The following is a 144,179-nucleotide window of genomic DNA, read 5'->3' on the forward strand; positions in this document are numbered from 1 at the left end:
GGCCTTCAGGTCATCTGCATTGTTGGGTGTGGTGTCTCTCATCTTCCTCTTGACAAGTCAATACCCCATAGATTTTCTATGGGGATCAGGTCAAGCGAGTTTGCTGGCAAATCAAGCACAGTAACACCATGGTCATTGAACCAGCTTTTGGTATCTTTGGCAGTGTGGGCATGTGCCAAGTCCTGCTAGAAAATGAAATAAGCATCTCCATAAAGCTTGTCAGCAGAAGGAAGCATAAAGTTCTCGAAAACTTCCTGTTAGATGGCTGCGTTGACTGTGGACTTCAGAAAGGCACCCATAAGGCATTTAACTTTTAGAATGTAAAACTGCTTATTAGGAAACCAATGGGCTACGAGCTGGCGAAGGGCCTCTTGCTCTTATAGTGGCCACACTATGAGGGAAGGGGCGGAGCCTATGCAAACGCTATGTGACCAGGGACCCTTGTCATGTTGTAGGCATGCCCCTGCGCTTTCCGAAAATGTACAGTCCATGGCAGTGACGTGCCATCAGGGTAGGCAAGGTAGGCAGTGCCTACCCAAGGGTGAATTGATATTTTGACTATTTGCTTTAATTAAAATATAATTATAAATTATTTATTTTTCCATTTCCAATAGCCTACAGTACCTATAAGTTTGAAAGTGTCCGCATTTTGTGTGTTTCATAGCCCAAATTACTAAATAGCTCTATTTCCTGGTATGGCTGCACAATCTCACTCCGCTGTGAGGCAGAAGGAGGCCACGCCCCCTCCCAAAAGCACACGGCAGCTCTGCCTCTGTTACCATAGCGTGTTTTTATGTGTTTACGCATGCGCAGTCAGGTCCCCAAGATGACAACCATTTACGTCCAAAGGCAGCTCTCTACGCTGCCTTTGGACGTAACCGTGCTATGCTAAATGCTATACGTAAGTTCACAGTACATTAGGGAATTGATCCCATGTGACCGCTGCTCCTACATTCTCTTTCGCTCTAGCTAGTGGGAAGGATAACACTACAGGCAGGATGACAGCGCTAGAGATGATAGAGAAGCTTTTTGTTGAGGAAAAATGACAGCTTTTAAAAGATGGGAGACCAACACCTGAGTTACCAGAGGGGTATTTCATGAAGCGGGTTATGTTCAAACTCTGAATGTGTTCAGGCTCAAATGAGGGAAACTCTGAGTATCTCATTCCTAAACGCGAGATATGTTCTTCTCTGAGTATGTTACCATGGCAACATTGTCCGTGAACTAAACCTGGTCGCTGGCAGGTTTTATCAAAGAAACCCTGGGTTTCTACGTGGCTCCGCCCACCTGAACACCGTTTCTGAACACTTTAATAAACCTTAACACTTTTCTCTGAAACACATTAGTAACATCACACACACATCATTACTAATGTTGTGTTGCTTTACTTTTATTTTTTTTGTTTGTTGTGATAACGGTAGTTTTCTTTATAACATTGTGGATACAGATCATTAAGTGAAAGTCACTGAGAGGTTGATCTGCATTAAAACATCTACTGACGTCTGTAGTAAAGTTCACTGAATACAAACCTGTGGATAATATAAAGGAGGAGATGATAATTTAAATGAATCCACTTTTAAGGCTCGATTATTGTTTTATATTGTTATACAGTTAAATCTGTAGATCATGCATCTTTGAAGGTATGATGGTGCAGTGAATTGTGATGCTGCTCTTGAAAGCCATTGATCGCGGGTTCGCGTCCCGCTTCAGGGATTTCTTCTTGACATTTTTTAGGACGTTGAGATGACTCTGGCGACAATATTAAATTAAAAATCAATATAAATGATTCAATATCAAGCGGCAGTCACTGTCTTTATATCCAGTGTAACAGGAGGGCTCTCTATGCAGCCATCTTATGCTGCTGACACGTCTCCTCAGACACATTTTATTCATATTATTCACCGCTCGTCACGTCACTGAAGCAATAAAGTGATGAAACGACCAAAAAGTGTGACTAATTACGGGTGATTTAAGCCACTATTGTCACTGAAGACTGGTAAGGTCAGAAAATGTTTCATACTTTTCACAGTGAAGGGAACAAAAGGAAGGATTGGCTTTGTGGATGCTCCTCACTGAGGTTGTTCTGAGTTGTTGTTGTCAATTTCTCCATGTTTCTGTGTTTCCAAGACAAACAACGGATGTGCTGTCGTGTCATGAGAAATATCTTGTTGGGAGAGTATGGAGGCTATAAAAATAATTGTTTTTTTTTCTTAAATGGTGTTAATGATGTTGATTTTGTTAGATGGCTAAATACTTGTTCATGTGGTTCTTATTGGGTTTTTTCTTTCTTATGAATTTTATATTTTGATAAGCACATTGAGATGACTTTGTTGTAAATTTCTTTATACAAATAAAGTTGATCTGAATTAAATCAACACTTGCCAGCAGAAATATATGAAATTGTCATTGGTGATCTTGATTTGCATCGTGCCTACCCAACCCTAGTGGTCACGGCACGTCACTGGTTCAACTCAAAAAAGGGGAAACATTGTTATGGGGTTGTATTTTTCTTTCTTTCTTTCTTTCTTTCTTTCTTTCTTTCTTTCTTTCATGGTGTCGGAATCAACTCACCTACTCTTCACCCACTGAACCATTATGTAGAGTCCAAAAATAAAATAAAATAATAAATAAAATAAATAAAATAAATAAAATAAATAAAATAAATAAAATAAATAAAATAAATAAAATAAATAAAATTCAATCTCACAATCTCTAATTTCTGGCTATTTCCGATTTGAAAAATTTAAAAATTTGACACGCCGCCCCCCCCAAGTACGCCAAAAATGCATTACGAGATAGGAATTGCCAAAAAAATTATTTCATCGTAGAATCATGAAAATTGACACAGAAGTAGACCATGACAAGACAAGTAAAAAATATTATGAAGACCACGTCAAAAAACACACAGGAAGTCCAGAATCTTGAATTGAAAATTGAAAATAGCAAAATTGCTATTTTCTCTCACGTTGTATTTCACGTTGTATTTCTCCTAGGGTGTTTCACTGACGAGGTTCAAAATCACTGGAGATCATCTAGAGAAGTGGGACACAGAAAACTATCGATAGATTTTTGATAACTTTTATGGTGTTTGCAGGGCGGAGCTGTGAATTTTGGGCAAAAATGACAAAATATAAAATTTTTGAAAAATGCTCCCATTTACACATACAAAGTCGGATTTACGTCAAATGTGACTCAGTTGTTAAACAACTCCTAGGGCGTTTCACCAACAGGGCTCAAAGTTGCTGGAGATCATCTAAAAAAGTGGGACACCAAAAGTTAGTGTATCTATAGATTTTTGTTAACTTGCATTTTGGTCAAAACCTTTTGAAAATTAAAACATTTTGAAATTGCTCCCATTTGCACATACAAACTTTGATTTGCGTCAAATGTGAATCAGTTGTTAAACTCTCGGACCTAAACCAGCTCAGTGTAGAAATACGGAAATTGGCGCGTTAGCGCCCCCGAGGCAAGGCAAGGCAAATTTATTTGTATAGCGCATTTTATACACAAGGCAACTCAATGTGCTTTACATGATAAAACATTCAATTGTTTAAAATCAATAAGAACATTTAAAATCATCAGTAAAATCAATTAAAATCATCAACAAACACATTACATCAACAACATGACTAAAAATCTCTCTCTCAATCATACGCAGTAAAGAAAAAAAGTGCCTTTAACTTTGATTTAAAAATGTTCTCATTAGATGCTGACTTCAGCTCTGCTGGCAGTTTATTCCACTTCTTTGCAGCATAACAACTAAAAGCAGCATCACCATGTTTACTGAGAGCTCTGGGCTCCACTATCTGACCTGTGTCCATAGATCTCAGAGACCTGCTGGGTTCATACCTGACTAACATGTCACTGATGTATTCTGGACCAAACCCATTCACAGATTTATACACCAGCAGCAGAATTTTAAAGTCTATTCTGAGGCTGACTGGGAGCCAGTGTAAAGACTTTAAAACTGGAGTAATGTACTCTGACCTCTTTGTTACAGAGTGAAGATAATTTAATATGGGGAAAAAAAAAAAAATTTTTTTTGAATTTTCGAAGAACTTCTGTTTTGGCCTCTCGATCAAAAAGGTCAATGAGATGCATGCTTTATTTTTGATCGTGTTATTTTGTATCGAGATACTTTCTATTTTGTGTTAATAGGAAATTGGCCAAATCTTGAAAATCGTCAGCTCAAACTTTAACACACTCCTTCTGGAGCTACTACTAATACTACTACTACTACAACTCCAGCGTTGTTGTTAGATGTGTTAGTAAAACAAAAATCATAAATATGTCTAAGTTTATATCTCAATAGTACATTTCTGTCTGAACAAATCAATAATAATGCATTGATAGTTTACAATTCACTGTTAGATTATGTCTTTGTATGAACTTGAGGCAGCGCATCGAAGGCAGCACGGCAAAGGCGGTGTGGCGAAGGCGGTGCGGCAAAGGCGGTGCAACAAAGGAGGTGCAACAAAGGCGGCGCGGCAAAGGCGAGGGCCGTTTATTGCCGCTTGCGTCTATGTTTGCCAATTCTTATTTGCAAAACAGCTCAAGCACAGTTAGATTAGACGGAGAGCACTTGTGAACTGCAGTTTTCAGAACTTTCAACAGATTATCGATTGGATTTAGGTCTGGAATTTGACTTGGCCATTCTAACACATGGATATTTTTTAGTTTTCAACCATTCCATTCTTGCCCTGGCTTTATGTTTAGGGTTGTTGTCTTGCTGTAAGGTGAACCTCCGCACCAGTTTCAAGTCTTTTGCAGACTCCAACAGGTTTTCATCAAAGTTTTCCCTGTATTTGGCCCCATCCATCTTCTCATCAACTCCAACCATCTTCCCTGTTCCTGTTGAAGAAAAGCACCCCAGATCATGATGCTACCACCACCATGATTGACAGTGGGGATGGTGTTTTCAGGGTGATGTGCAGTGTTAACCTGGCAAGAGCCAGATTGATGTGTAGCCCTCCTTCTAACTTGAGTTCTCCCCAATGATCTGAGTCTGTGTCTGGCGAATCCTTTCGGAACCAGGGAGGGACATGAACAGAATGCTTGAAGCTGATTGGGCGAAACGCCTGTCCGTAATTATTTGTTTTAGCCAATCACCGCCGCAGAGACGCTGCTACAACAACAAGTCTCAGCTGGTGAAAATGTTCTTTTGGAATAGTAATGCTGCAGTCATTATGTCGACTTTTGTTGTTTTTGCAACGCGAGTATGAGAGTTAAGGGCACACTAGCCCAGCTAGTTCCTCTCATCGCAACTGCGCATGCGCCAGTTTTGTTTCTGTGCTTCTGGCTTTGTCACACCCGGATATTCCGACCTAAACCACAACACTGCCTCATGATTGGTTCAAACCGGTTCGGTTCGGTTTCGAAAGGCCAAGGCAGGAGCAGCGCAAGACGGATTCTGGTGTTTTTGAATACCAAGAGAATCCATCTAGCAGGCAAGGTTAGTGCAGTGTTACTTTTATGCTAAACATAGCATTTTGCATTTAGTCCAAAAAGTTAAATTTTGGTCTCATCTGACCAAAGCACCTTCTTCCACATGTTTGTTGTATCCTCCGTGGCTTCTGGCAAACAGCAAACGGGACTTCGTGTGGTTTTCTTTTAAAAATGGCTTTCTTCAAGCCACTCTTTTATAAAGGCCAGATTTGTGTACTGTACGATTAATATTGACCAGTGGATAGGTCCCCCCACCTGAGCTGTTATCTCTGCAGTTCATCCAGGGGTCATCATAGTCTCCTTGTTCGGTCGTTAAATTTAGGAGAACGGCCGTGTCTTGGTAGGTTTGCAGTGATGCCATTCTCTTTCATTTCTGGATGGTGTATTTAACTGTACTTTGTGAGATGTCCAAAGCTTTGAAAATCTTTGTATAACCTAACCCACCATTATACAGTATTTCTCCACAACTTTATCCTGGACCTGTCTGGTGTGTTCCTTGGTTTTCATTTAGTCATTAGGTCAACATGTGGCCATTCAGAAATCATCATGCAATTTCTCAAGGCAATTGGTTGCATTAAGAGGAAAGGGGGGTAGATACTTTTGCACATCCCACTTTTCAGTTTTTAATTTTTTTTTTAAAGTTCAAAATAAAGTATAAATTTCACTTCAAAATTATCTGTCACTTAGTGTGTGTCTTTGACATAAAATTTAAACTAAATATATTGATGTTTGTGGTCTATAGCGTGAAAAAATGTTGAAAAGTTAAAGGGGTGCAAATATTTATGTAACTTACTCTACGCGCGTAACTGCAGGTGCGTAAAAAACGCTTAACTGCAAACGGGACAATAGGGTCCAATGTTGATAAAGTAATGATTAAATCTCTTTGCAATTTCATTTGGTTGATTAAGTTTTATTTTGTCTCCTATAATGAAATGATTGGGAAATTAACTTTGGTTACCTCTTTTAATTGTGTTGTTTAGAACATTCCAAGTATTTTTAACATCAGTTTTACCAATACTCTTTTCCAAAAGTGTACAATATTACATTATTAATATTATTTTTTACTTGATCTTATAATACTTAGTTTATTTTTATATGTTTTATATTTGTATTGGGCTTCTTCTGCTCTCTTTTTTAGATTTTTTTTTTTAATGTAGTTTATCCTTTGTTTTACATTATTTTTGAATACCTATAGGTTAATTGGAGCTTAACGCTTTAAAGTCAGTGGAGATGATAGCAGACTTCAGGAAGAACCTCTGTGGAGTCTTTCGGCTTCCTGGGGACCATCATCGCCCAGGACCTCAAGTGGGAGCTGAACCAGGACTCCAGGACTCTGGCCTGCACGGAAGACTGTGGCCGACCCCTCCCACATGGGAGGTTTCAAAACCTGATTCTGATTTGTGATTCTGATGCTCTTCAGCAAATGGATGCCTCTTTACTTTGAACACTAGAGGGCAGTGTTATTCAAATAGATTGGCAAAGATCTTCAAAAATGTTTCATAACCTATATTCACATTTTCAACCTAAACCTCATCCTTATCCTGCTTCATCAAGTCAGCTTTAAATAAATGTATAACTTCTGGAGTTTTGCGTACATAAATTATACATGGAATGGATAAAGTCAGTGATTGAAGTTTGATCAGAAGGATTCAGAAAGTCAATATTGAAGTCTCCACAGAAGAAGAGAATTTTCCTGTTAGTTATAGCATGAAAAAATTGAACATTGTTTCCTTGAAATTTCAACAGTAACACATTCCACATTTCTATTGATAATTAAACTTTTGCGTTTAATGATTTTACTTTGCACATTTTGGAAAGCAACTCCACCTTGTTTTTTTGGCTATTTCTGCTGATGAAAAACGTATTATATCGTTTGATTTCAAACATGGAAGATTGGTCTTTCTCAAGCCAGGTCTTAGAGATAGCATTTTGCAGTACATTTAGTTTTAGTTTGTTCCAAACATATAAGATATGTTCCCCCTGCCTGGAGGCCAGCTTGTACATATTCCTCACACCCTTCTTTTCAGTATGAAAATGGTGCCCATTAGGTCCCTAAACCTGGAAGAAGAGGGAAAAGTTTATACATACCCTTATTATACCAATTAAAATATAAAAATGAATCAATACATACAAAAATAAATTGCTTAAATGTTTAAGGAGTCCTTGCAGCGGTAGATATTATTTAACATTTGAATGTATTTTCTTCAGTCCTGTTATTTTTTAATAGATGGCGAAATATCATTTAAAATAAAGATGTATTTATTTATTTATTTTTTAAATCTTGTTTAGTGCCTGTCTAAGGAATTTCTTCTTACACTTTCAACCTAAAAAAAAAAAATTGTTTATTTTATTTTATTTAAAAAAAAGTAAAGGCAGGTTTATAATGACACGTTTTTTAAAGAAATAACTTATTTACATTGCTACATCATTACAAGGTTTCAAACACCTAATAATGCTTTAGGTTCAAGGTGGTAAATGCAAACGAATAGAAATAATAAGAAAGTTAACAATAAATAAATAAATCACGTAAATAGTATGGTTTTAATACTAAATACGGTTTGTGATTTCACTTCCTATCAGGAATGTTCTCATAGGGTTCTTTGCAATACCCTAGGAACATGAGAATGCAGATAGGGTGTATGTTGAAACGAACAAACTACAGATCGTCTCTAAACCAGGAGTCTGCAACCTTTATTCTCAAAGGAGCCATTTTACCTCATCTCACTTGGGATAAAGTCCTCCCAGAGCCAAAAAAAAAAAACCCCTCTCAATGAAGACAATACAGTGTATTAAATTCTATACAGAATTTAATCATGTTTAATTTAATTTGATTTATATTGATCATTTAAATGGCAACTTAAAAACAGTTTAAAATAAAACAAATTAACATCAAGAAATAACAATAAAACAGTATCTTGCATCTTCAAATTTTTACGCATCTCAGTTTACATTAACACAATGATATATAAAGAAGATTTTTTTTAGTTAATGTATTTAAAGGGCCACAAAAAGTAACTTGAATTTTGATAACACATGATCATGTGGTCAACACATGCTATTTGCTCATGTCTTCCCACACATAGAGCATGCATATTTAACCGGCACATTGGTGTTTTAAAAACTGAAGGTTTGCCACAGGTGTAAGAAAAGTTGATGGTCTGTTGATGTGGCAGGAGGTGAAGTAGGAAGGTGCTGAGTCATTGTACAACGTGATTTATTATAGGTTAACAAATTGTTATATCTTGATTTTATTTGTCATTAATCATTAATAACCCCTGTATAAAAAAATAACTCTTTATTTCAATATATTGTTTAAAGCTATAGGGAGCCATTGCAAAAGAGTCAAAGAGATACATCATGGCTCCAGAGCCGCAGGTTGCAGACCCCTGAGCTAAACCGATTGGATAATGTGAAAATTCTCACTAGAAAGGTTATCAAAACAAAGCTAAAGCCACAAGCTTTCTTAATATACAGCAATTTCCAGTGAAAATGAAAGGAATGTCCGCCATGTTTTCCGTTTCTCATTCTCAGGGGGACTGACTCGACTGTCACGTGACCTGAAATATGGCCCCGTCAAAAAGACTGGGCAGATGTCATTTTACGCTTTCAGAGGTTTTTGTGTGAAATGTCTACGCATCGTGCAGTGGAAAAGCTTAGTTATTACGTGCTTAGGAGTGAAACTGGGTTCTAGCTTATCTTTCTGTAACTTACTCAAGCTGTTTGGATACAGTACATCGCCCTTTCTAAAAGAGTGGTACGCAAATATGGTCTGTTAGTTTATTGGGCAAATATATTTTTAGAACGGAAGTCATATTTTTAAATTAGGTATGTCTCTCAAACTGTTCACAATTGACTTTGAAACTATATAAATTATATTTAATTTAAACTGTGTCAGTAATGAGGGTGATCGCTTTACAGCTAGTTTGCAACACCGCCTCGTAGCTAGGCAGGTGTGCGTTTTACGTTCTTATGTCAAAGATTAGCGATGGCAAACTGAAGATGGATCGGTGGCTCAAGATGGGGTCATTAAAAGAAAAATAAATGGAAACTGATGCAACAAGAGTGGTGCATCACCCTGTTGCATGTGATACAGAGGCCTCAAGTGGTTCAGCTGAGTGGTGTGATTATGAAACGTTCTAAACTGTAACAGTAGTTTGAGACAATGCCATTTGAGTTTATAATATCTCGTAAATTATATAAATGAAGAAATATTACATCAATTTGTACTTAAGGTACATACAACTTTATTTAGTGGTTTATCTATTTACTTTAACAATGCCAACTTTTACCATTATATATTGTTCCTAGATCACCACACAGTATTGCTGCTGTAATCCCTTCCCAGAGCAGGGGTAGAGATCTATTACATAGATCTATAGACTAACAAACACAGTATACAAGGAGCACAAACGTCACAGAAACACACTGTTCTGTACACTCTGTAAATCATGCATAAGTTTCAGGGGTTGTGATTGATTTCATTTTTTAGGTATTGGACTGCTGAGTATGCTCCCTCTACATGTGACATCATAAGAAAGCTGAAACCTATTTAAGCAGCCCTCCCTCTTCACTGACTGTTTCCATATTTGGTTTCGCCCCCTCCCCTCACTCTCTTCTCAAAGTTTGTTCTCTTGTGCATGGCTCTAAAACAAACCAGTTACTACTCTTAAAGAGCACATTGCATGTAATATTCCAGATATTCATCTTCCATGCTCACCTTCTGCTGCAGATAGTCAACTAAAGCTGCTGTCAGGGGTAAGTCTGTTTTAGTGTCTTTCTTGGAATTACTCTACTGCCACGTGGTTGGGCTGGTTAGGAAGGTTTGCTCAGTAAGAGTGAAGAACCATTGAAGAAGTGCAGAGATTGGTTGGAGTTGTTAGGAGGTGGTCAGAGGATTCAGTTTAAAAAGGTTTTGGAGACAAATGGACAACATTGCATTTGATTTGAAGTAAATACGCTATAAGTGTGTTCATGTATTTTACTTCACTAAATTTTCTCCAAAATTTGATCTGGCCACTAATAACTTGGTGAAGTATTTGTTCCCATTTTGGTATTTGCTTTTGGAATATAAAATAAATGCTTAACATTGCTGCTTTTCAATATCACATAAACAGTTCATTTGAAGGTTTAAGGTGTTATTACTATAGCCAAAAGGTATTTGTGCTGACAATGTACAAAAATCTCAAAACAGCATCAAAAAACGCCATCACTGATTTCGACGAGTTAAATGTCATGTTGTGAATCTGTCATTACTATAAAAGCTGTTTGGGTTTTTAAATTTTTAATCAAGTAAATGTCCAAGAGTCTATGTGCTTGGAGAGTTGTTAATTTAAAGGTCACATGACATGTTTTTACATCTTATGTTTTAACACCCTTTTATTCTATGAAAAGAATCATGCTGATACCAGGTAATAAAAGTGCAAAACTATCCTCGGTTTGTTCGTAAACTTTATTTAATATTGTAATTTTTACTTACAAAAGCCACTGCTGAAGTCCCTGCAGCCTGACTGCGATGTCAGCGGAGGAACTCTTAGCTTGCAAGCAATATGCCCGAAGCACAAGTATACTTGGCGCATTGGCTCTGCGTAAATAACGAAACTCAACTTGGAGAAGGTTTGCATGTTCTCCCCGTGCTGTGTGGGTTTTCTCCAGGTACTCCGGTGTTCTTCCACAACCCAAAAACACTATTAGGTCGATTGGAGTCTCTAGATTGCCCGTTAGGAATGTGCAATATTTTATCGTTTATGATTTATCGTCAAAAACATTCTCACCGGTAAGAATATGTCATCCCACGATATAAACAATAAATGGCCATGTCAGAAATCAGCGAGGACCACGGGCCATTTGTCCCTCAATTTAGCCAAGAATGCCCCAAAAAAACTGCCCTTGTTTGTTGTCAACAACTTATTATTCTCTGGAGCAAAACGTTGTTTATGGAAGCTCCATGGTGTGCACTGCCACCGCCCCCCTCCTCACACACCTCTGTCTGTCTGTGTGTGAGGTGCTCGTCACAGCTACCTGAAGCCGCCGTGCTGCGATACATCATGGACCACTACTTGGTTAAGACCAGACAACCATCCAACAAAGGGAACCAGTCCAAGTTCCTCCATCAGATCCACCCAAAGTTCCACAAACAAGGGGACAGAGATGAAACCTCAGCTATGAACCCTATGCTAAGCTAATCCACCGACACGCAGACTGGGCTAAGAGCTAATGCTAACCATTCCATATCAGGAATAATAGACCAAGTAAAAAGAACATGTCTGACTGTCATAAAGTCACAGAGAGCCACCGATTTGTTTATGGTCAGATTTAACACTTGTATGAAAGGATAAAAGCTAAACATGTCACACGTTGTGTGAAATAAATGTTAGCATTAAAAGTAATGTCACTATTCATTAGTCCCAACTTGTGAAACACAATATTTTTGAATTATATTTCATGTGTTCACAAAACAAAGCTGGTCCCGTTAGACTAATGTAACTATTGTGATTGATACACCTAAATATACTAAATGATTCAATCATCAGCTTTGATCTGGTTTAAATATAGAAAATCAGAGAGTTATTTATTAACCATAACTTCATTTAACTCGTTATCAAAGATGAAATAAACAAGAATCATCAGCAGTAAAAACACTATTGAAGTTATTTGTGCTTTTCAGGTGCTTTTTTTTTTTTTTTTTTAAATAATTTTATTTCAAGTGAGGAAATAAATGAATTACATACAATAACACTAATAGTAATCCACATGCACTAATATATTCCATAAAATATCTGTGAATCAGCAGCTATTGTAGCCTTTTTAAATGTGTCTAATGTTGATGTATTCACATTTATTTGTGTTTGTAAAGAACCTGTTTACACTAAGTTGTGAATCTTTTTATTTCTTCTTTTTTAATTTATAGCTTTTATTTTTTTTGTGATTTTATCGTTATCTTGATAAATACCAGAAATTATCGGGATAATTTTTTTTGGTCAATATCGCCCATAGCTGTGAATGAGAGTGTAGTGTGTTGCTCTGCGATGGACTGGCGCCCTTTCCAGGGTGTACCCCTGCCTACCACCCAATGAGCACTGGAGATACTGCTACACGGTATCGAGGCATCTTGGAGAGTAGTTTTTGTAATGATAATAATGACGATGCTACCTAACTCTATATGTGTCATCAGTGTAAGCTGTCAATGCTGCAGTGAAGATGTACTAAGACTTGCAAAATCGTCCCGGTTGTGTCACAACCCATACGCTGTAGGGTCATTCTCCGAAAACCAGACCGGAAATGTGTGAAAAGCAACATTAAAATGCAAAATTCAAGGTTAAGATGGGCAAAATAATGTAAACATTTTTTTTTTTTCGAAGAGCAACAAAAGAACACAAGAAAGAAAATTGTCCTCATAGAAAAATGTACAACAAAAGTATATAAACAATGTGATATGAATACACTAAAATCAGAGATATGATGTGCAAGTTGTGCCATTGACCAATTTAACTTTCATGTAAACTGAAAACATTCAGTAATCTGTCAGTCACAATTCAATACATTACATTATACAACATATTGTAAAAAAAAAGGAAGACAAAAAAGAAAAAGTGTACAGTGTGTCATAAATAACATGCCATCAAAACAAACTATGATCTCTATTGTTTTTAATGTTGAAAACATCATTACAAAGTACAACCATTTCATCATTGTGACTTTTAATAAGGGTTCTTTGTTTTTAAATTGAATCATGTGGATTCATCAGGCAAAGGTTTGGCCATGTACTTTATCAAAAATATGCTTAATGTTACCAATCTAGTTCATCTAAGACAGAGGCTCTTAAATTGTGGTTCAGGACCCAAAAGTGTGTCGCAGACTCATTTTAAATGGGCTTTGGGCTTTTTGTGCTTTCATTTTCATTTCACATATGCAGAATAGGTACATTTTCTCCAAAGCTTCTTCCTATTATTTGCATATTGATTATTGAAACAATAATATTTGACCTTTTTACCTTATGTTCTGCCAACCTAATGTAAAGCAGATCATTATTAGATCATTTTTGTCTGTAAGACATTTCAGCTTGAAAATAAATGTACCTACTTTTTAAATGTTGCCCTTTGAGATTCCATATTATATTTTGTTTAAAATGGCAATCAAGGGTCAGGTCAACACTTATAAAAGAGCTATCACAATAATTAACGTGATGTAAAATGGGGCATTAAGTTGATAAAAACCCAACAAATACAGAAGTGAAAACAAGCCTGAATTCCAGTTCTAGTTGTTCATCCATTGCCCCCCAATAGTCACTACATGTATTTAAGGGTTCCAGGATGGTGTTGTTCATCTATCAGTTCATATTTTCATTCATCATGCTTACCTTTGCTTTACATGTTGTGGTCCTTAAGCTGCTGAAGCCTATCCTATAGGAACCAGAATGTTTCAGCAAGTCTTTGTAATGTAATATGTAAGACCCCAAACACAAAGAAGCTTGTTGTTTGGGGCAAATGTGCTAATATCATCCTGTTGTAAAATCATTAACCAACTCCAAAATATTTACAATTCTTAAGTATGTTCTCTGATGTCATAGATGAAGATAAGATGAAAAATTAGTCTAACAATATGGTACAAAATGTCAATGTCTGAGAAACCAGCTCAGTCATGTTTGAGCAGGGGGTTCATTTTCAGCTCTTATCACTTCTTGTGTTTTAACTGAGGCCTCCAGGGAGTAGATTTCCATTTGGAAAGCTGTCCAAACTTGGCTACGCTCCTGCCTCTTATCTGTATTGCCACGTTACCTTTCACAAGCTTTAGGACAGTAGTTCTTAACTATATTAGAGGTACAGAACGCTGCAATCTTTTTGTGAGCATTTACTTAACCCTTTGACATTGGAAAAACATCATATGATGTCATCAAATCATATGTATGTGTTTTATTTGGACACAAATGTAAGCCTGGGCATTTTTGTTTTTGTCAAAACACTTCTAATTACATTTTTAATAAATTGATATATTCAATATTACAATTTAACATTAAACACTTTTTCCCCGTATGCATAGTTGTCAAAGGTAAACACTATGATAAGGGGAATCTTTTTGTAACAGCTATGCAATTTTTGTTTTTGCAAACAAAGTAATATGTTTATTATTTTTGTTGAATTGTGACCATCACTAGCCCTAAGGAAGGGTAAACCAGATTTTATTACAAGGAAATAAATGATAAAAGGGAGGAAAGTCATTCATCTTTTAATAAACTAGTTTATAATGGAAATGTATTTTGTGTGACCCATGTTTACTGTGTCTTGATCCCTGCAAAAACCCCTTGACTGATTCAGTGAAGTATATGTTTACAATACCATTTACAGTTAAACATTTTGATGCACTGTGGGCTATATTTGGTACATTATAATATTTGTGGATTGTTTGTGTAGGACAGTCTAAAGATGCGTTGGAACTTTGGTGTCAAGGAGATACTGGTAGGTTTAATAGGTTTTGCATTTTTTGAAAACAAACTAAATGGACTTCATAATTTGCAATATGTTTAAATGTACAAAAGTCTCGGCATTTTGGTGCAGGTTGCAAAATTGTAGCACACATGGTTGATTTGTTGTGAATATTCAAACTTTTGCATTTCAACAAAAGACAATACCTTTAACACAGTAAAAGATTAAAACTTGAATGAAAATACAAAGTATGTAACAATGGTACTTTCAGTGCTTATTTTATGTGAGGAAACAGTATTGTTGCTTCTTCAGCCATAACTTAATACCTGTTAGATTAATAAAAATCTTGCTGAATCTTACTCATGTTTGTCCACGTGCCGTGGTAAAACTAGATCTCCCTTAGGTTAAATGTTGTCGATTTAAATCAAATACAGTGACTATGGTTATTATGATGCGATGCCATTACTATCTATTACCAAATAAATATTGATTGATGACTGGATAAAGTTGGATGGCTGGATGTATGAATGGATGGTTTCAAACCATTTACAAACTGTAAAGTTAGATTTTCTACAGTCGATGGCCTGTGTCAAACACAGCTTAGTTCAGGACCCACATATGAACTAGTTTGATCATATGTGGTTCATAACAGGAAAAAAAATTATCAATTTTTTTGGTTTGGAAAAAAATCGCAATTTCAACAATCATTTGCCCTTCCACATTTATGAAAAAAATAGAAAGATATTGTTCATCAGTCTTAAGTGTAAAGCAATGAATCAGTATCTCCAAGATCTTGACTTTTTGACCAATTAAAAAACGAACAATAGCAATGTCAAATGCATGATTCTTTGGGGATTATTTCCAAGGATTTTCAGGGTTTAATTTACAGGAATCATTTGGTAGTGATAAGCCATGCATATATTGAGAGTTTGAGTTTTATTTACAGTATATTCTATTTGTCTAGTCTTCTGTATGGCAGAAAATACCAACTTGTAAACAATTTTGACCATGTCACAAGCAATACATATTTTCACTTTAGTTTTTTGACTGATGACTGGTGTTACAAAGGTTATATTTGTTGAAAACATCAGGAGATTGGAAATTATAACTGGCTACTCTGTTAGGCCATGTAACTGATGTTTATCTTGATCTTTATCTTAAATTAAGTGCATTGGGATTTGGTTTTGAATTTGGTTGTCCTGTGAAAATTACAGAATTACAGTGACTGCCTTCAGAATACTGTACAGTATTTGAAATGAAAGTATTTGTAAATTAATAAACTAGTCACATGCAAACTGTCCTCTCCACTGTTACAGAAGCATGGGGGTAAGGTTTGTTTGCGTTTCACTTGTACCTTGATAGCAACACTAAGCTGTTCAAATAATACAGTTGTGTATTCATGCCTTAGTTAGATGACGTTGCCACTGTCATTTACATACATAACCTCAGCATCTCTCACTTGTTAAAAACAAGGAATTTTCCTTTATTTTGAATTTTAAAACCGTGCTGTATACAACGCTTAAATAAAGCTAAACTCTCCAAAGTGAGAACAGATGCTATTGGCTGTCAGGAAAGTCACTAGAAGGTGCTAGATCACGCCATGCTCTAGCTCAAATACAAATCTTAAAGATCTACAAATGATTTTTTTAATGAGGTTAATTTATTAAATTTTGATCCTTTTGGCCTCACAATAACTGTAACTGTCACTTTGAACACTAGCCTTCATGTGTAGCGTGATGCATTCCATTGAGTCAATGACAATTTCAGGTTGACCTTTACCTTCTTTCTTTTTTGAGACCGGTCCTACTTTTTTTTTTATGGTTGTGCTTGATGTAGATGCTGATTCTGTGATGGGGTCCAATCAGAATGAGTTTGGTCAAACAGGATTGTTTTCCTGCAAAATATAAATTGCACAATATGATAAACACTTAATTCATAAGATCTTGCTCAATGTCTAACATGTTTATTAAAATTAAAATTGGATTTTGAATGTATATATATATACACAGTGGGGCAAAAAAGTATTTAGTCAGCCACCAATTGTGCAAGTTCTCCCACTGAAAAGATGAGAGAGGCCTGTAATTTTCATCATGGGTATACCTCAACTATGAGAAAAAAAATGTGAAAACAAAAAAATCCAGAAAATAACATTGTACAATTTTTAATGAATTTATTTGCAAATTATGGTGGAAAATAAGTACCTGGTCAATAACAAAAGTTCATCTCAATACTGTAATGTACCCTTACAAAGGTCTTCACAAGGTTTTCACACACTGTTGCTGTGGTTGGCCCATTCCTTCATGCAGATCTCTTCTAGAGCAGTGATGTTTTGGGGCTGTCCCTGGGCAACACAGACTTTCAACTCCCTCAAAAGATTTTCTATGGGGTTGAGATCTGGACACTGGCTAGGCCACTCCAGGACCTTGAAATGCTTCTAACGAAGCCACTCCTTCATTGCCCGGGCGGTGTGTTTGGGATCATTGTCGTGCTGAAAGACTCAAAATCTCACGATACGTGGCCCCATTCATTCTTTCCTTTACACGGATCAGTCGTCCTGGTCCATTTGCAGAGAAACAGCCCCAAAGCATGATGTTACCACCCCTATGCTTTACAGTAGGTATGGTGTTCTTTCTCCTCCAAACACGACGATTTGAGTTTGTACCAAAAAGTTCTATTTTGGCTTCATCTGACCATATGACATTCGCCCAATCCTCTTCTGGATCATCCAAATGCTCTCTAGCAGACTTCAGACGGGCTAGACATGTACTGGCTTAAGCAGGAGGACTCGTCTGGCACTGCAGGATTTGAGTCTCTGGCGGCGTAGTGTGTTACTGGTGGTAGCCTTTGTTTCTTTGGTCCCAGCTCTCTGCAGGTCATTCACTAGGTCCCCCCGTGTGGTTCTAGGATTTTTGCTCACTGTTCTTGTGATCATTTTGACCCCACGGGGTGAGCCCCAGATCGAGGGAGATAATCAGTGGTCTTGTATGTCTTCCATTTTCTAATAATTGCTCCCACAGTTGATTTCTTCACATCAAGCTGTTTACCTATTGCAGATTCAGTCTTCACAGCCTGGTGCAGGTCTACAATTTTGTTTCTGGTGTCCTTTGACAGCTCTTTGGTCTTGGCCATAGTGGAGTTTGGAGTGTGACTGTTTGAGGTTGTGGACAGGTGTCTTTTATACTGATAACAAGTTCAAACAGGTGCCATTAATACAGGTAACCAGTGGAGGACAGAGGAGCCTCTTAAAGAAGAAGTTACAGGTCTGTGATAAAAATCCAACAATGTGATTTTTTGGATTTTATTTTTTCATTTTGTCTCTCATAGTTGAGGTGTACCTATGATGAAAATTACATGCCTCTCTCATCTTTTTAAGTGGGAATACTTGCACAATTGGTGGCTGACCAAATACTTTCTTGCCCCACTGTATATAGTGTATATATAATGTGTGTATATATATTGCATTGCTTTATATAGGATGCCATGGGCATGGGATGGGGGTGGGTTCAGATGGGTTCAGTTTTTTAAAAACACCGGATGGAAAACAATAGCCCAGTTCAGTCAGGATCACTTTAGTCAAGGCAAGACAAGGCACAATCTCTGTCCTCGCTTTGACTGCAGCAGGTAACAGTGCTTCACACTGGTATCTTGTGCGCACACAGAGGGACCGACGCATTGATTAGCAGGGCTAGCAATCACCGTAATCACTGACAGCTGTGTCTGCATCCACCATTAATATCAAATACATAAAGCGGTTAAATTTACCAACGTGGACAGTTAACAGCAATTAGTAAATCAATATAATATTAATCCTCACATGAATGAGGTTCAAACATTTTAAGCTGTATACAAATTAATGTCATTTTGCTGAATTAAATAAATTTCATGATTATACATTTCTTGATGCAGTCCAAGTATGATCAGATGATTTTATTCTCCATTCATTACTAAGAGCACAGAGCTCTTTTATTTCTTTTCTTTTTTCCCCCCTTTTGTCTAACAACCAATCACAGCTCTTATCAGACTGCATCATACGTAGCAACGGGTCAACCACACCTCCTCGCTAAGAACTAAGATAAACATTTCTGTGAACTCCTTGCTCAGAGTTGCTCTCAGAAACTTACTGAATCACTTTTAAGCTAAGATTCCTTGCTTTTTAGGCTAATTTAGGACTCTAAGTAGCTTCTGAATACGGGCACTGTCTGCACAGCAAGACATAGCCTAGGCTCAAACCTCAGGGTATACAGTAATTAGAATAGAATAGAATAGAATATTCTTTTATTGTCCTTGTACAGGGTACAACGAAATTTGAGTACAACTCCGAGGTGCCAGTGAGAGAAGAAAATAAATATAAAAACACAGCAAAAACAATAGAAAATTTAAATATGACACAATAATATGTACAGATAAATACACAGATAGCAGCTTGAATTAGAACCTAAAAAAGAAACTTTGTCTTCAGAGCATTCAGTTTTAGCTTATTCTCTGGGACCCAGTGAGAAACCAACACCATCTCTTTTTGAAGCAACCTGTTTACAGACTCAGCACTTTTCACAGAGACATACATTGTAGTGTCAACCGCGTAGATTGCCATGGGGGGAGTAGGAAACAGTTCATGTGTTAAATTTAAGGGTTTATTTTAAATGATTTAGTTTGTTTTTTCTTTGTCATATTCTTCATTGTCTTCCTTTCTTTTGTTTTAGGATGATATCGTGTCACCCACATGAACATGTCAAAAGATATGGAGCTGCAGAAACTGTCCAATGAAAATCCTGTGGAAGAAAGGTAAAGCATTTTTACGCCTAAGATTTTGCTATACAGGCTCATTTATTCATCTTCATCTGAGGATTCTCAATATTAATCATCCTTGTATTTTTTCTCTTGTTGTATGGATTTGGAAGTATGGCACCAGAGGAGGAAATATTTCTGCAACACAATGAAAAAGCTCAGAAGAGACCCCAATTTACAGATGTAAGTGTGAAAGTAAAGCAACAGCCGATCAGTCTGAGGACCCTATTTTGAGCAGCACAGTGCAGCCCGCACAGTACACCTAGAAGCCAAGCTCTGCCTCTTCAAGTTGTGGACAGAAGGTGTCTTCTCCCTGGAGGAGAGGTGGGGTGCCCTTGCACTCAGAGTTGCACCCACCTCATTTGACTTTGTAAATGTTCAGGGCAGTGATTCACTGAGATTTACCTACCTGATGGAAGAGGTGGAAAGGGAGCAAACCGTGTCCCACAGAAAAGACTCAACTCAACTGTCTCACAAGGACAAACACAGTGGCACGGTGTGCACAGCAGGTGCCACACCATGTTGACTGTGAGCCTGAGTGGGAATAGATGGGGTTCAACTCCCTACAGAGTCCTTGCTAAAAGGCAAAATATATGAAAACACAATAGTTATCACTCTACACAATTCACAACAAACCAAAAAGTCCCTGACGTCCCACCTTCAAACACAGCCTCATTTTGACATCCATGAAAAAGCTACTTCACCTCCCACTTTTCTATAGCAATACATACTGTACTTCCTACGGCCGCTGCACTAGTCTTTCTTTCTTCTTGCTTATTTCATGGACAATATGATATGGATGCAACATTTTCCTTCTCTTTTCACTGCACCATTCATTGATCTGAAAGACGATTGTCAATCAACAAGTTACAGTATGTGATCGCTTCAAGTAGAGACACCACTCACTGCTGTTGTCACGGAGTGAGCCGTGACGCTCACACAGTAACCACAGTTAGTTACTGACCTCAGCATCTATGCAGGGAAAGGCCTACCAGCATATGTGTTTGTTGGTTAGCAGCAAACTCACCACCATGGTCACAGGAGCACTTCCATTTTCAGGAAACCAGAGGGACGAAACCAACTCATGTAAATAGGGGTGTTTGGTGGGCTGGTGTTGGGTCAAACCATTTGTACAGGGGTGTTTGTGTAATTTTTGTTTGTTTTGGATTTTAAAAACATTTAAGGTGAATTAATTTACATGAAGTTATTATGTATGATTGAGTAATTAAGGTTTGTTGTTTTGTGTGTTGCTTGTATGATTATTTGGTTTGTTATTAAGTTAATTGATTTTAGATGGGGTTTGGTTTGTCTGTGGGAGGAGTTACAGTTAGAGGCTGCCTATAAAGGAAGCACAGCCTCAGTTGCTGGAGAGGACCCTGAGTGAGCAGACCTGTTAAAACTGATGGCAACAAACAGAGGGTAAAGTCCATGTTCAGGATTTGCAAAAATATAGCCTGGCATCTCAATGCCCTTTTCTTTTGTTTTGCTCAAGTTTTTGGTTTTCTGTTTTGGGGGTTTCACTGTAAATATATTGCACCTGACAAGGAAGAAAAATAAATAGAAAAAGCTTGAAACGTATTTCTACTCTCGAGTCTGTCTGTCCCCTCCGCTGCCGGTCATCCTTACCACAGCTGTGGTCTCAACAATGAGGCGACCTAGCTGTCTGACTGTAAAGGAGCTCAAGTGTAAGCTGTGCAAAAAGCTGTAAGATACATTGGCAACACTACAAATGTATACGAGCATATTAAAAATCATAGGGAAAAAAACTTTGAGATACAGGAAGTAGTAGTCTGAATGAGGGACACCTATGCCTTTCCACCTTCTCAATCAGGAGGATTTGTGTTACTGAACCACAGCCCTGAATAATAAGAACGTTTGATCCAGCTCAATGAGGTGCACAATCCTAACTGCAAAGGTACCTCACATCTCCTTTTTGTCCACACTTCAAATAATTACATAACTCGGCCTCTCTGTGAGGCATGCAGGCTGTGTATGCACTACTTAAAATAGGGCCCTTAGTCCTAAGTATTTGTTCCTTGTCATTTGATGTCCATTGCGCCTTCTCCCCATGAAGCTAAGTTTTGTTATCTTACTCACAGTTTGAGGGAAAAACCTCTTTTGGGATGTCGGTTTTCAACCTCAGCAATGCCATCATGGGCAGTGGCATCCTCGGGTTGTCATATGCTATGTCAAACACCGGGATCGTCCTTTTTTTGTAAGTACAAAGAATACTTTCTTACTTCAAAATTAACTGTATTTGACCAACTTTTTGTTTTCATGCAGTATTTTATTGCTACTGTATTCAGACAAATCTCTGAGCTAGTAGATGCAGTAGTCCATTATAGGAAACAAGAGGTCTACAAAAAACAAAACTGTTCCAAGGCTAATAGAAGAGCAGCCAACTACTTTTTTTAAAGGCTGCACATTACACTACAAACACGTACACACATGCACCCACAGACCCTGATCATGACAGATCCATTCCATTGATTAGTTGTCTAATACATGAGTTGACTGTGCTTTATTTTACAGGATTTTGCTGACATGTATAGCCTGTCTGTCTTGTTATTCCGTTCATCTACTACTACGCAGTGCAGGGGTTGTAGGTAAGACCTAGATTTCTTCTATGATATTATTATTAGGGGGCCAAACCCACGAGGCCTGGGGATCGCGTATGTGCATATGCGATCCCCAGAACTAGCGGTGCTAGGAACCCTATTGTTTTTGTTCTGTTTTTATAGTTGCTATTTTTATTTTTCCATGGGTAAAAATGGTGCAAGGGAGGATGGTACAATTTGGAGGGTTGGTCCAGACCCCTCCACTTACCTCGGACGCAAAAAACTCACATATGTCCGCCAGCATGTGGCGATATAACCAAGGTCAATGCGTTTTGGCCTATAATTCCCACACTGTATGTCGCACCTTTGAAAAACCTCATATGCACAGATTCCCTGAATAGCACTGAATCACCTGAGCTGGGCCACGTCTATTTCCGCCTATAGTTGTGTGGTGCAAAATTGCGAAAACTGGAAAACCTACTTTTTCAAACTCCTCCTTGGGGTTTTGTCCAAGCAGCGTTAAACTTGGCACGTAGAGTCTTCAGTTGGAAGTGATCTAAAGTTGAGTAAATAATTTTGTTTGGTCAAATATGCACAAATTATTAATAAGTAAAGTTTTCTCGCTAGTTATAAAAATGCAAACTGTTGCATATCTCGGTCAAAATAAATTCTAACAACATAAAATCTGAGATCCTTGGTTGACATGTTACTGTGGGGGGTATGAGCCAAATTTTAATCATGTAGGCCACTAGGGGGGACTGCAAATATGAATAGTGTATATCTCTTAAATGCCAAGACCGAATTTTACTAAATTTGGTGGGTATGACCTTGGGTCGCTCCTGAAGCCATATCTCAAAGTTAATCGTGTTCGGTCAAAGTGGGCGTGGCTTATTACAACATAAAAAACAAACATTTATTTCAGCTGAAGTATTATGTTGAGGGCTGTGAAATGTACAGGGTATATATAGAAGACCACACAGATCACCCATTCAAAAAAGTGTGCCACTAGGTGGCGCTATAATGGGTGCAAACGCATTATGGCCTGTACCTTTTATATTTTACATCAGATCTTTATATCCACATGCTCCTTAAATAGAGTCGCATCTTCTGACATAGGCCACTCCAACTCCCACGGCATATTGCTCTTTGTAAGTCACTACTTGGCCCACTTTCATAACTGCTTGCAGTTCTAGTTATTTTTTTATTATTATTGTTATTATTTTTCTTGTAGTAGTCTTCTTTGCTAAAATAATCCTTAATTTTTTGTTTCTTCAGGTATACGTGCTTATGAGCAGCTTGGGCTGAGAGCTTTTGGACATCCAGGAAAGATTATAGCAGCTATTGCCATAACACTACATAACATTGGAGGTATAGCTAATATGGGGAATTGCAATTGAGAACTTGTTCTCAATAACTTACCTGGTTAAATAAAGGTGATAATTAATTAATTTATCCAGCATCATGATTTAAAGTGGTCACAAAAAGTTTGAAATGTTTAACATGAGTTTGTTGATGGTGGGGCAAAAACACAACTCTGATATGCTTAAACTTCATCTAAGAAAGAAGATGATAATCCTATCTCCAACCTCCCGTTTCTGTCTAAGTGCTGGAAAAAGTTGTCACTGCTCAACGTCAGGAACTTCTACAAACCAACAATGTCTTTAAAAAAATTTAGTCAGGATTCTGCTCAGCCCCCAGCACAGAAACAGCACTGGTTCATGAATGTTAATTTGATGGCGATGGAGGCTGGCTTTCCCTCCTCATCCTCCTGACTGCAGCATTCAACACTGTGGACCATCACATCCTCCTGGACCGCCTCCATGTTGGGCTTTCTGACTTGAACAAGTTTGTGTACTTCCTCTCTTGCAAGAACACATTAGCTTGGGTGGCTCTAAGTCTCGGACATTTCCTGCAACGTGTGATATCCTTCAAGGGTCTGTCCTCGGCCCCATCCTTTTTTTTTTTTGTATTTGCTTCTCCCCGGTCATGTCATCAACCATCATGGAATCTCTTACCACTGCTATGCTGATGATACACAGCTGTACATCCAATCCGACCCCACCCTCTCTGCTTCCCAGTCATCAAACTGCCTCCAATTAAAAACCTTTAAAACAGGAGCCGTACTTGTCGGAACCCTACATCATGTCTAGTCGTCTTCCCTTATTCTTTTCCTGGGCAGGACATTCCCCTCTCCTCCATTGTAACCAATCTCAGTGTGAGAATGGACCCTTACCTAACACTTAACAACCACATTTAACACGTGCAAATCATCCTACTTCCACTGAAAAAACATCTACAAACTCTCACCCTGTCTGAGGCAGAAAAGCTTGTCCATGCCTTTGTCTTTTCCAGGCTTGACTACTGTAACTCACTTCTCATCGGGATTCCTGACAAAAATCTTCAAAAACTGCAACAGATTCAGAACAGCGCTGTCATGGTTCCGATGACAGTGTGTAAACACCATCACATCACTCCCGTCCTCAAATCCCTTCACTGGCTCTCCGTCTCCTCTGGGGATAAATATAAAGCCGCCCTCCTCACACACCAGTGTATACATGGCAACACTCCACCTTACTTTAAAGAACTTTTCACACAGTCCACTTCAAAAGTAATGTTAGCAAAGTGCCTTTCCCAAGGACACAACGACAATGACTTGGGTAGCGCAAGATTCAAACCCACAACCCTTTGGTTATTGGATGACCCACTCTACCACTGAGCCATCCAAATTCTGAACAGCTTGCTCCTTTTCAGGGTCATGGGAGTCTGTTGTTGCCTATGTCCAGCTGTTATCAGGAGCTAGGCGTGGGTACACCCTGGACCGGGCATCACAGGTCAACATAGAAACAGACAACCAATCACACTCCCATTCACTCCTATGGGTAATCTAGAGCCTCCAATCAACCAACAGTCATGTTTTTGGATTGTGGGAATAAGCTGTAGTACCCTGGGAAAACCCACACAAGCACGAGGACAACATGCAAACTCCAGACAGAAAGGACCCAGAAAAAAAGACCCAAGTGCCCACCCCAGGGCTTGAATCCAAGACCTCTTTGCTGTAAGGCAGATGTGCTAATGACTTCCACACTGTGCACCCCTCCTCCACATCCCCAGAACCAACTCCGGACTTTGGGTGATCAAGTTTCTGCTCAGCTGCATTCCCGCCTCTGGAACTCCTTTCCAGGAAATCTGAGGCCCCCACTCACTATGGACGCATTTAAAAAAGGCATTAAGACTTACCACTTTCAGGAGGCTTTTGAGTAGATGTCTTTTTTATGTTGTTATTTTTTGTACGGTTTTATTTATTTTCCTTCTGCAGCACAAGTACATTGTAAATGAAATATATTATTAGTTATTATTTTTATTAGTAGTAATAGTTTTAGGAGTAGTAGTAGTAGTAGTAGTCGTAGTAATCTACACTAGTATAAATCCCATACTCCCAACGAGTCATTTCAGAACTGAGGATGCCTCTTGGATGAGAGGTGTAATTTCATCAAGCAAAACTTCAATTCCTGTTGTATTAACTAAGCTACTAGAATAAGCTGTAAATGAACAAAGATTCAATGTACCCAAATGGCTAATAAAAGTGATATTTTAAAAGAATGGCAGAAAGAAAAAAAAATAAATAATTTTTTTACAATTTTTTACACTGTAAAAGTAATAACCTGTCTTTCTAAAAGCTGTTTTTGTTGTCTTTACCTACAGCCATGTCCAGCTACCTCTTTATTGTAAAGTACGAGTTACCACTGGTCATCCAAACCTTCCTCGGTCTGACATCCAGTTCTGAGTGAGTACTGTATAAAACATAAAGCAAATGAGGAAAACCACCATAACAGCCATAAATGTTCATGAAGAGAGTGGTCATCTTTGACAATGCTAACAGGTTTTTTTTTAGTCTTAATAAAAGCTCTTTTCAGGATCAGAACAATACAAACAAACAATACAAAGAATGTGACTTGCTGGATGGTGCAAAAATAAAATACAATGTTTAATAATATTAATATTGATATTAATAAACAATAATAATGATAATACATCTTATTATTATTATAAATATAAAGGACGGATATGAACATATATAGTGTAGTCCAAGTAATATTGTTTTATGGTGGTGGTGATGGGGGTCGGTGGGGGACCAGGTCTTTGTTAATGAGGCTGGTGATAGACAGAAAGAAACTGTTTTTGTGTCTGAAGGTTCTGTCCTGATGAACTGAAACCTCCTGCCAGAGGGGAGAGTTTGGAACAGTTTATGTCCGGACCACATTCTTCCCTGCACGCCTCAGAGTCCTGAAGGCGTACAGGTCCTGGAGGGAGGGCAGATTGCAGCCGATGATCCTCTCTGCGGAGCTCATGATACACTGCAGTCTGACCTTGTCCTTGGCCATAGCTGCAGCGTACCAGATGGTTGATGGAGGAGCAGAGAATGGACTGGATGATGGAGCTGTAGATGTTCACCATCATCTGTGTTGGCAGACTGAACTTCTTCAGCTGCCTCAGGAAGCTTTTTTGATGAGAGAGCTGATGTTCAGCTCCCCCTTGAGGTCCTGGGTGATGATGGTCCCTAGGAAGCTGAAATACTCCACAAAGCTCACTGCAGAGTCTCCCAGGGTAATGGGGTTCTTCTTGAAGTCTGCTATCATCTCCACTGTCTTTAGAGCTTTGAGCTCCAGGTTGTTCTGGCTACACCAGGACAGCAGACAGCCTGTCTCCCACCTGTTGGTGGAGTCATCTCCATCAGAGATTGACCGACTGGTGAGTGGAGGTACAGCTGTTGGTGTACAAAGAGAAGAGCAGAGGAAAGAGAACACAGTCCTGAAAAGTTCCAGTGCTGATGGTCCGGTAAGCAGAGATGGTTGTTCTTACCTTCACGTGCTGCCTCCTGTCAGACAGGAAGTCTGTGATCCACCTGCAGATGGAGTTTGTCCTGCAGGAGAGCTGGGATGATGGTATTAAAAGCAGAGTCCACAAACAGAATCCTGACGTATGAGTCTGGGGGAGTGTGGCTGGTCAGAGATGTGAGGGGAGATGGAGTCAGGGCTGTCCCATCCTCTATCAAATCTACAATAAGTCATTCAGCTGTTGACCAGACGCAGGTTGTTGGCAGCTTCTGGGGCTTTTGTTCACACTGAACGTGACTTCAGCGATTCTGGCGACTAGATCACATTCAAAATTAATTTAAATGACGCGACATCAAGGAACTTCCCTTCAAGCAATGCAAATTTGCGCAATACAAGCGACTGAGTCACACGTCGTGAGTCGCTGGAAGTTGCTCAAAGTTGAAAAATTTTCAAGCTACTTTAAGTAACGCTGTGTCGCGACATCCAATCAGCAATTAGTTTCTCCGCGTGTCTATTTCCTGGTCTTCACTGTTTGTAGAGCCAGAGGCTCGCTGCAGCGGGAGGGCTGGACACTTACTGGGGCCAAAATGAAGGTGGCATACTTTTTGAATAAGCCTTTTCAGTTCTAAGTATATTTTGAGTGAACTCATCCTTTAATAACTCCCTAAGTTGATAATTTAACCGTAAGTACAAGTGGAGCTGTCTATGATAAGTGCTGTATATGTACGGCCGGAGAAGAAGTGAGCAGCCCTCTCAGAGCAGTAGCCCTCTCAGTGCTGCCACCAGCTCTACAGACATATAATATTCCCCGGTTGTCATGTCACTGGACGATAAAGCGATGGAATGACCAAAAAGCATGACTATGCTCAAGTGACTCATCATTGTGTGAACGCACCTTTATAGTTCATTATCTTCCTGAGCCCTTTCCAGACTGAGGCAGAGTTGTTGGCAGAGAATTGGTGTTGGAGTACAGACGTTGGCTCTTCTCACCTCCTTGCCAAACTCATACTTTGACTCTTCTGTACCTGACTCTGCTTCCACTCCTGAAAGATTCCTCTTTGTCTGCCCTCAGCCATCTGTGCCTTGCTGTGAACCAGGGTTTGTCGTTGTTATTGCTCATCCTGGTAATTGATGCAATGTAGCTGTCCTCACAGAATGAGTTGACCGCGCTTACGGTGATGCACAAGTGCACCGACTTGTTTCCCTCTCCTCCGGCGCTTCACTGCATGAGCAAAGGGGAGCGCACCTTTAACCAGAATGTTCAGTAAATCCATAGTAGAAGCAATAAATGTGGAAGATAAGTCTCCTCAGGGATTCTATCTCTGATGTTCAAGAGCTCTTCTCTGGTGTAAGAGCACCCAGTAGCAGAATTTACAGCAAAAACAAGACATCAACACACTAAAGCTGCCATACTGCCTTCGTGATGAACTTTTGTTCAGTCAGTTACACTCAAATATATTCTGATTATTTTTTTTAAAAGAAACCATTTTTAAAAAATACTTTAACTTGTCAGAATTCATACTTATGCTATATTATACACACAAATAAATTGATCAGGTTTCACTCGAGCTGTGTGAATCTTTGCCTTTGTCCAATGTAAATATAAACCATTTGTCCTAATACCAGATGTGGTCTTAGCATGAGTACTGAATGAACTTATGAGAACTTCTAAAAAAAAAAAGTATATTTTTTTAATTAAATCAAAATTCATTGCAACTAGAGTTGGCACTAGAGTAAATAAGATGGGTGGATATCGCGGCAGCCATGGTGGGTTGGGGGGTGGTGGCAGTTGCAGGGGTTGTGCATGTTTGTGGTTATCGCCATCCACTGAAATATATAAAGAACTGTCTTAACCCAGAACGTCATCACACTCACTTTCCTGCAGAGGGCAAACACTTAGATAGCAGACCAAAAGCCTCTATCAGCTACACACGGATGTGCACTCATGCACTCATTCACAAAAAATCCCAAGCACAAGACACAGTGACACATGCAGTATTCAGCATAGAACCTAAATAAAATAAGATAGATGTTTATTTGTCCCTCAGAGGGAACATTTGTTTGTACAGCAGCATCACCTCAAATAAACATGGGCTTAACAGCAGCACAACAGAGAAGAACAGCACGAGAGCCATGAAATTATATGTTATCAGAACAATTAGTCAAGATAGGTTTAATAGCTACAAACTGGGCACAGGCTGTTTTCTCTTTGCCCTCGAGACGAGGGTCATTTGCCGTGCACAAGCCGGGCCACAGCCTGGCCGTTCACGGTGCCTGCACACCCCCACGGACACCGGTACATCCCCCAGGAGCACGCCCGGGGGGAGGCCGAGTACCCGAGGGGTACGGAGCTGGGGAAGGTAAGACCCGGACCCCCCGGAGGAAGTAGGTTGGCCCTGAGTCCCCTCGGTGAGGAGGGGGCCGGAATGCTGAACCACCAGGGTTGTGTGTGTTTGCAGCGGTATTTCTCCACTCTCCTCTGTTGCCCTCTACACTGGCCTTTCTGTTTAGTCTTTAAAATGTTGTCCCAAGCTTAAGGCAGTTTATTAGACCGAGCTAACTACTGCCTCACACACCTGTGCGTGTCTGTGGTGCAGTAAAGTGTGAGTGCCGTAAATCTGTCATTATCACCTTCTGAGGAGCATTCTTGAAAAAGGTCGGGACTCCTGAATTGGGAACCACTGATTTAGAGCGATTACTGACCTTTAAAAGAGTAGGAGGGAACAATTGCAGGTGATGAAACTCCAAACTAGTGTAGGTTGGGCTTTTTTTGGGCCACGTCTTTTTTAAACGATGGCTGAACCAGTTAACCTTTTTCTTCTGGAGCATAATTTGTGGTTAGAAAAAATGTTTCCTAAAAGTGGAGAATGAATTGTCACACATAGCTATAGATGCGTCAAATGTAAGAGCATGCTTGAAAGCTGTTTGCTCTGTGCTGCACTGTCCATTCTCCCTCACCTGTTTATGATTTGCTCTGCAATTCTACAGTTTCACTTAACAGACGTTTTTGTCCAAAGCGAAGTACAAACAAAAGCAAAAACTTAGACAGGAGGAAAAACCCTTAGCAAGTTCTGTGAGTTGAAAAACTGCCAGTTCGGAGGCCACCTCCTCAAATATGATGCATGCAAATGCAACAAACTTTTTCTCCCCTCTTTTGTACTTGTATTATTTTTATCTTTTAAATATTTTATATCTTTTTCAATGCAATATGTAAAATCCATTTACTGTTTCACTGGTTTACAATTGAATAAAAAGTTTGGCACCAAACTACACTGTGACTGCAGGGAAGACAGATTCCTGCCTTCTCGAGGTACAACTGATATTTACTTCCCTGACAACTGAACTGTGACTTTAAAATAGAAATAAAACATTTGTAAAAATGTAAGCAGTCTTCATTATTCTATGTATTCTACCTTTATTGTCTATAGGGACTGGTTCATGAATGGCAACTACCTCATTATCCTCGTCACTGTTAGCATCATTCTTCCACTAGCCTTGATGAGACACTTGGGTAAGTCACTTTTCTTTAATGTAACTTTTAAAATGCCTTATCCTCCTTCTAGCTGGGTACACGGAATTCCTTTATGTAAAGAAAAAAATATATAGGGTCTAGTTGGTTGCCTTAAAGCTGCAGTGTGTAAGTTTTTTGCTTCATTTGGTCAAAAATCCATATTATCCTTTGAGCAAAGTGTTCTGAGATGACACTGAACCTCTGCTCCTTCTCTTGGCTCTGTATTTGAACTTTAGAAATCCAGGAGCGCAATGCTACTTTTCAACCAATCAGAAATCTTTTTACAAAAAGAGTGGTCCATGAGCTTTTTTGGGGTGTTACCACTGGCTGCCCGACTGCAATCGATGGGCATTCACGTCCCTATCTGTAGTAAACGTACAATAGTTTACATTCCAGCAGGAGAATTTCCCTTGGTGGCGTTAGGCCCAACAAACTTCACGGAGGTCAGCGCGGACTTGACGCATACGTCCGTGGCCACATGCTGTCCACCTCACACACTGGTGTCAGAAAGAGAGTGACAACAGATGGAATAAATCACATCTAAACCTAAGAGAAGCATAACCAAGGTAGAGAGAAAATGACAGGATTTTTCAGAAAAAGGCTGTTTTCTCAGCTTTTTGCTAAGAAACTGGCATTTTGTGTGAAACTACCAATATTCAACTGCTGATTACGGAAGAATGAAACAAGCTACAAACAATTTTTTTTCTTAGTGAAAGTAGAGAGTCTATTCTTTCAGAATCTGGTTTCAGAGTTTCTGATTGTCATTGTACAAAATATTCTGTGGGTCTTTAAAAATCAGTCAGAATGCTCTAAAATGGCTGGCAGTGAATGAGTTAAGGACAGTAGCTACAGATTGATACGTGCATTCATGTTAGAGTCTGTAAAACATCAGAAAACTCTCCAATTACACAAGATAAAGTCCCTAGATTTATTGAGAAAAAAGTCGCTAAGAGTTCAACAGCTGTGCACGTTTATGAGGATGCCGTTGAATTCAAAACAGAGAGGGGAGGGGGGAGCGTGGTTGATTCCATACAAGTCTCATGATTCTACATACTGCAGCTTTAATTGGGAATAAAGCCAAAAGAAGTAATCAAAGAAAGTTTTAACATGTTACCACTTTGTGTTTGGTGTGTTCATTTAAATGTATACATTCACTTATCTGAATTCCCTTCACGCAGGTTACCTTGGTTACACCAGTGGGTTCTCTCTTTCCTGCATGGTATTCTTCCTCTCTGCGGTGAGTCAAAATTTAGAACTTTACCACATTTTCTGTTGGCCCCATCAACATTGCACAGCTAAACATTCTGAGTATCTTTTTTTTTCAACAGGTGGTAAAGGCCAACAGGGCTAAAATTAGATATTGACTGCTTATTTTGTCTCCATCAAATGCACACTAGCAGCTGCCTGCTGTTACAATCATAAAAGTAAAGTGTTTACTTAATTGATCGACAGAAAAAACTGCTAGATATTGTATGTGATTTCTAAAATGCATATAAAATGTGTATCTTTGAACACATATAATGAATTAAAAACATTTTACTTTCCATCAGGTCATCTACAAGAGATTTAAAATCGCTTGTCCTTTGGAAGTGTATGGCAACAACACAGTGGACACTGCTGTCTCAGAAAACATGTGTACTGTTGAGTTCTTTACTATTAACCAAGAGGTATGATCCTCAAATTACTCCGTGTGCTCTCCACGTGCACATGTATTTATTTCCGGGTGCAATGCGACTGCAGACATGACGGTCCTTTGCTACAAAGCTGGATAAATATATCTCACACACAATTCCACAGATGGGGAAGGGGGGTGAAAAGTTTAGCTCTGATGGTTCTACTGAACCCTGTGAAAGGGACAACAAGGATTCAGTGGATACCGCTCAGTAAGCCAGCATCATAAAGTGGACTTTTGCATTTTATACAGGCTATATTATGTTACAGGGCCCTCACCAGCCTGCGTTGTTGCGTTCTTGCTGAGGCATTCAGCATTCCCAATGAATGGAGAAATTCATTGGCCCGCAGTTACAAAGAGCGCCTGACACATGAAGCCTCAATCAGCTGACTAATGGAGTTCAGTTGATTGATTGAAAATCTATATGTTTCCTATAGGATGTCATCAAATGAAATGATTGAATCTATCCTTTCTTTCATTTCTATGCACAGGCGTCAGATCTATGCCCCAACCAGGATCTTCTAAGAATGGGCAAGTTATTTAACAAGAGAACTAATTGCTTGTTCAGATCTTAGTCAGGACAAAACTTACTCAGCTCATTCACACTCACACACCAATGGGACAGAGCTGCCATGCAAGGCGCTAGTCAACCACTGAGAGCAACTTGGGGTTCAGTGTCTTGCCCAAGGACACTTCAACACATAGACTGGTATAGACCGGGATCGAACCCCCAATCTCTCAATCAGAGGACGACCCCAAGTGAAGCAGCATTGCAGTATAAATCCCGGAAGTCAGCACGATAAGAGGAAATCCAGCTTCGTAGTACAGGCCCGACATGACTGATGCATGTGGTACCTACAAACTTACTGAGTGAGGTTACTCTTCTACTTGAATTACAGACAGCATACACCATCCCTATCCTGGCATTTGCTTTTGTATGTCATCCGGAGGTTCTTCCCATCTACACTGAATTGAGCAAGTAAGATCCACACAATATCACACTGTTTCACTTTTTGAGCACACAGACATAAAGGCATCATATCAGCTTTTATGTTGCAATAATTATGGCCTTTCTTTGAAACTAATCGTATGCGTTTATTATCCATGTATTATTGCTGCATTCTGTCCTTTTAAACAATCTGCTGTGTTGTCTTTCTAAAGTCCAACCAAGAGAAGAATGCAAAACATTGGCAATGTTTCCATCTTGGGCATGTTCATCATGTACTTCTTCACTGCCACTTTTGGCTATCTGACATTCTACGGTAAGGGCAGTAGCTTGTCTACTAATAACATGAAGGTGTAAGACATGGGCTGTGGTGCCCCTAAATATTTTTATTTAAAGGTCCCATATTATACTGCTTTTCATACCATTTCACATAGGTATCAATAGCCCATTATTGCCCCACATGCATTTGTTTTCCTGACTTTCAAAAAGGTGCTTCCCTCAGAATTGGCTGTTTCTGAGTTTCCTAATGGATATGCACATGAGCCGTGTCTGGCCACGCTCACTCCACGCCCTGCTATGGGAGAGGAGTGTTCACTGTCCGTGTTCACACATCTCATGTTGAGCATTGTCAGCTTCTGTGCTAACGTTACAGTGACATTTACCAGTTAGGCTAATGCAGTAAAAGAAACACAATATGAAATAAACCACATTTGTGCTTGAGTCACCAAGTGTTGCTACCGCGTTGCGTTTTATCTGGACGTCACAAACGGAGAAAACTCAAACTTGCCTGTGTGAGCACACACACTTCACAAAATGTGAACCAAACAAGGGAAGGAGAAATATGGGACCTTTAAAGTTAACTGGTGAGAAAAGGATTAGAGTTGTAATGAGTATTTCATCTAAAACATTGTAACATTTAATCAGTTAAAGAAAGATCACGTTGTGCGTTTGTGTATTCAGAGAACACTGAAGCAGAGCTACTCCATACCTATAGTAAGGTTGATCCTCTGGATACACTAATCCTCTGTGTTCGTTTGGCTGTCCTGGTGGCTGTCACACTTACTGTGCCTGTCGTCTTGTTTCCTGTAAGTACACTATTTTAAAATTCCTAATATTTGTACAAAACTTTCTGGAAAAGAAGAAAAACAGAATTTATTGCTTTCTCCATTTTTGTTTAATTGATAGAACTATATTATTGTGGCACACATTGCCAGTATTTGGTTCTATTTATTTATCAAATTTCAAAACTATCTTCTCTTTCAAATCCTCATGTCATCCTACATATATCCACTTGTATGTAGGGCATATTCCTTTTGTTGTTGTTAGATGTGCTAATATGGGGGGCATTCCAGAAAGCGGGGTATGTTCAAACTCTGAGTATGTTCCGGCTCAAATAAGGGAAACTCTGAGTTTCTGGTTCTAGAAAGCGAGATAAGCTCTACTCTGTGAAATGAACCTGCTTGCGTGCAGGCTTTGTTTAAGAAACCCTGGGTTTCTACCTGAACACAATTTCTCAAGAAACACATTAATTTACCTTGACACTCTTTTTAGACCACACATTTGGAACATCGCACACCGTGGATGTGCACTCACATCGTTATAAATGTTGTGTGCTGCTTTACGTTCTTTTGCAAACTGTAGTTTTCTTTACAACGTTGGGGATACAGAGCATTTAGGAAAAAACATAAAGGTTGCTCTTGCATTAAAATGCCTACTGCTGTCTTTTTTGTAATGTTCCCTGGATCCAAACCTGTGGCAAATGTAAAGGGGGATATGTCAATTTAAAGGAATACACCAAATGAAAGTGGCATACTCCTTGAATAAGCTTTTTAAATTCTAAGTGTACAGTATTTTGAGTGAACTCATCCTTTAGTAACTCCGTAAGTTGATCATTTAAACCGTAAGTACAGGTGGAGCTGTCTATGATATGTCCTGTAAACATATGACCGAAGAAGTGAGCAACCCTCTTGGTGCTGCCGCCGGCTCACAGACACACACTATTCCCCAGTCTTCGTGACACTGGAGCGATGAAGTGCCCAAAAAGCGAGACAATGTTCAAGGGACTCATCACGGTTAATTTAAGCGAATGTAGTCGCTGAAGTCACGTTTGGTGTGAACACACCTGTAGAATGGGCTCATATTACCTACACGCCTGCAGGAGAACATCTAGCTCCATCAGGGTGAAATAAGTCGCTCTCTCCGGCTCGTTGCCATGGTAGCTTGTGATATCAAGAGTCGTCTCTGGTCTTCGGAGAGAAAGGACGTGTGTTCACTCGCTCCGATAACACGACCATGGGAGATTAACAGCTTACAGCTGCAGCTGGACAGCCTGAGAAATAAAACTTGGGCCCAAGACGAAAAGAAAAATGGTTAAAAAACAGCCTGCAGGCCATACACAACCTGATCCAGGTTTGGAAGAGGTCAAGGAGATGATACGAAACCTCAAAGACGATCTATCGTCTATCAAAGACGATCTATCTGCACGGGTCACAGCCGAGATAAAGTCATTGGAAAAGATGCTGGAAAAATCATGGGAAAGCCTTCAAAGTGAAGTAAAGGTACTGGAACAACAGAATGTAAAGAATGCTGAAGAGATAAAACTGCTAAACGCGAGGGTTGAAGAGCTGGAACAAAAGGAAAGAGAGAAAGATGTCATCATTACAGGCCTAAAGATAGCGCCCAGGTTGAGACAGACAACGGAAACGAGTGACGAAGACACAAAATCGATTGAACAACAGGTCATTGATTACCTGGAGTCAAAGGACATTGTCCTGAACCCTAAAAACATCAACTCCTGCCAACTCTTGCCAAAGCATGATGACACAAGAGCTGTAAAAATCACCTTCACAAATCTGAAATTTAAAGGAGAACTATTGAAGCAAGGCAAGAAATTGAAAGAAACGAAGGTTTTCATGAATGAAAACCTGACTAAACAAAACGCAAGCATCGCATGGAAGGCACGCCAAATAAAAAAAGGAGGAAAAATTCTGAACACGTGGACAAGAAACTGCGGGATTTATGTCACACCACTGGGAGAAGAGAACGGAAAACCAATCTTCATCAAAACGATGGAAGACTTGGGAAAATACGAAGGATCCACCTAAACAACAACATTACCGATGGTAATCATGGACATGGATCCAGATCTATATAAACACTGGAAACAAGACTCAGACTGTGCTTACTTTTTGGAGACTGAATTCAATGTGGCACTGTCAGAAACTTGGCTAAATGAACAAAAAGGTATGAACTTTACGATAAAAGGCATTATACATAAAAGATAACAATGAAATGGAGAATGTGTAACAGTAAAAATAACAAGACCAAAGGGAGAGAACATATTAATCTGTTGTTTGTATCCTGATTGTAAAATAGACATATTTAATGAGAACCTAACCAAAATGATAGATAGAATATTAATAAATGACATCTCCAACCATTTACCAATACTTACAATATTTAATACTAACGACAACATCCACCCAGAAACATACGCAAATACATGCAAAAAAATACATTATATAAAAAACATCTTAAAGACAAAACATTGAAAACAGAACTACATCCTATGGAAATTACAACTAATACTACATACCAAAACACTGAAGATAATCTATTCTTCCCTTATTGGGTCACATTTAAATTACTGCTTATAAACTAAGACATAGTAATGTGTTTATACGAGAAAGGGTTAAATCTAACATTGGAAAACACAGCACTGTCAATAGCTATTAACAGCTAGAATAACCTTGATGCAGAGACAAAACAAGGAACTTCAAAAGACGATGAAGTTTTCTTTTGAACTGGAGGAACGTAAACAAAGTCAGGGAATCAAATCTGCAGGGAACAAGGACGACACGAACAACGATGGAGAGGAGGAATGAAAAACGACAACACTGACTACAGATGAGAATAAATCCTATATCAAAAAGGACAAAAAAAAGGACAAAAATAAAGAAAAATGAAATTGTGTTCAGAACAACCTAAGACAGTTTAACCAGAGAGACAAGCTTTGATGTAAATTTTCTGTGTACAAAACAGGGGACGGGACTTGGATAAGCAAACTGCTTCTCTCGTCTCCTTTTTCGGCATGTACAAAAAAAAAAAAAAAAAAAAAAAGAAAAGAATAACAAAACTTCTGTGAATGCAACCATGTCGGAAATAAACTGAATAAATAAATAAATAAATAAAATATCTTTGCTCCATTGATGATGGCTTTTTTTTTGCGCTCGTGCACGTAAGTAACTCAAGGTTTACATACTCAGAGATAATCAACCGACTTCATCCCACCTGTAATGTAATCGGATACTCAGAGTTTCCTATTGCGAGGTATGTTAACTCAGAGTTTATGGATAGAGTCAAAGTTTAGTAAACCTTCTCTCTGGAATACACCCATGGTTTACTCATGCTATGTATGTGTTTCTGTCAGATTCGCCGTGCCCTCTTGCAGCTGCTATTCCCTGGAAAGCCTTTCAACTGGCTCAGACACATTGCCATTGCTGTGTCTCTGTTGATTTGTGTGAACCTGCTCGTCATTTTTGTTCCCAACATTCGTGATATTTTTGGCTTTACAGGTGTGATACGAATACAAACAACATTAGTACACACACACACACACACACACACACACACACACACACACACACACACACACACACACACACACACACACACACACACACACACACACACACACCATCTTTTTTATCTACATATCCCATAACATTACATAACTTGCAGGCTAACACATTGATGTATATTAACCAGTTAATATAATGTATGGGGTCAATGGAAATAGAAAGAAAACCTATGTTTTGAATGGTTAGCCTTTTCCTTCAAACTTTTGCCTTTAACTTCCAAAATGTTAAACTTGGATTTGTGGATAAAAAATCTGTAAAAACCAATCCTTGCCATTCGGCTTGAATGGAAAGAGCCAATTAGATAGCTTCATGTCTTGTGTTGCTCAAGCACCCCTGTGTCCCTCCCTTCTCAATCCATGTATCATTCATTCATTTGTTTTTCATTATGGAACAAAAACATGAAAAACGAAAAAAAAACTCATTATTTGATATTTGTTTCCAAAACCAAAATGAAAAAAAAGGAAAACGCCTTGTTTTTCAAATTCAAGCTCTTTTCGCTTTGGTACAGAAAACGAAAACGAAAAACAAACACCTTTATTCGTTTTCTCCATTACTGATTTGCCAAAGTATGTGACCCGGAAGTGAAGCATTACACATTCCGAGATATATTTAGCTCTGCAACACTTAATTCTCCGAAATGTCAGTGAGGAGGTTCTGTATCCAACACCAGCTAAAGCGAAAAGGACACGTTTCGGATGCACAGTTGGAAGCAGTGATCTTATCATGCCGCACTGCCGTTAGCGTCGAATGAGAGTACATTTCCGGATCACGTACTTTGGCAAATCGGTAATGGAGAAAATTAATAAAGGTGTTCATTTTTCATTTTCGTTTTCTGTACCGAAGCAAAAAGAGCTTGAATTTGAAAAACAAGGCGATTTCCGTTTTTTTAATTTTGGTTTTGGAAACAAATATCAAATAATGTTTTTTTGTTTTTCATGTTTTTGTTACAAAATGAAAAACGAATGATACACAAAATCTTCTCCCTGCAATAACTGCACACTCATAACGTGATACTGTTACCAGAAATATTTAGCACATTCCTCAGCAGAATAAGTTCATATATGGGTTCAATGGCAGAGAAAATTTAGCCAAAAATACCACTTCAATGTTACTATTATAAAGATTCATAGGAATAACTATTAACAGATAAAGCTTTTTTTTTTTAAATTTTGTAATAATGTGGTTTTAACACAATCAGCAATGACAAAAAAAAAAAAAACCTACAAGCTTATTGTACTGTTTCTATACGAGTTATATACGTCCAGTATGTTAATGCAGATAAACTGTAAGCCAAACTCGGTTCCACAAGCCAGATTTGGAGTGTTTTGCTCCTTTTATTAAGGTAAATGTGTGACAATAATGACTCAAGAAATCGCGAGTTGAAACTGTAATAAAGCAGAAAACAAAAGAAAATGATTACAATCAACATATTACAACTTTGCCCTCATGGCTCAAATATGAAACCTTAACATCAACACTAAACCCATTGAAGAAGTACAGTGTCATGTAAATGTGCTTGCAAGATAGACAAATAAACTATAAACATACTGCTGTTTCATTATATACCACAGGATAGCAGGATGCCAATGTGATTTAATAGCAGTATTTTTAAGCCACCAAAAAAAAAAAAAAAACATCTGAAAACACACACAAACTCCCTGAAAATGACACCATCATGTTACTTCTGCTCCCAAACTAATTATTTATTATAGCCATAGATTTCTGAAGCATGGGAAGACTAGGAACCAACAAGGGGTAGCTGCATGCTTACATCTGTCTGCCATTATTACTCCACTACTAATGTGGGCTGGCAGGTTTATTACCTTTGAATAGATTCCTTGCTAATCTTACAAACATCTTACAATAAAATACACTTTGAATAATATTATTCAAAGTGTATTTATTCTTTTATCATTAGACATTTAGCATTAAAGGACAAAAATTAGGATGAACTTCTTAAAGCTGCAGTTTGTAGAATCCTTTCTCCGTTCTGTTTTGAAGCCGAAACCGAAACTCAACCTCCCTTACCGGTATATTTTGTGAATGCTCTTGGCGACTTTTTTCTCAATAGAGACATAGTGACAAGTGCATGGACTTTAGCTTGTGTTATTGGAGATTTTTTCTGGTATTTTGGAGACTCTAACATGAACACAGCGGCTGCTCATCCCCACCACACACACACACACCCACCCTCAAATAGAAGATACTGAGACTCTACCCCAAGCGGAAGGACAGGTGCAGAGGACTATTTAGATATGTATAAGATGAAATGATTAAAATAATTGACTAATTATTCTGCTGAGTAAACACAATCGGCAGCTAGGAGATGATAAGGTTGATATAAGTAAGAGGAAACGAATATAAGGTATATGGTAGATAAAGAATGTATCTATATTTACCATAGATTGTGACTGACATAGATTAAATATTTCCAATGGCTGAAAGAAAAAAGGTTGAAGGAAAGACAAGCTCGGACTTATTAGACCAGGAAGGACCCAGATACAGTTGGTACTGTCAGTGCCTGATCCTTTCATGGGCCTGATTCTTTCAGATCCTTTCAACGCAAGCGCGTAGACTGCGTCACTTCCATCACTCGCAATCTTTACGACACAGCTCCTGGGACATGATATTTGAATATAAACTGACCATACAATATTGTTAAATATTGTAATAGTACACGTGTACATATAATAATAGTACACTGTTTTTGTGGTGTTTTTACTCCTTAATTTTTTTTAAAATGACAAAGGAAAAACCACCGCACGATGATATATACAAAACGGATCAAAACACAATACACAACATTGACAAACAGAAAATAAAATAAAAACTTGGATAAATCGGAATTAATTCAAAGCATACATTTCCAATAATTTGGCAGCAGGTTTAGAATGCACAAGCTGATTTTTGTTTGAATAGCAGGGTTTCAACCTTTTAAATAGTACACGAACTGATGTGTTTCGCGCATGCATTGAAAGGATCTGAAAGGATCGGACACTGACAGGTACAATGTGCATATGTAGCATGATCAGCTTATTTAGGATCAGATGATGTAGTTTTCAGGAGCAACAAATCTTTTCAAACTTTTTTGATATGTAAAATAAAGACATGACTCAGGCTTTATGTGCAGACATCCCGGTATGTAAGGAAGAGCTGGGCTAGTCCTATTTTAAAATCATCCTGAAACACTGCAATGTCAGTTGTCACTTTAAAACAGGAGTAACAACTATCAGCAGCTATTAACTTTGTCTTTTGACGTAAAAATATTTATTTGACATTCTTCTTGTATTTAGGGGCAACAACTGCTCCCACTCTGATCTTTATTCTTCCTGGACTTTTCTATATACGCATCATCCCCACTGAGCGAGAGCCCTTAAACTCAAGACCTAAAATTCAGGTACGTTAATAGACAATAGGGTTGGTTAATCAGCCCAATTTCCAATTCAATTCTGATTATTGAAGTCTTGATTTGATTACAAACTGATGTACAGTTATTAACGATTAGATTTTAAATTATTGTTGAATACTGATATTCCATATTACGCAAGATCAATAATTTCACTTTTTTTTTAAGTAACATCTCACATAACCTTCAATATTGTATAGTGTAAATGATTAACCGACTCAAGAGGACTCGCTTGGTTCCTATTACAATTTGACAAATGATAATAATTGATCTTTGAAAATTTAGGAATGTATTTATAATAGTCAATAATAAAATCATTGATTATCTTTTTTTTTCACCACCCCTAATTAATGAAGTGAAATACCGAAAAAGTAATTCATATAGTATAATATTGCAACTAATGTAACAATCAGAAAATATTAAAATGTTTGTTGGTTTTCCAGGCTTTGTGTTTCAGTGCACTTGGCTTCATATTCATGACCATGAGTCTAACCTTCATTATACTTGACTGGACAACTGGGGAGAAGCGAAGTCTTGGCGGCCATTGAAATCCACCACGCAAAATGGAAGCTTCAAAGGGGAATTTTTTTTTTTGTCTTTGTTTTTAAATATGATGCTTTTTTCATTAGTTGACAGATATGCATGAAAAAATGAGAGTTCTGATATTTGTTGTCAATAATAAACTATAAATATTGCATAAGGGAGTATTGGTTTGTGTTTCTAACAAGGCTAAAATATGAACTCCATCAAAAAGTCTTTAATAATTGCCATGAGGCATTTCAAAGTATTTGATATAATATATAATATGATGTTCATAAAATGTTGTTGTGATGAAAGCAATTTATTATATATGGAATTTTAATGTTCATGAGAATAAAATGAAAAAAGCATTTTACTATTGAAAGTCCCAATGTTTCATGTTGATAATAAATGCAATAACACACCCTAAATATTGCGTTGACACACTTTTTTACACATGTCCATCTTTATGGGGTGCTGAATGTAAAAACTCGGTCACTGTTTCATAGCTGATATATTTTGAACATTTAGCTCACTTTCCTCACATTTCTATATCATTGTTAAAAATGCCTAAACATGAAAAACAAGTCTAAATGTTTAATTTTAATCACAATTTTAAATACAAATCTAAATGTTGAATATAAATCTAAATGTTAAATTTGAATCTATAACATGGAGGAGTGGACAAACCCTCCTATCCCTGCTCGTTATTTTAGAACATAACGTTATTTAGATTCTTTTACTGACCTAGGTTTTCAAATCACCCCTAAATTAGAAAACATAGTTAATTATAACCCAGTGGTTACATCTATTTCTAAAACATTTGAAAGATGGTCAAGCCTTCACGTCTCTCTCATTGGTAGAATCAATATACTCAAAATGAACATACCTAAGTTTAATGCCTGGAAATGTGATTTACAGGAGGATCTAACACTGGAACAGTGGCACAGAGCATGTAAGGCAGTCCACTCAGGGACGAGTAATACTCGCATAAAACTACACAATAAAACTACAATACAACTGGCTGATGAGGGTGTATATCACTCCAGAAAACTTGAATAAATTTAATATGAATATCCCAGACACTTGCAATAGGTGTGGTGTAGATAGGGACACTATCTTTCCCTATGGCAGTTTTGGGAAGAGGTTAGATTAAATGTGCAGGACATCCTCTCAATCAGATTACAGCTAGATCCCAAACTCTTTCTACTGGGCCTCTACCCAGCTGCTCATAATGTAAAACGTCATGAAATAATTTTTTTAAACATAACTTTTTTAACAAGCTAAGAGAACAATCGCTCTAACATGGAAAAGTACGAGTATGCCAGGTATTGCAATGTGGTTTAGGGAATTATCTTCCTGTCTGCCTTTGGAAAAAAGTACCCCCTGTAGTACCATCGTGTTCTAAGGACTTCTGCATCCTCAGTGTCTTCATCACTGGCAAACGTAGTGGACATACAGCATGCCGGTGCTCTCTGTTGAACTTGAAGTCTGAGGGCAGTTGTCCACACATTCTGATGGTTGCTGTGCAGCCCGTAATGTCTCACTCTCCCCTCTCCTCACTCACTGAGCCTCAGTGTGGGCGGGGCCTTTTAATGTTATTTTCACCTATTGCCATTCTGCTTTTCAACACAATGACCATATATTGTTTGTGACAATCTTTTACTTCACTACAGCGGTGATTGCTCACACTGACAGTGCCTATACTGACAGTAGTCAAGTTGTAAAGGAAAATCAAGGGGGTGGTGGATTTTATTGTTTGGGACAGAGATTAACCGCTGATGACAGTGAACATTCAGATTCAGATCACTTTATTTATCCCCGAAGGGTAGTTCAGTTTCAGTTACATCCCGTCCAAGAAACATGAAAAAACAATCACATATAACATGAGAGTACAGGAGCAGGAGGACTGTGGGTCACCACAAAGGCAGCGCCTTTTAGATGAAAAGTGGAAAACAGGAAGAAAGGAGAGGCTAAAAAGGCAGGCCCCAAACTATGGGGGGGGGCAAAGAAGGTGTTGAAACATAATCCTGTTCGCTTCATTCTGTACAGTTCAGCCCGTCGCCAGATGGCGTGAAACAACCTTGGGTAGATCTTATTCAGAAACAAAGTTCCCTGTTGGTGGCGCTGGAGAAGAAGAGGAGGAGGGGACGGAGCGTCATTCGACACGAACATCCTGGAGAACAGAGAGATAAACCAGCCTTGAACAGCTGGCTTGTGGGGGAACCAGTGTAGATAAATGATTTGTTTTCAGCAGGCTAAGCATAATTTCTGTCAGCCAGAACATGGTGGGTAACCTACTGGACAGCTGTTGCACTCACTGCTCCGCAGACTAAAGCAAAACCGTATATTATTGTCGAGCTGCTGCTTAAAAACTACAATCAAAATAAAAGTGAAAACATATTTTGTGGTCTTCTATGTGGTAGTAGACGAAAACAAAAGGTGTACAACACGATCGGCCCCTGTCCAATCAGAACCTTTCCCAACCCCCAGACCTAAAGCGGAAATAAATAAAGCTGAATAAACCTGTTTTTCATGTAAACTTCAATTCAGAATAACTATTTCCATGTAAACACGAAGCAGAACACTTAAATTCCGAACAATTTCATTCGTAATAGTTAATTCCGAATTACAAACATCATGTAACTGTGGCCAGTGGCTGTAAGCAGCTGCTCGTGTGAAAGATCCTTGAGTGCACTGCGTCGTCTGCATTCCTGGCTCTGTCAAACAATGGGTCAGAAAAGACTTCACTGTCTTGCATCATGTCAATTGAAACAGACGAGCTTCAGCACCTGAGTCACAACAGAGTGATTCACCAACTAGCAACCCTTAAAAACAGATGGCATTCTTTGATTCTTCCATCCACCAAGTAACATGCAATTGTAGCCTTTTTTTCTTGTTTATGCTGTAAACATACTGTTTCTGTGCAAACCTATGTATGCTGTTGTACTGTAATAATAATGAATAATTTCTCAGTCTTTGTGAGCTGTAAAGTTTTGCGCTTGTGTGCTTTATTCGCTCACATCCTGCATCGTCTGGGAGCTAAGCCCCCCTGTCCTTAAAACCTAGTGACACCCCTGCGCTCCAGTATGTAAACTCTGAGGAGTGCGGACAGTCCGCCAGGAGTCCACTCTACGGCTGTCCACCCGAGTATATTTGAGCCTTAATGGGGAGCTCATGAAAGTGACTTTTTTGAAATTCGGGAGGACAGATGCATTTTAGGCAATACTCTTTGAATACTGTATTGTTTTTGAGACCTACAGTATGTGGAAAGGTACGAAAAGCAGTATAATATGGGACCTTCAAATCCTGCTGCAGGTCATCAGCGCTAATCTTGTGCATGTGTGAAATCCTCAGTCAATTCTCAATCGACTGTAAATGGATTTTAGGAGATGAATGAATCAAATAATAAACAGACAAAAATACAGTAAACTCAAACAATTTTAATGTCACAACTGTGGAATAATGTAAGTAAAAGTGACATTCAAAATTAAACAAATCTAAGTACATTTTAGTTACATTATGTACTTTTCACAACAATGTTGGCTTTAAATGGTAAAAAAAAAAAAAAATGTTTTTTTAATTGAAGTAAAATTTGAAATATAAATGGTAATTTGGCCTAAATCGCTCTGGAAGTCCAAGTATAAGTTGTCAGCACTAGATAAACATTCTAACATTGTCAGAGCTAAAGGAAGCTTTTTTTTTGTCACTATATGTGATCTGCAAGTGAAAACAGCCTCTCACATGGGACAGAAGTGGCAGGCCAGGACAGACAGCTGTGGGCGGGTCCCTGCTCTACTGGACCACCACTGCAGTGGACAGTTTGTTTTGCTGAAGGTGGATTCACCTTTGTGTAAAGTCAGGGCCCTGTTACACAGGGTCTCCTCATCTGAATCAGAGTCTGAAGACCAGGAGGCTCTTTTTCCTGTGCGGTGGTGGTGTCTTTACGCTGTTCCTACAGCAGAGCCTCAAGGCCGATCCAAACCTCTTCTCGCTCTCCCCTTGAAAGACACTTAAAATCCTTAAAGCATGGGTCAAGCACAGTCGCCATCTTGAGCCATTCACAGTTGAGTGTAGCAACACGTTGGGACAAGTCCTTTGTGCATGCAGTCTTAAATTTCATGGTCACCATTTAAGCTGTGTCCTCATTGGAGGCCTCCATGGTGTGGTACAGGTGGCAGAGAGCAGGTCAAACCACAGAACATGAGACATATGTCTGACCTACAAGAAGCTCAGTCACAAATCTGCAGAAGACAGTTCAGGAAAGAAATTATTAATCTACAAAACAACAGTAACAATAAATCCCATTAAAAATAGTTTTTATTTACCTGCATGTCTCAAGGACAGTTAGCTCTGATGGAGTTAACATGACCAGCTTTTCCTCATGTCTCACTAAACCAACTATCAGCAAGGCTAGCAGTGATGGTTCTCTGAAAGATGATTAATTAATCGGAATTAATGAGTTAAAGTCCCAACCCTAATATATTGAAATATCAGCAAAGTTTATCAAACGCTGTCACTCTTCAGCGGACAGTATATGTACAAACAGAGGATGTTTTTATAGAACCATCATCTCACAGCATCCATACCTGCTCTGTGATGATGAATTAACCCGTGAAACTGAGAAGTAACTTTGTGTAATCCATTGATTTTAACAATGTACCTGTAATCTGATTACCAACCATTTGAACTGTAACTGTATTAGCAGACTCTGCTCCTCCCGACCACAGACGTAGGTTTAAAATCCACTTTTTATGGCATTGTTCTGTGAGCTTTTTACATTTCTCACCCTTGTGAATGACAATCTTCGGTACTTTATAAAATCTCTTTTCCTTTTCTCGGTTAGAACAATTGGAGCTGCCATAAACGACACAAAATATGGACATTTTGATGATTTCAGACGGCAGATTCTCAAGTTTCCTGTTCTCCATCTGAATTTAGCGCTCTGGCTTTGTCGCGAAGCAGCAATGTGAGTGACGTCACATGACTCAACAGCAGGCCATAGACATATACACATTACAACAGCTCTAAGGTACGTTCAATAGCACAAACGTTTAACAATTACACCACAGTATGTTATATCTATATGGAGCAGACTTCCGTCCGCTGTCAGTGAATGGACACATTCAGTTGATAGCCAATCAGATATCTTTGATTTATAAAAAGCTTCCCTGTCGTGGCCGGGAAGAGTGTGTGTGTGTGTGTGTGTGTGGGGGGGGGGCACAGTAGGTCAGCTACTGACCCCCCCCTTGACGCCGATACTGGCTGCATAACTCATCAATTTACAAGATGGCAATGCCCCTAAGTGTTGTATTTTGGCTTCAAGAACGTTGAGTGTGAACAGCTACAGTGTGCGCCCACTGGTACAAATAGTGCTACTGTATTACGGTGTGCTGGGCTTGGTGATACTGAGGACTGTCGATGTGCAAGGGCAGTATCAAGCACATCTATTGCAGAAGAAAGTGTCTGGGTGTTCCCAACAATTTATTTGGGATGAGTTGCACTAATATTTTTTTGTCTTCGGAATTTTTTGGGGGGGTTTCCTTGTTTCTGCCAACCTCCACAGGATGCGTTATGTACGCATTTTTCCACTTTATCGTTATTGTGAAAATCTTCTGTTGTTGATGTGTGAACATGGCTTACACACGAGAATTCCATCTTCATCCCATTTTAACATACTCCTGACAGAATCCAGGTATGGATTGTACAAAGTGACAAAAAACACCTTAAATAGTGCAGGGAAAATCTATTTGCTTTAGTCATTTAGGCTCACAGCATCAGATCACACCATCATGTTGACAAAACTAACGCAATTGGCTGTGACGCTACTGAGTGGATGTAAATGTATAAATAGCTTATACCCTTAAAGGATTAAAACACACACACACACACACACACACACACACACACACACACACACACACACACACACACACACACACACACACACTCATGTAATGTAAAGTAGAATTTACCAAATATTGGATTTCCCCCCTCATTAAAAGGATTGTGAGGTGGGCTTTCACTGTAAGACAGGTTTATACATTTATATATACAGCACTCTGATCAATGACTTTCACTTTATTAAGGCAAAGATGTTTTTCTATTCACATCGTCACATCCTCAATTTCCTACACACTTCTACAAATGGGGGTGTGGGTGCAACGTCTGGCTCTGATTACTCTAGGGAATCCTTAAAAGGGATTGCATTCAGTATGATATCATATGGTGGACATTCTTTGTATTTTATGTACCCTATATTATCATGCAAGGTAGTGGTTAGACCCCTGCGACCCTGAAAAGACGCAAGGTTGGAAACTGGATGGATATTATCTAATGCTGGGTTTACACAGAGACCTGACATGTCACGAATGCCAGGAATTTATATTTGTGAATTATGACACAGTATGAAAAATGTCACAATTCAGTAGCAAATTGTGACTCTCTGTGACGTTCGGTCACAGACACGGCCGTGCGGATCATCACAATACACAGAGTGCACCCTGCCATAACAGGAGGGGAGATTGCAGCGTCAGACCAATCACAAACACGGAGAAACCATGCGGAGCAACTCACGTTACAATGGAGGAATAATTCTTTAAAAATATGAGGAATTAAAATCCACAATTAAGACAAAGACCAACACTGTTGCTGTAGCAAAAGCAGGAAGGAAGGAATACAGGCAGAGAATTGATGACTGTTAATGCTTAAATTTGTGAGATTAAGTTAACCAGCATTGTAGTACAGCACACACTGAATAAATTCTGGAAGTTAGCGCGAAAAGAAGAAACCCAGCCTCGTAGAACAGGCCCTGACTGTTTGTTCCCTTATTTTATTTATTGTTTTATTTATTTTGTGTGTATATATGGAGGAGGGGGGTTGTAGATAATTATTATTTTACAAAAAAAAAATCATCTAAATATTGTGTAAATATAGTCCAAAGTATATGTATCGGGATATACTGTAGTATCACATTGTTGTTCCCGTGTTTGTCCTGCATGTTGCAAATCAAAATCAGAAAAACAAAATCAGAAAGAAATGAAGTGAGGACACTAACAAATGCTCTGTTGCGTGCTAAAACACATTTTCATGCACTCCACATATATGGTCACATTCGTAGCATTCGTGGAAGATCTTTTGGCAGTCAAAAAGGTATCCACAAATGCCACGCGCAGTCGCAATAAAATGTGTTCATTTGTGCTCCTTGGACTAACATTATATTTCTGGGGTTCCCAAGGCTCAGTTAATATTTCCCTTATTGTTTTGCTTGATTGAACTCTAAAAAGTGCTCATGGTGTTTATGTGTATTTATTTTGGTGCAGTGACTATACTGTAGTGACTTGTTGGCTGTGGAAGGAGGGATGACAACTTAGTGAGATCCACTTAGTGCTGACGTCACTAAGCTGCTTTGCTCAGCAAGTGAATGAAGAGAGGAGTTGCAAAAGGAGTATTTATTGTGATGTTGGACTATATGACAACAATGAAATGTTTATGTGTGAAGTACTTGACTGATTGCTGAGCACTACGGAACCAAACAGCAAGTTTGAAGGTGAAATTTGGATTGCAAAAGCGATTATGGATACCAGAAGCAAGGTAATTGCAGCACGTTTAATCCTTATGTTTATGATATCACGGACAAATTTACACCCACCCCACCCCACCTCACCCCACCCCACCCCACCAACAAACTCTCATTAGGTCATTCGTTTTTTGTTCTCTTTGCTGTGCACAACAGGTCACTCCTCAGCTGATGATGGCTGTAGGAACAGCTGTGATGGGTTCACTTCAGTTTGGTTACAACACTGGTGTTATTAATGCTCCTCAAAATGTAAGTATTTACTGTAGCTGTGGAGACGACACCTTCATACAGGGAAATTAAATTCCCTTTTGATCAGGCAGTGGGTGTCAAACTACTGGAAAAATGACAAGGTAAATTACTTCACATGCAAAAGCTACCTGTTTGTGGAGGTATATTAAATTAAAAAAGGAAGAATGAACAATTAGCAGTTTTGGAACATACATCCATGTTCTAAACCCCCTACAGGATGAAACAAATATAGATGGATTATCACATTAACTAATTGATTGTCTCTAATGATTGATTTACAATCAATCATTATTCACCACACATATTAAAGAAAAAAAAAAAAAAAAAAGGAAAAAAAAACTAATGGTTGAATTAACATCCAAAAAAACAATTATAAAGTAGTACCTAACTTTGACCACCAGTCAAACCGCTGTGTACAGTGTACACACTAGTAGTACTGTACAGTGTACAGTATTACTAGTACACTGTACTAGTAGTATATCTGTTGACATAAAGAGATATTACACAAATACGAACATTGTCATAAAACCATACAAGCAAAAGGATAACTGAATTGGTCTAATAAGCATACCCTTTCAAAAACAACATTGTACATTTAAAAAAATAAAAAAAATAAATAAATAAATAAATATATATATATATATATATATATATATATATATATATATATATATATATCACTTAAACTCTTCCTAAAGACCCCCAGTCAGACACAAGACTTAAACAAAAAAGTGTAACATCCTTTATTCATATTGAACCTTGATAAATTTGCTGGGGAATGGAATGGAGGAATATGGAAATATTTTTCTTAAAAAGCCATTCCTAATGTAAAACAATTACACAGAAGTGCAAAATCCCTCTGAAAGTATTTAGGGGTGGATATTTAGAAAAGTTACCACATATGTTAAGCATTTATAGCAATGCAACTTATTTATTGTGAGATGATAGCTGTTTGTGAAGCGTTGGATAATTTATCCAACTACGGTAAAAGTGAATTTGAGCTGGGATTAGATCACTGTGATACAGCTTAGTTGCACCTTACTGTTCTGCGTTGTCGAAATAGAAATTAAACAATGATAAAAAAATTAAAAAAAACCTTTATGAGCTTAAGCGTGTGTCTTTTATTTACACAAAACTACCCATCTCTTGTTTAATTCATGAGATGCATGTTCTGTATTAACTAAAAATTTGATGACACACTTTAAATTACTGTCTCTCAATCAAAACTTGCTCTGTAAAAAAAAAAAAACAATGTTTCAGGAAGCTATGATGTTGCACTTTACAGCCAATATGATGTCATTACAGTAATTTTACTCACCCAAGTGGGGGCGCCTTTAAAACAGCGAGAGGCAGAAATACAGACAGCAGAGTGGAGAAAAAAAGGAGCGATTAACAGCAGATATGGATAAAAAACATCAGCAGTAAAATTAGAATTGTCATACTTTACAGAGGATTGCAATACTTGCCTACTATATTGTATATTTCTATTACAACACACGTTCTCAACTTGTTTCACACCCAGTTTTAGTGGGTCACAAGCAAAAAGCAACAAAAACCATTTGCTTTTATTTTGACTTCTCTTGACATCTCTAACAGCAGAAGTACAGTTTTAAAAACTAGATATAAGTAAGGTCGATTTAATATACTTAAATAATTTTGTACATTTCAATTACAATTTTTGATGAATTTATTTGGAAACTGGATGATTACAAACATCCTCCTTTTTAGTAAATATTTTATTAAATTAAAACATAAATTCAAGATATTACTGTTGACTGTTATAGTGTGACTATTCATTATTTTCTTCTTTCTTCTGCCCTTGCCTCGTTATTTGAAGGTGATGTTATTTAAGAATCAGAATAGGGTGTTTTTTAGTATTATTATATAATTTTTTTAGTGTCTCTATTGTTATTGCACTATATTTCCACAACAAGAGTTTTCTGTTTTGTTAATAGCTTTTTTTTATATTACCACCACTTATCATGTCCTCAGATCATTGAGCGTTTCTACAATGAGACATGGAGCAGCAGGTTTTCAGAGCCCATTCCTCCAGGAACTCTAACTGCTCTGTGGTCGCTCTCCGTGGCCATATTCTCAGTGGGAGGAATGATTGGCTCCTTCTCCATCAGCCTCTTTGTGAACCGCTTTGGCCGGTATGACTCATCAAAATCATTTTTCTTCTACCTTGCTCATAAATGATCAACAATTCTAATTGTGTTTCTCCGATGATCACCAAAGGAAGAATTCTATGCTTATGGCCAACGTGCTGGTCTTCATTGCTGCTACATTCATGGGTCTTTCCCAGCTGGCTGGTTCCTTTGAGATGCTCATCATTGGGCGCTTCATCATCGGTGTCTACTCTGGCCTTTCTACCGGTTTTGTGCCCATGTATATAGAGGAAATCTCCCCCACATCAATCCGTGGAGCACTAGGGACACTGCATCAACTTGGGGTCGTGGTTGGAATTCTCATGGCTCAGGTGAGATATTTATTGCACCAAAATGCCGATTCATCTCAGTCTCTAATATTTAAAAATGTATAAAAGGAAGGTTTATGTTTTTGATTATACCAGAGACCGATGATGGCTTTGAAGTTTAAGTGGGTTTCTCTAATAAGTCGGTTGGCACTTTGATGCTAAGCTTTGTCAAAGGTGTATTTTGTAGAGCACTAAAGCCTCCGATCATGGAATCACATTTACAACATCTATCACTCACTGATCATATTGACTAATTCTAGCAAATGTAACTAATCAATAGTGTACCTCACTAAGAGCCACCCAGCATAATTGCGTATCCAGCCAAACATAAATCTGCAGTTGACCTTATTTGTAAGCATGATTTAATATTTTGTTTTGAGTTGCAGAAAGAAATGAAAACCACAGGCAGACATAGCATTCATAGAAGCAGTCCATATTTATTTAACAATTAAGAATAAAACAAATCCAAAAGAGGCACGAAGAAAACTGGGAGCATGGACAAAATTGCCACAGCACACAAAGAGGGGAACATCAACAATCAACTAGCAAACATTCTGTGTCCAAACAGCTAAATAGTGAGGGAGGCTTGATTAGGAATGGGCCACACCTGAGAGCAAAACATGAGGCCGCTAATCACTCAACTCAAACATACTAACATACTACTCATGATATGTCTGACGTCAAAATTAGTATGTAGGGCGTTCACATGAGATAGTATGGAAAGATTGAGTATGTGAGAAATACCCGGATATCAGTGGCGGCTGCTGGTCTTTCATGCAGGGGAAGCTCATTTTCTGCCTACTTCAGAAAATGTATCTGTTTATTTAAATGTGAATTCTAGTAGAATTCATTTTGTTGTCAACAACTATTTGTAGATTATCACACACGCACGCGCGCGCACACGCACGCGCGTAGCTGCTGCGCGCTGGAGTGTGAGTGTTTGGTCAAAAGTCTCACAACACAAACAGACACTAGGTTTGTCAGAAGTTAATTCGCTATGAGAGGATCAGCAAAGTCTCCGTGTCAACACAGAGCAACGGACTGAAATATTTGAAAAACCCGCCTGTGTGCTTACAACGTCATACTCTCTGATTGGCTCATTTCGCTGTCAATCAAAATTGAATTAGCCTGAGAGAGATCATCCAATCATCATCCATTATTCCAGCGTCCGGAACAGACAGATCCAGCCCACTGCTCCATAGACCTCCTGTGAAGCCCGGCGTCCGATGGGCGGGACTAAGTGCGTCATAACCGAGCATTTATCCAATGAGCGTCTAGTTTGACTGCAGTGGATCAACCCCTAAATCCTCTCCCATTGAAGTCAATTGAAGCTGAACTTCACCACTGTTTATTAACACTGTGACGCTGCGGTAATGAATGAAGAACGTCACGCTGTCACTGTCAGTTTCCTGTTATAAGAAGCTGATTCTGAACTAAACATACATGTGTTCTGTCATATATTTAGTCAATGAAATGTACACACAACACTACATATTTGACCACTGATTTTAGGGGAAGCTGAGGTTCCCTTGTAGTCTTAAAGCATCCGCCACTGCCGGATATATACTATATTGGGAAATTTTTTAAGTATGCACGGTCATGTTCCTAATCATACTTATAGTATATAGTAGAGCAGACTCATTGAGTATGTAGTGCATAGTATGGGGTATACAGTACCATTTCAAACACAGCCACTGAGCCACTGGGAACACAAAGACACAAGAGTTAAAACATGAAACAAGAACTAAAACCACACAAAACAAAGCCTGTGTTTGAAATTGCATTCTTACGTACCACTCACTTTACGTCTGACATCACAATGAGTATGTAGTGCGTTCCAATTAGATAGTATGGAAAGCTTGAGTATGCAAGAAAGACACGGATGTATACTGTATCGGAATTTTTTGGGCACACTAGTTATACTTAACCGTCCCATGATGCATTGCGAGCAGAACATAAAATCGTCCTGGGACCGGCTTTAAGTTGAAAAGCAAACATCAAAACACAAGCATCTCTTCTTGCCTTCCATTACTTTTTAACACTTTTGGAAATAGGGCTTTTGTTTTGAAGTTAACCGGAATATTTTGTCAGTAGCACAATGGCGGTTCTCCGAAAATCTCCGAAATGTCGGCATGAAATGTGTTTCCGTGACTTTTATGGATCAAATGACCACATGTTGATATTCTACTTAGTCACTTTATCTCTTAAAATGCAGAACTTTCAAAGGTGGCAAATTAAAAGAGATATTTCGCTTTACGCTGCGTCCAAATAGTCCCTCCTATGTCCTTTTCTATTCACTTTTCCCCAGAAGTGTTTAAGTGGCGGCCATAATAAGGAGAGTTTCAATTTTTTAAAAGCTAAGGAAACAAGGCCCAATGCTTCCTTTATAACATCCTTTAACCTAGGAAACACTGATGCATCCTTTACCAAAGGAGACAAGATAATGCTGCCCTACAATTCCTTGCAGCGACAACATTTAAAAGAACCAAGCTCATCCGAGCGTTCACGGAAACTCACGATGGCATAAAACAGAGCACTCTGTTGTTCAAGAAAAAGGAATCCGAGAAATTTTTAGCCACGTTGTGTTTTATTTAACATATTTCATTCACCTAGGAATGCTTTGTGCAGTTGTACATTTTGTATGCCTACTACATTATGTTGTCCAATATCTTGCATAAATGTAACAATTTCATAAAATCATATTTATTTTGGATTAATATTGATTTTAGAATGGAAGGTGACTGTGAGCAACCATTCTCAATGCGACGTTCTTTTAGTTTCACTTATGTTTCTCGTAGCCTGGTAGCCTCTTTTCCTTTGATTTCCATTCAGACCTTGTGATATTTGAGATTATATCAGCGGTTAGAGGCACATGCAAAAGTGTTATGAATGCACTTTTAGTCAATTTTCGAAAATTTTTAATTTTTCTTTACCACCGCAGATGTCACTAACCTTCACCGCCGTCAGATTATTACATCACCTAGTAGAAGTACGCTCTGATTGTGAAAACAACGTGATGGCCTTTCCCTAACTCCTTTAGGAAGTCTCCTAATTCCTTTCCTTAACCCTGTGACGTCATCCGCGGGGTTAAGGGAAAAGTGGACAGGAAAGGAAATAGTAGGGACTATTCGGACGCACCCTCAGTGTGCTTCCGCTTTATGTCATTGTTGTAAAGTAAGTAAGTAAGTAACCTTTGTTTATAGAGCGCTTTTCACAGGTAAAAGCCACAAAGTGTTGTACAAACACTTCAGTATCATCCCGTCTAAAGAAAATATGGGAGACAAGAACAAGAGAACTGTAGATTTTGAAATGCATCTTGGGAAACTTGGAAGTATACTTCAGTGGGAATGGTCCATCCTAATCATATTAATAGTATATAGTAGACAGTATATACCTGTACTCACTAAATGTGTAGTGTGTCGTATGTTATTTTGTGATTTCGAACACAGCCAGAGACTTACAGAACTAAAAGAGAACCACAATGGTAAACACAAACAACACAAAACAGGCCCTGACAATGTAAAGAATTTCTAGAATTAAGAATAATGTGCAGTTGTATAGTTTGATGTGATGGATCACCTTAACATCTGTCTGTCTGTTTGTCTGCCTGTCTTTAGATTTTTGGAATTGAAGCCATTATGGGAAATGCCACGCTGTGGCCCCTCCTGTTAGGCTTTACAATACTGCCAGCCATCCTGCAGTGTGCCTTGCTCCCACTTTGTCCAGAGAGCCCTCGGTATCTCCTTATGAACTGCAATGAGGAGATAAAAGCCTGCAATGGTGAGATACTCCCATTGGTGTGTCTAGAACACCTTGGAAAGCACCGACAAAGACCTTATATAAATTTGGGGCGATATCATTTGGTGTATCCCTAGTTTTACCTGTAGAATTATTAAAAAGCTGGTAATACGCCACACAGTGGCTGTAGAATGATAGGTTAAAGAAGGTGTTTGTCAAGTTATTTGTGTTACAAAATTCTATAAAAAGCTTAAATGGTTTAATTGTTTATTCTTATTTCTGTTATTTAAACTATAATTTCTTATTCTATAATATGTATTTAGGTAAAAATGTTTACAACTTGCTTTGTAGATATTCATTACAACCCCATGAAAAGAAATGATGGAATCACCAGTCTTTTAGTGTTTCTTAAATGGCCCATGTTACGCTAAATTAAGTTTTCTGTGCTTTAAACATCATAAAGTGCTATTTGGGCTTCATACACATGGCCAAAGTATTTTTTCATTGATTCCCTCAATCTGTAGTTAGAGGGTGATTTGCTCCTTTCTTACTGCAGGGTGAGCCCAAACACCTCGCTCCAATTTGATGACAAATTTGATGCGGCACTGAGCTACTGAGCTGGAGAAGCCACGCCTCCAGGAAGCTCTCTGCCGTGATTGACATGTAAACAAACACGCCCACAAAGGTGAGCACGTCAGCCCCCACGCTCTGTTTCCTGTTTATGAAGCAGCAGGTTGGAGGAGGGCGGGCCGTCCTCTGGACCTACGTCACCGTGTCGTGAGGAGGAAGTCAGTGTCCCGTATATAGACACGCCCACTCATGAATATGCATAAGAAGGCTGCTAATCAGCCTGTTTGCGTAGAGTTGCACAGAAAATGACTTTTCAGAGGCTAAAACTCTGGAAAACAGACGAGTTTGGGAAAATAAACCTCAAATACTAAGTTTTTGGTGTTCTTAGAACAAATGGAGATGGGTGAAAAATAGCATGACATGGGACCTTTAAAGTAAGAAATTTGCATTTTAAATGACTGTAGTTTTGTGTCATGTCTGTGATCTGCTTTTTCCCCCAAAAAATTTTACAACTAAATGAACATCCTCCAAGACTGGTGATTCCATCATTTTTGCCAGGGGTTGTATACCAATTTCTCATGGTACAATATCTTCCCCACTCACAACATCCTTTCTCCGCTCATGGAGCAAATAATAATCAGAGCAATGTGTTATATTCATGTAGTAAAAGTGCAATATAACCAATCTGAATGTAACTGTCTTGCAGTTTTAAAAAAACTCAGAGGCACAGATAATGTAGGTGAGGACTTGCAGGAGATGAGGAATGAGAACCAGCAGATGATGAGGGAGAAGAAGGTGACCATTATTGAACTTTTTCGCTCTACCATCTACCGCCAGCCCATCTTTGTTGCCATTATGCTGCAGCTGTCTCAACAGCTGTCTGGTATTAATGCGGTGAGTTCTATTTGGTGAGAAAATCTTTGAATATAGGTCTTGTGTAGATTTTATATATGTCAACCATCTTTTTTTGACAGACAAGATTGTTTAGAAATAAATCTGATAATGGTCGGTCACTGTCCATGACTGGTAATCATATTTGTGATCCAAATTTTTCACACCCTTGGCATAAACACGGGGCGTCAGGCAGAATGGACAACACCTAAAACAACAGGAGAGGAAACTTTAACAACTATATTTTCAATCATTACAGGTGCATTTTATACTAATGCTCCTACTATACTATACTACATCTGAATAAATCAAATTAGATCATCACCCAGATTTTTTAAGGCATATTGCAAGTGTTTAAAAATTCCTATTTATACATAAAACATTCAATAAAAACTGTGTAGACAGTAATTTTTCTTCTGGCATTTTGTTTTGTGCAGGTGTTTTACTACTCCACTAGAATCTTCGAGCGTGCAGGTGTAGCCCAGCCTGTTTATGCCACTATCGGTACTGGAGTGGTTAACACAGCCTTCACTGTAGTTTCAGTATGTAACTCACTTTTCCAAAGTGTTAGCATTTAAAAAGCCATTATTAATATGTTATTATTCTTGTATAGTTGTTTGTGGTGGAGCGCGTAGGGCGAAAACCTCTTCACCTCACGGGTTTGATGGGAATGGCAATCTCAGCAGTTCTTCTTACAGTTGCCATGAGCTTGTTGGTAAGTATTTGTATGGGTGTTTTTTTTAAACCATGTTTATTAAAAAAAATAAAAGTAAAAAAAAAAAAAATATTTATTGCCTCTTTGTATTTGCCCTTTCTCCTTAGGACAAGTTCAGCTGGATGTCCTACATCAGTATTGCAGCCATTTTCAGTTTTGTAGCATTTTTTGAAATTGGCCCTGGCCCTATTCCCTGGTTCATTGTTGCTGAGCTCTTTAGTCAGGGGCCCCGACCTGCTGCCATTGCTGTTGCTGGTTTCTGCAACTGGTCTGCCAATTTTCTTGTAGGAATGTGCTTTCAATATGTTGAGGTAAGAGAGGTTTATTCAAAACTTTATTACTGGTTACAGTCTTGTAGTATTACTCCAACTAGCATGAGACTAAATCATTTAATTGTATCCATCTTGCTAGAGCCAGGTTCATCCCCTCGATGGAACTTCTGCATTCAATATTTGATACGAATCACTGCTTCATTTTAATCATTTTGTCACCGCTTTGACATGGAGTGCTAATAAGATGTTTGCATGGAACAGAAACTGTTATCTCTAAAATAAGTCTCTCATGCCTGGTCAGAGATTCAACAAGGCTATCATTAGCTTTTCCTTATGCCTGGATGCATTGTGTTCCACCATGTGCTTTACCAAAGATCAATCTGTGACCAGAAGCAGCATTAAAAGACGTGCATAACAATGTATTATTGCCTGTTTTACCAATGTGAAAACACTTCCCAGTGCCATTTAGCCAAATCTCTTAGCAATTGCTTATGCTAACTGACAATTTGGAGAAAGTAAGGCAGAGAGATATACTGTCTCCATGTGGCTTTGGTGGATCATAGCGGAGATATGTGAAACAAACCATTCCTATGAGCATTATTTATTTAACTTTTCTGCCAGTTATTTACATACTGTATATTACCTTAAAGCCTTGGTATGAAGTTTTGTAATGTTTTCTTTTGATGCAGCAACTTTGTGGTCCCTACGTTTTCATCATCTTCACGGTTCTGTTGCTCGGCTTCTTCACCTTCACCTACTTCAAGGTCCCAGAAACCAAAGGCCGCACTTTTGATGAGATTGCAGCAGGTTTCCGCATGTCAGCTGGTCATGGTGCTGACAAGTACTCAGCTCCAGAAGAATTCAACACCCTCAGAGGGGATGATCCTGACCTATAAACCCCCCTTTTTTTTTTTTTCTTTTTTTTTTTTACAACTTTTAATGCTTTAGAAAGCTTGTCATACTAAAGTCATATTCAGCATTATAGCTTATTTCTTTGTGAGCTATACAATGTTGAGCCAGAAGATGCGATTATAAATAATTTGTTATCGTGGACAAATAAGCTAGGTGTGCTGTATGATGTCACTTAAACCACTGTAAATGTAATTTTCTTACTAAAACAAGACAATAAAACAATTAAACATTTACACATCATGGCACAATTTGTCAGTATGGCAGTTGCATAATGTTTTTTTTTTTTTTTTACCTTGCAATAGAAAAGTCTTAATTAGTTAATTGTTTGATGAAAATTAGTTTGAAACTTGAAAAGCTCATACAGAGTATTATTGTTACATTTCACTGGACAATTAGTAATATTTTCCAGTCAAAGCTGCTTTCGGAGGCAGAACTGTGTAGTGCGGACCATCATCTGTGGTGGGATGAGAGATAGGACGACCACAAAACCCAAAATACCAGCTAAAAATTCTAAAAAACTAGGGGAATCAAAACCTATGGTGTAGAGGGGAGATGATACCACAGCACAAGGGCAAGAACACAAAGACAATGAAGCAGGAACCATTCTGTACCCAAACACAGGTGGAGACACAAACAGGTTACCTCGAAACACAGAGAGACGAGTGTTAACAAAAGGTGAATCAAAATTAAATGTTTTGAGTATAGTTATCCATGTGCAACCCCCCCCTCCCCCCCCGCAAAAAAATAAAAAAATAAAAAAATATTGGATTCAATATGTTTCCTATTTTCACGTTAACATTTTTGTCATGTGTACCAATAAAACACACAAATGGGGTACCAAAATTACAGATGGGCTTCTGTTCGTTCCTCTGAATACAATAAAGATATGTATCACATGTTAATGAGCTATTTATGATACTCCTTGTACACATTCGATGCTGCAGAATACAATAATGACTTCTTAATTTTCTATTTCTGTGAAGTTTTGTGAGGTATTATTTTATCAAAGAATATTGTTTGCAAGAGATTCAGAAAAAGCATATATTTCATTTGATACTGTGTTTTCTATATATTACTGCTATAGTAAGTCAACAATGTTCAAGATGTGGGAGGCAAATAAATATCAAAACAACCATCAACCCTGGTCATATTTTGTGATATATTACTTAAATTTAATCTGTTATAATGTTGTGAGGTAACATAGTTTTAGTGTCAAATTAAAAGTGTTTAAACACAGTTTCTGGCAATATATAGTAAATATGATCAAACCTGAGATATGGACTTCACAGAAATAAAAAATGAAGAATTAATTATTATATTTGGCAGCATTGAGCAAGGGGTATTATCATAAATAGCTCATTAACATGTAATGAAAAAAATTCAAACCATATTTATTCATTGTATTCATTGGAACGAGCAAAAGCCCAGCTTTAATCTGGTACCCGGTTAGTGTGTTTTATTAGTACACAGATGACCAAAATGTTCAACATGAAAATGGATTAGGAAACATATTGATTCCACATATGTTTCAAGGGTACCCCTAAACTTTATGCCAAAACAACAAGTTCATCCCAACTTATGCAGTGGCTGGACGTGAGACGTGATCCGCTTCTTAACGCTTTTATTCTAATAAATAAAAGTGCACTGACAATGCAAAAAAACGTAGAAGTTAAGGAATATAAGCTTGAGTTGGATTTACAAAAAAAACTTTTGTTACCAGGAGCCAATGATAGAGATTACCGGGGACACTAAAACAGAGATGAAAACCAAAAAAAGGTTAAAAGTTAACCACAACAGGTGACTCACTGCACTACACACCAAAATCGGGAAGGAAACCACAACCAAGGACATGGAAGCTGTAAGGCAGCCCTCAGTTATGGCCCTGTGACAAGAAGAAAAATTAATAATAAATAATTAACAGAGGTAATGTACTAAACTGAAACAGAGAAAAAAAACAAAATGACAATGTTATTGTCACGGCAAATTTGCGGTTGACCTCATTTGGAGACATGATTTATTGCTCTGGTTGAATTATGGAGTCCAGGCGAGGCATTGATGATTTTTTTTTTTTTTTTTAAGGATTTTTTGGGCTCTAGTGGCCTTTATATGACAGTTGCTCGACAGGAAAGGGATCAGAGAGAGCAGGGAATGACACGCAGCAAAGGGTCCCAAGCCGGGAATTGAACCTGGGACCGGCTGCAGGTGAGGAGCTATAGCCTCTGTACATGGGGCGGGCGCTCAACCCACTGAGCTACACACCACCCCGGCATTGATGATTTTATAAAAAAGGTTTATTATAAAACTAAATAAAAAGGAGTACAAAGATTGACAAAATTAGTGACCGCCCCGGGCGGACGTCCGATGACAGAGTGGCACAGTTCTAACTCATCACATATATTCCCCCTCAGTCCCCCTCCCTCCTCCCCCCAGGAGATAAAGAGGACAGGGTGGAGGTGAAAGAAGAGGGTGAAAAGAGACAGTTTCTTCTTTGGGTCAAAACAACCAGTTCTCTGGTATCTCCTGATTGTCGTGAGTGTTGGAGGTGTGTGCGTGTATGGTGTTTGTGTGTATGAATGGATGTGTATTGGGTGTGTATGTGTGACTATGTGAGTGTGTGTAGGCATGTGAGTGTGTGACGCCTCTGTGTCTGAGGGATAAGATGTGTTTTGGGAAGCTGACCTCGAGAAGAGAGCAGAAAACACGAGACAGCAGAAATGAAAAGTCTCAACTTAAAGCCTTAAAAAGAATAAGGTCTATGAGTAAATATGTTAATAAACATAACTAACAATTTTTGCCCTGACATTATCATACATGTGTAGCTGATCAGTAGCAGTACCACACACACACACACGCACGCACAAATGCACAGACACACACACACACACACACACAGGACAAAGCTGAATTTTTAGCTTGTGTGCAGCATTAGCTTTGTCAGTTAACTCGGCCTTTCTGCCTTGGAGACCCTTACCACATTTCTGCAAAAAATCATTAAAGGAATCAATACTTCAATGGGAAAAATAATCAAAATCCTTGTCAGACTCGCTGCAAACACTGTCAGCTATGGCAAGTTTATCGCTTTTGACCTTTGACCTCATTTGCGAGAACTGAACGAGAGTGAGATTTCCGAGAGTGAGAAAAGGCTTATTGTTGGACCTGTGACATGCGTTGAGGTTCGTAGCTGGTGAGGCACTGACTTTTTCAGAATCAGATTTACAAATAGGAACCTATTTATAGAGTAGCTTAAATTCACCAGTGTAGGGCGACCGTGGCTCAGGTGGTAGAGGGTTGTCTTCTGATCGAGAGGTTGGGGGTTCGATCCCAGTACCTGACTCTGTGTCGAAGTGTCCTTGGGCAAGACACTGAACCCTAAGTTGCTCCCAGTGGTCAATTTGCGCCTTGCATGGCAGTCCTGTCCCACTGGTGTGTGAATGTGAGAGTGATTGGGTGAATGAGCTGATATGTGAAGCGCTTTGAGACTGCTTCAGTGTGGTGATAAAGCGCTATATAAATCAAGTCCATTTACCAATTGGCAGCTTGCACATTTACTACTGGTTGTGTTTTATATCTCATATCAACATGATAGCACACACAGAGACATATTTGGCCATGGAAGAACGTTATATTCATAGCGCCGCAGAGAAAGAGCGCATTTGCGCTGCACCTTCATTATTTTCTTAATTTGCCATTGCAATTCTACAAGTCATACTCAGTAAAAATAAAACTGCAGTGTGTCCATGGTCTTACCTTTACTTGTAGATGAAGTCCATTCGCCTATTCTTCTGGACAAAAAGATTTGTGACTTAGTTGTTAAGGTCCTCCTTATCTTCTTTTAGTTTTAAAAGTCTCTCCATCTCAATAGAGATTACTGCCAGAGATGAAAGTCTTCCTTGGTCAATCCAATTCCTATTGTATGTTGTCACGGCAAATTTCCGGTTGACCTCATTTGGAGACATGATTTATGCTCTGGTTGAATGATGAAGTCCAGTCAAAGCATGATGATTTTATAAAAAAAAGGATTTATTATAAACTAAATGAAAAAGAGTACAAAAAAGAGTGTTCCATCCTGTTGGAAGGAAAGGTGGCCAGCTGTTCCACAGCTTAAGCTTTGTACAGATAGAGAAAAAAGTTCCACCCTGATGAGAGGAAAGGAGGGGGTCAGATGCTCCCAACAGTAGAGAAGTTGGAGAATGATGAAGAGGTGGATGTATTGAGGAAGGCTGGCGCCACTGATATCTGTCTTTGATAGTTTGTGTGCGTCAGTTGGTGTCTGTGTGTGTGTGTGTGTGTGTGTGTGTGTGTGTGTGTGTGTGTGTGTGTGTGTGTGTGTGTGTGTGTGTGTGTGTGTGTGTGTGTGTGTGTGTGTGTTTAAGTGTTGATGTGAATGTGAGATTATGTGTGTGTGTCTGCATGTGAGCCTTGAAGGTCAGGCTGGTGTCTTACCTGTGTGCTAACATGACTCAGCTGTTCTAAAGTGCAAAGAGTAATGCAGTCATTGTGTATTAACACATGACAAATTGTACACATGAACAAACATTTGATGATATGATGATTAATATAATAATTGCCATAACAATGTTTTAAGTTTTTTAAAGCAGAGAATGACCTTTCCATTACCACAAAATGCTAATTCCTGTTTGGCTAGGAAGCATGTGGCATTAATGAGGTATTTTAAAATCTCTCGGTTTTTCTTTACATTAGCATTGTGGATGCTAATATATAATGTCCGCTGTTCGTTCAAAGCTAAATCTATTCTTGAGGTTCCAAAAGTTTTTAAAGAAATTTGGCTCTGAATATGAGTTGATCTTTCATATTTGCTGAGGCTTCTTGGGAGATTTGTCATGTAACAAAACAGTTTTGGTCCAGACATTGTCCAAGGTTGAGAACAAAAGACAGGGGGAGCAGTAAAGGCACAGTCACACAGCCAGTCTTTACTGTTGTACCACTTTGTTTGAAAAGAGCGAGTTATCTTACCTCCCGTCGTTTGAAGCAAACCTTTTTGCTCCGGCATTGGTCTTCCATTATTTATCAGTTCACGTTTTGAATGAAAATCCAGTTTTGAGAAATAATTTGATCTTCAATATAACATCTTTCTCCTCCATTTTTGCAATCAGAGTAAAATTGAAAAATAACCAACTGACTTCTTCTTCTTCATAAACTATTGGCCGCCCTTATTATCTTCACGCTCTGTGACGCACGCCCCCTTCACTTGAGGCAGAGATACTGGCTGCCTCACCTCATGCTTTTTCAGTGCGGTTTTATGTCAAATCAACAAGAGCAAATATGTAAGAAACACACGTGAAATGCATTACTTATTCTATGTGAAGTGTAATAAAAGTGTCTACAAACATTACATTGGTGACAAACTGTTAGAAAGCAAAGGGCAAACATTCAACAAAGTTTGTGAAGGATTGTGAAATCAGAGATGAGGCTCACAGAGAAAATATTGCAAATTCAGTGATTTTGTTCACAAAAATGTTTGAAATGTTTTGGAATCATACAGAAATTACATTTATTGCACAGATTAGTAAAAAGATATTTATATTTATTTTATTTGATCATTAATTGTTTTGTTCTTTGTCTCCCCTGACTGCACGTCACTGTGTTGGACATGTTATGTGTCATTGTCTGAAGTATAACATCCACAGAGAAACAATTATGAATCTTATGAATATGTTTAACACTGAGGAAGGGAAATATAAAGCACTGTGTAAGTTTTTAATAGAAACTGTTTAAGAAAGAATTTTGTGTTTTTACAGATTAGGAGAAGTTGATTGATTGATTAATTTATTGTCATACACATATGTGCCCAGTCCTCATGGGTTAACAAGACACTGAACCAAAATAAACAACAAACAGATGGCTACAGGCTGGTTTCACAAACAAAAACAGTGACAAAGAGTGCCCAACTACAAACATCCTGCACAACACTTGTGAGACTTCATACAAAACTTGTCTTTTTTCCCAGGCTTTACAAATAAAACAGAAGAAAGCAAAAGTCTCTTTTCTGTACAGCCAACTCAGAAACTTGGGACTTGGGAAAGCGATGGGAAGAAGTTGTGGAGCGACTTGAGAAGAAGGGTGACATGTCAGCAGCAGTTAAACTGTATCGTGAGTGCCTCATGTGTATTACATAGTTCAGACGGTAGTGATAATTGGCCAGAAGTAATGGAATATGGACAAATTAAATTAGCTAGTAAGCAATCATGATCAGAAGCTAGTAGTGCGGGACAGGATGTTGGAAGACATGCAAGGAAAAAGATAGGAGCAAAACTAAATAGTAAGTCCTTGAAGAAGATTGGAACGTTATCGTTACTTTGAGCAGTGACAAGGGACACTTTGACCCAGTTCAAATAATAAAGTCAATTGAAAAAGAAATAGGGAAAATCAAATATGCCAAAATTCTGAATAATAGAAAGATATTGGTTTCAGCAATAAATAAAAAAAAACAGCAAGGAAAAATTCTGAAAATGAGCAATCTAGATGGAGAAAAGGGTTAAAGTACATATACCAGGAACGGAAACAGCATCAAGAGGAGTTACGTATAATGTACCTCTAGAAATGTCGATGGAAGAGGTGAAGAATGAGATTAAGAGATTAAAGGTGGGAAAGTCATTGAAGCTAAAATGCTTCAAATGAATAGAGAAGGAGTGAAATGTGACAGTCTGTCTGTACTGACTGATTTTTGATGTAAACATGCCCTCTGAGCTGAGAAATAGCATTAATGCATTAATTACAAAGTAACCACTAAAGTGCTTCAGATGTCAAAGAATGGGTCGTCATACAATACAGCAATGTAAGTGGAGACAAATGTGGAGGGGAACATAGTGCTCCATATGCTGGTTACATAGTACAAAGACAGCCTAAGAGGTACAAAGATATAAGATAGAGAACAAAATATCTTATGCTGATGAGCAACTAGTAGACATTAAAGACATGAAAGCAGAAGAAAGACATAGTATGCTGACTGATAATCATGAGACAGGATCCCAGTGTATTACTTAGGACCACAATGGTCTTCATATTATACAATGGAATGCAAGGAGCTTGATTGCAAATGGACAAGAATTCAAGAAATGTATAACAGAAAATGAGGATAGGCCTGACATAATCTGTATTCAAGAAACTTGGCTTCGTCCTAATCTTGATTTGGTAATTCATGGATATAAGACAATAATATGTGACAAAAGTGAAAATTATGATGGAGGATGTGCAACATTTTAAGAGAAGGGATACCATTTAGAAAATTAACAAATCCAACAGAAATAGTATGTGTAGTCATTGAAATGTGTCAATCAATTCAAAATTGAACTATTGTTAACATATGTAATCCTTGTAAAGTATAAGCCTTTTCACACTCTCGCTCTGGTTCAGTTCTTCCGCATTAGGTCAAAGGTCAAAAGGGATAAACTCGCCATGGCTGACAGTGTAGGCAGTGAGTCTGATAGAGATAGTGTTGTGGTGGTCAAGACCGGTCTTTTTAAAATTTTAAAGGTCTTGGTCTTGTCTCGGACTCTGAAGCATTTTGACTCGGTTTTGTCTCGGACTCGGGCTGCCCGGACTCAAGATTTTCCGTCAAGACCGTTCGAGACCAGCACTAATTCCTGCTATTTTTAAACTTTTTTATAATGTGATAATAACACGGAGAAGAACGGGATAAAACAATCCTTTATTCATTATTTAATCCACCCCGTATAATGACCACAACCTTCCTTATTGTGACTGAGTGACGTGTGTGACACACTCATACGTGTGTGGCTCCGGTGTCAGTTTGGACCGCGGAGCGCAAGGGAGAAATTAACTAATCACCGGTAAAAATCCCAGTAAAACTCCAGAAAACAATCACCAGTAATAAATATTATCTCCCTGGTAAAGACAGTAGCTCTAAGAACTGGTAAAATGATAAACTGATGATATTACAGCCTGTGAAGGCTGGATAGGGGACGCACTTACTCTGCTTCTGGGTCCTAGTGCCAGCCGAGCGGTGAAGCCTGTTCCGTTTACCGTGTTTACTGAGGTCCGTGTGTGTTTAATAAGTCTGTGTGTGTTTAATAAGTCTGTGTGTGTTTAATAAGTCTGTGTGTGTTTAATAAGTCTGTGTGTGTTTAATAAGTCCGTGTGTGTTTAATAAGTTCGTGTGTGTTTAATAAGTCCGTGTGTGTCCGTGTGAAAGTCTGCATGTTTATGCATCTGTCCATCCACTCTTTTCATTATATCCATGTCTTTTAAGGCTTTATTACATAATGTCGGCTGTAGTCCGGGCCGCCCCCATCTTGGTTTATGTCGTCACCAGCGCGTCATCGCCGCAGAGTTGCACTCAAATAATATTAAATATTTTTAAAGTGGTGTTTTTTTTGTGACTTTAGACTCCAATTACATGTATGTATATAATATGTTCCCCACAATATAAACAGGTTCAAAATATAATTATTTTTTATAGTTTCTGTTTCCACTGTATCCAGAATAATAATAATTATATATATATAATAACTATTGATTAATTTGTTACATGACTTTTCCAGGGTTTGAGTTTGTTTTATTTAGTTTCACATCTACCTGTAGATCTATGTTTTTTACACTGATGACAACTTGTTTTTAGTTTTATTTCAGAAAGTTTCACTTTTACAGTTACAGTTGGAAATCTTTGTGAATTGAATATCCAGTTACATTACAGCAACCAAATTAAACTATATCAACTAAGTGAATTAATAAAAATGGCCTGTGTAAAGGCTTTTTCAAACGAAAAAATTATCTTGTGAAATCTGTGACATGTTGACCTGCACAACTCAAAGAATCAGAATCAAGAATCATTGTTTCTTGGCAGAAATGCTTTTAAACACTTGCTGTACATTCATCTGACATAAAAATCTTGTTTTCAAATATGTAGAATAATTGTGAATTTATCAGTAGTAGTTTTAATATTTTAGTTAATTTTTTGCAGGCACCTTTTTTTTTTTGTCCGTCAAATGTATTTAAAATAAACTAAAATTAAAGAGAAAATGTTATTTAACTGTTGAACCTTGCCATAATTTTATTTATTTATTTATTTTTTTAAATTGAAAAAAAAATGTTTATGGTCTTGGTCTCGGTTTGTCTCGGTCTTGGTCTTGACTCGGTCTCGGCTCCCGAAAGTCTTGGTCTTGTCTTGGTCTCGGTGCATTCTGGTCTCGGGCAAGTCTTGGTCTCGGATAGTGTGGTCTTGAACACAACACTAGATAGAGATTTAGATTATTTTTCCTTATGGAGCGTTGATTCCTTGACAAATGTTTTACGTAAACGTGGTATCAGTCTCCGAGGCAGAAAGAGAGAGTTAGCTGCTAAAGCTATTGCTGCACACGAGCTGAAAATACTGTTTTTCTTGACTTTTCAAACTGTTTCAGCTGATGGCGTTACTACAGTTCACTTATCGATCTGTCCATCATGTGCACTTCCTTCAAATTTGTAAATTGACCTAAAATAATAGGTAAATCATGGACCTGGTTAGTGAATGGTTTGCCTCGTAAATGTACCTTTTCAAAGTGAGAACTCATACTGTCCTTTTCACACTCGGAAATCTTGCATGTCCCATCTATAATAATAATAATAATAATAATAATAATAATAATAATAATAATAATAATACATTTTATTTATAAGCGCATTATAAAAAACTCAAAGACACTTTATACAGTTGTTAAAACTATATGCAAATCGAAAAAAAGAAACCAACAACAATAAAGTAAATACAGAAAATACATAACAATAGAAAAGATAAAATCCTGTGGAAGGAGTGTGGAAGTAGAGGAAGTCTGTAGCTTTGATACTGTTTCTCACATCAGATCAGCAGAGAGCCATGGTCTCCCTGAGTCCGAATATGTGCGTCTGCTGGAGACCATGGAAGTTGGGGCTTGTCGTTCAGAGAGTGTGGAAGCAGAAGTGGTCTGTCACTTTGATAATGCTTCTCTCATCAATTTTACAAAAGTGCTCGGATACGTGAATCATTCTCGAGTAAAGTCGATTCCGCCCGCTGGAGACCCAGTTAGTCAGTGTTTTCATTCACCAGGGGTGGAAGCGAGAGGACTGCCTTGCTTCAATACTGCTGCTCTAAAGTGCTCGGATTGGCCGAAATTGGCATCAGCGAAAAAATTGGACACCTCCTCGAGTCCAAATATGTGTAATATTAAAAATTTTACCACTATCAAAACACTAACAATCTCTGGAATAACATTACAAACGCTGTTAGGTTGGAAATATCAACAGAGTGGACGAGCTTGTTTACGTTTATATCCCTCTCGACTCATGACACCCCCAGGTCGCATGTGCAGTTCCAGAGTGTGAAAAGGCTTATTATAGCTGCTTTGTTTAAGAAATTATTAAGCACTGCTGCAGGGGGGATGTTAGCTTTGTTTCTAAATGTTAAAATTTTATCAGTAAAGAAGTTGATGAAGTCGTCACTGCTTAGGATGACAGGAATAAAGGGTTCAACAGAGCTGTGGCTTTTGGTGAGCCTGGCTACAGTGTTGAATAGAAACCGAGGATTCAGAACTCAATAGACCCTTGGGGTACATTGACCCAGATGACGGCCCTTTACGGATGCACCTGTGTGGGAGTGTTTACTTGAATAATAGTGTTATTTTTTGACTTGTTGAAAGCAGCCCATGTGGTAAACAATTGTCGAAGGTCGTCTCGGTTTGGCCTCAATATGTCGGAGGCCACGGATTATGCTGACACTCTACCAGAAGCTAAGAGAAGTTGGTACAAAGAGAAACTGGGATTGATAAGCTGGAATGACCCTTGCAACGTTCCTGTTGATAAATGGAATGAAGACGTCTCTTATTTCCCAGGAGTAACTACCTCATCTTGACATCTAGCTCATACACAATGGACTACATGAAACGTTTCAAGGGACTGGAAGCTTACAACCAATTTGTTTGTGGCTGTATTTGTGAAGAAGCTGCTTTTATTCATAATGGATTCCATGCGGTTAAATCCAGGGTAAGAAGGCTAATTTTTCATAATTCATCTGTAATATGAGTGTGCATAGCTGGTTTTTCAGAATCTGAGATATTTTATTGATGACATAAATTCGTGTGGAAAAAACAGATCTGCACATTTGGATCAATGCAAATCAAAAAATTTAGTTAATTTAGTTTAGTTTAGTTTAATTACATTTCCTGAAGAAAGACTTGTGTACTCCAGTCCCAGCCGTGTTAGAACACCCAAACACAGCGCAAACGTTTACCATCGCGTTGGGCCGTACATCACGTGACCTGTGAGGTCATGTGGCATGGGTCTATAGGAAGAGTGATGCAACAGGAAAGAACAAATAACGATGAGCAGAATGAGGATTGGGCACATTCATAATGGGAAAACATCCATCAGGAAATTGTCAGTGTGGAGAGAAGGAAACTGTGAACCATGTATTAACCAAATGCAGGAAGTAGGAAATAGAAAGGAGAATAATAATGAAAACAATATCAAAGACATTTTGCAATGTGGTGGTGAAGATGAAGGGAGAAAGGCGATCTTTCAATTTTTGACAAAGATGGGACTTATTAAAAGACTTTAAATCCAATAATTCAAGAGGAGGAGAATAAATGACTGTTTAAATCCTGAAGAAGGCAGTAATGTAACATAAGGATACCAAACTGCCGTAAAAAGTAATCTGCAGGTTATCTGGTCCACACTCCAGTACGGTAGGTGGCGGTAATGCACTTGTAACGCTCGTTGCCATCCGCCATCAAATAACACGAAGAAGAAGAAGCAACACGCAGTTCGTAGACGCCATTTTTCTTGTTGTGATGATAGAAGGAGGCTGAAGTTGTCCCTTTGGAGAATCTACACATTGAACCGGGTTTTTCTGACGCCTTGGCCTCATTTATTCTTTGAGCACAAATTCTGCATCATGGCTCAGTACAAAGGAGCCGCTAGCGAGGCCGGCCGGGCCATGCAGCTGATGAAGAAGCGGGAGAAAGAGCGAGAGCAGCTAGAGCAGCTCAGGCAGAAGATCGCTGAGGTCAGAGCTAAAAAAAAAAAAAAAACATATGTAAATGAACTAGTCACAATTTTAAATGTAAAGCTCATAGCGTTTGTGTCCCTGCAGGATAATATGGTGAAGTCCAACATCGATAAGAAGTTCTCGGCCCATTATGATGCGGTAGAAGCTGAGCTGAAGTCCAGCACAGTGGGTGAGTTGTCTGTCTGTCTGTCTGTTTGTCTGTCTGTCTGTCTGTCTGTTTGTGTCAGAGTTGGCAAAGGTAAAGTCATCCTGTACTGAACTATGTGTACTACGATTCAGGGTCGGGGTCAATTATAATTGTAATCTCGTAATTGAGAATGAATTATAATTATGGCATTTTTTTTAAAAACTGTTGCTGTCACAGTTATAATTAAATTGTTATTGCGTTTACATAAATTACTTTGTAATTGCCATGAAAATTCTATAAAAATGATCAATTATAATTTCATGCTGAACTGGGGAACCATGTACAGTTCTACACAATGGTGCCGCCAGGATTCAATACGTCACTTCCTTTTCAACTCGGCTGCTGCTGTGTAGATTTACATCAATAAAATAAAGAACACACAGAAAAACTATTGTTTCTTTATATTTTTAATGATAATAACTAGTGATACATCTTTTTCATTTCCGATACGACACCGATATTGTGGCCTCGTGTATCTTCCGATACCGATATTGATCCGATATCAGCATGAATCATACTTTTTTTTCATTAATAAAAAAATAATTATTACTTATTTTGTAGTGTGGAATGTTAGAAAAGGCTTAATCAAGTGATGTCACTCAGAGAACAATAGTCAGCAACAGTAGGTATGTGAAAAACTGACTTATTTATTATTAACCAATTAGTTACATACATTTTAACCTTCAACATAATATCTACAGTATTCTACAATTGAATGAAATAAATAAAAAATTCATTGGGAAAATTCTGGAAATTTGAATCCGATATTCGTTTTCAGGCTAATATCGGACCAATATCCGATATCGAAATCGAATCGGGACACCCTTAATAATAGAAAAATAGATGCAAACTTGCATTAACTAAAAATGGGTGTTATCCTATTTTTAAAACAAAAAAAAACCTGTCACAAGTGGATGGGCACAATGCTTGCGCTGGGCGGGCCTCGCGACGGGCCTGAACTACAGTGATGCATTCGTGTGAGAGTTTATAAAACACCAGAAAAATCTCCACTAACACAAGATAAAGTCCGTACACTTGTCACGATGTCTCTATTGAGAAAACAGTCGCTAAAAGCGTTCACAAAATATACCGGTAAGGGAAGTTGAGTTTGGGTTTCTGTTTTAAAATGGAGCGGAGAGGTTTTTTTCCCCCACCCCTTCAAAAAAAATGGTACGCACAGTGCGTACAGGATTCCGGCTGGCGGTGCCAATGGTTCTACACATACTGTATGTAGTTAATAATTATTAAAATATGTTTCATATCAAGCTTTCCCACATTTAATCATTAAAAAAAAGTAAAAAAAATCCAGGGTTATGTGTGGACATCCACACCAAAATATAAAAATATATATTTTCATTGATTAGAAAGCCTAACAAGGTAACCAATAAATAGGAAAGAAATGAGATGATATATGTTTTTATTTTTACAGCTGATTTAGGACTAGTTATCATTAGAGATGCTAACACAAGAGGAAGGTTAAATTTTATTAGGTTATTTATTTCAGGCTCAGTAATTGTAAATAATTGTAATTGAACTTGTAATTGACTATCTGATGATAAAAATTAATTGTAATGAGAAAAAATGCTGGTCACTGTAATCATAATTGAATTGTAATTGAACATGGGTAATTTAAAATGTAATTATAATTGAAAAATGTAATTAACCCCAACCCTGGTACGAATATTACCGTCTTAGTGACCACAAACCTAAAGAAAATGAAATAATCTAATTTTTAGTCAATATTATTTATACTAGAGTGGCCTGAGTACCAGCATTTATTTAAGTCTGTTAAGTAAAGTGTTGTACATTGTGTTTTTGTAGAATTTTACACAACTCAGCCATTGGTCTCATATTTTCAGTGACGATGTAACTCTGGTTTGATAAAAATGCATTTTTTAATGTTATTTAATCGTGTACAAACTCTTACGAGCAGTAATAAAAGATTTCTGATACAAAACGTATCTCATGCATACAATCATGTTTATACTTGATCTGTTCAGTGAATAAATAATACAGTTAAGTTTTTCTCCATATAAGAAGTTGAATGAAGTATTTATGTAACAATTTCAGATAAATAAATTACTATTAGTAGCTATTCCTAAGCAACACAATCGTGTCTGTGTCATTTTGTCTTACCATGCCTTTGTCTGACCCTCGTCTTACCATGTTTTCTCTCTTGATCAGGACTGGTGACGCTCAATGACATGAAGGCGAAGCAGGAGGCACTAGTGAAGGAGCGAGAGAAGCAGCTGGCTAAAAAGGAGCAGTCTAAGGAGCTTCAGCTGTGAGTTCTCCATGGGTATTTATTACCCCTTTTCTTATCTGGTATCATCTCTGGGGTCAAATGAGTGTGGCCCTCAAGACTCAGATTTTTTAGGAGGTTTAATAGAATAGGTGTATTCTCTGAAAAATTAGCTTTGTAGTTTTGTAAAAGAAAATTTGGATAAAAACACACTTTTCCTAAAGCAGTGTTTGTTGTCTCATAATCAGAATATATGCCTAAGACACTGTGTTTTATTTCAACTTGCATTTTATTGGCCCAAACCAATACAAAAACCTTTATATAGCCAATGAAAGCCGATATGTTAACCAGCTGTGGAAGTTTTCCGTTTTAAAACATCTTAGAGTACAGTAGCTTTATTGATCCTGCAGTGGGGAAATTTACTGTCATTACATTTAACTTATTCAGTGCCATTGACAAGATAACTCGTCATTTCAAATCCAACCGCTCAGTGCCATTGACGAGATAACTCGTCATTTGTGTTTTTTCACGGGGATAATGAGAAAACACCCTGGCAGAGGTCCCTCATCAATATCTAAGCTGTGGGGTGTTGTCGTGACCAACTGTGTCCTGAAGATGGCAGCAGTGCACCTTTAGATGAGAGATTATCCACTGATGCTACCCAGCAAAGGAGGAAGAAGCAGGAACGAGGGAGATTATGGTGCTTCAGAGTAATATTGTGATATACAGTATCCAGCAGCTCACAGCTCCACATACTAACACAGAACATGTGTGGACCTGAGTGCATTATTGATAATGTTGTGATCATGAGATAAAACCATCAACTAACAGGGCCAAACGGGTCATCACTGCGTGTCGGGAGGAGGGGCGAGGGGGGAGTATAAAATACCCCCAGCCTGTGAGCCAGATAGCAAAATAATAGGTGACATGTAGGAGGTAGCAGCGCACTTTTCGATGAGAGATCATCCATGCTCAGCAGAGCTAAGAGGGAAAGGAGGAAAGGTGTTTACGAGACAGAAAATGGCGCTACGTACGAGAGTTGCCGTTCCCAGCAGCGCACACTTGACCAGAGCATGTGTGGAACTCATGGATAGTGTGGCGATGGTGAGATCAAACGATAAAAAAAAAACAGGGAACGCAGTGACGTACTGTATGTCCGGGAGGAAGAGGAAGTTGCGTGTGTGCAGACTGACGGGAGAAAAACTTGAAGGAATGCCAAAATACAGTCAGAAATCCATACAACTCTGACCCAGATAGATAAATAATAATAATTTTGCCACCAAAAGCCCTGTCAGTGTTTTTTTTGTTTTGTTTTAATAAGGAAACAATGTTCAGATGTTCGTTGTCAGTTGTCACTAAAGCAAAAAAAAATAGCTTTAAAGTCACTGACAGGGTTTTTTTTTTTTTTTAGAAAAAGGCTGTTTTCTCAGCTTTTTGCTGTGAAACTGAAGATTTGTGTAAAACTTGCTCTATTCCACGGCTGATTACAAAAGAACGAAACAAGCCAGAAACAAGTTAATTTTTTTGATGAAAGTAGAGACTTCAATCTTTCATGGTGTCAGATTTCAGATAGTCATAGTAGAAAATATTCTGTGGGTCTTTAAAATCAGTCAAAATGCTCAAAAACGGCTGGCACTGAGGGGGTAGAAAATTTGAAAATGGCTCGCACTGAATGAGTTGATATCAGAAGTGCAGTAAAAAAGACAACAGAAGGCAACACACAGAATACCCAAAAGACACCCAAAAAATAATGTAATGAAGGAGATAAACAATACAATAATAGAGGCTCTATATAAATAGAATAAATATAAAAAAATATGTAAAAAGTGCAAAGAATACAGATATATACGTATTTACAGGCGGGGGCAAGGAGAGATGCCGCAGACTGTTTTATTGTACAGTCGTACACCGGTAGGGGTGAATGATGTGGTAATGCTCAGTCCTACACTGTGGGTTTGAGTCTACCAATGAAGGAGTTGCTCAGACCCGCCACAGTCCGATTCAGGGGGTGAGAGGTGTCGCCCATGATGGATGTCAGCTTGGCTACCATCCTCCTCTCACTCACCTCCTCCAGCAGGTCCACTGAGCAGCCCAGGACATCACTGGCCCTCCTGACCAGCTTGTTCAGTCTCTTCCTGTCCCGGTCAGTGCTGCTTGCTCCCCAGCAGACCGCAGACCACATCTTCCACTGTTATTTGATACAGTACTTTCTTTAAGGCTTCAATGAGCATGTGTTGCAATATTTTCTTAGAAAACAAAGGGTGTTTTTCTCTCATGCCAACTTGTTCCTGGTTTTACTATGGCACATCACAAATAGTCCCATCCTAAATACCTAAATGATTCTGTATTTTGGGCAGCTTCAGTGTAACTTTCCAGGTTAACATAATTTGATCTACCAAACAACTTTATGTCTCCTCTGAAATTCTCAAACAGAAATGTTAGTAAGAAAATATTAGTGTTTGAAGAAATAGGCACCGGTAAATTTAGAAAAAAGAACGACTTTCCTAGGAAGCCAAGTGTTGGCAGTTAAGGGATCTAAAGATATTATATGTCAGTGCTGCAGATTAAACTACTGTGACACCCATTTTCACTCTACAGCAAACTTGAGAAGCAGAAAGAGAAAAAAAGAAAGGAGGAACAGAAGAGGAAAATAGCCAGCTTGTCTTTTAATCCAGACGACGATGGTGAAGATGAAGAAGAAGAAGAAGAAGAGGAGGAGGAGGAGGAGGAGGAGGAAAATGAAGAGGAAGAGGAGGACTGTAAGTAACAGAACTGTTTCCAGCACACAAAGCGTTCAACTGCACCTTCCTTCGCTATATAAAAAAATCCAATGCATTATTATTAGTTATTATTTTGTACAACCTAACAAGGCCCATTGTTATAGCCTGCCCACATGTGTGTGATTGGTAAAGAAGAAAACGCAATAGTGAATCATTCTTTTGCGTTTTCATCAATTGGAAGCCACTTTTTATTCCACAGCTGTGTTTTTCTGTAGCCTTTAGTTCCTCGCTGTAACATTTTCTGCACAAAACTCATCGCTTGTGGTTTTGCATGCAGTATACAAATTGAAAGGATACTTATAAGCAATAATGGATTATATAATTAAACTGTAAAGCTGTTAAAATCTATGCAAAAATCAAATTTTTTTAGCAGTGGACACTAGGGATGTAAAGATTAATCGTAAGGCAGTTAAAAATCGATTCATAGGTATCACGGTTGATATCGATTTTCTGAAAATTGAATCGCAGTACTTTTTTTAACCAGCAGAGGGCAAGTGTACAAGTGTTGGCGGCGGGCGGAGTCTGCTAATACTTTCTTTCTGGCCGCCTTCTACTCTTAAATATATTAATAAATGATTCATTGCCCCTTTAGCACCGAAAGAATATCTGTAATATTACTTGAATATCTGTAAAAGTCACGTTTTTCTATTAGCTCTGTCTGCTAGCATAGCTTCTCTTCTTCACTGCACAGAATAGCTGCATGGCAACCGACCACTGTGTTACCAGCGCCCTCTGCTGGTCCAAACAAATATGACGTAAATCACTGTAATCACGTTTTTTTTTTTTTAAAGTCCAATTGTTAAGGCACAAAATACATTTTCAGTTGCACTTTTAAAAAGAAAAATAACTATTATGCAGTTTTGCATTGTTTATTATAGAACCAGAATTTAAATTAATAGGCTTCATTTTCATTTCTATTATTCCTTTATTTATTTCATTCAAGATTTCTTTTTTGTTAAATTGCATTGTTTTGAATAGTTTATCAAGGGATTCTTTTGACAATGAAATATAAAAGGAAAATAATACAGTATTTTTTAATTGTCTACATTCCCATTTTGTAAAATAAATCGTGAGAGAATCGTATCGTGAACCCAGTATCGTGAATCAAATCGTATCGGGAGTTGAGTGAATCGTTACATCCCTAGTGGACACAAAGGAAGGAAATTTGGGTTTGGTAAATTATATCTTTGTTGTAACAACGGCTATTGGCAATAAATCTTATAGCTTTTGAAAGCAGTTTTTTTTCTTTTTAATGGTGCCACAATTGTAAGGAGCATGCACTTGTGGGATGAGCAGCAGAGCTGATTAATGATCTCATTGCCAAAAGATATCAGGATGAGGTTCCGGAACTACTGGCAATCCCATATTTCCACAGTCTGAGACTGAACTTTGAAAAAACAAAAAAAAAACTGATAGAGCTGGGTTTATCAGAGACTATTTTCAGAATATGGAAGTAGTAAAGATGGGATGGCCTGCTTATAGTGCTGACTTCAACGCTATTGAACTCTTGTGTGCTGTTGTGGCTGTGTAGGGTTCCTCCACAAGCTACTGAAGCTCCTGTTTGTTAAATTAATACATTGTTAAATGGACAATATGTGACTGTTTCTTCAGACTCCAATCATCCAGTCCATCTAACATTAGCAAAGAAGATTTTGCATTTTTTTCATGGTGAAAACACACATGCTAAGCTTTACTGCTTATCCCACAAATGCATGTTCCTTACAAATGTGGCACCATGTCACTCTGACATCCTGTGCTATAACCAGTAGCACTTCTTCCCATGCTGCTAACTGCTTTCTTTGTTGGTGCAACAACTCTCAGTCAATTTTATTGATAGTAGCGATGCACCGAAATTCTGGCCAACAAAGATCTTTGGTCGAAAATGTCCCAAAAGTGCATTTTCGGTTTTCTTCCGAAACACTTTTCTCACCGAAACAAGCCGACCGAAACCAGATGTTGTAAATACGTGAGCATTCACCGCAGTCACCGCGGGCTTTTCTGGAAACAGGCCAACTTGTCCACGGACTCGCGGAGCAGCTGTGTTTCAACATATCTGAGCACTAGCGCGTTTACTGAGATGGGGGCAGCATGGCTGCACATCAGAAGCATTAATCTGGTTTCAGACTATCTGTCAGCACACGTGTCACAGTGATCCTCTGATCTTCATCACGACTGTACTTGGTCCATGTTATAAAGATCATTGCTTGGATGGGATTAAACAAGCGGCACAAGAAATGATGCACGCTGCAATCAAAGCACACAGACACGCACACATCAGGAGCATGGTTGGATAATAAATAAAGCAGAGAAGCTGATCTTCATCAATAACTTAAACGCATTGTGTTTTAATGAGAGAACATGTTTAATTTGAGTCCTTCAGACGCCTAGTATGTTTTAGTTTTGTACAATATTTTTTAATGTAAATTTTAAATGTTATTTTATTTCATATTGTGCATTGTTGGAATGTCAGTGCTAAATACATATTTTCATATTTTTAATTGATTTATTCTTTGAATCATTAATATACATTTATAGAATTGCATTGTTTTAATTTTAGTGAGGTTTGTGCACATACTGTATATAGCCATAAATGCAGTGAGGTTAATAACTAGCATAATAATTAGTTTCGTGTTTCGGACATGGTTTTCTCATTTTAGGTTTCTGACAATAGTTTTTATTTCGGTGCATCCTTCATTCCATTTTTATTTTGTAGCTTAATAATTGAATACATTCAGTGTATACACTATACAGGAAATGAGTGTTTGTGCAGGTAACTACTAAGAGCAGAGAGAGAAGTGCCTGCATCTGCTTCACCTCCAATTCAAAGGCTTCAAATGTAATTTTGCGCTGTTCCCCACTCAGCTTTTCTGAATTCTCTATGTTCGACACTTCAAAGGCAGACAATGATGATTTAAATAGGGCGGACTCAACCATTTCTGCATGCGCTAAAATCTTAGTAGGTTAGGCGCACCAGGTAAAGAAATAGTGCATTGAAAGTGTTCAAGCATGCAAGAGATTTTGTGATTTTTATTTGTGATTTAAGTTGATCTACCCCTATGTCTTTTTGATGCAGACACTCCTGTGAAAAAGAAAAAACTGGGGAAGAATCCCGATGTGGATACAAGCTTTCTTCCTGATCGTGATAGAGAGGTGAGTCAAAAAGTGATTAGTTAGAAAACAAATGGGACACAAAGGTCAGAGACGAGCTTGACGAGACATAATTTAGCTGACATATCAGCTGCTGTTGATTTGTGCTGAACCAACATACAGTATGGCCTGCCCAGGTTCCCACTCTCTGTGATCAGTGAACTTCTGTGATGATTTTGGTTGTGTTCTGGTGTTCAGGAGGAGGAGAACCGTCTAAGGGAGGAGCTGAGGCAGGAATGGGAACTCAAGCAGGAGAAGATCAAAAGTGAGTAGCTTGAAAGTGCCTGATCAGTAAGTTACTCACTTTTTTCCCCATGTGTTATTGAGTTCTTCACCCCATACTAGATTTAAAAAAAAAAAAAGTTTTCATCTACCTGTTAGTTCTGTTCAATTCTTTGGAGGGTTTCAGGATATACATCTTATTAGATGTGGGCAAAGTATTTGTGCTTCTAAGGTGTGAGATTCTTGCTATTCATGACAATAAAGACTGTTTCCCTCCTTTCTTCAGGTGAGGAGATTGAAATAACCTTCAGTTACTGGGATGGCTCTGGACATCGGAAGACTGTCAAGGTTCAGTGTTGTACAGTCCACAGTACACTAATGTGAAAACAACTATAGTAGTAGTTTATTTCTTTGGTCATTATAAACATTTAGAACACGTCACATGTTTTCAGAGATCTTGTACATTACAGAACACATGTTCTTTAAGTATTTTAAGAGCTAAATGATACCTGACCGAAGGGTTTAGGCTGAAGTCAAGACTTATACTGCCTAACCTCATTTACAACTGTTGCACTATTACCAAAGATGGCACATAATACAGTTACTGTAATGCCAACGATGGTAACACATAAGCACAAAACTTAAACTTCAAGAATCAAAATTATGTTATGCATCTGCGATCAAAGAATTTTCTAATGATCTTCATTCAAGTGTGCTATACTATAGTGCTAATGAAAAGATAACATTACACTGAACATCAGTAATGCAGTAATATATACAATAACAAAGCACTTAATGTCAATACTCGGTGGTTCAGTAGAGAGCAGAGAGTTTAGATTAGATATTGAGTATCGTGAATGAAGAAAAGTCAGCCTTACTCTTGTAGAGACGATGTGAGAAAACGTAAATGACAGGTTTTTTTTTTTTTATCATAGCGATGTTTGTAAATGTGTTATATAAGGAAAAGTCTTCAATTTTAAAACATTCTGAAAAGCTGTTACATGCATCTGTGCACAGTACAATATTGTTATTTCTAACTACCACAAAGCTACCCTGCTGTAAATGATGTACTACTACCAGTTAAGGGTTAGATTGGGTCCAAAAAATCAAACCCGAGCCAGACCATTAACTTAAATTGTAGGGCCGAGTCCGAAGCAATCCCGACGTCAGTTATTATTTTATTGAACGTATTGCTGCCGGTAGATAAGTAGCGTGGTGCCGCGCACCGCAGCTCTGCCCAAAAGGTATTGTAATGACGTGACTCAGTTGTCTTGCATTGAGTTTAATTTGCCAAAAATGCCATACCCAATTATTTACACCAGGTGTCACTGTTCTTTGAAAAGGAAATCTGTTACTTGTGTTTCTTCTATAGATGAAGAAGGGTAACACCATTCAGAACTTCCTGCAACGTGCCCTGGAGGTCCTCAGAAAAGATTTCAGTGAGCTTCGGTATGTTCAGTCGTAAGAATGTACGATACAAACGTATGGGCTGTTGAATGTTTTCTGTTGCACTTTTTCATCATGTAATGCACATTGAGTGGCCTTGTGTATGAAATGTGCTATACAAATAAATATGCCTTGCTTTATGTTAAAAATGTGATAGTTTAGGAAGAAGACATTTTTATATCCATGTGTGTTAATGCAGTAACAATTTACAGTAACAGCTGTTATGCCAGATTAAAGTATTTATACAGTAAAAAAATACAAACAATAACAAAAACATATTACTAATCATCTAATGGTGAAGACCAGTGGTTCCCAAACCTTTTGTGCCCAAGGCACACCAAAGGACGAGTAAAAATCTGAAGGCACACCTATTGTGCAAAATAGCCTTTATATCACGTGTTATCACTCATATCATGTACAATATCTGTTAATGTGCATAATTATTTACTAATGCCAAATAAAATGTGACAAAGTATATTATTTATGAAATATTTATCAACAAAATATTTAAAAAAAATTTTAGGTATAGAGTTTCCTTCTGTATTATGAAATGAGTACATACAAAGTAGTAAATTAAAAAATAATAGATTTTGTGTAAATTGCAATTACTTGGGCCATGTGAAATCATTTTTGTTTTTTTCCAAATTCGGTTTTATTTTTCCCCAAATTCCATGATTTCCACATTCATTTTTAAAAATTCTGGGTTTTTTTAGAAGCATTTATTATTTTTTCCAGAAAATATTAGTTTTTTAACTCCTGTGAGGAAACAAAATAAATATAAATCAATAAAAAAAACAGCATTAATGTCACCCAATTGCAAATTGGGTGACATTCCCTTCAGAGATCAATGGTTTACTGAATCTGATCAGGTTTATTGATCAAATTTTGATCAACTTCATTTAAATTAACCTACATTAATTTATCCTGATAACATTGTTCCTGACCGCAATGATTAAAGAAAAACAAATGGATGCAAGGATGCATCAGTTATTTCACCACTAGGGGCCAGAATATTTTACAGTATCAGAAGTTATCATTAATCTACGATGTTTCAGACTCTACAATCCCTGGTATTGGTGGTCTCGTTCACAACAACATACAACTTTTCCCACAGGTCTTCTGTAGCACTGATGAGATGTTGTTTAAACCCTCTGAGCAGATGAAGCTCATTAAAGCTGACTCATGTTTTCACGGAATACCGCTGCACTAAGGAGTTGCACAGGCACAGCAAAGTTAAGCGGGCACTGGTCGGCTCAGTATTCAGAAGTCAGTGATGATTTGCGTAGCTTTTTGGCAGTTTAGACAGTGTTTCAAGTGGTCTAAGCTGTGTTTAATGTGGCCAGGATAGGAAGGGGGTGGGCGGTGCACCTAATAAGCGCTTCCTGGAAACATTTCCCCATTAAAAAAAAAAAAAAAGTTCCTTGCCTCACGGTGACGGCGTTAAATGTCGATTTTGTCCATTTCCACGTTCAACAGTAGATTTTGTTTTCATTGTTTGATTCCGTGATTCTGTCCACAATTCTGTTAACATGGATTTTATAGGTCCCTAAATAATAATGTATGGTTGTCACAAAACCCCACGGCACACCCGGACTTATCTCACGGCACACCGTTTGGGAACCACTGGTGTAGACAACAAAATAATCTGATTGGGGACCTGTGTATAGTTGAATATACTGTACATATACATGCTGCAGTGGTACACACATCAGTGGCAGAATGACTACCTGACTTTTGTTTCCTCAATATAGGCATGGCACAGGCTGATCTTCTTTTCAAGTTGACACCTTTATTTGGAATTAAGCAGTTTTTGTGAATTAGTGTATTCTGTGGGGGTCCTGTTAGTTCTTTATGAGGGGTATGGGGTTGGTTTGTAGAGAGAACATCAAGTGAGTCAACGCTTCTCTCATGAGTGACTGAGCAGTGTGAGTAAAGCATGACAATGTTCAAATAGTGGTGATTGTATCCATTATAGAAAATCCTGTCAGACAAATGACTCCCTATAATAAAAATTCAGATTTTCTTTTGATGATGAAAATGATAGTGTCAATTATGGTAAATATGGTTAATTTGTTTAAGATTTGAAATAGGTCAAGTTAAACGGTCTGTGTGGTTAACCATAGTTGAGGACTCAACCTGTAATGAAAAGTCTGTGCCAACAGTTGATGGTGCAATTGTCTTTTATTAATGCAACGGCTTTGCTGATAAGTAGTTTGAAGTTGATTATTAATTAAATATTAGGACAAGAATGCTCCAATACTAGTGTTACGTTGTATACAGGTTGGGTATCCGGTCAATCCTTTATTATACTCGTAAGTTTTGCTCTGTATAATTGTTTAAATTGTAATGGCAGTGGTGGAATAATGATAAGGAAGCAGGCTTGTTACCGGAAGGTCACCAGTTCAAATCCAACGTCAATCATCATTGTGGGATTGAGCAAGTCCCTTTACCCTAACTGCACCCCAGGTGCTACACTGTGGCTGCTGCTCAGGGATGGGTTAAAAGCAGAGAACAGTGTAGCTACAATGAAATATATTATAAGAGAACCGCCCCAAAACACAGTTTCATTTAGCAGATGCTTTTATCCAAAGCGACATACAACATGAGCAGTTTAGTAAATGGTGAATGGACTTGTTTGATAAAGGGCTTTAGAACCACTAAGACGCTAATCACTTAGGATTCAGTGTCAAACAAAGTATTTGAGGTTTATTTTCCCAAACTCGCCCGTTTTCCAGATTTTTTGCCTCTGAAAAGTCACTTTCTGAGCAACTCTACACAAACAGGCTGATTTGCAGCCTACCTATGCATATTCATGAGTGGGCGTGTCTATAGACGGGGCACTGAATTCCTCCTCATGACACGGCGACGTATGGGCAGAGGACGCCCCGACCTCCTCCCACTCCGTAGCCGAGCTCATGCTGCTTTATAAATATGAGACAGAGCGTCAGGGCGGGGCGTTCGCTGATACATACATAGACTGTAGAAAATACATACATAGCACTGCGCGAAGGACGCTAAAATGTTCACCTTCGTGGGTGTGTCTGTTTACATGTTAATCACGGCAGAGAGCTTCTTGGAGGCGTGGCTTTTCTAGCTTTGTGCCGCGTCAATTTCCTCATCAAAGTGGGAACGCGTCATCAAATTGGAGCGAGGTGTTTGGGCTCGCCCTGCAGTAAGAAAGGAGCAAATCACCCTGTAACTAACGATTGAGGAAATCAATAAAAAAACACTTTGGGCATGTGTATGAAGCCCAAATAACACTTTAATGATGTTTAAAGCACAGAAAAGTTGGTTTAGCATAACATGGGCTCAACATCTCACAGCGATTAATCAGGTTGGATCTGAACCACTGACCCTCAAATGCATTATTATTTTATTGTTATTATTTATTTGTTTTATTTAATATTATTATAGGGCCCGAGCACAACGGTGCGTAGGACTCTTGTAATGCACCTCGTTATGCTTAGATCTTGCTAATTGACGTTTACTAAAAGATTAAAGAAATGTTAACACGAGAACCATGATTTTCAATGGACTTCATTTCCTCATCGTTTAGGTCTGCTGGAGTAGAGCAGCTCATGTACATCAAGGAGGATCTGATCATTCCACATGTGAGTGCTGCAATTTCTTTTTTCCTTTTATACAATCAGTGGCTTTATTTGTAGTCTGTGCTGAGTTCTCTTTTTTGATCTTTCACACAGCATCACAGTTTTTACGACTTTATTGTGACCAAAGCACGTGGCAAATCTGGTAAGGAACACAATTAATTCTGAACTGTGGTAGGCTTTAGCTAGTTAAAAACAAACTTAGACAAACAACTCGGCGAATAAAAGAGCTTCACCAGAGAGCAGGTTTCACTTATTAGTTTGAAATTGTTGCTGAGCCTGATGTTTTTTTATATTGTAAGTCTTCTGAGGGCTAAAGACTCAAACATACTCGGGCATACTCTGCTCACAGCGTGCTGTCCGCACTCTGAGCTTACATACAATAAGAAGAAGAATCTGTAAGCACTCAAACAACATCTTATTCAGAATTATCACTGGATTTATTTCATTAATTAGCCTACAGGCATTTTTATTTTGGAAAAATAAATTTACCAATAATTTTTTGATTGAACATATAGCAGTAATAAAAGATATTTATCACCTTGAAACTGAAATACAACTCGCTACAGCTTTAATGAGAAGGATGAGGTGGAGAGGATGCACAGAACTCTGCAACGTTTGGCTGAATTTGAAAGCGTCTGAGTCTAAATTCATATTTATATTCTAGTTTCCAATGTTGTCACATTGTTTTAAATAAAAAAATTCCACATACCCTCAGAACAATTTGCGTAAATCCGTGTATCATTCGTTTTTCATTATGTACAGTAACAAAAACACGAAAAATGATAAAAACACTCATTATTTGATATATGTTTCCAAAACCAAAATGAAAAAACGGAAAATGCCTTGTTTTTCAAATTCAAGCTCTTTTGCTTCGGTACAAAAAACGGAAAACGAACACCTTTATTTGTTTTCTCCATTACCGATTGGCCAAAGTACAAGACCCGGAAGTGAAGCGTTACCCGTGTCAGTTACCTGTCCAATAACACAAGCTGTGTCATGGCTGGACTGGAGGAATATACGGAACACATTCTGAGATATCTTTAGCAGCTTCGCAACACTTAGGAGTCTCTAAATCCTCTGAAATGTCCGTGAGGAGGTTCTGTGCCCTACACTAGCTAAAGTGAAAAGGACACGTTTCGGATGCACAGTTGGAAGCAGCGATCTTATCATCAATAATTATGGCCCTCTGTTGATATTTTTTCAACCTAACAGCTTTTGTAATTATATTCCAGAGATCGTTAGTGTTTTAATTGTGTACATATTAATATTACACATATTCGGACTAGTGGAGGTGTCCAGGGTTGTCCGCTGATGTCATGTTCGACCGATCCGAGCACTTTTAAAAGCCGATGGGAGCAGCTCAGCAGCAGTATGCCCGCAAGGGCAGTCCCCTCACCTCCACCCTTGGTTAATGAAAACACAGACTACCTGGGTCTGCAGCGGGTGAATTAGGACTCTCCCCGCGATTGATGCACGTATCTGAGCACTTTTGTAAAACCGATGGGAGAAGCTGTATTAAAGCGACAGACCTCCTCTGCTTCCACACTCCTCTCCCAAGCTTTCAACTTTCAATTATGTATTTACTTTAATGTTGTTGGTTTATTTTTCTAACATGTGTAGTTGTTTTAACAAATGTAAAGTATTTTTGAAAAGCGCTCATAAATGAAATGTATTATTATTATTATTATTATTATTATTATTATTATTATTGATGGGACAAGTGATTTTTACGAGTGTGAAAATGACAGTATGAGTTCTGACTTTGAAAAGATAAATTTACGAGGTACACCGTTCACTAAACAGGTCCATGATTATTTTTATTAGGCTATTATTTTAATTCAATTTACACATTTGAAGGAAGTGCAAAGTCAGGAAAAAAACAGAATTTTTAGCTCCTGGTTCAAGGAATCAATGCTACAACGGGGAAAAAAATCTAAATCTCTGTCAGACTCGCTTCCTTACACCATCAGCCACGGCGAGTTTATCCCTCTTGACCTTTGACCTAATGCGGAAGAACTGAACCAGTGCGAGAGTGTGAAAAGGCTTGTTCTGCCGCAATGCCGTTAGCATAGCCATTAGCGTCGGATGAGAGTACACTTCCGGGTCACGTACTTTGGCCAATCGGTAATGAAGAAAACGAATAAAGGTGTTCGTTTTCCGTTTTTTGTTTTCTGTACTGAAGCAAAAGAGATTGAATTTGAAAAACAAGGCGTTTTTCATTTTGGTTTTGGAAACAAATATCAAATGAGTGATTTTTTTTTTTTTTGTTTTTCATGTTTTTGTTACATAATGAAAAACGAATGAATGAATGATGCACGGATTTGCGTACCCTACTTTGGGAACCTAGACTTTAAGTAATCTGGTAATCAAACTAAGGGCTCTATTCTCCCATGTGCGTAAGTGCAAAAAGCCATGCAGCGGCGCTGTTTTTGACTGTGTGCTATTCTCCCCCTGTACTTAAGTCAGTCGCTGCGCACCTTCATCCCAGTTACTCACTGTGGGTGGAGCAGCCCTGGAGTGTGGGTGTTCCCATTCAAATCTGGCTTTACGCGCATTCTCCGGTGTGTGTAAGTCCTTTTCCTCTAACGCGCTTCTAACCCTGGAATAAGTGCAGCGCCCCGATAAGATGATACATTATATTGCACTAGAAATATGGACTTAGTTACATTTGAAGCCACAGAGACTCGTGCGTCGCGCAGCAGCAGCTGTGATCACTCAGCTGCTGCTGCACAATGAATTCAAACTCTGACAGACGCAGACTTCTGTCCATGTTGGTCACAGTGATTCAACTTTTTTCATACTATGTCCAGCGTAAAGTCACAGTTTGATTCACTACAGAGTGAAACAAGTTGTCATATGTGGATGAGGATGGACCAGAAACTGTTCCCACACATATTTTAATGAGGCTCAGCTCGGGTCGCTTTAAACAATTAATATTTAAAACTGCGTATTATGAAAGCCAATAGTTTTGTTTCACTGCAAACTGTATTAAAGCAGGACGCTCTATGGCCGGGTTATTTCCTCATATCTCCAGTGCATCTAACTTGGTCACGCTTTGCAGTGATGATGATGATGATGATGATGATGATGAAGGTGATGATGATCAAGGGAAGAGATTTTAACTGTGACTCAGTCACACTGCAATAATCTGATCAATGATCTGATCAAATTAACATGTTACATTGTTTATCAATGAAGACAAATTAAAAGTGAACTTTATCATTTTCACGGATTTCAATGACATTTACAGGCGTTGGGAAAACTCCAGGTTCCGTGATTTCTAGACAGCCCAAAAAAAATGACATCACCCCCTCTTTTCCTTCAGCCCGCCTTCATTCACACATACGTGCTTTTGGTCTACCTTACGCGCGGTGGCCGTGTCAGCTGCCTGGACCGGAGAATATGCATAGGAGAGAAGCGCGTAACTGCAGGCGCGCAAAAAGCGCTTAAGTCCAGATGGGAGAATAGACCCCTAAATGCGTTTGTTGTTAAATATACTGTATACAGCCCATCAGTGGGTTGAAAATATTTTATTTATTTTTTTTGCAAGTTAGTGCTGACCAAGTAATTTGATTGGACATCAGGCATTCCACATGAGACATGAGTGCTGATATAGAGTACAACAACACTGGGACTTTTTACAGACATTATCACACCACTGTACAGGCATTCTAATAACCGTTAATAATTAACATTACAGCTAGATGACACCCTCACTTTTGATAGCCAGATCAGAGCTGTTATCAAATCAAGCTTTTTTCATTTACGGCAACCGGCCAAAATCAAACCAATGCTTACTCAGCAACATTTTAAGACAGTGATCCATGCTTTTATTACCTCTCTGGGACTGGACTACTGTAACGCACTGTAGGTGGGAATTAGTAAATCCGCCATCTCTCATCTCCAGATGGTACAGAACGCTGCTGCACGGCTTTGAGCGCTTTTCCCCTGTCCTGAGCAGTTTACAATGGCTGCCAGTTCATTTTAGATAGGTTCATTTTTTGATTTTAAACTCCTTTTATTTGTTTTTAAATCATTGCATGGCCTCACACCCAAATACTGTATCTCGCAGGCCTTCTTCACCCCATGTCCCTGCTCGTGCACTTAGATCAGCTGACCAGCAACTGCTAAGGGTGTCAGACAGCAGCTGTAGTTGCGGGTTTAAAGCTGTGGAATGCCGCGCCGCCTTGGGTGGGGTGGGGCTGGTGGCTGGGGCCCGCTGTCCTCCCGCCTGTGCTGGCGTCGGGGGTGTCTCGTGTTGGCGCGTGGGTGATTGGGGGTGGCCTCCGTGGGAGGGGGGTGCTCTGCAGGCGACGTTGGTGTGGGGTTGTGGTGCCTGGCTGGGGGTGCGTGGGTTTGCCTGCCTGTCGGTCCGTGGCTGGCGGGGTGGCCCTGCCTGGGTGGTTGGTGGCGTCCTCTCTCGTCGGAGGGGCCGGGGCCGCCCACCTGTGGAGGGTGCTATGTCGTGGTGTCGTGCGGGCCTGCGCTGGCCCTGGTGTGGGAGCTGGGGGCTCTCTTTGTGGGGTCTCTCCGGGCCGTGCCGGCCTGGTGAGGCGTGGGGGTGCCCCTTCTCTACGGGTGGGGCTTGGTGCTTGTCTCGTTGCCTTGGGGGCGCGCCTCGCGGCGTGTGGGTCTGGGGTGGCCGCGCTGGGGGGTGCTGGCCTCTGCGCCGGGGTTGCTTAGCTCTCCGGGATGGTGCTCTTTGCTGGGGGGCGGCTCGAGCTGTTCCGGTGGTTAAGGTCGGTATCGGCCGCTTGGTAGGTCTGTCCTGCTATCTGCGGGCTAGCGGGGGGCTGCTGCTCCGCATCAGAAGTGTGCCGTTTGGGTGCCTCGCTCCCGCAGTGGCGGCCGCCGATCGCCCTTGCGCCGGGGGGGGCATTGCTCCGTGGCTTGCGCTGTCCGGTGGGGGGGCGGGGCCTGGGCTGCTGTTCTTGCACCGCCTGGGGCTGTGCGGTCTTGCTGGGTTGTGGCCTGTTCGTGGGCTGGGCTGGGGTGGGGGGGCGCCCCCCACGGGGGTTTGGCCCAGGGGCTCGCCCTTGGGGGTTCCCTGTCCTGCGGTGGTGCCCTTGGGGTCCGGCTGGCCGGGCCGGTCCTGGCGGGGGTCTTCCGGGGCGGGTGGTGTGGGCCGTGCCCTACCATGCCTACCCGGCGCCGGGTGGCCCAGGCTTGGGCGGCGCCCTGTGAGCTGGGCTCTGCGGTGTGGCTGGGCCCTTTGGTGTGGTGGGGGGGTGGGGGGGCTTTCTAGGGCTCATCGCGCGGGCGGCATCAAGGAAAGGCGATCTGGGGTGCCTGGGGGCCGGCGGAGCAACTTGCAGCATCCCCTTGGTGCCCTCGGCGACTATGGGCATGGTCGCTGTCCCTGGGGGCGCTGCTCTTGGTGCTGCTTCCGTTCGGTCCTTCTGGCCTGGGGTCTGGTCCCTTCTGCCTCTGGGCCCGCCGGCAAGTGCCCGCTGGCTGCCTGTTCGGCGCGGCTCTGGCCGTCTGCTGGGCGCGGGCCTTGGAATCCGCTGCTGGGGTCTCGGGCGGAGGGCTCTCTGGGCCCTCCCCTCGGGGGCTTGGTGCTCGGCTGCTTGGGGCTTCCTTGGATGTGTGTGTGGGGGGCGGTGGCTGCCTCTCAGCCAGGGATCTTGGGGGCGTCTGGGGGGTTGCTCGTCCGTGGGGAGGTGGCCCTGGCCCCCACTCTTTCTACTGGCCTGGCTGCATCTGCAGGCCCGGGGCAGTTCCTGGGTTTGCGGTAGCGGTTTTTTGCACATATACTGGTATACGATGCACTGGCACGCCTTGGGATGTGGGATAAAACTCATACTCGGCGTAACTTTAGACACGTTAATCCCAAATACCTGCTTTAGATACTACCACTCACTCATTCCCCCTGTCCACAGCCACCACCATTATAGCTAAGCTTCACACTTGTCACTAAACTGGCTTGCTTTCACAACATAATTAGCACAATATATTCTACAATTTCACATCTCACCCTCACTGGAAAACAATCTATTCTTCCCCACCCTTTATATTTCCTACCTTGAGTCTCTCCTCCCTGCTCCCTTTCCCCTCCCCCTCCCTCTCCACTTAGGTGTAACACTGCTCTCCGTTTTTATATCCTCCCAATAATAAAATATTTCTTACCCTTCCTTAGGGAGGGCTGGTGATGGTCACAATTAAGTAATAAAATAAATCAATTTATTTTATTGCAATAACAAAACATGCATTGCTGTCTCATAATGATTGCACTTCTTGTAGTGTTGACCTTGGACAGCATGTGCAGACAAAAAATAAATAAATAAAGCTGTGGAATGCTTTGCCACTTTATATCAGAAAGGCTTCATCTCTGCCTGTTTTCAAAACTCTTAAAAATGCATCTTTTTACTTTGATGTATGGTTTTTTAATTGCTTTGATTTTATGTACACTGATTTCATTTTTTGTTTTATTGTTTGTCATATAGTGTATGCACTTTATATGTGCAGTGCTTTGTCCCCCTCTTCCTGGGTTTTTAAAGTGCTTTATAAATAAAGTTGGATTGGATTAAGCACAACAGCACTCCCTTGTGTGATATTGCTTAATTGAAGCATTTCCGCAGTGACTAGATCTTATGTACTTCAGCTATTCTCTATAAAAACCTAGGTCTAAACCATTTTCATATTTCTCCTGCTCAACTGTTGTTTTAATGATCCCTTTTGTCGGATATTTTCACACTGCTGCTGTTTGCTCCAACAGGTCCTCTGTTCAGCTTTGATGTCCATGATGATATTAGACTTGTCAATGATGCCACTGTGGAAAAAGATGAGGTAGGCATGATTTTCGAGCAGAATCGACTGGGTATAAGCAGGGCCGGGACCAAACTTTGGTTCTTTTATGGAACCGACTGATAAAGCCTTCCACTTTGTGGCTAAGTACTAGTAGCTGGGATCATTGTTTTCACTTTATTATGATACATCTTACCATCGACTGTAAAATATTGAGTAGCAAGAAGTTTTCATTACTAGATTGGTTGCATAGGTATACATACATAGGGCTGGGTGATATGAAATAAAATTCATATCTCAATATTTTTCCTCAAAATAGTGATTGTCAATATTAATTTTTTTTAACAACCTGGTTGCACAAGAAAAACAATACTCGGTGAAAGTCCCCGGAGAGAAATGCCACAAAGGGCAGTGGTGGTCTAGTGGTTAAAGAAGCAGGCTTGGAATCGGAGGGTCACTGGTTCGAATCTCAATCAAATCTTGAATAAGTCCCTTAACCTTAACTGCTCTCCGGGTGCTACACCATGGCAGCCCACTGCTCCTCAGGCATGGGTTAAATTCAATCAACACATTTCATGTATTTACTTGTACACCACAAAGTTGCTTTACATAAGGAGAAAACATGAGCAAAATTACTTTTTTGACATTTTATTTAATTTTGATAGAAGGGTTTCATATACAGATATAAAAGAACACAAACAAGTAAATAAAAGCCAATTTAAATATCTTAGTAACAGGTTCAAAAATATTATTAGAGTAAGGCATTGCACAAAAACAAGATACAAATAAATGATAGATAGATAGTGGAGGGTCGCTCATCAAGTATTCTTTTTAATTGAAATACTTATGACAAATGTTTTACTATTGACATTCACATTTTGTGAAAAGTTGCAAAACTTCCAGATTTAACATAATACTGAAATTGCATTAATGAACACACATAAACTTAAACAATTGCAGTTTGCAGAGGTATTGCACAAATAAACTATTTAATAAAAATAGTGTCATTTTCTGGTGGTGATTTATAAAGGAGTTTTAACCAACACAAGCTAAAAAAGCCCCATCCATTCATCCTTTAGACCAGCCTAAGAGTTTATTCTCCTGGTTTTCCTGCCTGCGAAGTCATCGATGACATCGTCACATTTCCTCAGTGAATCTGAACGGGGAAAAAAATAATGTGAACTAAAATGACGTTAAACTACAATGAAATAAATTAATAGGCTGATGTTGCCATGCAATCAATGTTTTTGTTAAGCTAGTATTTTATCTGTTCCTGTTTAGCACTAGCTGCTAACATACCTTAGCATGGTCGCTCTGCTAGCTTGTTTGACTATCATGGATTAATAAATTGTCATGGATCTTCAAACACTGACTTACCTCTGGCTTTTCCACATTTTCCTCCTATTCTTTCCATTTTTTTTCTTCCCTGGCACCAGATCATTAGTTTGGTTGTTTAGACATGACGCCACTTGCAGCAGCAATAAAACCGTAAACAACCGGTCCTAGCTGCCATTACGCGTCAGAACTGAACTGTCAATCAATTCAGGGGGTGGAAATAAAACTTTTTTTTTTTTTTTTCATTAAAACTAGACTAACTAGTTATTAATAATACTACCAAGTTCAGTTTGCTAATAATATCAGCGCTTTGATTGTTTAATTAATAAAAAAAATACAATTAAAAGAAATGTTTTAAAAAAAACAACTTTTTTTTTCTAATTTTGCGCCCCCTATGATGGCCGGCCCCCCTCGCATTTGCCTGTACTGCCTATGCCACGGGCCGGCCCTGCCTCCGACGATCAGCTGCTCAAACAGTTCATCACACTCTGCCGCGTTTTGTTTCCTTGCGTTTCTTTGCATGGGTGAGGGAGGGCATAGTGTTGGTGCTGAGAGGAGCAGCAGCGAGTCAGACACGACGCGGAGCCACAGAGAACGAATCAAAATGCAAATAATCTTTGAAATAAAATTATATGGATTTAGGCGATGTATAAAACTCGATACACACTCCTGATCAAAATTTTAAGACCAGATGAAAAATTGGAATATTTAACATTTAAAAATTGATATTGCAAACAACAATAAAACTGAAACAGGCTGTTCATCAGCTGATCAAAAGTTTTAAGACCGCAGCCGTTAAAAAGCCAAAATTTGTGCAAAATGTGGATTTAATGTCATTTTCTGTCAGGTATTCACACTATGATGACCTACAGATGGCAAAGGCAAAAAAGCTTTCTTTCCATGAACGCGGTCAGATTGTTGCGCTGCAGTAGACCCAAAAAAAAATAACCGTCCCTGAGCCGGAAGATCCGGTTGGTTGTCAGTCAAGACAGGTGACGATCGTCAACCCAAATTAAGGTGATTACAGGTGCCGACTTCAGTCCAATAACCTTCAGACGGCACCTACAAGAGAAGGACTTTAAGAACAAACACATCTTCAAAGATCTTTTCTCCTTCAACACCACACAATTGTCTGTCTGGTGTTTGCATGAAAGCACCGAACATGGGACAAGCTTTATTCTCTGATGAGAACATAATTAACCTTGATGGTCCTGTTGGCCTCCAACATTATTGGCAGGAAGAGGTGTTTGAGATGTTTTCTATGCGGCACAGTGTATGCCCTTGGTAATGCCATCTTCACCTTTTGGAACAATGTTCCCACTAGTCTCCTGAAAGTACTGGCATCAAGCGTGCCTCATGGCATCAAACAAACTTTTGAGGTGGTTCCCGGTAACAACAATGGCGCAGCTACTCATTACAGAGTCCTTTTTTAAAACTTTTGGTTTTATTTTAGGGTTTGGTTTTTTTGTGTGTTGAGCTATGGTCTTAAACTTTTGATCAGTTGATGAACAGCCTATATCAGTTTTGTTTTTCACACTAAATTGCTTACTCCAATTTTTTTTGTCTCACTCCTGTTTCTTCATTTTGCATTTTGAAGCTACTTAGGACCTTCTTAAGATCCGACAGTGTAAAATGTAAGTTTTTTTCTCAAGATTTTGACCTGCAGTGTAGTTACTTATACACATACTACGCTGGAATTCACTGATCCCTAAGATTGACCCATTTTTTCACGAATGTTTGTAGACGCAATCTGCAGGTGCTTAATTTCTACACCTGTATCCATGGAAGTGATAATTCCACTTATCATACTTTGTGGAGGCTGTCCTTTCCCAGCGCTCTTCTGATATAACAACAAAGGTTACTTTCTATAAATAAATGAATGCAGTTGAGATGGGCAACAGACAGATGTCTTCAACTAACCACAAAACATTGTGCTCTAGCATAAGGTGTATAACAAGGTGTATGGTGAGCTGTGCACTCACAAAATTCTCCCTGTATTTTTTGAAAGTCTCATGCAGGTAAAGTGGTGCTAAGGAGTTGGTATGAGAAAAACAAACACATCTTCCCTGCGAGCCGCTGGGAGCCCTATGATCCAGAGAAGAAATGGGACAAATATACGGTGAGAATCTGTTTGATTTGGTTAGTTTGTTCTCTAGACTCCTTGGATTCACAGATTGTAAAATCAAGGACTGAAGCACTTGCTGCTCTAGGATTGTTGTAAATTCCTACTGTTATTGCTCTGTTTTTGCTGTAGTGGAGCAATGTGTGTTTGAATGGGTCAGGAGGACCAAATGTTTCCAATGAGCTGAATGAACCAACACAATAGCTGTAACACAAAACAATGAGAGATGACTTTCACTTAATGCAGTAACACACCATGCTTCACTTGCCTTTAGCCCCTTACCACCTTTATTGCAGCTAAAATTAAATTATTAAATATTATTTAAAGCTACTGTAAATGATCATCTTTAGCTTGAAATTTGTGCTAAAAAGTCCGTTTTGATCTTCCTTGTAAACACTCGATTTGCACATTACATTGTGTGATGTGGAGTAATGTATGCAAATGCCATCCATCCATTTTCTTCCGCTTTTATCCGGGGCCGGGTCGCGGAGGCAGCAGTCTCAGCAGAGATGCCCAGACCTCCCGATCCACGCACACCTCCTCCAGCCGTTCTGGGGGGACCCCGAGGCGACACCAGGCCAGCTCAGAGACATAGTCCCTCCAGCGTGTCCTCGGCCTTCCACGAGGCCTCTTCCCAATAGGACATGCCTGAAACACCTCCCGAGGGAGGCGACCAGGAGGCATCCGAAACAGATGCCCGAGCTACCTCAGCTGGCTCCTTTCAACGTGAAGGAGCAGCGACTCTACTCCGAGCTCCTCCCAAGTGACTGAGCTTCTCACCCTATCTCGAAGGGTGTGCCCAGCCACCCTGCGAAGGAAACTCATTTCGGCCGCCTGCATCCGAGATCTTGTCCTTTCGGTCATTACCCAAATCTCATGACCATAGGTGAGGGTAGGAACGTAGGTCGATCGGTAAATTGAGAGCTTTGCCCCCCGCCTCATCTCCCTCTTCACCACAACAGTCCGATACAGCAACCGCATCACTGCTGACGCTGCACCGATCCGTCTATCGATCTCACGCTCCATCTGACCCTCACTCGTGAACAAGACCCCGAGATACTTGAACTACTCCACTTGGGGCAAGGACTCTCCAACGACCCAGAGAGGGGAAGCCACCTTTTTCCGGTGAAGAACCATGGCCTCAGATTTGGAGGTGCTGATCCTCATCCCGGCCGCTTCACACTCGGCTGCAAACCGCCCCAGTGCACGCTGAAGGTCCTGATTTGAGGAAGCCAACAGAACAACATCATCTGCAAACACCAGAGATGAAATCCTGAGGTTCCCAAATCGTACCCCCTTCGGTCCCTGGCTGCACCTAGAAATTCTGTCCATAAAAGTAATGAACAGAACCGGTGACAAAGGCAGCCCTGTCGGAGACCAACATGCACTGGGAACCGGTCTGACTTACTGCCGGCAATGCAAACCAGGCTCCTGCTGCAGGCATACAAATGCAAATGCATACCGGCAAAAACATAACCTCCTTAGCAAAGGTAAAAATAATGAGGATGCTCCTCCTCATTATTTATAAAGATATGGCCACCGTAGCCCAGGGTGTACCCCACCTTACACAAAAAGTAATTTGTGCATAATGTTGGGTCATGTGTGACCAACAGACCCTGTGTGGAATATCACAAAAACAAACACTGTTTAAATACACACGTTTGAATGAGGGCTAAATTTGGGGTACAGAGGACCTAAGGGAAATACTCTCGTTCAGGACTTTAAAATGGAAGATCCAGATCACATCACAAAATCATCACAGTCGGGTTTCCAGGGTTATACCTGTCTATGGCCACGGTTACATTATGTTTTTAATTCTGAACTAACTGTTCTGAATGAAATTATTTGGCCTCCAATGAAGCCTATTTTGTTTGCTGATGTCCGCGTGTGTAATAAGTCTGTGAATGTCCGCATGTTTATGCTTCTGTCCATCCACTCTTTTCATTATATTTATGTCTTCTAAGGCTCTTATTAAATAAATAGTCTCGGCTTGAGTCTGGGCATCCTTCTTGGATTATGTCGTCACCAGCGCTTCATCGCAGCAGGACTAGCATGCCCAGAATGACCAGAATTATTTTAAAGCTAATTTAAAAGTACAATATATAACAGGGGTGCCCAATCCTGGTCCTCAAGGGCCACTATCCAGCATGTTTTAGATGTTTCCCTCTTCCAACGCACCTGATTCAAATGATCAACTCATCATCAAGCTCTGCAGAAGCCTGATAATGATCCTAATCATTTGAATCAGGTGTGTTGGAAGAGGGAAACATCTAAAACATGCTGGATAGTGGCCCTCGAGGACCAGGATTGGGGACCCCTGATATATAAGATCGTGAAATTAAAATCAGAATAAAGGTGAAAAGGTTGGTAGTAAAAAAAAAAAAGGCTATAGAAATCAAGTCCATTTATCATACTTGTTTTTTTTTTTTTTCAATCATTAAGTTATCTGCCCAAGAGATTACGCATTAAGAAAAAAAATTCTGGGTGTAAAATAAAATGACAATCATATTGAGGATGCTCTCAGGCAAGTCAGCTGCTTGCTGTGGTGTACATGATCTTTCTCATCATGAAGCCTGTCATTGTTTACTGTTTTTTAATGAAATGAAAAAGATAGTTTAGCATGAGTATGTATTATAGCACAATTTACAACTACTTAAAGCGTCAGTATGTAATTTTTTTTTTTTTTGTGTTATTTGGTCAAAAATCCATAATCGTCGTTGAGCATTTTGTAATCCAAAGTGTTTTGAGTGGACAGTGAATCTTGACACTTGACAATATCAGCTCATTCACCCATTCACATATTAACGGGACTAATAAGGTTCTGTCTTACTGCTCACGGGCTGAATCTGCTGCTGCATAAAGAAAGCAATTTATTTCCATCAATTAGTAGATTAATGTGTCTAACTCTGTCTACTTTTTCTTTCAGATTCGGTGAGATAGACCGCTGCTCCTCCACTTGGAAATCAATTATACAAATATCCTTGTTTTTCATCCTATTTTATCCATGACGGGTTCCCTTGCTCTTAAGAGTGTTTCATGTTTTCTAAAGGTGTGTTTCCTGTCCAAGCAAACACACTTTTCTATGTAAATATCTTGATAAATGTAAACATGTGGGACTGCCTTGCTTAATAAAGTTGCTCTGACTACAAATTTCCTCACCTTTGATTAATTATTTTATTGTTATGACAACACCTCTTTAATTTGAGTCATATAGATGACTTTTCTGAGCAAGAAAATCAGACATGGCTGTTTACTGTATGTTCTGAGAAACAAGCAGCACTTGAAACTAATCCAGCAGCGTGACTCTCAAAACACGCTCTGGGAGCTCACTGGCTGAACCTTCACCTGTATGTAGCCTGAAGACACCACGCCTCTTCTGTTTTTCTGTTCCCTCCTCCAAAGCTCAGGATTCTGACATTTTACTCTCACGCACTTTCCAATCGCTTTGAACTGAAGGTGTTTTACTGCTAGTGAGTGGCTTTAAAAACCATTGTTTTTTGTAAAACTATGTCCGCCGTGCTGTAACAGCATGAGGAGAGCACCTTGGGTTCGCTGCCTGCTCCTAGCATTGGTTCAGGGGTTTTGGGCTCAGAGCAATGCCGAGGCCACCATTTTCACCCCACAGGACTGCAATCTTGACTGTATCAAGCAGGTAAGAATTTCACTTTTATGCTTTGACACAAGAGCAGGTCACCTTTTCACCTAGGAGAGCACACCTGCGGCAAACAATTACATGTTTCAATTCAATTACACTTCATTTATAAACTGCCAATTACAATTAGTCATTTCATAGCCCTCCACAAAATATAAAATTGTTAAGAAAACCAACAATTCCACAAGAACAAGCAGCGACTGTGGGGAGGAACAACTCTCTTAATGGGAAAAAACGTTCAGCAGAACCAGGCTCTGAGGTGGCAGCCATCTGCCTCGACTGGTTGAGGTTAGTTAGTGGACAGAACAGGATAGAGAGAAAGAACGTCAGAGTAGGGCTTTTTTAAAGAAACTCGATTTTCAATATTTTTTTAATGGACTTAAAAATGACTGCAGACATCAGATATATTGTCAAAAGTGCAACTTTATTGCTGTCATTGTCCTCAAGAGTTAAAATGCATAAAACAATCCCAAAATAAAAAGTAAATGAGGCAATTAATTCAACAATTTCAAGCTTTAACCTAGGTTTAAGCAAAAGTGCACCAGCAGCTTAAATTTTCTGATTAAGAAATCAGATAACTACATATTCTATGACAACATTACAATGAAAAAGAAATAATAACCTCTTCCCTTAGCATCTCAGCATAGTGCGAATAAAAAATTGAACATGCCTGTGGCACACATATAGCCAACTCGAAGGGTAAACAAATGTAAACAAAGAAGGGGCTGGCTCACATCGGAACGCGAAAAAGTCAGAATAAACTGGTGGGGCAAAAATATATATATATATATATGCATATTATCTAATTTATTTTATTAAACTCGAATTTGCAAAATAAAAATCGTTTTTATCTACAAATTTGGTAAATCGTTTAAATCAATTTTTTGCTCAACCCTACGTCAGAGTATCCCAGAATGGTTGAACAGCAAACCACAGATCAGGAACCACCAACTCCAGCGCCAATACACCTGAAACTGAAAAAAGAGATAAGGGCAAGGAGAAAGCACTGAGTAGACTGCCAAAAAACATCGTGTTAGGAGGTCTGTCTGCAAGGCAACACGTAGTGCAAGCTGTAGTTCTAATTTATTTATTTATTATACGTTAAATTATGTTAAATATTATTAGTAGACAAGGAGGCTGATATTTTTTTCTAGTAAAAGTAAAAATATTGGCATCAAAACTTATTAATTCAAAATAGAAACTCCTTAACTTTGCATAAATGTCTTTAAGCATATGCTTATTACACAGCTCATCAGATTTACAACATGTTAAGATTAATTATTCTTCGACAATAATAAAATAGAATACACCTTTATTGATCCCCAGAGGGGAAATTAAAATTTGCAGCAACACAGAGAGTAAGAAGAAAACTAAATACTAACATTGGATAATAGTGCAGCATGTAAGACTGTAGGGCATATATGAATTAGAAAAACAGCAGGAAAAAAAGGTGACAAGGACTTCAGGAGGTTGTTGCAGACACTGATGGATCTGAGCCTCCTCAGGAATAACAGCCTGTTCTGACCATTCCTGAAGATGGCTTCTGTGTTGCTCAACCTGTCCAGTTTATTGTTGATGTGGACCCCAGACTACTTAAACGAGTCCACCCTCTCCAGTTCCTGCCCCTGGTTGTGGACTAGACCAGGGGTATTCCACAACCACCTCCTTGGTCTTGCTGGTGTTGAGTTTCAGCTGGTTGTTGCTGCACCATGTAGTTACGCTCTCAATCAGACATCTGTACTCCTCCTCATCATCATTGCTAATACAACTGACAATGGATGAGTCATCGGAAAACATCTGACGTGGCAAGAACCAGAGTTAAAAATGGAGTCCGAGATGAAGAGAGTGAAGAGGAATGGTGCCAAAACAGTCCCTTAAGGTACACCGGTGTTTCTTATGACCACCTGAGAGGTGTAGCCATCCACTCTGACGTAGTGTGGTCACCCTGTGAAGTTGTTCGTGGTGTCTGTGTGCAGCTGCATCTCCAGATTCGTTTGTCGAAACAGGCTTCCATTTTCCATCTGGTTGCCATCAACCAATATGTGCTATTGTTTGAGACAAAATGTTACAAATAAATATGGCTATACCATTAAAGAAACATAAACAATTATTCAATATAGCCTCCATACTCTCCCAACAAGATATATCTCATGACACGGCAGCGCATCCGTTGTTTCTGTTGGAAAAACCGAAACAGGAGAAAATGACAACAACTCGGAACAGCCTGAGTGAGGCGCATCCACAAAGCCAATCCTACCATTCATTGTGGAAAATACGAACAATTTTCTGACCTGACCTTTGCTGAAGATCTGGTAACTCAGGTGTCGGTCTCCCATCTTTTAAAAGCTGTCGTTTTTCCTCTAAAAAAGTTTTTTTTATCATATCAAGAGCTGTCATCCTGCCTGTAGTGTTATCCCCCCCACTAGCTAGAGAACGTAGCAGCAGCGGTCACGTGATAACAATTCATTAATGCACTGTGAATGTACGTATAGCATTAAGCATCGCACGGTTACGTCCAAAGGCAGCGTAGAGAGCTGCCTTTTTACGTAAATGGTTGTTATCTTGGGGAACTGACTGCATTAGGAAATAGTGATGTTTAGCGATTTGGGCTATGAAAAGCACAAAATGCTGACACTTTCTAACTTATAGGTACTGCAGGCTATCGGAAATTGAAAAATAAATAATTCATAATTATATTATAATTAAAACAATCAAAATATCAATTCACCCTTGGGTAGGCACTGCCTACCTTGCCTACCCTGACTGCACGTCACTGGTAGTTGAATTAGATTAACCACAATGCATATTGCTCAATGACTTTACCTTTATTTTAGTATATATGGGGTTAATCTTATGATAATATATGATATGACAATGCTTTAATAGTTCTACAAATTAAATAAAATTTTACTCTCTACACATTAATTTATTTGGTAACCATATTTGTGTTTAACTATTTTAAAATTTATTCGCCAAGCTTACTTAAACACACAATACAGCTTTGTTGAGAAAGCAATTGAAATGTGCTGTTTGACCTCATTTGATCTGCAGGGAGGACCTGCATGTCAATACTGCAGAGTGACCCAAGATATCCAGACGGCTCTGGGTTTCAAATCCATTGGAGGTAAGTTATATAAGGGTTTTGTATGGAATCAGAACAGTATCATAATGAATGAACTCTTGCAGAGTTTTTCCACGAATGCACATGCTTTGTTTCACAGTTGTATTTCAGATTCACAAATGCACACGATCTGTTTCGCAAATATATATTTTATGCAACCTTGTAATATAAATTCTGAAATGCACATGCTCTACGTCACAAATATTATTTTGAGGCACACGTGTAATATGAATCCACAGATAATGCAAATTGCTGAATGTGCATTGACAAACTGCTCTGTGCTGTGAAACCTCAGTGTATTTGTGAGAGAAATGTACAACAAACGTCACCATTGGCTGATAAAAGTGATTGACAGATTCATCAGCCAATCGGCATTCAGTTCATTTCTAAATCACATCTCGGCAATAACAAACTGTGTCTCTTGTGTTCAAAGTATGCCGCACTTTTGGTTCCTGTTGGACTGGATATACTGTGATTGATCTGGCACTGCTATTCAAAGAAAGGTCATACATGCCAGTGACATTAGTCAGGGACATGTTTACTGACTTTGTGTGGATGAAAGTTTTTCTGTTGTCCTGTTTTGACAAGAGACTAATAATTTCACACCTCCATTAATATATCAGTGTTATAATTAAATGATTTACAATTATTTTATACTGCTTAAAATGATAGATGTACAGACAGATAATCAGTTGGTATTGACTGACAAATCATACTGACCTAATATTGTACTCCCTAAGTTCAGAACCATTTCTAGCCATTTAGTCATCTCGATGTTCTGTCAAACTAAGAATCAATGGTCATACAGTCTAATGAACTATAACATAAAGTAAAGTCCATTATAAATCCAACATATGCAGCAATCCCATTGCAAATAAAAAAAAATTTAAAAAATGAACGTGACAAAAGATACTGACACTCTGCTTATTGATCCGAACAGATAACAATCTCTGAAGTTTTATACAAGCAAGGGAACAGTTTCTTGGTTGTGTCGCTAAATCAGTCTGTGTCCTTTTCATCAGGTTGTATTCCACGGCCTTGCTCGGAGCTGCTGGGAAAAGATGATCCTCACATCTGTCAGCATTTTGTCCAGGCTCCAGACGATGTGAAGGTTGAGTTTTTGCCTGACTCCAACTCCCAAACAGACACAGTCATTATCTCCTGGAGGCCCAGTCGCTTTGGTAAGTTCATGCAATCACACATTCTAGAACAGTGATAAATAAGTTATTTGAGAGCGAAGAAATACATATTTTTCTCATTTTCAAGCTCATTGAAGGTCGCTGTCTACCCCATCATCTTTTCACTTTCCCCCCAAGCACATGGTTCATAAAAATGCCGACCAAGGCCATTTATACTCCAACTTTACATCACTGCTTACGTTGTGGACGACACTGAGAATCAGTTGATTGTGATAAAAATGCAGACTCAACCAAAACAATAATTGGTGTTTTGCTAGTTCTTTTGGTTTTGTTTTGCTAGAAAAAACACATTTTGACTACCATAGTTTTCAGACATTATTTTTTTTTAATGCCAATTTTTGTTTTAGGAAAAATCTTGTATATTTCATTGATGTCATTGTTACTGTGGTTAAAGAAGCAGAGGGCAGGATCAAGAAATAAGAGTCCATAGTGACACGATGGTTGTGTAACTGCAGTCATCAGCCAAGCGGAGCGGATGCGCGCATGAACTCTTTAGCAACGCAGCGGATTGTCATAGTGTCGGCTTCCATCCGTGTTTTTCAGTCCACTGTCTATCTTTTTTTTTAGGTTAGGGTTAGTTAATCTGAGGGACAGGCGATCTGGTGTGGATGCCTGATCACTGTGGTGTGTGTGGATCCTGATCTTTGTATGTGTGTGTGTTTCTTCATCTGTAAACACCGCTGTCTGTGCGTGTCTCCCGGTTGTTTCATGTCTCCCGTACCGTTTTTGTCTGTTCCCTTCCTGCGTGTGTGGCTCTAGTGTATGCGTTTGTGCGCACTGGTGGCAGAATAGTGATAAGGAGCCTTTGTCAATCTGCGATGTTGGTTCGTTTTCAGTGATGCAGCCAGTTATTGGTCAGAAGTTTAAGTTCTCATCAGTTATTCAGCCTTTTGGTTCAACCTGTGCTGTGTGGAGGAGTGTGTGTTTGTATCCACGGTTCGAGAAAGTCACAAGAGTGATTGCCAGCTTCACATGATTGTGACACTGATACTGTGATGGTTATTTATTGGCAGTGGCTATCCGTATGGTTGCCGTATCAATATACCGACATTCTATCTGTACGCAGCGCCCCTATTTGTCCAGTTTAGGTCACGTGATAGGTCAGTCATTGGTCAGTTTAGGTTGCGTGACTAAGAGTAAACCCTACCTTAAGCCTAAAACTTGTTGCGATATTGGGTTATAAGCTAACCCTAATCCTGAACCTAACCCGAAGACGCTACGTACGTGTACTTCGGTAACCGTACCAATAGCACCGGGGGCAACCGTATGGCAACCGTACAAATACACACTTTCTTATTTATTTACTCGCCGTTCTTGTGACTGTTTACTGCAAGACCTGTGCACATGCCTCTGCGTACATCTGTGGAACCAAACAGTAGTTTAGTCCACCGTGCTTGTCTTCTTTCAGTCCCCTAGCTGTCTTCTACTAATTCTTTTTTTTTTCCGGGGTATTGGGCCACCTCTCCAAGTCGTCGAGAACTCTCACCAACGTAAATTGACGTCACTATCAGCGTCTTTTGGCTTCACGTCTGCAGAACTGTGCAGGGAATTCGGACCCAGAACAGAAGTACAAAATGTATAACACAATCTGTTCAAGGCAATAGGGAGAAATGTGTGTGGGCTTATTCTCTTTGGTTGTGAGCACTTCATCACCCATTAGCATTAAAAAAAAAAAACTTAATTTTTTCACAAATCCTGCCCTATGCTCCTTTAAGGGTATATTTGACGGTGTGACTGATCAGGTTAACTTGTGGTAATTCAGAATCTCAAAAGTCCAAAACTGTTTTCATTTATTCTTTTTATCGCACTTGGACCCTGGAAAAATTCCTATTCCTTAGTTTTATTTGTCATACAGGGAAACATAAAACTCCCTACACATGCTTCATGATAGAAAATTTAAATCAACAGAATAGTTTGTAAATGTGTGGCAGGGGCTTATGCTTTGACTAAATACTGTGCCCATCATTTGTAACACACTTTGTAAGTTTTGCAGTTATTGGAACATAGCATGCCATTGTGATCTTTGTGTGTTTTAATTAGGGATTGCCTTCCTGCGAGGCTTTCAGGTGTTGCTCCAAGCTTTAGGAGGATCTACTACTGACTGTCAGCTCCTACTCTTTCACCGTAATGTGTCCCTCTCAGCTTCACACGCTCAAAGGGTACGTCGAGGTTTTGTTTACTATATATTATTTGTAGAATCTATATCACAATACATCATTATACATGTGATAATCCATATCATTTATTATATATCTGCTCTGCAAAACGATTATTGTTTAATGTTTCGGTCATAAAGCCTTACCAGCTGAAAACCCCTGCAATCGTCTAGATCAGTGGTTCCCAAACTTTTCACAGTCCCGTACCCCTTCAGACATTTAACCTGAAGCCATGTACCCCCTACTCCTGCACACTTAAAAACATAATATTGAGATGCATTGTATCCCTACAGTGAAATTTGTCCCTGAATTTTACCTACCCTGTCGAGGAATGATATATAATAAAAAAAGAAGAACCACCTATAAAAGCACACAATAAAACATCTTATTCAGGATCATCATTTGATTTATTTGGCTATTTCAGTGAGGAAAAAATCCCTTATTTTTTGGGGAAAAGAAATCTACCAAATATTTGTTGAATGAACATATTCCAGTAATGCAGCATATTCTTCACCTATGAATGACAACTCGCTACAACTTTAATGAGAAGAATGATGTTGAGAGGATGCTTGTAAAGTTTGGCTGAATTTGAGAGTCTTTAATGGTTTTTCACGCAAAGTCTTTTTTTTGTATTTTGTTTTCATGTTTGTCAAAGCTGAAAATCCACTTTCACACAAGTGGTAGCAAAGGGCATATTTGTGCTTTTTTTGGTGAGATTGTTTGTCTGTCTAGATGTCATGACTAAAGTTTAATATCCTTTACCACTTTCGAATATAGAAAATAACTCGGATGAATAATTCAGTCATCAAAGGAAGAAAGCACTTACAGCATGTATTACAGCTTTTGTTGATCAAGTCACATAAAAGAGAGATTGTTGACTTGTAGATTAACTGACAGACAAAGAGCAGTCTTGAATATGCAGTGCATTGTTAATTAACAGTTTTTAAAAGACAGACAGGCCTTAAAATTATGTTTGGGCTGTCATAGTTGCTGCCCGACGGTAAACATCTTCAGACCAAACTAAGATTCTTTAAGGGTTTTTTATATGCCACAAAGAATTAGAACTTTCTCTTACTATCCATCTGTGTTTCTATTTGTGGTAGTTCATTCATCTTTAACATCAATTGATTTAATACGATATGATATATAGCAATAATCTATGGCCCATGAGAAAACCAGAGGGTTTCTTTGAGTCAACTGGTTTAAAAGAGAAAACTCAAAAGGGTAGGTTTAGGGTTATGAAATGTTATTTCTCTACCTTTTACAAAGACAAAGGACAAGTAGATAGAAAAATCAGGACAGATTCCAACTGCTTTGTCCAATTTCCAACTCAGGGCAGTCATGATTAGACATTAATAAAAGCAATATGTGATTTGCATCATTGTTGAGCGCAATGCAAATCAAATGTTTAGTTTATCCAGATTAAGGGTTTTTAGACAAGAGTGCTTATTGATATTTGATAGTTAGATTTGTATTTTCACTGTTCTCACTGCTTTTTACAGGTATACCAATCGGACCCTTTCTCTGGTCTTTCCCTTAGCACTCAGTATGTCGTCACCGTCGTGGCTCTTCCCATTCCAGAACGATGGGAGAAGTTCAACCACAACAAGATTTTTGACACTCGCTGTAAGGCCGTAGTCTCACCCACAGATACACAAGCACTGAGTTACACTCTTTTCTGATGTAATTAGAAACCAGAATGCTCAGCCAATTCTTCCCATTTCATGTGCTTATGATGCCTTGTCTAACAGTATTCAAATCTTGCAGCATGCGCAGAGAAAAATGGCCTTGACAATTGTAAAGAAGGTAAGAAAAATACATTCTGGTGTCAGGATGTGGGCGGATGTACTTATTCAACCACGTTTCTGAATTAACTTGAGGTCCAAAGTAGATTAAGCAATCTTTTTACACTCTTTCGACTCAACTCTGTGGTTCTCGGACATGATCTGTCAGTTTTTTACTGTGTCTGTAGATTGGTACCCCAGCGATGTGAGTGTCCAGCAGAATGGCACAGTCATAACTGTGACATTCAACTTGGCACCACCCAACCTGGGCATCAGGAGCTACTTCTTACTGTGCAGCCGCATGAAGAAATGCATAGAAATCACACCAGTGAGTACTGTTTTGAATTAGTGCTTGATAGGTTTGGTCAAGAGTACCTCACCCGCAATATAACCCAATCTGATGATTAGACAGTCCTTGTAAATGTATTGTACATTTCCTGCAGAATTTTGAAAGAAACCAAACACATCACAGCTATCAAATGAAGAACCTACAAGAAGGAGCTAACTACACCTGTGAGGTAGTTTAACTCTCAATGTGGATCCTTATGAACTTTGTCAAAGCCCATGTTCAATACTCTCGTCTGTCTTAGATTGCAGCTAATGAAGTAGATGCAGTGAGGAAGGTGTTCAGTTTTCAAGTCAAACATGTTGACAAAGGTAAGGGATGCTGATCACCACAAGTCATATATGACCTGTGTGCTTCCTATGAGGAGGCGGATGTAATATTAGATATTACTGACAAGTACCGTAGTCTTTGAGATTGTTTTACTTTTACCTGTGCTGTCAGAGTCATATTTCCACGGAGAAACAGCACTTTCACTTTTGAATGGGTGTATTTACACAGTTGTGTATCAAGCAATGTTGTGCTGACGTAGCACAACACTATACAAACAGTCATTTGCATTAATGTTTTCTATGTACTTTCACCATATACTGTGGAATCCTGTGTTACCTTTGGAGTTTGAAGTAGAATATTCTCCAAAGTTTTTCATTGGACATGAACAATCAGGCCAACACGCATAGATTTACTAACCACTCATTTCAAGGGTTGGTTGTAAAGAACTTATTGAGAGTTTCATATTTCCTTAAACCTGACCTAAATTTTGTCATTTTTTTTTACATTCAATTTACAAAATTAGTATGAATACTAAACAGGAAGAAGGGTCAGTGGGCAAGTGGATGACTACTCATATTATATATGTTATCTTTTGTTACTTGGAAAGCCATCTTAGCAGTTGTTATAAACAGAGATTTGTGCAGACTGCAGTGAGTACACTGATAAGTCTGGTGCAGAGAGGCAATATTTATTTTCACTGTTGAATGGTCTTCTACATTCCAAAAAGTATTCTCACATTTATCCTGCAACTTAGGAGTTCTGAACTTGTGGGTCTAGACTCAAAAGTGTTTTTTTGTGGGGCAAACATTTTGTACCTAATTTATTAAGGCACTAAGTATTTATAATGTAAAATTTGTGATACATTTTTTTTTTATTTGCACTTTTGAGTCAGTTTACTGCTATCTTTGGGTTCTTAAGATACACGCTTTGACTTTCAGTGAAAAAGTGGCCAATTGAAAGGAAAACCTATTTTGTTAGGTTCTTCTAATTGATCAAAATCAGGAACATTTGCCTCTATTTTGGTTGTGGTCTGCATAAGAACTAATGGTTGGTGTTGGAGCCAGAGCAATCTGATTGATCCTGTAATGTTTTTGTTCAGAGGCGGAGCGGCTACACTCCGGAACTTCGCCCTTGGCTCTGCTGCTTCCTCTGTGCCTGGTGGTGTTTATCATGTTTGGAGCTGTGCTAGCTGTTCTCATCATTAGGTCCAGGCAGTCCATCAGGATGTTCATCAATAAAGCAGGTGCTTAGACAAACACACACACACACACCTCCCATCTAGGTGATTGCGTGCATGTGTTTGTGCGTGCGTGTGTGTTTTGCATCACATCACTTTCGCTGATTACAAGCAGTTTTTTTTGTCATCTCTTCAGATCTCTTTTTACCGCACAAAGAAAACTGGACACAAGACGAAATTACATCACTGTCAAATAACAGGCAAACACCTCCTCGTCTCCTGATCTGCTACAGCAGTGCTGAAGGTTTGGCTCATGTCAAAGCCGTACAGCAGTTAGCAGCTTTCATCCAGCAGCATATGGCTACTCAGGTACTGCTTTTATCAGCAGATACACTCTATTCATAGAAATTACCTGGAAACTGAGTAAAACGTATAACTGGATTTATCTATCTAAGGTTTGTCTGGATCTGTGGAACTCTCTGAGTCTGGCAGAGGAAGGCTACATGGCGTGGTACTGTCGGCAGATCCGGGAAAGTGATTTTGTCTTGGTAGTTTGTTCTGAAAGCCTCAACAGACGACCTGTGTCACAAAATCCATCACCGGAGAGTGATGAAGAGGAGTTATACAAAGGACTGGACATGGGGTTCAGCTTTCACAGCACTGACACAGTCATCCCACTCATTGGAGCGGAAGTCGGCCGAGCAAGAGCCCAGAATCGGGACTTGTCTAAATACATAGCAGCCATTTTTGAGTACTCACAGGAAACAGACATTCCCACTGAGCTGCAGCTAATATCTCATTACATTCTGATGAGGGACCTCCCGCTACTCTTCTCCCACCTTCATGGGGTGCCTCTGCATAGGCCTGGGGTCTCCCTGAATATAAAGCATATCTCAAAAGAAGGTTTTACTGAAGTGGCAGCTGGGGCTGCTCTACAGAGAGCTATCATTGATGCTGGCAGTGCAGTAGGGTCAAAAATTTGGAGTAAAGAAAGACCAGTTATAACATGTTAACAGATGCCTCACGGCCGAATGTCATTTTAGCTCACAGCTATTGAAAAGCTTCTGGTCTAATAAAGTTTGAAAAGGTGCTGGCTACAAAGTCAGCACCATTTGGAGAAATTACCAGTTTAGCAAACGGTCCCACTTACCTCTCTGTACATTTTTAAATTATAAGCTTAGTGGGATGTTATTCTGGTAACCAGCAATGCAAAAGCAAAGCACCAGTGAAGTGTCACATGACACCAAATAACACACCAAATAACAGTTTTAGTTAAATAGAAGTTTGAATGATAATAGCTCAAGGAAAACATACACAATATATTTTTGCAGAATTGTGAGGAGTTGTATCTGTTAGTATGTGTTGCAGCAACATATGTTTTCTGATGAAAGTTTTTTAATGAGTTACTGAAAATGTTGAATTACAACTAATTTATGTTCTAGTATTATTAAGCTAACAGCAATGCTGTGTGGATGAAAGAATGTGGGCGGAGAGATTTATTTGTTTCGTCATATTACCATAATACATGTTTTTTTTACCGTGATACCTGATGCTAGTGTCAATCTATTAAACTAAAAGATGAAACTTACTTGACAGTTTAAGTGTGTTTGCCAATAAAGTATAACATCTGCAGGTTTTAGATAAAATGCAGTGAGGCATTTATGAAGTGAAACCTGTAGGAGATTGCTCAAATCAGTTGAAGAAAAGATTTCCAGTAATGCTGGAGTAGTTCTTCCACAAAGAGTGATGGTGGCTCACACAACTTGAACTGTGGTCTGCTGACATGCTGATGCCATCCATGATGAAAGCATAAACAAACCCCATGTGGTATCAGTGACGTCAGTGCAAAACCTCTTCATGTCTATGGGCCAGATCGTTTGAGAAGGGTCTAGCTGCAGCCGCGGAACTAAAACCATGCTCCGTACAAAGCACGCCCCCTACTAACCCTAACCCTAACCCTAGCCCTATTGATCCCCCTGAGCCAATACCTGGACATGAACCTTTTCACTGACCTCAACTGCTACCACCTTCACTTTTCTGGCAAATTTTGAGAATTTTGCAATACTTACCTTCCTTTTTTACTAACCCTAACCGCAACCACCTCAACTTCCAGGCTAAATTTGAAGTTTCATTCATTGACCGTTTCAAAGCTCTCAAGTCTCACGCATTGGGGGTGACACACACGCATTTCAACATGTTCACACGCTCACACGCCACACCATGTATATCTCACACAGAGAAATTACTAGGATAATAGTGATGTGTCGGTCTCTAACGAAACGGCTCTGAGAGTCGGCTCTCTGACGTGGACAAAAGGAGCAGGCACCTGAGCAATATGTGTGTGTTAACTGAGCAAAGAGAGGAGATGCCTTCGTGGAGCATAAGGTTAAAAACTAAACCAAAATTAAGAAAACCAAACAAAAAATACCCCCCCCCCAAAAAAAATAGAATATTTTAAAAATAATAATAATAATATTAATAAATAAAAACAACGTAAAAACTAACGAACGTTTTAGCTAGCAATTCCACGCCACATAACAGTCTTTTAATTTAATTTGATATTCTAATATTTAACAATACATGACAAAATGTATTTATTATTCAATGTGGGTCTGAAGCAGACATAGGCAACTGGTGGCTTGCGGACCACATGCAATGGAAAAATACACAAAACAAGAGCGAGAATACATTAAAAATAATACAACATTGCAGGAAAATACATTAAAAGACAAGTGAAAAACACAGAAAATACTCCAAAAACACACAATACTACTACAAAAACAAAGAAACGACAACACTAATACACAGAATTACCCCGAAAATATAAAAAATTACAGAAAATGACAATAAAAGTACAGAAAATGACAATAAAAGTGAAGAAAATGACAATAAAAGTACAGAAAAACACAAGAAAAACACAAAAAACGAGTTTGCAAACCCACAGTATACTAACAAACAAGCAAAACAACAACAGAAATACACAAAAATTACTCCAAAAATAAACAATGTGGCAGCACAATTACAAAATGTGACTGCAGAAAACACATTTTACAGGAAAAATACACAAAAGGATGCATAAATGCAAAAAATGCCTCACAACGAGTAAGTCAACAACAAACATACACAGAATGACAGAAAAACACACAACATTGCTGTAAAAATGTTTTGTTCTTTCCTGTATTAATGCTCAGATCAGTATTTAAATGAGTTTAAATAAAGTAAAAAATGTTTTTTTTAAAACTCTATACCGCTCTGCATGTATGTACTTGTACAGTTTTGTTTTGGTTCGAATCCTTCTAATGCATGCGCAAAACGCGTCTCCATCTGGTCGGCCTATTTTACGGCAGTTCGAGTACTATTTAAAAGGTTGAAACCCTGCTATTTGAAAAGAATTAGAAACATATGTTTTGAGTGAAGTCCTATTCATATTGGTATTTTTTCTTATTTTCTGTTTGGTTTTTGATTGTCAATGTTTTGTTTTGTTTTTGTTTTTAATTAACAATTAAAAACAATACAAAACAGTCACATATTTAAATGTGTACTATTAAAATATTTAACAAACGTCGTATGGTTAGTTTATATTCAAATATCATGTCCCAGCAGCTCTGTTGTGAGGATTGCGAGTGAATGAAGTGACGGAGTCTACGCAAATTTGTTGAAAGTTGAAAGTCTCGGAAAGGATCTGGCCCGGTTATATAATGATGAACAATCTCAGTGAAGCGTCGAAGGACTTTTAAAATGATCTATATAATAAAGTTTGGGAGGGTGGAAATTTGCCTCAAAGTTGGAAGGAGGCGGTCAAAGTTCCAATACCTAAGCCAGGAAAAGATTGTACACATCCAGGGGATTATAGACCTATTGCTTTAACGTCTAACATCTGCAAATTAACGGAGAAAATTATCAATAATAGGTGAACATATTATTTTGAAAATAAAGGATACATGCATACCAGAGTGGTTTTAGGAGAGGACAAAATACCATGGATCCAGCTTTTTGTATGGAACATGACATTAGGAAGGCGGAAATAAATGACGAAAGTATCGTGGCAGTATTTTTTGACATAGAGAAGGCGTATGATGTGGAGAGAAGGATTGTTAATCAAACTTCATAAGTTTGGAATCAAGGGTAGGATTTATAGATGGATCAAGAACGTCTTATTAGAAAGAACAATACAGGTCAGAATAGGAAAGGAATACTGTGTGATTGAGAATGGAATGCCTCAAGGCAGCATAATAAGCCCTTTATTATTTTCTATAATGATAAATTATGTATTTAAAGAAACTGCAGGGGGCAATTGGGAAAGTAGAGGAGTGGTCCTATACTATAAATGGGGTTTTAGGTTTTCAGTATAAAAAACAAAAGTAATGTTTTTTACAAGGAAAAGAATTGGCAGTGATTTAAAATTTAAATTGTATAATCAAGAAGTGGATCGAGTAAAACACTTTACGTTTTTAGGATTATGGTTTGACAAAAGAAATACATGCTACATGTCCAGAAAATTGTGGATAAATGGAAGAACATTTGAAATGTTATGAGGTGTTAAGTTGGAAGTGAATGGTGGGCAGACAGAGTTGCTCTGAAAGCCATATATATAGGATAATCAGATCAGTATTAGATTTGTCTTCTGGTCTTAGGAGAGAGAGGACGTGTGTTCACTCGCTCCGATAACTCGACCTTGGGAGATTAATAGCTTACAGCTGCAGCTGGGCAGCCTGAGAAATAAAACTTGGGCCCAAGACGAAAAGAAAAATGGTTAAAAAACCGCCTGCAGGCCCTACAGAACCTGATCCGGGTTTGAAAGAGGTCAAGGAGATGATACAAAACCTCAAAGACGATCTATTGTCTATCAAAGACGATCTATCTGCACGGATCACAGCCGAGATAAAGTCGTTAAAAAAGACGCTGGAAAAATCACTGGAAAGCCTCCAAAGTGAAGCAAAGGTACTGAAACAACAGAATCTCATGAATGCTGAAGAGATAAAACTATTGAACGTGAGGGTTGAAGAGCTGGAACAAAAGGAAAGAGAGAAAGATGTCATCATTACAGGCTCAAAGATAAAACCCAGGAGTTACGCGAGTACGCTGAGACAGGCAGCGGACCCGAGTGACGAAGACACAAAATCAATTGAATAACAGGTCATTGACTACTTGGAGTCAAAGGACATTGTGTTGAACCCTGACAACATCAACTCCTGCCATTTCCTGCCAAAGCGTAATGATTACAGAGCCGTAAAAATCACCTTCACGAATGTGAAATTCAAAGGAGAACTACTGAGGCAAGGCAAGAAACTGAAAGAAACCAAGGTATTTATGAATAAAAATTTGACAAAACGAAACGCAAGCATTGCATGGAAGGCACGGCAAATAAAAAAAGGAGGAAAAATTCTAAAGACATGGACAAGGAACTGCAGGATTTATATCACACCACTGGGAGAAGAGAACGGAAAACCAATCTTCATCAAAACGATGGAAGACTTGGGAAAATAAGATGGATCCACCTAAACAACATTACTGATGGTAATCATGGACATGGACCCAGATCTATATAAACACTGGAAACAAGACTCAGGCTGTGCTTATTTTACGGACACTAAATTCAATGTGGAAACCAAGAGTAAAAAAGGTCTGTCACTTATTCATTTCAATTGTCGTAGTATGTATGCAAATTTTGAACACATTAAGGATTACATTACAACCTTATACAAGTTTGAAATAATAGCACTGTCAGAAACTTGGTTAAATGAACAGAAAGGTATGAACTTTACGATAAAAGGATATAAATTTGTACAACCATCCTTTGCTCAGGTAAAGACATTAAAACTCTAATAGAAACAACGAATGAGGATCTATCAAAAATACAAACATGGCTCAATGTAAAGTAACTAGCCCTAAACGTCAGCAAAACAAAATTCATCAGTTTTGGAAATAAAAAAATAAAAGAAAACATTATACTGAAACTAGACACGGACATATTTGAACAAGTAAAAGAATATAGAGCAATAGGAGTGTGGATAGATGAGAAACTGACCTGGAAAATACATACATACAAGTAGTTAAAAACAAAGTTGCCAAAAGCAGCTACATCCAGTGGAAATTACAACAAATACTACTTACCAAATCACTTAAGACAATCTATTCTTCCCTTGTTGGGTCACATTTAAATTACTGCTCAGAAATCTGGGGAAACGCCTACAAATTGTATCTTGAACCTTTATTTAAACTTAAAAAAAAAAAGCAATTAGAATTCTATATAAAGCACCACACAACGCACACACAAATGAACTATTTGAAAAGGCCAAATACCTAAAACTGCAAGAAATAATACACTATAACACACAAATTCTAGCATTTAGGGCATCTCTTAAAACACTCCCATATCAAATACAAAAACGTTTCATATACAAACAAACTGCTTATAAACTAAGACATAGTAATGTGTTTATACAAGAAAGGGTTAAATCTAACAGCACTGTCAATAGAGCTATCTCCAGCTAGAATAGCCTTGATGCAGAGACAAAACAAGCAAACAACAGCTGGGAATTAAATCTGCAGGGAAGAAGGACGACACGAACAACGATGGAGAGGAGGAGGAATAAAAAAAGACAATACTGACTACAGATGAGAATGAATCCTACATAAAAAAGGACAAAAAAAAAAAAAAAATTGTAATTGTGCTCAGAAGAACCAAAGACTGTTTGACCAGAGAGACAAGCTTTGATGTAAATTTTCTGTGTTTTAAACAGGGGACGGGACCTAGATAAGCAAACTGCTTCTCTCGTCTCCTTTTTCGACATGTACAAAAAAAAAAAAAAAAAAAAAGAAATAACAAAACTTCTGTGAATGCAACCATGTCGGAAATAAACTGAATTAAAAAACATTTTTAAAAAAATAAAAAAAAAAAATAAAAAATTACGGGTGCATGGTATTTGGATCAGCAGCAAGCGCAACTCTAAAAAAATAAGATGCTATACAATATCAGGCATTCACATTGTGTACAGGTGCTTTCAAAAAAGCACCAACAGAAGCAATACAAGTTGAGATGGGAGGAATGTATTTAGAAATGAGAAGGACTCAGCTATCAGTGACTTACTGGGTTAGTTTGCAGGGCCATAGTCAAGTCCAACACAGGAAGCTTTAAAACCTTGCTGGGAGAAGGAGAAGAAGGAAACAAATAGCTTTGGATGCGCAGTTACAGAGAAAGCAGCAGAACTCAAAGTTGATAAATTGAACATTAGCCCAATAGTATCCTTACTAGTAATTCAACCCTGGATACTGCCTGAAGCCACAGTAGATCTAACATTATTAGGAAAGAAGAATAAGGGTAGGAAATTTCATTTTAACTCACACTTCATACACAGTTATATGGATGGGTACCTATAGTTATGTCCAGATCTGCTGTATACAGATGCATCAAAAAACATAGTGGGCAAAGTCGCGGTTTAATTTGTTGTGCCGGAAATTCAAATTAAAGTGAGGAAAAGGATCAGTGAGGGGTAATCACCTTACAAGGGGGAAATGATCGCAATATTATGAGCAGTACAGTGGATAGAGGACACACAACCACTAAGATCAGTTATTTGTTCAGATTGAAGTTCATCAATCATTGGTTTACAGTACAGTCATTCAGGAAGGAAACCAGACCTTTTAATAGAAATCAAACAAACACTGTATCGTATTCAGATGATGGGCCTTACCCTAATGTTTTTATGGGTACCTGCACATATTGGTGTACAAGGAAATTAATTGGCAGACAAGGTGGCAAAGAAGGCTACAACAAATACTCAAGTAGATTTAGCAGTTAACATCAATAAAACAGAATTATTAAACAGAGATTGAAGGAAAGGTGATAAAAGAAATGAGTGGAAGGAAGGAAAGGACAATGGTTTTATAGAATCCAAAGGAAGGTTGGTGAAATGAGAAGTACAGGAACCAATAGGAGATAATAAAGAACAATATCTAGATATGATTTGGACACACTGGATTAAACAGTATATTGTTTAAAATAGGAAAACATAACGCGGGCAGATGTGAATACTGTAGACATGAGGAGACATGTTATTATACACTGTCAGAAATATGATTTAAAAACAAGACAGATGGTGGAAAAATTTAAAGGAATTAAAGTACAATTGAATATAATAGATATCTTACAAAAGACTTCAGAAAATGAAGTTGTTTATATATATATATATATATATATATATATATATATATATATATATATATATATATATATAAACAACTTCATATATATATATATATAAACAACTTCATTTTCTGAAGTCTATATATATTATATATATATATATACAGAAAGTATAAGACGTTAGATATTCTGAACCAAATTCCATATCAGTGGCGGAAATGCACCATTTGGTTGTTTGCCATCCGCCATAAAACTCTAAAGAAGAAGATTATTATTATTATTATTATTATTATTATTATTCATTTCAATTTTTTTATATTAACCGATTTGTTTCTTTTTTTAATCAAAAACCATTTATTACGTATGAAAAAACATGCAAGAAGAAGAAGGATCCGGTGTCACGGTCTGAGTTTACCTCCGTACTTAGATTACAACCCTAACCCTAACATAATCCAATAAACAAATAAAACACGTGTCCGTTCACTTTGAAAACAAAAATTTTGTTTTGTTTTTTTTAGCAAAAAATAATTTTCCTGTACTGCGCATGTGCGCGCATGCGCATATATGTGCATATACAAACTCAGTACAAGAAACCGGCCCTTGAAAGTATTGGGCACTGACAGTGGTATTGAGTACGTGTGCGTTGCAGTCATGGTGCTCGACCTGGACCTCTTCAGGACCGACAAAGGCGGTGACCCAGAGCTGGTCCGTGAGACCCAGAGGAAACGTTTTAAAGATGTCAGTTTGGTTGACAGGCTGGTGGCTGCCGACACGGAGTGGAGGAAATGTGAGAGATTCTATATTCTGCCATGCGCTAAATGCTGAGTCCAAGCTAATGATGCTAACGTTAGCTAGGAGGAGGCTTTTCCATTTTAAGTAATGATTGCTGTAAATTAAATCAGTGTGTTAATCTACTCGGTCTGCGGCATTTAAGGCAAAAATAATAATTAAAATGCAAATGTTGAATAAGCCGTCAGGGTAACCCGGTTTACAACCTTTAGTATCAGTATCGGTTCAGATCATTTAGTTAGAGTATGGGGCAGGAGAGTGAAGCTAACATGAACACGGCTTTGTATTCATCGACAACGACGAAGCCGAGCCAGCATTGCGCTGCTGCTCTGCTTTATTATCTTTGCTATACCGGTGTCTGAGATTGTACATGCGCATGCGCGCACATGTGCACTACCGGGAAATGAATTTTTGCTAAACAAAAAATAATTCATTTTTGTTTTCAAAGTGAACGGACACGTGTTTTATTTGCTTGTTGGATTGGGCTGGGTGAGGGTAATAATCTCAGTACGGAGGTAAACTCAGTACGTGACACTGGGTAGGAACGTGCAAACTGACGCAATCCTTGGAAGTGACGTGTCACATCAGCGTCAATCTGATACCACAAAACCCAAAATGGTTCTGGCCCGGTACTGGTAGCATTTAGGGAGATACTAAACCCGGAAACATTTCGGAGATGGAGTAAATTCTACCCCGTACTGTATGCACATGCTGTAATATCACCAGTTTATCATTGTACCAGTTGTTAGAGCTACTATCTCTACCAGGGAGCAAATATTTATTCCTGGTTATTGTTTTCCAGAGTTTAATAGGGTTGTATTTATTGGCGAGTAGTTCCTACTGCATATTAACAAGTTTATAAATATTATTTTATTATTGTGCATTGTTCCTGTTATGAACATATAAGTAGTCTTCATCTGAATTAGGTAAACTTTTAAATAATAATTTAAAAATCGAATAAATATTAAAAATATAACTGGTTTCTGAGCAGAAGGAACTAGTCGCTAGTAAATGAAGCCCAATAAAACTGTGGAAAACAATAACCAAGAATAAATATTTGCTCCCTGGTAAAGATAGTAGCTCTAACAACCGGTGCAATGATAAACATGGTGATATTACAGCCTGTGCATTCAGTATGAGGCAGAATTTACTATGTCTTCAGTATGTTAACCCTGTCCAGGGTCAGGAAACGGGCAGGTAGCATCACTGCAGACCCCTCACACCCTGCACACAATCTGTTTAAACTCCTCTCCTCTGGCAGACGCTACAGATCACTGTACGCCAAAACTACCCGCCATAAAAATAGTTTCTTCCCCCAGGCTGTCACTGTGATCAACACTAACCAGTCATAGAGTGTCAGACCTGTTACTGTGAAATAACCATGGAACTAAACATAACCCTGGATTAACCTGTCACTGTGAATGTTCATGGACATAATATTTTCATTTAAATGTTCACCTGCACTACTCATCAATGCACTACTGCACTATTATCTTATTATTATTGTATTGTTATTTTTATTTAGTTTGCACATATTAGTCTAACTACTCTTATATTTATGTTTATACTTCTTTTTTATTTATTTTTCTTTATTCTAGTTGATTGTTATTATTTAATGTTACACTATCTGAGAGAGCACAGGTCACCAAAACAAAATCCTTGCGTGTATTCATACACTCTTGGTCAATAAAGTTGATTCTGATTTTGATGTTATGGGGTTTTAGTGTCCCCCCAGCATTTATTAAGAAAACTGCCTCTAATGGGCTGTGGGACAATAAATATGTATTTAATGAAATACAGTTACATACTTATCATACCCAGAGCAGACAGTGGTCCCTTGTATTACATCCATAAATTATCCTAAGTTTGACATGTTGAGTAATACTTTTCTATCAAACAAATCAGCATAAAAGTTTAATGTACATACTTTTGAAACATGTTCCTATAAAGAAGGATTGTTTTAAAAATAAATAAATACAATACCAATTTAAAGATAAAACTTTATGTTTTGAATAATACATTTTAATAGTAGGTACATATTTTACACATGATTTGGCTGATGAATAATTTAAATCTGGTCTTTTTCACCTCTCTTTTTAACTAAGCTTTGATGGTCTCCTCTGATGTCCTTATATTGGTGAGGGAGAAAAAAAACTGATGCATCATCATGAGGATATTGTTTGGATTTAGAAAAATTGCGGTCCTTATAATCATAATTGAATTGTGTGGTGCCGAAAGATTCCCACTCATAGGCCCTCATTTATCAACGTTCCTACATTCAGATCTGCTCGTATGACGTGCATTCGACCAGAAGTTGAGATGTTGACAAGGACGGTGAGAATATTGTGTCCAGGATGGAGCACAACTGGTCTGCACAGACTTTAAGTGTGCGTGAAAGGACACCATCTGGTCCTGCTGCTTTATTCACCTATAGGTGCTTTAACTGCTGTCGTACCTTTTCAACTTCGATTATGACGGGTGGACAACGGTCCTCATGACTAATCTGAGCAAGAGATGACAGAATTCATGTGTAGATGAATACTTGTCACTTGAAACTCATCAGAATACACTTGAATCTTTGTTAATTCATACCTGAGTAGCAGCCTGTCTATTTGTATGTTCTGTTTAAGTTGTTTGAAGGGCACTTTTATCAGCCAAAGGAGTGTGGCTTAAGTCATGAAGCTGCCTTCACATGCTATATTGCAAATTTCTTAGTGTACAATAAAGTGGTGTGCTCTATACCCTAGAAAATATGGTGCTTAATATATTACATACTAAATAAAACACAAGCAAACCTTTCTGTTTGGTTTTATGTAACGTAAAGCCGTGTCATTTTGCTGCCAACCTGACACAGACAACCGCTTTGATTGGACCTTGCTTTCCTGCTTACAGGCCGCTTCTCTGCAGACAACCTCAACAAAGCCAAGAATCTCTGCAGCAAGAGCATAGGAGAAAAGATGAAGGTAAAGAAACTAAAATCACATATCGTTCTAGACTACTTTTAATAATTTTTAATTAATAAGGATTAGCATAGAGGGTCCCCCTAAGAAGTTTGATCCCACTCCTGCGGTGGAACGCTGGCTGATTTCTAAGCGGTTGGATATCCTGATATATGGGGTAATACGTCATCATAGCACCCTGAATGTTTAGGGAAAAGTTATTAATGTTCTTTTGTTTCTGAACCAGAAAATTTTGAATAAAGTATAGTAATAAAGGTAAGCCTCTTTAAGCCCAAACACGCTTCATCCAGACGGTATTCACATCCATGCATGCACATGTAGAATGATCCGTTGAGTTATAAACATCATGAGTAGCTTCATGTGCGCTACATCTGATTGAAGCGACACTGTTTATATTGGGCGGTGCATACAGACAGCATCGGGGTCCCCAGACAAAGACGGAAGCATCCAAGCAAATCGCCTGTATTAAATAGATGGTGCGACTGATGTATGTGTTTCTGGGTTTTGCAGATTAAAAAAAATGTAAACAACCTGTGCATGCCTTGGAGTTCCTTTTGTGTCCCAGTGTGCAACAATTATTACGACGGTACCAATTAAAAAAAGGAAAAAACAGAAAATCCCCATGCGTTTCATTTCGCGCCGTAGGAGAGCAAAATTACACGTCGGGGGGCTTCTACGCTCAACAGCGCTGGCAAAAAGCCTGCTCTTTCTCCTCCTTGCTTTTCCTCTGTGACTCTCACACAGGATGGATATCATACCTGACCCGTTAAAAAAGGTTTAAATGCATAAAAAAATACCATAATGTAGTAGTGGCGTATTTTACTAAAATCTAAATCATTTAAAATGTGTTTTCTGCTGAGTGATTTTTTTCGTCAGTGTTTTCCTGAGCATTTCTATCTTTATTTACACAATATTCATGCAAACTTTCTCCATTTTATTTTCATATAATGTCCTGATATGACCTTGAGCCTTAAATAAACATTTGGTTTTCTTTACATTTAAAGCTCTAAATGTATTCAATTCTTGGTTGTTTTAAAAACAGGAAAGAGTAGAACCTGTTGAGATATTTTACTGTGCAAAAACTACCAAACACATCTTCTTGACATGCTGTACATACATCTTTTCTAGTTACTGTTAATTGAATGGTTAGCCTTTTCATGAGTATATACAGAGATGCTTTTAAACTAAATCTTAGCTTGACATGTGTCAAGTAGATTAGATGCTACTTGTCCTCAATGCTGGGCAATAAATCGATATTTTGATTTATTTCAATATATTCATTAGGGGTGTCCCAATCCAATGTTGATATCGGTCCGATATCAGCCAGACATATATTATATTTATTCAATTGTAGAATACTGTATGTTGAAGTTTAACATTTATGTAACCAATTGTTTAATAATATATGGGTCAGTTTTTCCTCATACCTACTGTTGCTGACTATTGTTCTCTGTTTGAGTAACATCACTTGATCAAGCCTTTTCTAACTACCATATAAGTATTAAACGTGTATATGATTTGTGCTGATATTGTATCAGCCAATACTCAAGGCTGCAATATCGGTATCATATCGGAAGTGAAAAAGTTGTATAGGAACATCCCAAATATTTATAAGCACAATATCACACGGGACAACATTGTTCATATTGATGTACCGTATTTTTCGGACTATAAGTCGCACCCGATTATAAGGAGCACTATCAATGAATGGGTCTGACTGGGTCTATTTTCATACATAAGGCGCACCGGACTATAAGGCGCACCGATTTGTTATTATTATTATTATTAAGACGCATTAAGTGAAATAAAATAGTCAGATAAGTCAAACTTTATTCAACTCATTAACAATAACTCAACATTGTTCAGGTTTAACACATAAAATACAGAACAATACACTCACTTTTTCAGTTCAGTATGTTGAAGCACAGTAATTAATTTCATACATAAGGTGCACCTGATTATAAGGCGCATTGTCGAATTTTGAGAAAATTAAAGGATTTTAAGTGCGCCTTATAGTTAAAAAAATATGGTAGTTCATTTTGCATTAAAGCAATACATTTTTTCCATTCCAAATCTGAGCCCTAATTGAGTGAGTTTATTTGTGGTATATTAAAGGAGGTAATACAATATGTATTCCTGGAATACTGGTTCTTCCTGCATGGCAGCTCTGTCAAAGAGCTAAGACTTTGAAAGAAGAGGCTTTTAACTGTCAGTGACCATCTCTTCCTGCAGAAAAAGGAACCAGTTGGCAAGGATGAGGATGTTCCTGAGGATGCCTCGGCACTGGAGTCACTGACTGCTGAGACTCTGTCGGTATGATGACCCACTCATTGAGCAAATTATGCGACTTGTATTGTGGACATTTTTTTAATGCAGTTAAACTATTTTATTGAAAGACCGCCCCAAATCAACAAACCACTTATTTTTTTGTGGTAGGCTTTGACTGTCACCCAGATCAAAAAGGTGCGCCTGTTGGTTGAGGAGGCAGCTGAGAAAACTGACGGTGAGAGGATAAAGCTTGAAGCAGAGCGCCTTGAGAACCTGAGAGAGATTGGCAACCTTCTACATCCGTCTGTGCCAATCAGCAACGATGAGGTGAATGGAAAGCGCTCACGCACTTTCTGTGCACAATGAGCCTCAAAAGTTGCTGTTCTGTCTCTCCACAATAAAGATTCCTAGATCACTGAAACGGGCACAGAATCTGTATCTTTTTCTTTTTCGGCTAAGTCAAGATATACCCATTTCCGCATCGCATTTCCATTTAGTTTTTCATTTTCCTTCCATATTGAGACAACTTTACTGGCTATTAAACTTTCAGAAATCGGACCCAACATGCTAAATAAGGTTATTAGCGTTCACGACTGTTATTAACTTTGTTTTTATGCTATATATGTTCTAAAGAACAAAGTGAGTTACAAATACTGAAAAGCTCTGTGTGGTACTGACAGACACCGATTAATGTGGTTTTTACACTCACTGGCTCTATAACCCCGTAATAAGCCATAGTAGTCTGCCACCTTTAGTGGTCTGTCAATTTGTCCGTTTCCTCCTTATCTCCAGATTGGGGAGATGGTTTCTGAACAACAGGCTCTATTGTCCCAAAACATGCATGTCGGGTATTTCTGTGTCATGTTGGAGCCCAATATTAAATGGAGAAAGAAAAAAAAAACGTATCTGATAGCTTTTTGCACTTGATAGGTAAATTGTATTCTGGACATCTAGCTTCACATTCACACATGGCTATTGACAAATTAGATCTGTGGTTCCTCATCTTTTGTCATCTAACCTAACCAGATGAAACAATAGGTGCTGTCTGATTTCTTCCATTTAGGATGCTGACAACAAGGTGGAGCGTACCTGGGGTGACTGCACTGTACAGAAGAAGTACTCCCACGTTGACCTTGTGGTCATGATTGACGGCTTTGATGGAGAGCGAGGAGCTATTGTAGCTGGTAGCAGAGGTTACTTTCTGAAGGTGAGTGAGCTCCAACAACTACCCAACTGAATAGAGGTGAAAACATACCTACGCACTCTTGCAGAGTCACTAAGCAGTTGGTGTGTTTTCTTCAGGGTCCCCTAGTGTTCTTGGAGCAGGCTCTGATTAACTACGCTCTAAGAATCCTCCATAGCAAGAACTACACAATGCTTTACACGCCCTTCTTCATGAGGAAAGAGGTCATGCAGGAGGTTGCTCAACTAAGCCAATTTGATGAGGAGCTTTACAAGGTATGAAAACTTTGATTGAAGCACTTCATGCTAATTTTAGCTACTAATGCTCTAAAACAATATCTATGGTCAAAACCTGCCTTGCTTAAAAAAATGGGCTGCTCCCTCTCAAACTGCAGCCCGGTTGTATTGCTGCTTCAAATTAACTCGATGCAAATAATTTGTACTTTCTTAAGCCAGTAGCATGCCTCTTTTATTAGGTTCCACTCTGAGCCTACAGTGCTTCAGCTGAACACTCGGCCCAGACTAAAAACTGGAAGTATGGGAGATGACATAAAGCGCATGGCATTTTTGGTGTGCAGGAGATTTGGCTACAGACAAAAACCACCAAAAGCACAGCAACTTGTTACTGCTTCATTGTTCATTGTTGTGAAAGAGCAAACAGAGATGGCAGAAGTCCGAGACTAAACCCATGTGAATGCACCCTAAGAGGCAAAGTGATAACATGTAATTATTGTGTACAAACCTTTGACAAGGAAATTCAAGGTGGAGAGAACATTGCATTTCATTTGCAGTGTAGACGTGGGATGGTGTGGGTCTTCTCTGCTCTGCAGCTGGGAGTGCTGCGTGCGGCTACTATGAACCTGACTTCCTGTGAGTTTTTGGCCAGGGGAGGGGCTCAAGGCAGCACCCGCTGCTCGTTGAGGACAGAAACTATAGAGTCATACGTGATAAGTAGATTTTTTGGTAGTTGCTTTTTTTTTTTTCTTTTTTTTTTTTCTTCGAAAAAAGTTGTTAAGAGGAATTGAAAAGTCGCAACACTGCAAATAACTCCAGTCATGTGCGTTCATTGGGATAGCGGTGGATTTGAACATTCCATTCTATGCCTAATGTTATTATTTTCATGTCGGGTATGTAAAGGATAAGAAAAATCATTTCAGATTTACAAAATCTTTGTACCCCGCTTTACTTCTTTGTCATCACTGTAGGTCATTGGCAAAAGCAGCGAGAAGTCGGACGACAGCTCCATCGATGAAAAATACCTCATTGCCACCTCTGAGCAGCCAATTGCTGCTTTTCTCAGGGACGAGTGGCTTAAACCTGAGGATCTGCCAATTCGGTATGCTGGCTTCTCCACTTGCTTCAGACAGGAAGTAGGGTCTCATGGCAGAGACACACGTGGAATCTTCAGGGTGCACCAGTTTGAGAAAGTAAGTGTTGAAAAGTTGTTTTTGTCCTCTTAATGGGCTTCTCTTTTTGTCTCTGACCTACATGTGTGTCGTTGTAGATTGAGCAGTTTGTCTATGCCTCACCGCATGATGGCAAGTCCTGGGAGATGTTTGATGAGATGATCAATACTGCAGAGGAGTTTTATCAGACATTAGGAATACCTTATCGCATTGTAAACATTGTCTCTGGTGAGTACAGTAAAACCATTCCATGATGAACTATTGTAGATTCATCACAAAATACAAAAATGCTGTTACTTATGTAAAAAATAATTACACTTTACCAAAGTTGTGAGCAGAGTTGATGTAATTTTAGTCACACATGAGCCTGATTGAAGCTCTAAGATTTCTCTGACCAAATGTTGGATGCAAGTGCCGTATCAGAACATCCCATCAGATCAGCATACATCCATCGTTGCTTTTCTGTTAGACTTCAGCTTAAAATACTTTTCAAATGTGAAAAAAGTAACACTTATATGGTTGTAGGGGCCCTGAATCATGCAGCTAGTAAGAAATTGGACCTGGAGGCTTGGTTCCCAGCCTCGGGTGCTTTCAGAGAGCTAGTTTCTTGCTCAAACTGCACAGACTACCAGGCCAGACGCCTCCGCATCCGCTATGGACAGACTAAAAAGATGATGGACAAGGTGAGTCTTTGGTTTTTCTTGGGTAGTGTTCCCCATTCTGTGATAAGACCATATCTGACAAAGCCTGACTTTTATAGCAAATTGACTATATTTATAGCACTTTAAAACCATTGAGGTAGCCCCAGTTTCTTGACGACATCCGCTCATTCTCCCATTCACACACCAACCAAGTTTTAAGTGTTTGATTTGTGTCATTTATCTGCTGCATTCTGTTTTTTTATGAACTCTGAAAGACACATTAACATTCAGGTTGTAAGGACAATTGTAGTTTGTTGATGCTTTGGTTTTTAAAAAGTACCTAAATATTTAGTTGGAAGGAATGCTTTACTTTTTGTTTTCTCTGTATTTTATAGGCTGAATTTGTGCACATGTTAAATGCCACAATGTGTGCAACCACTCGTGTGATGTGTGCCATCCTGGAAAACTATCAGACTGAGGAGGGCATTGTTGTTCCAAAGGTCCTCCAGCCATTTATGCCTCCTGGTAAGCTGACCGTGTTTAGATAGAAAATCAAGACAAGGATTAACATTCATGCTTGCATCTGTTTTGGACAGTGATGCTAAAAACCACAAGTTCTTTTGTCAGGATGTTTTTCAGACTTCAGTCTCTATCGTTGTCAAGTCATCCTCTTAAAGTTATAGCTGACTTATAGTCTCAACAAAGTCAGGGGCCTCATGTACACAGGGTGTGTTGGCACAAACACTCAGCGTAGACTCTTCCAAGCTAAAGTTTAGATGTATCAATATTTAAATGTGCGGTGTCTTACACAGCTGGGCAATATGAACAGAAATTAAAACTTTTTTTCTCTCAAAATGGCAACATGCTATATCCATTTTTATTTATTTTTCAATACAACCTTTTCAGAAAGAGGATTCTATGCTAAAATCACTGGTGCAAATTGCCACACAGGCACCTTTATGCACATTATCAACATGTACTTATTTTGGTGTAATGTCAACGCGTGTGTGTGTATGACTTCGACCTTAAACTTGGTCAACGGCTTCCAAATACCTCAAGTGTGTGCATCTGTTATTTTGGAGTAATTTGGTGTTGCAAAATGTTAATTTTAATTTTAAGATTACTGCTCCCTCTCGGTATTGAGCGTGCTACTTCTGGTTCGTATGACGTCACTATGTTGCAGCTTGTTTGGGTTTAAAAATGTCTTTGTACTGCTAAAAGTTATTTAAGTTAATAGTTCATGGTTATTTAAAACTAACCCAGTGAACCCAAACTTCCTTTAAGTAAACCATATAACTGTTCGCGTTAGTGAGCAATTACACGCTGTTTCACTAGAGTCGGTATTGAACTCAACCCGTTCAATAATCAATCTGGAAAACTGCAGATTCTCTGTGGTGCCGCAAGTGGAAGCTAAGCTCTGACCACTCGGTTCGAAGGTAAACAATGATTTTTGTTGGGGAAAAAAAAACAGCCGAATTGTAGATATTACAATACAATACATAAATTCAGAAAAACCCAACAGAAAAATACAAAAATACACATGACTCCAAAAAACATACATTACAAAAAATTTTAAAATAATTACAAAAACAAACACATTTATAAAAAAAAATGCACAAAAACATACATTACAGAAAAATACACCAAACAAAAAATATAAATGTGAGTTAGAAAAAACAACAAACACATTTATCATGCACATGTCCCATAGAATTAAACCAGGGAAATTGCACCCGCAAATATACCCCTTTATAACACAACAGAGTACAACGTATGTACACCTCTTTGTACATCCACCCAATACTCATTTGGCCACAATTGACATCTCTACTTAAGCTCCCACATGAATGCATACTTAAGACGGGCACTGTATTAGTACAATAACCAGACATCTTAGGTAATGAAAGCAGCAAATAAAATTGCTGAAGTATGTTTTTTTTATTTTTTTATATCACCTAAAATAGAACTCCTGAAATGGCATCAGTTATGGGCAATTCAGCTTTTTTGGCACACTGATGCAGGGAAGCTGATACCTGACTGTATGCCTATCCTTTCGCATTGTCTAATTTAATGGTTTTTTTTTTTTTTAAGTTTTACGTCAACGTGATTCAAGTTTGTTTATATCCTTTCATATACTGGCATGTTTGAATTTCTACTAAGGATCGACCGATGTGATTTTTTTTTTTTTATTAGGGCAGATAAGATACAGAATTATTAATCAAGGAAACTGATGATCAATATTTGCTTCTGGTGTCAAAATAAGGTTTTGGCGTCTTTACAACTTCAGCATAGAGGATTTTTATTGCAACTTTAATATTTTTCTATTGTCTTGCGTTCAAGAATCGCAGCACTGTTTCACAGAGCAGTCCTCTTTCCTTTCAACCAACATTAGCCTGATACAGTGCCTGAGTTAGAGGGAGCATTAAAAAAATATGCACTCGCACCAACACGACCAGATTAAGTTCTGACTGGCACATCCTGAAAAAAACACTGGTCGCATGTGCAGCGTTACATGCTGGGACAGCCCTACATGCACAATCTCTTCTTTTAAATGGGACGCACCCCAATTGGATATCCCTGTTGGTCATGGCCTTGTGATGGGTGATAACCAGCAACAGCATCAATGGCTTTTTGTCTTAAAACTACAACATCTGGAAACTAAAAACAGACCAAAAGAAATGCAAAAAATATGGAAAAGTGATTATTAACACATGCAGACATATGCTACCAGGATTCTCACTGATAATGATAGTCCAAGCAAGAATACTGTGAAGGAAATACATCTTTATTAAAAGGTAAGGCTACTTTCCACAGAAACTCCATTTTACTGTGTAGTTTTTATAAGATTACACCTGTATCTAACCAAACAAATGTATTTTAAATGCACTTTAAAAACTAGCACAACATGCTGATATTGTGCCGGTGATAAGAGTGCCATTGAGGCATTTTGCACCAGTGATTTTAACCCAGAATATTAAAAAAACTTGATATCCCACCTATTGCTAATAAGCGCTTTTTTTTTTTTTACTGAATTATTGCAGTTGTGTTGCACTCAAAAATACACAATAAAATCAGAAACAGATTATGAATTTCTTTAAACATTATAAAGCAAATTATTTAAAGTGTAACTAAACTTGTGGGTTTTGTGCATTTAGGTTAGAAATCCCTCCCCAAAATAATGCCTTGGTAATGGGAACGAGCACATTGCAGGTGTTGCATGCAAACATCTGCAAAGATGTAGATGTTTGCTTCCTAGAAGGAACAAAGGTATGGATCCAACCAGAGCCGTTTAGAGAGAGAATTGCGACAACGTAAGTTCGAAATAGACTCATAGTTCTGGAAGTTATTGACGGGCAATTTGAATCCATTGATTCTGAGTGACATGATTGTGATTTTGAGTAATTTGTCATCAATAACTGCATTAATTTACAATATTTATACCGTACAATGTCATATGCACACATATACAGTACACTGTCATATTCTACTAATGTATTATTGATTAATAATGAACTAATAATGCACATATTAATGGGTTTAGATACGCTAATAATAATATCCAATATGATTATTTAAACGTCTTACCGTTCAGAAGTGCATGAAACTGTCTACTGTGCTCTATATGCTGCAATAGTCAACTGCTGACTTCTGGAACTACTGTGAGGCTCCATGAACTGCCATTATTGTAAAAAAAAAACAAACCATTGGAGTGAACAGAGTTGTCGCAACTCTCTAAACGGCTCTGGATCCAACCAAAATGTTGTCCATCAATTATAAATTGTGGTACAATTAAAAAAAAAAAAAAAAAAAAAAAAAAAAAAAAAAAAAAAAAAAACACACGCATGAAGGAAATACAGTAATATTAAACAGCCCAAACATCAGAAATAAATAACAAAAAGGTTTGAATTTCTGGTTACTGCACCAGCCACAGGAATGGGTTCAGAAGAGCCTGCAATGGCAAAATGAAGGGTCATTCATGTTATGACAAAAAGGTTCAGGGGGTACATGAAACTGTAAAGTTCAGGAGCAATGGGTCTCAAAGCAGAATATTTTGTTTTCCTGTAGGTCTGACAGAGATCATCAAGTTTGTGAAACCTGCTCCCATCGACCAGGAGATGTCCAAGAAAGCAGCAAAAAAACAGCAGGAAGGAGGAAAAAAAAAAAAACAGGGAGGTGGGGACCCAAATCTGCCCAATGCAATGGAGAGCATGTCAGTTAATGAATTGTAGATGGGGGCGGTTTGAGGTGTTTGGGGCCTTAGCCCAACATGGATAAATAACTCTCGAATAAAAAACAAAAACAAAACCATCCTCTATTTTTTAATACATGTTGGCACCTTATTTGCATTCATAGTGTCTTGTGGTATTCTTCTCTGTGCTGCTCTCTCCTGTGTTGTAGCTTGTTTACTGGTGACCGAATGACAGCTTTTTTAAATTTTTTTGGGCTGTAAGGCTGTAGATAGGTTTCCACTCCCATGGTCCCGTGCGCGCGTCGCCATCTTGTGTGGTACTGTAACCTTTACTGGTAACCCAAGTCACCGATTTTAGCCGTGTGTCATGTCGCATACATGCGTCGTGTGGGGTTGCTCAAACAGAGCGAAGCCAGGGGGAAATACAAGACAGTTTTATTGCATTCCTAAAATAATAAAATGTTAGTTGAAAAATGGTTTAAAATTCAGAGGGTTTTGATTATTGCCGTTTTAGTAGAGCGTCTGCCTTTTTGTTTTCGGACGCACAACTTCACAGTTGCCGACACACTTTATGGTAAAATTAGTAAGTTAGTTTCAGCGTGCTTTTTGGATATCGGATTTACAAGAAACTCAGCTAAAAGACAAAAGAAGATTGCTGTTGGATCAGACAACCACAAGCTTAAATGCGCCATATTTTTGAATCCACATAAAAACTGACTGTCGAATATGATTCATAACATAAATCATCAGTGAGGTTTAATTGGCACTGAGAAGTTACCACGCAGGCTCACAGCATGTGCTTACCGCTTTCTCTCTTTTGGAAAAATCCTAAAAGATTTAATTGCTTTACTCATCATTGTCTGAGATCCTCAAAACCTGTAAATATTAGGCAGTGGCTATACGTACGGTTGCCGTATCAATGAACCGACATTCTATCCGTACGCAGCGCCCTTATTTTGCCAGTTTAGGTCACGTGATAGCTCAGTAATTGACCTGTTTAGGTCCTGTCACTAAGACTAAACCTAGCCCTACACACACAGACTTGACAGAGACCTATTCCAATTTTGAGCGATTGTTACCAAGTTTTTTGTTCAAATTATATCTGTTAAAATTATATACTCAAAACATATGGGACTCGAGCCCCGATAAAAAATGACCTGGCGACGCGCCAGGTTGTAGACTGATGACGGCCTCTGATGCCAACCATGAGACGAAGCCTATTGGAGCAGATCATGTGACACCTAAGCCCTTTGAGCTGATGTTAACCTGAGTTCATTATTCATGCTCTGTCCCTCTTCTGTCTGTCTGAAAGGATGCTGTGCTTGCCTATTCCTTTGCTTATAAACCAGTGTAAAAGGGGTCAGTGCATGCATTCTCCTCCCATCCATCTTTTACCACGTATAGCAGCACCGAGCCTCAAACAAACATAGATTTGTTGCCATCACACAGCTCCAGCCTTACATGGTACTGCGGTGTATTGCAAATAATTGGCATGCTCAGCGACATGTTTTTTTTTTCTCTTTTAAAAGCTGCTACAGGTGCTGGTGTGAGAAATGTGGTTACAGAATGTTGGTTGTTTGTATAGCAAAACAAAAATCTGAAACTTGGAGACCAAGAACTTGATTTGTCAGTCTTACCAAATCAAGACCCTCAGATGGATATTTGAGAGCTTCCACGTCACTCCTGATCACAACACTCATTTTAACCAACTGTTTCCAAATGCCATTGTTGAATGGATGCTGATGTCTGTCTGTGCTTGCATTCATGAATTGACACATTAAAAATAATACAGTTCATATTGCAGTTTGTGCATACTTTATTATTGAGTGTCAGCAAGTTGGGAATGCATGTCGATGCTTGTACAAATGCACAGTAACAGAGTAACTCTTAACTGATATCGGTTGATTACTTGGGGTAAAAACAGCCAAGAGCAGGTGAGCTACTGTGGGGGAAAAAAAACAGTAAAATATAGTTCAGGAAAATTCTTGTTTATTCTTATTACAACCCCTGGCAAAGATTATGGAATCACCAGTCTTGGAGAATGTTCATTCAGCTGTTTAATTTTGTATAAAAAAAAGTAGATCAGACATACCACTAAACTGAAGTCATTTAAAATGGCAACTTTCTGGCTTTAAGAAATACTAAAAGAAATCAAGAAAAAGAACATTACAAAGCACCACTAGTACTTTGTTGCACCACCTCTGGTTTTTATAACACTTGCAGTCTTTGAGGCATGGACTTAACAAGTGACATACAGTGCTCTTCATCAATCTTGCTCCAACTTTCTCTGATTGCGGTTGCCAGGTCAGCTTTGCAGGATGGAGCCTTTTTGGACCATTTTTTTCAATTTCCACCACAGATTTGTTTTTTTTTAATTGGATTGAGATCTGGACTATTTGTAGGCTATGACATTGACCCTATGTGTCTTCAAGGAAAGTTTTCACAGTTTTTGCCCAATGGCAAGATGCATTATCATCTTGATAAATGATGTCGTCATCCCCAAACATCCTTTCAATTGAGGGAATAAGAAAAGTGTCCAAAACGTCAACATGAACTTGTTCGATTATTGAAGATGTAATGATTGCCATCTCCCCAGTGCCTTTAACTGACATGCAGCCTCATATCACCAATGACTGTGGAAATGTACATGTTTTCTTCAGGTAGTCGTCTTCATAAATCTCATTGGAACAGCACCAAACAAAAGTTCCAGCATCATCACCTTGCCCAATGCAGATTCATGATTCATCACTGAATATGACTTTCATTCAGTCATCCACAGTCCATGATTGCTTTTCTTTAGCCCATTGTAACCTTGTTCTTTTATGTTTAGGTGTTAATGATGGCTTTAGTCAAGCTTTTCTGTATGTGAATCCTATTCCCTTTATACAGTTTCTTACAGTTCGATCACAGACGTTGACTCTAGTTTCCGCCGATTTGTTCCTCATTTGGTTTGCTGTTCAAGTTTTCTGTCAAAGTGTCTTTATTCCCTAGCCCAGAAATTTGTGTTGGACAGCTTTGATGTCTTCCTTGGTCTACCAGTATGCTTGCCTTTTACAACCTTCCCATGTTGTTTGTACTAGGTCCAGATTTTAGACACAGCTGAATGTGAACAACCAACATCTTTTGCAACATTCCGTGATGATCAACCTTCTTTAAGAAGTTTGATAATCCTCTCCTTTGTTCAAACTGACATCTCCCATGTTGGAGCCATAATTCATGTCATTCTGCTTTGTGCAACAGCTCTCCAAGGTGTGAGCACTCCATTTAACTGCAGACTGAGATTTAATCTGATACAGGTGTTAGTTTTGGAATTTTTTTTCTCTGCTTGGTCTAAAAGACCAATTGTTATTGACAACCACAACTTTTTTTTTTTGATTTCTTTTAGTGTTTCTTAAAGCCAGAACATTACATACAAACTTTAGTTTTGTGGCATGTATGTGATCTACTTATTTTCTACAAAATAAAATGACTGACTGAACATCCTCCAAGACTGGTGATTTACTTAATTTTTGCCAGAAGTTGTACAACCTATCTTGGTTTACATAAAAGATACTCCTTGGGTTGGCAGATTCTGTGGTCAATGCTGCCGCCTTGAGGAGTGTTAGATATGAAGGTCGGTGGGGGGAATCCCATCTTCCCACCTAAAACCTGTTTTTCCTGTATTTTGAAGGTAGAGGCTTAGATTTATTAGGTATTTTTGGGAAAACCACTTTGATATGTCCGGATAACAGTATATCCAAAATATGTGGTTATAATGTGAGTCAATGGGACCAAATCGGTCGTGAATTCAAGGAGTGTCGGTACAGTTTATCAGTGGCGGCTGGTGCATTTTTCTCCAGGGGGGGCTACAACTCCAAAATAGACATACAGACCCTTTCCAAAAAATGTGAATTCCATGGAAAAGTTCTTTCATTTCCATAATTCCATTCAAAAAGTTAAACTTTCATAGATTACAGATTCAGGACCCACAATTTAAACAATGTAAAGTATGTTTATTTTTTTACATAATTTGGGTTTTCAGCTCATAAAACCCATGAAAGCAGGAATTCAAAAAATTAGAATACTGTAAAGAAATCACCATTTACTTCTCAGAAATAAAAGAGGTGAAGAAGGACTGGACTGTTGGCCAGTGGTCCATGGTCCTCTTTTCTGATGAAAGTAAAGTTTGCCTTTCATTCAGGAATCAAGGTCCAAAGGTTTGGAGGAAGACAGGTGAGGAACAGAACCCAAGCTGCTTGAGGTCCATTGTGAAATATCCACAGTCGGTCATGATTTGGGGTGCAATGTACTGTTCTATAATCTATGAAAGTTTAACTTTTTTAATGAAATTATGGAAATTAAACAACTTTTCCATGATATTCTATTTTTTTGGAAAGGGCCTGTATACATAAAACAGGGTTTGTGTAGCTTTTAACAAATAAGTAAGGAAAATTGCAGACAGAACTGTTTTCAAACTAACCACTTGAATTGCCACAGAACCCATAAACAAGCCACAAGCCAGAACAAATGTAGTATATACAATGGAGTGAATGTTTGTGCCAGGCTGAATATACTTTTTGAAATGTAATTAGTTTATTTTAATTTCGTTTTTCAGATTTTTATTTTTTAAGGTTAGGGTTACAGTAGTTTAACGTGTAATTAAATAATAAAAAAAAGGGATGACAAAGGAAGTGGTAAATTAACATACATAATTTAAGACCTAACAAAATATAATTAAAGACCTAGAATTATGATTGCATGACAAACAATACAAGCAAAAACAAAAATAACAAAGGAAAGGACGGTAACTAAGATTAGCTGTACAGTTTGACAATATGTGCATAGAAAACAAAACATAAAGAAGATGGCCTGTGTAGGTGTGTGCGTGTGCATGAGCTGAACTTAAAGATTTAAAACATTTTCTATATACATAAAAAACCTATTTGTCTCAAATATTGTTTACAAATCTGTGTTAGTGAGCACTTTTTTGTGAGATATGCCACACCTGTGAGGTCGGATGGATTATCAAGATGACGGCATGATTATTGCACAGGTGTGCCTCAGAGTGGCCACAATAAAAGGCTAATAAATAATAAATGTGCAGGCTGAGCCAAGTTGCTGGATATTGGCAGGAACTGGAACAAACATGCTAAATGGGTGACGTGTCCGGTGAGTATGCTGGCCATTCAAGAACTGGGATGTTTTCAGATTCCAGGAATTGTGTACAAATCCTTGCAACATGGGGCTGTGCATTATCATGCTGTGAGCTGATGGTCATGGATGAATGGAACAACAATGGGCCTCAGGATCTCGTCAGTGTCTCTGTGCATTCAAAATCACTTGTGTTCATTGTCCATAATGTACACCTGCCAATACCATAACCCCACCACCACAATGGACTATTCCTATTCAATGGGCATGTTTTCAGCATGCCAATTGCACGCTCCCTCAGAACTAATGACATCTGTGGCATTGTGCTGTGATTAAAGGGGCAGTATTATGAAAGAATCACTTTATAATGGTTTTGATACAGTGATAAACATCTCTTTAGCCTCGTTCAGAGGGCCAAAGTTGAAAAATTTCTGTTTCCTCCCTTTCTTATTATTCCACATTTAGTAAAAAAGTCAGCTCCAAACGGGCGAGTCGGATTTTCCCCGCTACCTGACGTCAGGTAGCAGAAACTCCTCCTCCTGACAATCCTGGCTCTTCCTACCCTATAAGAATGTGAGCTCCTCCCTCTCAAACTACCATACAGTTAAAACAAACACTGTGGTTTAATATAGAATATATATATTACTTTATTGTCATATGTAAAGCTACATACACGAAATGTGGTCTCTGCATTTAACCCCTCCCTAAGGAACAGTGGGCAGCAACGCTGTAGCACCCAAAGCAGTTCCATTTTTGGTATCTGTTATATTGCCTTTTATTGCCTTTGACTTGATCTGACCTGTTTGTGACACAACGTGATGCAGCGGTTGGACAAAACAGTGGACAATCATCTTGAATGGACTACTCCGCTGCTGCCACACACACATTCTGAAACAGTGTTTGTCTGACTCACACTCACAATAGCTGCTTAAATAGCCATGTGTTTTACTGTAATGTGGAGTATTTTTTGGCTGAAAACAGTAAAGTGTGTGGATAGCAAAAGAAAATTGCTTTGGTGATCACTGATCTCCTCTGCAAGAGCGAGGCATGAAGTCTGCGTCTATAGACAGGTCCAAAAACAGCCCGTTTTTAGAATTGCTCAGAAAGTCACTTGTCAGAGGGCTGTTGTAGGGGTTCTTGGAACAAATGGGTGAAAAATAGCATAATACCAGACCTTTAAACTGAACATTTTGTGGGTGGGCTTTTATTGTGGCCAGCCTAAGGCACACCTGTGCAATAATCATACAGTCTACTCAGCATCTTGATATGCCACACCTGTGACGTGCTCACTAACACAGATTTCGACAGATTTGTGAACAATATTTGTGAGAAATAGGTATTTTTTTGTATAGAAAATGTTTTAGAGCTTTGAGTTCAGCTCATGAAAAATGGGAGCATTTATATTTTTGTTCAGTGTAAATCAAATTTGTCTCAGTGGTTAATAATAGTCAGGTGGCATAGTAGAGAAATGATTAATTTACTAGAAAAGCACTCAGAGAGCGCAGACCTCCGCCATAGAATGCCAGAGGAGACAGTTTAAGGTAATTCTGGTAGATTACCAGCAGGCGTCTACCAGGTGACCATGACCAGCTCCTCCTCCTCCTCCTCATGCTTAGGGCCAGCTGATTGGTCTAAGAATCTTTTTTTTTTTTGTCCAGAGACGGGTGCTGTACTGCTTTTTGCTGCTGGGAATGTTATTGGCATCTTTGCCCTCGAGATGGTCGTTTTTGGTGTTGATCCTTTTAGAAAGCTTTGGCGGGTGGAGCGGATGCTTAGTAACAGATAGTTTCCCTCATCAGAGAAATAAACTGTCTGCAATAAACAGTGAGCGTTTGTAAAACCGCAGGAGAAGATGTTCAACAATATCTGATGTCCTCTTGACGAATTGATTGATGATTTCATTGTCCTTGATGGTTTGGGACAGCTTCCCGTACCGCGAGGATCGGCACTCATTAATGGAGAATATGATCTTCATTGCAGGGAATCTGGATCCAACCAGAGCCGTTTAGAGAGAGAATTGCGACAACGGAAGTTCGAAATAGACTCATAGTTCTGGAAGTTATTGACGGGCAATTTGAATCCATTGATTCCGAGTGACATGATTGTGATTTTGAGTAATTTGTCATCAATAACTACATTAATTTACAATATTTATACCGTACAACGTCATATGCACACATATACAGTCCACTGTCATATTCTACTAATGTATTATTGATTAATAATGAGCTAATAATGCACATATTAATGGGTTTAGATACGCTAATAATAATATCCAATATGATTATTTAAACGTCTCACCGTTCAGAAGTGCATGAAACTGTCTACTGTGCTCTATATGCTGCAATAGTCAACTGCTGACTTCCGGAACTACTGTGAGGCTCCATGAACTGCCATTACTGTAAAAAAAACAAAAAAACGAACCATTGGAGTGAACAGAGTTGTCGCAACTCTCTAAACGGCTCTGGATCCAACCAAAATGTTGTCCATCAATTATAAATTGTGGTACAATTTTAAAAAAAAAAAAAAAAAAAAAAAAAAAAAAAAAAAAACATGAACACAGCCCAAACATCAGAAATAAATAACAAAAAGGTTTGAATTTCTGGTTACTGCACCAGCCACAGGAATGGGTTCAGAAGAGCCTGCAATGGCAAAATGAAGGGTTATTCATGTTATGACAAAAAGGTTCAGGGGTACATGAAACTGTAAAGTTCAGGAGCAATGGGTCTCAAAGCAGAATATTTTGTTTTCCTGTAGGTCTGACAGAGATCATCAAGTTTGTGAAGCCTGCTCCCATCGACCAGGAGATGTCCAAGAAAGCAGCAAAAAAACAGCAGGAAGGAGGGAAAAAAAAAAAACAGGGAGGTGGGGACCCAAATCTGCCCAATGCAATGGAGAGCATGTCAGTTAATGAATTGTAGATGGGGGCGGTTTGAGGTGTTTGGGGCCTTAGCCCACACATGGATAAATAACTCTCGAATAAAAAAACAAAAACAAAACCATCCTCTATTTTTTAATACATGTTGGCACCTTATTTGCATTCATAGTGTCTTGTGGTATTCTTCTCTGTGCTGCTCTCTCCTGTGTTGTATCTTGTTTACTGGTGACCGAATGACAGCTTTTTTAAATTTTTTTGGGCTGTAAGGCTGTAGATAGGTTTCCACTCCCATGGTCCTGTGCGCGCGTCGCCATCTTGTGTTGTACTGTAACCTTTACTGGTAACCCAAGTCACCGATTTTAGCCGTGTGTCATGTCGCATACATGCGTCGTGTGGGGTTGCTCAAACAGAGCGAAGCCAGGGGGAAATACAAGACAGTTTTATTGCATTCCTAAAATAATAAAATGTTAGTTGAAAAATGGTTTAAAATTCAGAGGGTTTTGATTATTGCCGTTTTAGTAGAGCGTCTGCCTTTTTGTTTTCGGACGCACAACTTCACAGTTGCCGACACACTTTATGGTAAAATTAGTAAGTTAGTTTCAGCGTGCTTTTTGGATATCGGATTTACAAGAAACTCAGCTAAAAGACAAAAGAAGATTGCTGTTGGATCAGACAACCACAAGCTTAAATGCGCCATATTTTTGAATCCACATAAAAACTGACTGTCGAATATGATTCAACATAAATCATCAGTGAGGTTTAATTGGCACTGAGAAGTTACCACGCAGGCTCACAGCATGTGCTTACCGCTTTCTCTCTTTTGGAAAAATCCTAAAAGATTTAATTGCTTTACTCATCATTGTCTGAGATCCTCAAAACCTGTAAATATTAGGCAGTGGCTATACGTACGGTTGCCGTATCAATAAACTATTCTATCCGTACGCAGCGCCCTTTTTTTGCCAGTTTAGGTCACGTGATAGCTCAGTAATTGACCTGTTTAGGTCCTGTCACTAAGACTAAACCTAGCCCTACACACACAGACTTGACAGAGACCTATTCCAATTTTGAGCGATTGTTACCAAGTTTTTTGTTCAAATTATATCCGTTAAAATTATATACTCAAAACATATGGGACTCGAGCCCCGATAAAAAATGACCTGGCGACGCGCCAGGTTGTAGACTGATGACGGCCTCTGATGCCAACCATGAGACGAAGCCTATTGGAGCAGATTATGTGACACCTAAGCCCTTTGAGCTGATGTTAACCTGAGTTCATTATTCATGCTCTGTCCCTCTTCTGTCTGTCTGAAAGGATGCTGTGCTTGCCTATTCCTTTGCTTATAAACCAGTGTAAAAGGGGTCAGTGCATGCATTCTCCTCTCATTTATGTTCCCCCCATCCATCTTTTACCACGTATAGCAGCACCGAGCCTCAAACAAACATAGATTTGTTGCCATCACACAGCTCCAGCCTTACATGGTACTGCGGTGTATTGCAAATAATTGGCATGCTCAGCAACATGTTTTTTTTTCTCTTTTAAAAGCTGCTACAGGTGGTGGTGTGAGAAATGTGGTTACAGAATGTTGGTTGTTTGAATAGCAAAACAAAAATCTGAAACTTGGAGACCAAGAACTTGATTTGTCAGTCTTACCAAATCAAGACCCTCAGATGGATATTTGAGAGCTTCCATGTCACTCCTGATCACAACACTCATTTTAACCAACTGTTTCCAAATGCCATTGTTTAATTGGATGCTGATGTCTGTCTGTGCTTGCATTCATGAATTGACACATTAAAAATAATACAGTTCATATTGCAGTTTGTGCATACTTTATTATTGAGTGTCAGCAAGTTGGGAATGCATGTAGATGCTTGTACAAATGCACAGTAACAGAGTAACTCTTAACTGATATCGGTTGATTACTTGGGGTAAAAACAGCCAAGAGCAGGTGAGCTACTGTGGGGGAAAAAAAACAGTAAAATATAGTTCAGGAAAATTCTTGTTTATTCTTATTACAACCCCTGGCAATGATTATGGAATCACCAGTCTTGGAGAATGTTCATTCAGCTGTTTAATTTTGTATAAAAAAAAGTAGATCAGACATACCACTAAACTGAAGTCATTTAAAATGGCAACTTTCTGGCTTTAAGAAATACTAAAAGAAATCAAGAAAAAAACAGAGAAAAAGAACATTACAAAGCACCACTAGTACTTTGTTGCACCACCTCTGGTTTTTATAACACTTGCAGTCTTTGAGGCATGGACTTAACAAGTGACATACAGTGCTCTTCATCAATCTTGCTCCAACTTTCTCTGATTGCGGCTGCCAGGTCAGCTTTGCAGGATGGAGCCTTTTTGGACCATTTTTTTCAATTTCCACCACAGATTTGTTTTTTTTAATTGGATTGAGATCTGGACTATTTGTAGGCTATGACATTGACCCTATGTGTCTTCAAGGAAAGTTTTCACAGTTTTTGCCCAATGGCAAGATGCATTATCATCTTGATAAATGATGTCGTCATCCCCAAACATCCTTTCAATTGAGGGAATAAGAAAAGTGTCCAAAACGTCAACATGAACTTGTTCGATTATTGAAGATGTAATGATTGCCATCTCCCCAGTGCCTTTAACTGACATGCAGCCTCATATCACCAATGACTGTGGAAATGTACATGTTTTCTTCAGGTAGTCGTCTTCATAAATCTCATTGGAACAGCACCAAACAAAAGTTCCAGCATCATCACCTTGCTCAATGCAGATTCATGATTCATCACTGAATATGACTTTCATTCAGTCATCCACAGTCCATGATTGCTTTTCTTTAGCCCATTGTAACCTTGTTCTTTTATGTTTAGGTGTTAATGATGGCTTTAGTCTAGCTTTTCTGTATGTGAATCCTATTGCCTTTATACAGTTTCTTACAGTTCGATCACAGACGTTGACTCTAGTTTCCGCCGATTTGTTCCTCATTTGGTTTGCTGTTTAAGTTTTCTGTCAAAGTGTCTTTATTCCCTAGCCCAGAAATTTGTGTTGGACAGCTTTGATGTCTTCCTTGGTCTACCAGTATGCTTGCCTTTTACAACCTCCCCATGTTGTTTGTACTAGGTCCAGATTTTAGACACAGCTGAATGTGAACAACCAACATCTTTTGCAACATTCCGTGATGATCAACCTTCTTTAAGAAGTTTGATAATCCTCTCCTTTGTTCAAACTGACATCTCCCATGTTGGAGCCATAATTCATGTCATTCTGCTTTGTGCAACAGCTCTCCAAGGTGTGAGCACTCCATTTAACTGCAGACTGAGATTTAATCTGATACAGGTGTTAGTTTTGGAATTTTTTTTCTCTGCTTGGTCTAAAAGACCAATTGTTAATGACAACCACAACTTTTTTTTTTTTTGATTTCTTTTAGTGTTTCTTAAAGCCAGAACATTACATACAAACTTTAGTTTTGTGGCATGTATGTGATCTACTTATTTTCTACAAAATAAAATGACTGACTGAACATCCTCCAAGACTGGTGATTTACTTAATTTTTGCCAGAAGTTGTACAACCTATCTTGGTTTACATAAAAGATACTCCTTGGGTTGGCAGATTCTGCGGTCAATGCTGCCGCCTTGAGGAGTGTTAAATATGAAGATCGGTGGGGGGAATCCCATCTTCCCACCTAAAACCTGTTTTTCTGTTTTTTTGAAGGTAGAGGCTTAGATTTATTAGGTATTTTTGGGAAAACCACTTTGATATGTCCGGATAACAGTATATCCAAAATATGTGGTTATAATGTGAGTCAATGGGACCAAATCGGTCGTGAATTCAAGGAGTGTCGGTACAGTTTATCAGTGGCGGCTGGTGCATTTTTCTCCAGGGGGGGCTACAACTCCAAAATAGACATACAGACCCTTTCCAAAAAATGTGAATTCCATGGAAAAGTTCTTTCATTTCCATAATTCCATTCAAAAAGTTAAACTTTCAGAGATTACAGATTCAGGACCCACAATTTAAACAATGTAAAGTATGTTTATTTTTTTTTACATAATTTGGGTTTTCAGCTCATAAAACCCATGAAAGCAGGAATTCAAAAAATTAGAATACTGTAAAGAAATCACCATTTACTTCTCAGAAATAAAAGAGGTGAAGAAGGACTGGACTGTTGGCCAGTGGTCCATGGTCCTCTTTTCTGATGAATGTAAAGTTTGCCTTTCATTCCGGAATCAAGGTCCAAAGGTTTGGAGGAAGACAGGTGAGGAACAGAACCCAAGCTGCTTGAGGTCCATTGTGAAATATCCACAGTCGGTCATGATTTGGGGTGCAATGTACTGTTCTATAATCTATGAAAGTTTAACTTTTTTAATGAAATTATGGAAATTAAACAACTTTTCCATGATATTCTATTTTTTTGGAAAGGGCCTGTATACATAAAACAGGGTTTGTGTAGCTTTTAACAAATAAGTAAGGAAAATTGCAGACAGAACTGTTTTCAAACTAACCACTTGAATTGCCACAGAACCCATAAACAAGCCACAAGCCAGAACAAATGTAGTATATACAATGGAGTGAATGTTTGTGCCAGGCTGAATATACTTTTTGAAATGTAATTAGTTTATTTTAATTTCGTTTTTCAGATTTTTATTTTTTAAGGTTAGGGTTACAGTAGTTTAACGTGTAATTAAATAATAAAAAAAAGGGATGACAAAGGAAGTGGTAAATTAACATACATAATTTAAGACCTAACAAAATATAATTAAAGACCTAGAATTATGATTGCATGACAAACAATACAAGCAAAAACAAAAATAACAAAGGAAAGGACGGTAACTAAGATTAGCTGTACAGTTTGACAATATGTGCATAGAAAACAAAACATAAAGAAGATGGCCTGTGTAGGTGTGTGCGTGTGCATGAGCTGAACTTAAAGATTTAAAACATTTTCTATATACATAAAAAACCTATTTGTCTCAAATATTGTTTACAAATCTGTGTTAGTGAGCACTTTTTTGTGAGATATGCCACACCTGTGAGGTCGGATGGATTATCAAGATGACGGCATGATTATTGCACAGGTGTGCCTCAGAGTGGCCACAATAAAAGGCTAATAAATAATAAATGTGCAGGCTGAGCCAAGTTGCTGGATATTGGCAGGAACTGGAACAAACATGCTAAATGGGTGACGTGTCCGGTGAGTATGCTGGCCATTCAAGAACTGGGATGTTTTCAGATTCCAGGAATTGTGTACAAATCCTTGCAACATGGGGCTGTGCATTATCATGCTGTGAGCTGATGGTCATGGATGAATGGAACAACAATGGGCCTCAGGATCTCGTCAGTGTCTCTGTGCATTCAAAATCACTTGTGTTCATTGTCCATAATGTACACCTGCCAATACCATAACCCCACCACCACAATGGACTATTCCTATTCAATGGGCATGTTTTCAGCATGCCAATTGCACGCTCCCTCAGAACTAATGACATCTGTGGCATTGTGCTGTGATTAAAGGGGCAGTATTATGAAAGAATCACTTTATAATGGTTTTGATACAGTGATAAACATCTCTTTAGCCTCGTTCAGAGGGCCAAAGTTGAAAAATTTCTGTTTCCTCCCTTTCTTATTATTCCACATTTAGTAAAAAAGTCAGCTCCAAACGGGCGAGTCGGATTTTCCCCGCTACCTGACGTCAGGTAGCAGAAACTCCTCCTCCTGACAATCCTGGCTCTTCCTACCCTATAAGAATGTGAGCTCCTCCCTCTCAAACTACCATACAGTTAAAACAAACACTGTGGTTTAATATAGAATATATATATTACTTTATTGTCATATGTAAAGCTACATACACGAAATGTGGTCTCTGCATTTAACCCCTCCCTAAGGAACAGTGGGCAGCAACGCTGTAGCACCCAAAGCAGTTCCATTT

At 38.7% G+C, this 144,179-nt stretch overlaps 5 protein-coding genes across 8 annotated transcripts; all 5 read left to right on the plus strand.

The window, feature by feature from the left end:
* The first annotated feature begins 10,047 nt into the window (after positions 1-10,047).
* Positions 10,048-41,964, plus strand: LOC114467094 (sodium-coupled neutral amino acid transporter 3-like). Of its 3 annotated transcripts, none has more exons than XM_028453138.1 (16): positions 10,048-10,200; positions 19,565-19,646; positions 19,754-19,832; positions 21,749-21,864; positions 22,182-22,255; positions 23,483-23,575; positions 25,910-25,991; positions 30,471-30,553; positions 31,732-31,790; positions 32,104-32,220; positions 33,125-33,204; positions 33,387-33,487; positions 34,132-34,256; positions 37,601-37,745; positions 41,105-41,208; positions 41,661-41,954. In XM_028453138.1, exons 2-16 carry the CDS (start codon positions 19,585-19,587, stop codon positions 41,763-41,765), a joined length of 1,425 nt encoding a protein of 474 aa, XP_028308939.1. In that variant the 5' UTR covers positions 10,048-10,200; positions 19,565-19,584; the 3' UTR covers positions 41,766-41,954. The 3 variants fall into 3 exon arrangements, 2 of the variants coding, with proteins under 2 accessions (XP_028308939.1, XP_028308940.1); XM_028453139.1 differs by having other exon boundaries at positions 19,763-19,832; positions 41,661-41,952; XR_003674491.1 differs by lacking the exon at positions 37,601-37,745 and having other exon boundaries at positions 41,661-41,964.
* Positions 41,965-49,475: 7,511 nt separating this feature from the next.
* LOC114467096 (solute carrier family 2, facilitated glucose transporter member 1-like) lies at positions 49,476-59,122 on the plus strand. Its single transcript, XM_028453141.1, has 9 exons — positions 49,476-49,564; positions 51,557-51,717; positions 51,803-52,043; positions 55,658-55,820; positions 57,055-57,242; positions 57,677-57,781; positions 57,853-57,954; positions 58,062-58,265; positions 58,916-59,122. The coding sequence occupies exons 1-9, from the start codon at positions 49,487-49,489 to the stop codon at positions 59,120-59,122; spliced, it is 1,449 nt and encodes a 482-aa protein (XP_028308942.1). The 5' UTR covers positions 49,476-49,486.
* An 11,742-nt stretch (positions 59,123-70,864) lies between these two features.
* Positions 70,865-98,126, plus strand: fam50a (family with sequence similarity 50 member A). Its single transcript, XM_028453153.1, has 13 exons — positions 70,865-71,133; positions 71,221-71,305; positions 73,508-73,607; positions 76,164-76,324; positions 79,419-79,495; positions 79,691-79,757; positions 80,001-80,062; positions 81,087-81,163; positions 84,717-84,771; positions 84,862-84,910; positions 91,487-91,557; positions 94,859-94,969; positions 97,899-98,126. Exons 1-13 carry the CDS (start codon positions 71,023-71,025, stop codon positions 97,905-97,907), a joined length of 1,035 nt encoding a protein of 344 aa, XP_028308954.1. The 5' UTR covers positions 70,865-71,022; the 3' UTR covers positions 97,908-98,126.
* A 245-nt stretch (positions 98,127-98,371) lies between these two features.
* LOC114467090 (interleukin-17 receptor D) lies at positions 98,372-111,122 on the plus strand. 2 transcript variants are annotated; one of them, XM_028453132.1, is made up of 12 exons: positions 98,372-98,624; positions 101,676-101,748; positions 102,768-102,926; positions 104,985-105,103; positions 106,603-106,726; positions 106,868-106,906; positions 107,073-107,212; positions 107,328-107,402; positions 107,475-107,541; positions 108,600-108,743; positions 108,874-109,046; positions 109,133-111,122. In XM_028453132.1, the coding sequence occupies exons 1-12, from the start codon at positions 98,502-98,504 to the stop codon at positions 109,688-109,690; spliced, it is 1,794 nt and encodes a 597-aa protein (XP_028308933.1). In that variant the 5' UTR covers positions 98,372-98,501; the 3' UTR covers positions 109,691-111,122. The 2 variants fall into 2 exon arrangements, with proteins under 2 accessions (XP_028308933.1, XP_028308934.1); XM_028453133.1 differs by lacking the exon at positions 106,868-106,906.
* Positions 111,123-117,385: 6,263 nt separating this feature from the next.
* Positions 117,386-132,054, plus strand: sars1 (seryl-tRNA synthetase 1). The gene is made up of 11 exons (XM_028453134.1): positions 117,386-117,610; positions 120,505-120,575; positions 122,805-122,885; positions 123,009-123,167; positions 123,904-124,047; positions 124,143-124,298; positions 125,228-125,449; positions 125,527-125,656; positions 125,954-126,111; positions 126,465-126,594; positions 130,135-132,054. Exons 1-11 carry the CDS (start codon positions 117,388-117,390, stop codon positions 130,296-130,298), a joined length of 1,638 nt encoding a protein of 545 aa, XP_028308935.1. The 5' UTR covers positions 117,386-117,387; the 3' UTR covers positions 130,299-132,054.
* The last annotated feature ends 12,125 nt before the right edge of the window (positions 132,055-144,179 follow it).

The sequence above is a fragment of the Gouania willdenowi genome, chromosome 7 (assembly GCF_900634775.1).
Source record: "Gouania willdenowi chromosome 7, fGouWil2.1, whole genome shotgun sequence".
Taxonomy (NCBI): domain Eukaryota; kingdom Metazoa; phylum Chordata; class Actinopteri; order Blenniiformes; family Gobiesocidae; genus Gouania; species Gouania willdenowi.

What these genes read in the sequence shown, in the direction of transcription:
- LOC114467094 (XM_028453138.1), top strand. Translation starts at nt 19,585, where the DNA reads ATGAACATGTCAAAAGATATGGAGCTGCAGAAACTGTCCAATGAAAAT. An exon ending in AGAGACCCCAATTTACAGAT is followed by an intron (nt 19,833 to 21,748) that starts GTAAGTGTGAAA and finishes TCTTACTCACAG; the next exon opens with TTTGAGGGAAAAACCTCTTT. An exon ending in ACGCAGTGCAGGGGTTGTAG is followed by an intron (nt 22,256 to 23,482) that starts GTAAGACCTAGA and finishes TTGTTTCTTCAG; the next exon opens with GTATACGTGCTTATGAGCAG.
- LOC114467096 (XM_028453141.1), top strand. Translation starts at nt 49,487, where the DNA reads ATGATGGCTGTAGGAACAGCTGTGATGGGTTCACTTCAGTTTGGTTAC. An exon ending in AGCTGTCTGGTATTAATGCG is followed by an intron (nt 57,243 to 57,676) that starts GTGAGTTCTATT and finishes TGTTTTGTGCAG; the next exon opens with GTGTTTTACTACTCCACTAG. An exon ending in CAGTTGCCATGAGCTTGTTG is followed by an intron (nt 57,955 to 58,061) that starts GTAAGTATTTGT and finishes CTTTCTCCTTAG; the next exon opens with GACAAGTTCAGCTGGATGTC.
- fam50a (XM_028453153.1), top strand. Translation starts at nt 71,023, where the DNA reads ATGGCTCAGTACAAAGGAGCCGCTAGCGAGGCCGGCCGGGCCATGCAG. An exon ending in TCAGGCAGAAGATCGCTGAG is followed by an intron (nt 71,134 to 71,220) that starts GTCAGAGCTAAA and finishes GTGTCCCTGCAG; the next exon opens with GATAATATGGTGAAGTCCAA. An exon ending in CCACTGTGGAAAAAGATGAG is followed by an intron (nt 91,558 to 94,858) that starts GTAGGCATGATT and finishes ATTTTTTGAAAG; the next exon opens with TCTCATGCAGGTAAAGTGGT.
- LOC114467090 (XM_028453132.1), top strand. Translation starts at nt 98,502, where the DNA reads ATGAGGAGAGCACCTTGGGTTCGCTGCCTGCTCCTAGCATTGGTTCAG. An exon ending in ATCTTGACTGTATCAAGCAG is followed by an intron (nt 98,625 to 101,675) that starts GTAAGAATTTCA and finishes TTTGATCTGCAG; the next exon opens with GGAGGACCTGCATGTCAATA. An exon ending in AGTCAAACATGTTGACAAAG is followed by an intron (nt 107,542 to 108,599) that starts GTAAGGGATGCT and finishes GTTTTTGTTCAG; the next exon opens with AGGCGGAGCGGCTACACTCC.
- sars1 (XM_028453134.1), top strand. Translation starts at nt 117,388, where the DNA reads ATGTGCATATACAAACTCAGTACAAGAAACCGGCCCTTGAAAGTATTG. An exon ending in TTGATGAGGAGCTTTACAAG is followed by an intron (nt 124,299 to 125,227) that starts GTATGAAAACTT and finishes TCATCACTGTAG; the next exon opens with GTCATTGGCAAAAGCAGCGA. An exon ending in CTAAAAAGATGATGGACAAG is followed by an intron (nt 126,112 to 126,464) that starts GTGAGTCTTTGG and finishes TGTATTTTATAG; the next exon opens with GCTGAATTTGTGCACATGTT.